The sequence below is a fragment of the Bos taurus genome, chromosome 17 (assembly GCF_002263795.3).
Source record: "Bos taurus isolate L1 Dominette 01449 registration number 42190680 breed Hereford chromosome 17, ARS-UCD2.0, whole genome shotgun sequence".
In the NCBI taxonomy this organism is placed as follows: Eukaryota; Metazoa; Chordata; class Mammalia; order Artiodactyla; family Bovidae; genus Bos; species Bos taurus.
In genome coordinates, this window is record NC_037344.1 from 59,580,796 (window position 1) to 59,724,974 (window position 144,179).

The 144,179-nt window shown below is 44.2% G+C and overlaps 1 long non-coding RNA gene across 2 annotated transcripts; it reads left to right on the top strand.

The window, feature by feature from the left end:
• The first annotated feature begins 55,416 nt into the window (after positions 1-55,416).
• Positions 55,417-96,394, top strand: LOC112442045 (uncharacterized). Of its 2 annotated transcripts, XR_009491085.1 has the most exons (5): positions 55,417-55,906; positions 75,596-75,689; positions 81,897-82,050; positions 84,037-84,103; positions 93,568-96,394. It is a non-coding gene; the product is annotated as an uncharacterized lncRNA (long non-coding RNA). The 2 variants fall into 2 exon arrangements; XR_003030038.2 differs by lacking the exon at positions 81,897-82,050 and having other exon boundaries at positions 55,426-55,906.
• Positions 96,395-144,179: the final 47,785 nt, after the last annotated feature.

A 144,179-nucleotide genomic window follows, 5' to 3' on the forward strand; every position in this document is an offset into this window, starting at 1 on the left:
CTTTCTCACTCTCTCTCTGTCTCAATCCCCCCACTTCCTCTCTCACCTCCCCTTTACACTTGACCTAGAGCACAGACACCCCTCTTCTGCCTGCCGGACACCCCTCTCCTCTCCATTTCTTTCTCTCAGAAGCCTGCGCGCACCCCGCCACCCCCACCAAGGACAGCGCCACTTTCTAAAAGGAAGTTTTGATGGGGGACAGGAAAGAGCATAAAGTATGGGGGAAGGGGTACCCTGCCACCTAATAGAAAGAACACCCCAGCTTGGAGCCAGACAGACCTGGAGTTGAATCCTGAACCTGCCACTTACTGGCTCTGAGTACCATCCTAGCTGTGCCACTACATACAGGGGGGACACAGCAGACAAGATGTCCATCCCAGTTACACCCCCAGCCTTGACGGTGTGGCCAGAGAGCCCTATCTGGGATCCTAGGAGACCCCTTCCCATCTGTTTGTACCTCCCCACCTCCACCCTGAAGCCCAGGGAGAGAATGGATGGACAGGCTCAGTGAAGTGAAAGTCTATCGCTGATCCGTGTCTGATTCTTTGCGACCCCATGGACTATAGACCACAAGGATCCTTTCGCTATCCATGGGATTCTCCAGGCAAGAATACTGGAGTGGGCTGCCATTTCCTTCTCCAGGGGATCTTCCTGACCCAGAGATAGAACACAGGTCTCCTGCACTGGCAGACGGATTCTTTACCATTGAGCCACCAGAGAAGCCTGGACAGGCTTAACAGAGAGGAACAGGACATCCAATTGAGGGTGATAACCCGGGTCAGCTGATCCTCCCACCAGCACACACAGGCAACACAAAAAAATGTGTCAAGACTATTACTTGGGTGACCTTTATGGGAAAAAGCTATAGAACTCCTCTAAACACCTTCCTACATCTGGGAGCCTACTGATATGGTAGTTATGGCTTTGGAAAGCAGACCCAAAATGACTTTGCATTCTGGTTCTAGAACTTTCTATGCACGTCCCTTCAACCTCTCTGAACTTCCACTGCCCTTGGCTGGAAAATGGGCATTAGAATGTCTCTTGTCCAGGATGTCATCAGGGATTCTGCTCAGCACAGACTAGGCTCCGCTGTCCTTTTGATGGCATTGCTATTGTTCTGATGAGCTCAAAGAAGGAGCGAAATGGTCTCCAAGGATGAGAGAGTGCAAGATGGGGGGTGGGGGGGAGGGGGTGGGTGTTGTTCTAAGGACACACTGCATCTCCATCTCGGTTTTGCAGAGCGCTGGTCTTCACTCTGCGCCTGGGCTAATTTCCTCATTTCTCTCTCTCTGCCCCGCCATTCCCTCCCACCCCTTCTTCCTCCCCATCCTCCAAGGGTGAAGTTAGCATACCACTGGGGTTAGCAGAAGGTACAAACTGAATTAGATGTTAAATCAATTTGGCCTTCCTCCCCAGGGGCGGCGTGGGCAGGTTCCACATGAATAATGATTTGTCTGAGGCAGCAAAGTGGATTATTTGATCAAAAAGGGGAAAAAACAACTCATGTTCATTTTTTAATAATGGCTTTTGCATCCAGTCTCTGAGCTTGGCTAAGAGGGGTGGGGGAGGGATGGGGTGGCTGGCGGGGAGGATGAGCTGGAAGACAGACAATAACCCCAAAAGCTCTTTCTTCTGGGAGCTCCTGTCCCAACCTCAGACTGCAGCGGGGGCCTCCCCATTTCCTGCTCAGAAGGGTTTTAGGTTTTTCAATCTTTGACTAAACATCGGAATAATAAGAATATTTGTCTCGAGCGGTTGACAGTCTGGCATGCCCTTCTGTCTATCGTTGCGTGTATTACAGCTCATTTAGTCTTACTGTGGAGTAGCTATCACAGCTCAATTTCTAGGTGAGAAAACCGAAACTTCTAGAAGAGGGTTTCTGAAACCTGGCCCTGATGACATCTGGGGCTGTAGTCCTCGATTGTGTGTGGGGGTGGGGGGTGGGGTTCCTGTGTACTATAGGACACTGAGCACCATCCCTGGCCTTCACCCCCTGGATATACTGGTCATGTAACCAAGCAGAACCCTACTGGGTCTTCTAGGCACAGGCCTCCCCCCATATCTGCTGCTGTAGCTCCTCTCTGAAGTACCTAGATAATAGTATTTGATGCAAATTTCCTGAGTTGTTTTGCAAATGTGAAACCCCACCCTCCACCCCCCAATCCCCCCACCAAATGGAAGATATTAACTACCTGATGACCATGAGCTCATAGCCCCAGGCCTCCTGGAGCCTAAGGACAGATGTCAACTCCTGTGACACCACCCTGTTACCTCACCATCAGCCAATCAGGGAACTGTGCTCTAGCTGATCACAAACCTCATGAGCCACCTCCCCCAACCTCCAACCTGGCTTTTAAACATGCTTTGAGGTAGAGAATAGTCTTGTAGACACAGCAGGGGAAGAAGAAGGTGGGATGAATTGGGAAAATAGCATTGATGTATATACATATATCTATATATACACACACACATTAACTGTACACGCGTGCATGCTCAGTTGCTAAGTCGTGTCCGACTCTTTGCGACCCCATGGGCTGCAGCCCGCCAGGCTCCTTGGACCATGGGATTTCCTAGCCAAGAATACTTGAATGGGTGGCCATTTCCTTCTCCAGGGGGTCTTTCTGACTCAGGGATTGAACCCCTGTCTCGTGTCTTCTGCATCGGCAGGCAGATTCTTTACCGACTGAGCCATCTGGGAAGCTATATATATATATATATATACTACCATGTGTAAAATAGCTAGTGGGAAGCTACAGGGAGCTCAGCTCAGTGCTCTCAGTGCTCTGTGATCCAAGAGGGAGGGGATATATGTGTACATATGACTGATGCACATTGTTGTACAGCAGAAACCAACACAACATTAGAGAGCACATATCCTCCAATTAAAACAAAAATATCCTGTGATAAATCCTAATGGAAAAAGTGTTACAGAAGAATGTGTGTAGATGTAGACTATATATATATATATGGACTCTATGGGAGAAGGCAATGGCACCCCACTCCAGTACTGTTGCCCGGAAAATCCCATGGATGGAGGAGCCTGGTGGGCTGCAGTCCGTGGGGTCTCTAAGAGTCAGACACGACTGAGCGCCTTCACTTTCACTTTCCACTTTCATGCATTGGAGAAGGAAATGGCAACCCACTCCAGTGTTCTTGCCTGGAGAATCCCATGGACGGAGAAGCCTGGTAGGCTGAGTCCATGGGGTCGCACAGAGTCGAACACGACTGAAGCGACTTAGCAGCAGCAGCAGAATGGACTCTATGGACTCTAGCCCTTGCCAGGTTCCTCTGTGTATGGAATTTTCCAGGCAAGAATACTGGAGTGGGTTGTCATTCCCTACTCCATTTGATCTTCCTGACCCAGGGATCGAACCTACGTCTCTTGCATTGGCAGGCGGATTCTTTACCCCTGTGCCATTTCGGAAGCCTGAGTCAACTGGTTCAAGCTGCTTGTGTGAGCTCTGCTTGTGGTCCAGTTGTAATTTTCTGCAGCTTTGTGAAATTAGCCACTTTTTACTTTTTTTTTTTTTTCCTCCAGCTTATGGTTTGGGGCTTTCTCCCTTCTGCAATTTTTATCACTGACCTCCTCAAGGCCTTTCTAGGTGGTCAGATCTAGGAGTGAGAAGTGATAGATATATATATTTAGAAGGTTTCTTCCAGCTGCAGTTGGGCCTTCACTGCTGTACACAGGCTTCCTCTAGTAACAGCAAGCAGGGACTACTCTCTAGTTTCGGTCGGTGCCCGGGTGTCTCATTGCAGTTGCTTCTCTTGTTGCAGAGCACAGGCTCTAGGCACACAGGCTTCAGTAGGTGCAGCATGTGGGATCAGTAGTTGAGGCCCTCGGGCTGTAGAGCACTGACTCTGTTGTGATGCCTGGGTTTCGCTGCTCTGTGGCATGTGAGGTCTTCCTGGACCAGGGATCGAACCCATGCCCCCTGCACTGGCAGGCAGATTCTCAGTCACTGGACCACCAGGGAAGTCACGGAAAAGTGGTAAATATTTGTACTTGGGAAACAAATGCCACTGAATTGGACCTTCTCTTAGCTCTCAATGCACGCATGAAGTCTCAGTTTATTTTTTTAAATTATTTTATTTATATTAATCGTAAGCTTATTACTTTACAATAATGTGGTTTTTGCCATACATCGACATGAATCAGCCACAGGTCTGTTTAGAAGTTCGATGGCTCCTTGAAACCATCAGAGAGTCGTGGAGATGCCCCCAGAAGCAAAGCGTTTTCCTAGGAAAAGTCTTGAGCTGATATAACTCAGAGTAGATGGTTGTTTCTCTGAAATATCAGGAAAATAAAACAAGCGACACACTTAATCATGTTTCTCATCCTCATCTGCATTTATTGAGCTGTTACCAGGCTGTCCGGAATGTCATTCTAGCTTCTTGGTATGTATTTTCTATTTCAATTCTTGCTGCCCAATGGACAGGCTCATGATTAGCACAATCTTACCGAAGAGGAAATTGAAGATCAGAGGAGTTTAGGTGACATGCCCAGGAAATCATAGCTGGAAACAGGCAGAGAGAAGCTTCCTGGTTTTAATATCTATAGATACATGGATGTACACTGAATTGACCTATGACATCTCATAGGTGAATCTTATCCAGTAAAGGGTACACAGAACTCTTTGTACTGGGTTGGTAACTTCTGTAATTGTTTCAATACATAACATTTTTAAAACTAATGAAAAACTATCAATTGAACACTTGCTGGGTGCTCAGCACCCTATGCTACATCCTCAGGAATAGAATGAAAATAAAGTGAATATTGGGCTTTCAGGTGGCTCAATGGTAAAGAATCTGCCTGCAATGCAGGAGACATGGGTTCAGTCCCTGGGTCAGGAAGATCCCCTGGAGAAGGAAATGGCAACCCTCTCCAGTATTCTTGACTTGGAAATCCCGTGGACAGAGGAGCCTGCTGGACTACAGTCCATGGGGTCGCAGAAGAGTCAGACATAACTTAGCGACTAAACAATAACAAAAGTGGATATTAACCCTGGTCTGGGAACTTTCATCTCACACAAGGGTCAGCAAGCAGCTGCCTGGGGGCCGGAGTCAACCAACTGCCTGCTTTGTAAGAGGCTTCATTGGGATCCAGCCATGCCCACTATGACTGTCTGGTCTCTGGCTGCCTTCACACGACAATGGCAGAGTTGAAGAGTAGAGCCGATACCCTGTGGCTGGCAAAGCTGAAAATATTTACCATCTGGACCTTGACAAAAAGAAGTTTGCTGAACCCCTTGAATCAGTCTGTTCTCAGGCTGCCAAAGCACAGAAGGTTCCTCTCTCGTGATTCTGGAGTCTGGAAGGCCGAGATCCATGTGTCAGCAGGATTAGTTTCTGCTGAAGCCTCTCTCCTTGGCTTGTAGATGGCCATCTTCTTTCCAAGCCTTCCCTCTGTGTGTGCATCTTCATTTCCTCTTCCTACGAGGACACCAGTCAAACTGGAGTACAGTGAAAGTTGCTCAGTCATGTCTGAGTCTTTGCAACCCCATGGACTGTGTAGTCCATGGAATTCTCTAGGCCAGAATACTGGAGGAGGTAGCCTTTTACTTCTCCAGTGGATCTTCCCAACCCAGGGATCAAACCCAGGTCTCCCGCATTGCAGGTGGATTTTTGACCAGATGAGCCACAAAGGAAGCCCAAGAACACTGGAGTGGGGAGCCTATCCCTTCTCCAGTGGATCTTCCTGACCCAGGAATTGAACCAGGGTCTCCTGCATTGCAGGTGGATTCTTTACCAACTGAGCTATCAGGGAAGCCCCAAATTGGAGGAAGGCCCACCCTAATGACCTCATTTCAACATAATTACCTCTTTAAAAAGCCTATCTCCAAATATCATCATGTTCTGAAGGACTCATGAGGATGTCAACATACGAATTTTCAGGGCAGACACAATTCAGCCCATAACACCCTGGTTTAGTGGGAATGGGGGCAACAGAAATGGGCTGTGTACAACTAAAGTATAAAATGCTCTGGGGGTGGGGAAGGTAGAGATGTACCTGGCTTCTCGGGGCAGGTGACATTTCAACTGGTTCTTAGGATGCACTTACGTTTACCGAGCAGGAGATGTTCAGACCTCCTAACAACAGCATAAGCCAAGCTTGGAAGCCTTGGAACATGTTGGAAACCAGCATAGCTAGACCTACTATGTCCCAGTGCTCAGAACTCTGGGGCAGCAGAAAAATTCAGTCTAGATGCTGAGAAGACACCACCATCTGTCCTGGGTCTAGACTCTACCTTGCCGTCCTGACTTCTGTTAAAGAAGTACCCACAGAAGACCGAGGGGAGGACTTCAAGGAATTATTTCTCTAGAGGTAAAGGTTTGCAGAAAAGCTGGTCTAAGGGTAAGGGATAAACAGAGGCAGGTCTGAAAGTCAGAATTTTTCCCCCACCCACTGCTCCATCAGACCAAGCCTTGAAGCTCAGCCACCTCTCGCTTATGGGAATCTCATTATCCCTTCCTGGATGTTGAAGAGTTCTGACAGCTATGGAATAGAATCAGTTCTGCCAACAGAGTGGTTTCCATCATCACCAGGAGCCATTAGGTGGCTCAGCCACCACCCTCACATAAGACAAGAGGCAAATCGACAATTTCTCTCCCATTCTCCCAGCCTGATCTTGCAGAATCCTGGTCTCTAGCAAGCTGAGCACTTCAGAGCTCTGTCCAAGCCCCCTTTCACCAACCCCAATAGATGGGGTATTTTTTTTTTCTGAGGGGGGTTCTTCCTTCCCTTCCCCTTTCCCCTGGCCTCTTACCTATCTGTGCTGGCGTTGATTCAATGACAGGACTGTAATATCCTGAGTCCAGACTCTTTTTTTTTTTTTTTGAGCAAAACCAGCCAAAGATTTTGTTGGCCAAGTGGGGAAATATTTCATCCCTACTTCAGAAAGGCCATCAGTGGCCTGAGAGCTGAGTGGATTCCTTGTGGGAAAGTCATGCCCCACCTGATGTATTTGATCAAATACATCCCGGACCTCAGAGTATCTCTTTCTGCCATTTGGGGATTAAGGTTTTCTACAGCTCTTTCATTCACAGCGTCTACATCTCATCCAGGAGACGGCACTGCCCCATAAATCAGGCTGTGGAGGACAGTCAAGGTCAGGAGTCTCCTTAAACTTCACCCGGTACCTGCCCCCTTCCCAACCACCACCAGCTGGGGCTGAGTTTGCAGGGCTCACAGGCAGTGACCCTGGAGGAAGCATCCGGAGGCAGTGAACTTGTCCCTCCAGCTTGGTTAGCCCTGGCAGCTTTCTTCCTTTAAAAAAAAAAAAAAAATTATTTATTTTTGGCTGCACTGGGTCTTCATGGCTGTGCTCGGGCTTTCTGTAGTCGGGGAGAGCTGAGGCTACCCTTCAGTTGCGGTGCTCGGGCTTCTCACTGTGGTGGCTTCTCTTGCTGCAGAGTGAGGCCCTGGGACACATGGGCTTCAGTAGCTGTGGCTCTCAGACTCTAGAGCGTAGGCTCAATAGCTGTAGCGCACGTGCTTAGTTGCTCCGTGGCATGCAGGATCTTCCCGGACCAGGGATGAAACCTGTGTCTCTTTCATTGGCAGGCAGCTTCATTACCACTAAGCCACCAGGGAAGCCTCCCTGGCAGCTTTCTTAAGCAGTGCTAGAGAAGAATGGGGGACTGGTATTCATGGAGGACCTACTCTGTGCCAGGCCCAGAGTCAGGCACTTTGCTGATGTCATTCCCCTTTTACACATTAGGAGTCTCGATTCAGAAGGCTAGACTAAGAATGCTGTACCTGCCCTGGCATCCCAAAGGCCAGGATCATGCAAATTCATTCAACCCTCCCTTCCTTCCCCCACTCCATCCCTTCATCCTATAGAGAACCTTGATTGCTGAGTGTCTGCCAGGAGCCACACTCAGACAGGCAGCTACTTAATGAGAATGAGTCAGGCTGGACTTGCCCTTGCATGGAGCTGGCATCTTGGAGACACCTGTCCTTCCTGAGGTGGGAGGGGGTGCGGTTCTATGAGACTGTGATGCGCGGTCTGGGTATAAGAATAATACCGAGGGTTATAATACAGATGACTATACTAAAATTAATGAGGAACAGGAGGAAGCAACTCCTCATTAGCAAAATGGAAACAATACCTATTTTATTGGCTGTTGAAATGCTCATTTAAAAATCTTTGGATGCAGAATGTTATAATCAACCTTGCCTTCTACTTGAAGTGATTAAATTCTTTGCAGGATTCTTCCAAAGATCTGACTAGTTCATGTCTGTACAATGCCCAGTATCCATTCTACACACATGAGCTGTGTGATATTTTGTGTGTTGACTTTTGGGAAACCGAGGTCTTCTCGGGTCCTGAACACTTGAATTTCTCATTCTTCTCTTCTGAGTTGGCTCAAAGTGAATACCGTGTCATCTTGGCATGACCCGTGAGATTCTCTCACTTCTCTCTCTAGCCTGGCTGATGTCAGAGACCCCCAACCTCCTTCCCCAGGAAAGAGAGGCAGTATCCGCTGGGGCTGGACAAAAGAGCCACTTGCCTATGATAGCAGAGGGATAAGAATTCTAGCTGGAGGTCTTCCTGTGAGCTTGGGCAAGTCACAAGACATCCGGCAGGGTCTTGGTAAAATGCAAAGAGCACACTCAAGTCAGGATAGTTTGGGAGAATCTAACGAAGAGCTTGTTTGTACAGATGTGGACAGAATGTAGGGGACACAGCAGAGGACAGGGTGGATGGGCCCCCGGGGGGACAACCCCATGCTCAGGCCTGAAGGGTTAAAATAAGAGAGCAGGCACTCAACTGGGAGTCAGAGGGCTGTGCCAAGTCAAAGTCACACTGCTGGATCTGTAACCTTTGCTGGAGGGATCAGAGGTCTGCAGTGACGCCTCAAGAAAGGAACAGGGGACCAAATTTACCCACTGTTCTCTCCTTTCTCCATCCAACTCTCTCTGACCTGCTAGAGCTCCCACTGGCCAAGTCCAGGGAGGAACTCAGACAGTCACTGATGTGGTTTCCAAAAAATTTTCCTCAGGGCAGAAAGCTGAATAAACAAGGGTGGACTGTGCGTCTCGAGGGAGAGACAGATGTCTTACACATCTCTCCTCTCTGACCCTCAGTCACAACCTCTTATCAATGAAGACGTGGTTTCAAACCCTTTATCCTAGAGGCAGAATTTGTCCTCTGTAAAGGATGCTATGAAAATCATCAACACAGAAGGCATATCAAAGTGGTCTGCTGTGCTTCAAATGAGGGTGTCAGAACAAGGTTCCCACATCCCAGCAGCTCTCTCATCTCTTGGGATTCAAAAATCCTACAAAAAAGGTTTACATGGACACAAAGATTTCCTCATAAGATTTCCTCCACTGAACTCGCGTCTGAAGTTCCCACGTCACTCCCTGACTTTCAAGTCAAGTTCATAATACCCGAGAATCAGTCTGATTTTATTCTATTAGCCTCGATAAAGTTTAGGTCCGGAAATCAATGCCCAGGTTAGGCTGTATTCGACATAATTGCCACCAAAGGAACGTCTGAAACGTCACCCTGAGCTGGGAACATTCAGTTCTTCTTGCCTTTCGAGTCTCCCACGTGTATGTCTTTTCTTTCTTTAGCTTTGGCATTTAAACTTCCTCCCCACCCTCCCCCTCTCCCCTTCTTGCTCTGTCTCTCTCTGTATTTAGAAATGAGTGTAGAAATGCAGATATTAAAACTCACATCCTCTCTCTCTGGCTGCCACCGCATAACTTATTCTGATCTGACCGTCCTAGGGATTTTAGCTCCACAGTTAAGAGTATGGACTTTGACATCAGAATAGCTTTGTTGTAAGAATCGAATAAGATAATGCATGTAAAATACTCGACACAGTTCCTGGCAAGTAGTAAGGACTCCAGGCAATTTTATTATTATTACTTTCTAAAGGATAATGTACAGTCTATCCCTAAAGTCTCCTGCCCCAGTCACTATGGAATTCTAAAATCAAGTCGTTTCCAATTCAATCTGAGCCTTTGCACTAAAATAAATAAATGCATTTGGTTAAAAAAAATCATCAAAAACTATATGTGAGATACAAGAATACAAAGATTAAAAAAAAAAAACATTGCGAGGATGGGATAAGTTGCAAGAGTAGCATTGACACATATACATTATCATGCGTAAAGTAGATAGCTAGTTGTAAGCTGCTGTATGGCACAGGGAGCTCAGCTTGGTGCTCTGTGATGACATAGAGGGGTGGGGTGGTGATGGAAGGGAAGGGAGGCTCAAGAGGGAGGGATATATGTATACATATAGCTGATTCACTTCATTGTACAGCAGAAACTAACACAACATTGTCAAGCAATTATCCTCATGTTAAAAATTTTTAAATAAAAAAAGATGTTGCAATCTTCTTGGGGTGCTCTAGAGAAGACTGACACAGTTCAAGAATACAAAAAGTACTATGAAAAAGCAGGGAAGAGAGTCCCTCTCATTCTTCCTTGGAGAATCGGAAAACTTCACAGAAGGGACATCAAAATGTCAGGTGTTAAGAAAGATGGAGGGTGAAAAATTTATGGGACAGGCAAGAGAATATTCCAGATGGGGAACAGCATGCACACAATATGTACAAGATCAGCCTCTCAGAACCCATGCATGGGCGGAGAAGGGTGAGGAATGATCAGGAAGCACTGTGTGTGCATGTGTTCATTCAAAAAAGCACGTATCTTTTGAGTGATTGCTATGTGTCGGCACCGTTGAGATGCTTGGGGTGGTGGGGGGAGTGTAAAGTGATGAACCAGTGGGACACAAATGCCCTGCCCTCCCATAGCTTACATTCTAGTTGGCAGAGACAGAAGGTCATTGCAATAAATAATCCATTTTGACAGTAAGATGGTGTAGTAAGCCAAAGTCTGTCTGTTTAGTCACTTAGTCGTGTCCAACTCTTTGCAACCCCATCCATGGGATTGCCCAGGCAAGAAAACTGGAGTGATTTGCCATTTCCTCCTCCAAGGGATCTTCCCGACCCAGGGATCAAACCCAAGTCTCCCGTGTCTTTTGCACTGCAGGTGGGTTCTTTACCCATTGAGCCATTGGGGAAGCCCCTAGTCAGCCAAGGAACAGCCCCCAAAGACATGCACATCCTAGTCCTTAGCATCTGTGAATATGTTAGAGTTCATAGTAAAGATGAGTTAAGTTTATAGGTGGAGTTACTTTTGTTCAGCAGTTGATCTTCAAACAGGGAGATGATTCTGTCTGGATTCTCTGGAATGGGTCCAATGTAGCCATAAAGGTGCTTAAAAGTCGAAGAGGCATACAGGGAAAGGGAATTTGAGGGGGAAATGTGACTACAGGAGAACGGTCAGAGATGCAGGATGGTTTTGAAGATGGAGGAAGGGGCCACAAGCCAGGGAAAATAAGCAGCATCTAGAACCTGGAAAAGGCAAGGGAACAGGTGTGAGCTTACAGCCTGCAGAAGGAAAGCAGCCTCACCAACACCTTGGCTTCACCCCCCAGAGGCCTGAGTCAGACTTTGGAATGACAGAACTGTAAGATAACACATTTGTGTTGATGGAGCTGATAAGCTTATGGTAATTAGTTACATGACAACAGCAACAGAAAATAAATACAGATGGTGATAAGTGCTGATGGAAAAACAGTATCAGAAAGGGAGTAGACATAGAGAAGGGACTTGTGGACTCAGCCAGGGGAAAGAGGGTGGGACAAATCGAGAGAATAGGGTTGACATATATTCACTACCATGTGTGAAATAGCTAGCTAGTGGGAAGCTATGGTATAGCCCAGAGAACTCAGCTTGGCACTCTGTGATGACCTAGAGGGGTGGACTGGGGGGGATGGAGGGAGGCTCAAGAGGAGGGGAATAAACGTATACCTATGGCTGATTCACTTCGTTGTACAGCATAAACTAACATAACATTATAAAGCAATTATACTCAAATAATTAATCAATTAATTAATTAAAAAGAAAGGGAACTACCTAGGTCCTGCATGTCTGCGGGCAGATAAGAATTCCATGTTAAATACAGTGGTCAGAAAAGTTCCCTTGGAAAAGGTGATATTGAAACAAAAACAGAAAACACAAGTGATGTAGAAAGCCACATCAATATCTGGAGGAAGAGCCTTTCAGGAAGAAGGAACAGTAAGCACAGTGGCTCAGAGGCACATGTCTGGTTTTGGCAAGGAACTGCAGGGAGACTGGCATGGTGGGAACACAGCGGGTGATGGAGAGGGTATCAGGATTTGAGGTCAGAGCGCTAATAGGGCACCTGGATGAGGAAGGTCTTTGACTTTGACTCTGATGAAAACCATTGGAGGGCTTTGTGCAGATAAGAGATAGGGTGTGACTGACACTTGAACAGACCTTCTCTGACTATTCTATTAAAACTGCACTATTCTATTAAAATGGAGCGTGAGCACTGTTTGAAGCTATTGAAATAAAACAGAGATGATGGTGGCTTACTCCAGATCAGAGCAGCAGAGATTTTAAGAAGTGGTGGGAACCATATTGGCCGAACGGACTCATGGGGGCCAAGGAGGAAGAGATGGGATTGAGGCTTGATGACAAAAATGTAGCTTGAGTTCTTCATGATCTGGGCAATCGAATGAATCTCAAAATGTCCCTCAGTTCCTTTTCATGGATGACTCCATCCCTCTCTTCTCTCCCTAAACTCAATGGGGTTTTCAACCTGCAGCCTGTCTCAGTATCTCACAGGCTGGCTGCCTTTTGGGGATGACTGTGCATCACCCCACAGCAAGTGGGGTCCAAGTGGGTTGAACAGGGACAGCCCCACATCCGTGCTGAACTGCTGCCTGTTGTTACTCCGTTGTAAAAGTGGAGAGGCCCATATATTTATAACTCGCCGAGCTATGGGTCAGCATCTTCGGAAGGGCACGTTGCTGTCTGCACCCTATACTGCAGGGAGTTGCCTCAAGGAAATGCATTAAGGAGAATCAGCAAGAGGCAAGGGTACCATTGGTCAGACTCCCTCCCTCTCAATTATTCATCGCTCATAATTTCCAGCAAATCACTGGCTGTTCATTGGCGATCATCCATTATTGAAGCACTTCCTAGGGCCTGGGCCAGGTTTTCGGGAGCTTAGAGCTGGGGCGTACTTTTGAAAGCTGTTAGACAACCCCCAGGGAGACAGGGGTCTCTGGAGTGGCTGGTCATCCGCTGAGGATACACCTTTTAATTGTTGGCTTTTGTGGGAGCCTGGGATTGGTCAAGATCCAGCGTGTGGTTTACCATCAGTAATTGACAAAGCCCTGCTGTTTTAGGCATATGTGTGTGTGTTAAGTTGCTTTGTCTATGGGGACGACTGTGGACCCTGATGGTTGTCAGCCTTCTTGCTGTTCCCAAGAGCTCGGTGTACCATTATTGGCTTGTGTTCTTAAAGATTCAGCTATTACAAATATATAAATGTTGCTCCTCTCAACGATCTCTGGGCCAACAATTTGGCAATCGAGTCAAAAGGACTGGCCGTTATAGACCACTATAGACCCCAGAGAGGTTTCTTATACCCACTGAGCAATACCCTCATCCAGCCAGAAGCCTGGAAGTTACCCTCTATCTCTTGCTTTTTTCCTCCCCAGCAATCTATTCCAGATTCCCCCAGTCCATCACCAAGTCCTCTTGGATCTACATCCAGTATATAATAAACATATATGTCACTTAATTCCACATCTTTATCTTTCTTTGCTCTATGTCCCATTTGGGTGACAGCTACATCTTCCTTCCTGATCGTCTTGCCTCCTTCTAATAATCCATTCTCCATTCAGCATCCACAGGTCTATTCTAAAAACCTAAATCCGATAACACTACTCTCATTCTCGAAACCCTTCAAACGGCTCCCCATTGCAATTGGCATCAACTATTTTGTCCGGTGTAAAAACTAGCTCTTTACTACCTCTTTGCCATTCCTTTTTCTTGATTCCGACCTCGCTGATCTTTGGTCAGCTGCTTGAGCAAGCTTTTCCTGCACCAGTGTTCTTGCATAAGCTATTCCTCTTGGGATGTTTGCACATCCTTTAGGGATGGTCTTCCGGCAGATTTTTCTGTGTCAGTCCCCTTTGCATAATTCAGGCCTTAAATGCCACTTCTTTGAAGTATCTTACCCTGATCACCCTTCTCCAGTAGGTTGCCTTCCTCCTCACCCTGCTAGTCCCCATCACTGGATTCTGGTTTCTTCCTTTGAAGCTTGCATGCCATTTTCCAATGGCTGTTTATTTGTTTTGTTTTAAAATTAAGACTTCAGGAAGCTCTCCAGTGGTCCAGTGATTAGGATTCAATGCTTTCACTGCCATGGCCAAGGTTCAATCCCTGATGGGGGAACTGAGATCCTGCAAGCCATGTGAAATGGTCAAAATAAAATACAGATTCCATCACAGACTGTAAACTCTATAAGATCTTCACCAGTGCTTAGCACAAGGCTTGACACACAGTAGGCGCTCAGTAAACATTAGTTCTTCCATGCATACATGAGTAAATAGATGAGGTAAACATTTTATGATTCCAAAATAGTGCCCGTGAATCTAAAAAATGTGTGCCATCTCTTACTATACCCCCAACCTTTGGTGACTGGAAACCTTAACATTCTTCATGCTCACAAAAATGCACCCACATTGTAGCATCTTCAGTTCAGTTCAGTTCATTCACTCAGTCATGTCTGACTCTTTGCAACCCCATGGACTGTAGCACGCCAGGCTTCCTTGTCCATCACCAACTCCCAGAGCTTGCTCAAACTCATGTCCATTGAGTCGGTGATGCCATCCAACCATCATCTCATCCTCTGTCGTTCCCTTTTCCTCCTGACTTCAATCTTTCCCAGCGTCAGGGTCTTTTCCAATGAGTCAGTTCTTCACATCAGGTGGCCAAAGTATTGGAGTTTCAGCTTCAGCATCAGTCCTTCCAATGAATATTCAGGACTGATTTCCTTTAGGATTGACTGGTTTGATCTCCTTGAAGTCCAAGGGACTCTCAAGAATTTTCTCCAACAACACAGTTCAAAAACATCAATTCTTCAGCACTCAGCTTTCTTTATAGTCCAACTCTCACATCCACACATGACTACTGGAAAAATCATAGCTTTGATTAGACTGGCCTTTGTTGGCAAAGTAATGTCTCTGCTTTTTAATATGCTGTTTAGATTGGTCATAGCTTTTCTTCCAAGGAGCAAGCATCTTTTAATTTCATGGCTGCAGTCACCATCTGCATTGATTTTGGAGCCCAAGAAAATAAAGTCTCTCACTGTTTCCATTGTTTCCCCATCTATTTGCCATGAAGTGACGGGACCAGATGTCATGATCTTCATTTTTTGAATGTTGAGTTTTAAGCCAGCTTTTTCACTCTCCTCTTTCACTTTCATCAAGAGGCTCTTCAGTTCCTCTTCGCTTTCTGCCATAAGGGTTGGTGTCATCTGCATATTTGAGGTTATTGATTTTTCTCCCGGCAATCTTGATTCCAGCTTGTGCTTCATCCAGCTGGGAATCCATGTGTTTTTCCCTCCAGTTCAGCAAGCTTGGCAGACAATTGCCCCTCCTCTGCCTGAACACTGCCAAGCCATGGACAGCTCTCACTAGCATATAGCCTTCTGTGGCTGGAAAACTGTGACTGTTTGAAAGGTCTTTCTTATAATGACTCAGGACCTGCTTTCCTGAAGATGTCCATCATTTTATTTTATTTACATAGTTCAGTGAAGAATGTGGACTCCAGAGTTTTCTAGACTTCAAGTTTTTCCTTTGTTGTTTTTAAAAATTCATTTGTTTATTTGGGTGCACCAGGCCTTAGCTGAGGCATGTGGGATCTTAGTTCCTGACCAGGGATTGAACCTGGGCCCCCTGTGTTGGGAGCACAGAGTCTTAACCACTGGACCAACAGGGAAGCCCCTGCTACACTTGCGTTTGAATACTGGCTCCTCCGCTACAGAACTTTGGACAAGTGACTAAACCTCGCCCAAATGCAATGCCATTCTCCGTAAAATAGGGATAATGATAATATTATTACAGAGGCAAAATGGGAAGGAATTAAGAGTGGGGCCAGAGCCTCTGGTTTTGACTCCAGGCTTTCTGCTTACTTACTGAGGGACCTGAACAAGTAGCTTTCATTTCTTTGTGACTCAGTTTTCCCATCTCTAAAGCCGAGGTAATAATAATACCCATTCAGCTCATCAGTGGTTTTTTTTTTTTTTTTTTTTCCCTAAGAATAAGTGGTTCAATACATGGGAAATATCTAGTGCCTGGCATGTAGTAAGTACTCACTAAATGCTATTGGTCATCACCCCCACCATGATGGATCTTCTCCTGCTACTTATCTTGGATTTTATTGTCCTAGATTTTTGCCCTTCTCTTCAAAAGAATCCAAAAGAATTAAGCGTAAGCTAGACAAAAGCCAACCATCCCATCCAGGGAGCAACATTCATGATGTTCCATAGCCAAGTCTTTGCTAAATTTTGAAGGCAAACACCCCACGGAGCATCAGTTGATGCAACAGAATCTGTATTTGGAAATTCCTGAATTGCTGTGTTTTTTGTTTAATCAGTTCACTGATTGCTGGTTTATTCAGCTGAGTGTCATACCTAACTGCATTCTCTGGCAGGAAAACAGGAAAAAAACAAAAAAGGATTGCGTATGCAGTGTGGGGTGTGTATGTGCGTGTCCACATACATTTGAGAGCTCTTAGGGGCTTTCATCTGGAGGAGGGCATGGCAACCCACTCCCGCATTCTTGCCTGGAGAATCCCCGTAGACAGAGAAGCCTGGTGGGCTACAGTCCATGGGGTCACAAAGAGTCGGTCACGACTGAATGACTAAGCGCAGCACACGGCACAGGCGCTTTCATAACCTAATGTTCATTGAGCATGTCCAGAAAGGAGACACGGTGTACAGGAATTCCAGACTGATTTGGCTGTAGGACATTTGTGTTTGGGGAACATCTCTTAAACTTCTATTAATGACTCATCAGATTAGATTTGTAGATCAAACCAAGTGCTTAAAAACAAGCAGGTGCCGGAAACACTTACAGAGTTATAGCCTGATTCAATTCAAGAATGCCTCACAGCTCATCTGAAGTTTTCATGGTAAACAGGCTGCGTTCCTCCAGAACCCCAAACTATTTTGGTATCAGATGGCCCTGGTTTCAGAAGCATGACAGCCCTCTCTCACTTCTGGGGGAAGCTGTGACTTGCAGGGTCCATGGAGCTCAGTGGGATCTCAAAGTATACCTTTAGAAGAAAGGAATGAAAAAATGATGGATGTCCACTGACACCTCTCTGATGTTTTCTTTCTGCCTGGATCGCATGGGCTCCTCCTTGTTGATAATAACATCTAATGACTTTGACATGTTGGTGTTTCAGACATATCTCCAAAATAAGGGTGTGAAGCAAGATAGGTTTCCTGAGAACCTTCTGAATAGAATGTTCCAAGAAGGTTTCAAAGGACCGCTCCCATAGTGATCAAAATGTTCATTTTTCTTATTTTTTCAAATATATATTTATTTGGCTGTGGTGGGTCTTAGTTGCATCATGCGAGGTCATGCATTATTGTGTCACAAGAGCTCTCCAGTTGTGTCCAGAAGTTCCAAACCATGTGGGTTTAGTTGCTCCAAGGCATATGGGATCTTAGTTCCCCAACCAGGAATTGAACCTGCATCGCCTGCACTGTAAGGCAGATTCTGAACCACTGGACCACCAGGGTAGTCGCTTCATTTGTCTTCTTCATCCCAGAGAGAATATATGGTGTTCTGCATAACAGTGTGAGGAAGGCTGAATAACTCCAGGAGTAATTAACTCCCTGGCATATTTCTATTGCTTTAGAGATCTTTTAAATGCCTGTGTGATTTAATGAAGAGACACAAACTCCATTAGGCTAATTACATCCTATGATGAAGGCCAGGCTAGGAAGACAACAAACGAAATTTTTCCTTGATGGTCTTCTTTATGATCACTCTCACATTCAAGTGAGGATGCACATGTTGATTGCAAAGGTTTGGGTCTTAGTGTTTTGTTGGGTCTTTAGTTATTCTCTGCACACACTGTAAAAATGACTGGAAATTCAAATACAGTTTTATTTATCACTGATTAAGATGGCTTAATCCTGAAACAGAAAATATATCCCCCTAAAAAACTTAGCATGCATAACTGATAAGCAAAGAGAATACTAATTTAAGAATTAGCTAATTGCTTTTTTCCCCCAATTAGCTGATCTTTATTCATTGACTGGAATCCTACTAAGTTTCCACTTAATCATGTATTGATGGCAGATGACGGCAGATGAAGTGACCTCATTCATCGCTTAGAAATCTCTGACAGGAGCCCTGTCTAAACTCCCGGAAGTCCCAAGAAAAGTCCCTCATGCCGTGAGAAATCTGGGCCAACACAGAAGGAAATGAGCATTTTCCAAACACACGCAAAAAAAAAAAAAAAACCTGGGGCTACTGGTGAGGCTTGATCATGCGGCCAAACACGAAAGCCTAAGAGCTCCACCCTCAAGGATTAACACTAGGTCCTCACATCTTTCACTGTGGTTTTCTCATATTTCTGGGATGAACATTCTCCGGTTTAGCACATTTTCTTCAACATGTTCAGGAAGTTCGTTATCCCTGACCTATGACTCAGAGCTCTGGTCACAAGCTCAGCTGTCTTCGAAGATTTATTCAGAAAGACCAGGTCTTGGGCCATTGGGTTGATGGAAAAACTGGATCACTCACATTGGAGCATCAGTTCTCTGGGGGCTGGGTTTCTTGCCATCGTGGTCCTGTTCAGGTGCCTGTGTGGATGCTTCAGTTTTTATTTAGGCTCCACTTTATAATCCATCCATCACCTCTGAGCTCAGTCCCCTACTGAAAATGTTTGGGTGGCTCTATCCAGAGGCTGTGTGATGGTGGCTGTGGGTACTGGGTCCAAAATCAGATCCCATGTTCGGAGTTGCTAACTAGCTGTCATATGCAATGCTTTCATATGCAAAATCAAATCTATATTAAGAAGGTAGGAGCTGTAGTTATGGCTACGAAAGCTGAATGGGTTTAGAGGAATAGTCTACCAAATGTCTGCAACTTGCATTGAAGGGAATCAAAAAATAAGGTGGATGGGCACAAGGAGCACAAGGAGCCTGGCGGCATGGACAGATGTGTGATGCAGCAAGGGAGCAGAATATCAATGGTAGCATCTAGGCGGTGGGTATACAGATGTTCTTTGTAGGATTACTTCAACCTCTCTGTGTTTGAAAATCCTCACGATACAATTTTGAAGACGTAAAACGGAACGACTTGACCCTTTTCTCTTGGACGGTACAGGGTAAATGTGTGAGGTCTAGAATTACTAAAGCTATTTTACTCCCTATTTTATTCTAGAACAGCTATTCTGTTCTACTTTTAGATCTCTAGATTAAGGGAGGTCAGAAAGACAGTAGGGGCTGGCTTCCCAGGTGGCGCTAGCGGTAAAGAACCCACCTGCCAATGCAGGAGACCTAAGAGATGCGGGTTCAGTCCCTGGGTCAGGAATATCCCCTGGAGGAGAGCATGGCAGTCCACTGCAGTATTCTTGCCTGGAGAATCCCATGGACAGAGAGGAGCCTGGCGGGCTACAGTCCATGGGGTTGCAAAGAGTCAGACACGACTGAAGCAACTCAGCATGTACACACGCACAAGACTCAGAAGGGGATTGCCACCTGGTCTGACACACGGAGCAGAGGGAAGCTGGGCCACCACTTGAGCTGCTGAATCAAGCCTTACTTGAAGTCCATCTGTTTCTTGCATTCCCAGTTACATGAGCCAATATGTCTTCTTTACTGGTTACTGCTACTTACTATTAAAATATTCTTAACCAATAAGTCAGACTGGAGCCTTCTGGGGATATAAAGGAGAGGTGAAGCAAGCATCACCCTAGGCACAGAGAGCAAGCAGCAAGACGGACATGAAAGTCCACGGGCAATAAAAGAGAGGTGAGGGTTTGGATGAAATCAAAGGTGTGGGTGAAAGAAAGATAAGCAGCAGAAAAATATTAGACTCGAGCCAAGTTCTGAAAGGTGTCCTATTCCCTAGGTGGCAACTTGACATTTCTTCCCTGGGAAGTAGGGAGCCATAGAAGGTTCCACATAGGAGAGTACACACGTGGGGAGTTGCATTGCAGCCCAAATGAACATCTGCCCTCTGGCAGATGGTTTGGCAGACTTCTTCCTCCAACCGTGTTCTTCTCCTTTCTCTGAGCCACATAACCACCTTACTCACAAGAAAAAGGCTATTAAAAATGCATTTTATCGATTATCCTTGGCCTACAAAACCTTGCTCCAAGGAGAAACAGTTTCCCAGCCAAACCCTCACCATCCAGCGTGCCAAACCTCCCTTTTTCCCTCAGGAAGAGTTGGAGGTGACTCCCGGGTATCCAAAGGGAGGGTACCTTCTCATCTGTGAGGTCAGGAGGGACATAGAAGGGCCCCCTGAGCGTCTCTCCTGAGATGGCTTTTCCCATCCAGCCGCACGTAAGGTGGTTTCCTATTCTAAATATTTAACGTGATGCCTTCGGTGTACCCTCTAGAGAATGAGAACTAACAAGCTGATGTTTATGAAGCGGGAGGGTGATGATCACCGAAAGACACACACTCAAACACAACGAACCAAACAACCGTAATCCCACCCCCATTCCCAGAACCGAAGCAACGTTCATGATTTATGTCTCTGCTTGCAGAAGGAGGGGGAAAAAAGAGGAAAAGCTCTCATTTCCCTAAGAGGGGCAGCAACCAAAAGAGGCAGCTTTGCCTGGGCTCCCTTTGAAACCAGAAACCCCACTCCCTTTGCCCTGACGGCTTCTGAGCGGAGCCAGAAAGAATGCTCTGTGTACACTTTTAACCTTCCTCCCCTCCCCGAGAGAGGGCTCTGGAAATTCTCTCAGTGGATTGGACTCCTGGAGAGATGGGAGACCCCCACTGCAATGGGGAAGGGGTGATGGGGGGAGAGCTGCGTGGGGGAGTCTGGGAGGTCTTTTTCTGTGTGTGTGTACATGTGTGTTTCTCCATGCTTGAATCTCAAGGTCAAATAGCAATTTTGGAACACCCGGCACTGTGCAGAGACTTGTGGCTTATCACCAACCCATCTTTTCAGCCACATTTTCTGGGGTCAGCAGGGAGGCACTGAAGTCACTGACCAGTGTGGGAAGTTGAAGCTGGGACAGGGTCTGAGCTCAGTAAAGGGTCCCCTAGAGAAGAGATGGGCTGGAGCTTCAGGTAGCTGATTTTCGGCACTGAGAGAAGGAAAGTGATAGGTTTCGAGAGGGCAGTCTTGAGGAATGAGTTGTTAGCAGAAGCAATATTCAAGGGACTTCGCTGGTGGTCCAGTGGTTAAGACTTTGCCTTCCAATGCAGAGGTGCAGGTTCAATTCCTGGCCAGGGAAGTAAGATCCTGCATACCTCAGGGCCAGAAAAAATCAAAACATAAAACAGAAGCAATATTGTAGCAAATTCAATAAAGACTTTTAAAAATCTAAACCCTAACCATACTCAAATTATTTAATAACCCGTATGGTATAGAAGCAAGCCAGTTGGAATAGATGTCAGCTGTAAACAATCAGTAAAATTGTACCTGAGCTTACAGAGGACAGCCGGCACTGTATATTGGATAACATCTATTTTTCTAAAGGGACAACAGTACTATCTGAACTCAAATGAATCTGAAAGGTCATAATGGCATGATTGCAAAAAATAATAATTCATGAACTACTAGCCAGATGAGAAAACTTTATACCATTGAAGAAGTCCCAAAGTGAACCACACAGGAAGAGACAAAAACTCAGCAAGGTTGTCAATAGCACTTTTTGTTTGTTTGTTTTGGTTGTAGTTGTTGTTTGTTTTGGTCAAATGAGTTTGGAGAGAGCCTTCGGTTCAACAAAGACCACTCCCTCCCCCGCTGCTTTTTTCCCAACTGAGGGGTTTCTCAGCACCTTGAAAAATGTCTCTAAAGAAGAGGGTAGATAGAGCTTATGACATGGCTCAACTCTTTTCTTGAGGAGCATCTTCTGGAAGCAGCTGGTACTTGGAAAACTGTTGGGAAACAGGGCTGTTTTTCTAGAAAGGACTAGGTTTTCTCAGGAGCTAGTGAGTTCATAGCCAGTGGAGGTAATAAACTGGGAGTACATAGGATCATTGGGCTTTCTCACAGGAGATCTCTATTGAGGATTGGGTATTGAATTAGGTACATTTCAAAGGCCATTGCAATCCTGGGATTCTGGCATTCTGAGTTAGAGACTCCACTGGAGACACAAGGAAAGCCAAACCTTTCGAACCTGTGACTTTTGTCTTGTTATTCAACAAAAGGAATTTATTTTCCTTCTCAATGTGCACCGGTCTTCTCTTTTCAGATACTGCTCGTGTTTATCAATATTATTATTGATAGTAGCAAATATTTATAAAGTGCTTACCACATGCTGGGCACCATGCCAGAAATATACATACTTTATCTCATGTAATCCTTTCAGCAAATTGGCAAAGCAAGTTCCTTTGATCTTCATGTTATGCCTGAGGCTCCGAGAGGTCATATGACTTGATCACGTGACTTGAACAGAAAGTAGGAGAGCTGAGGAGCAAACCCACCTCCGACTCTAGAACCCAAGGTTGGCTGTGGAGTGGCAATTGCGGAATCATGATTGGTATCTGGAATCAGAGCAGACTGACTTACAGCTATGATTCTACCATTAACTCGCTGTGTAACCTTGAGCAAATTGCTTGAATTCTCTGGGCCTCAGCTTTCTCTAACAAAGGAGGAACTGAGCAAAATAAACGTGATGCTCTTGAATTGCATCAAAAGGGGTACAAGGGACTAGAATAAGGGACATAAATTCACTGCTCATCTACTCACTACTTATCTATCCATGAGTAACCACCCCCTGTGTATACATGCATGCGTGCTCACTCGTGTCCGACTCTTTGCGACCCCATGGACTGCAGCCCACCAGGCTCCTCTGTCCATGGGATTTCCCAGGCAAGAATGCTGGAGTGGGTTGCAAATTCCTTCTCCACAGGATCTTCCTGACCCTGGAATTGAACCTGCATCTCTTATGTCTTCTGCACTGGCAGGCGAATTCTTTTAAATATTGTTATTATTTATAGAAATCTCTGAGGCATATGAAGCACTGAAAGTCTCATTAGGTGATGGGGATTTTTTTTTCTCAGTTGGAAGTTCAGGCCAATCACTGATTTGACACCAAAGTCACCGTGTGACAAATCTCTTCTCAGAGCTTCAGTTTCCCCATCCATGACATAAGGGGTTAAACTTACATGCTTCTCTGACCGTCTCTAAAGCAGTATTTCCCAAAGTGGGTGCCATGGATCATCCACATCAGACTCATCTGAGACATTTCATAACTATTTCACCCAAGACATCTGGAGTGAGAATTTGCATTTTTAGCAAGCTCTCTGCTTAATTCCTGCATGCATACTATGAAAGAATTGGTCTAAATTGGCAATTCAAGGATAACCTTACTTCCAAGCCATTTTTCTAAAAACAATTGCTTTGCTTTACCAAAGGGAGTCAGTCCCATGGCCAAAATGAATTGAGAAAGGTCAATAATCAAAATCCCTGCTGGAGATTTGCAGTGTGCATTGGTATACTATCGGCTCTAAATCCCCCATAGTAGAAGAAAAAAGTAACTGAGTCTTCCCCAGCGTCTCTTGTATTTTGCCAATGGAAAATCTGCAAAGAAATCTCCACCCCCAGCTGCCTACAAAGCTTGCTTGAAAATTAGTGTTCTGCAGAGCACTTTTTGAGAAAAATAAATAAATCTAGGTGACTGATATAAAATGCACCAGAGTCAGAGCTCAGTACACAGTCATTGGTTGGTTGCCCAATAATGGAAATGAAACATAAATGGATTGTAGTTGGAAAGGTGTTTTAGGGAGTTAATGGGAACCCACACACCTCTGCTGGAAGCTCTCCGAGGGAGCACTTAGGAACTCCCCAAAATAGCACACTTAATCCTTTACGCCTGACTCAGGCTGGAGGAAGGCGATGGTCTGGGTGACTCAGCCCTGTGCTTCCTTTTGCTCCTAATTGAAACTGTTGACTTTGCCATCTAACCTCTTTGATGGTGCTGAAGTCAGGACTTTGCTCATCTCTGAGGTACCTAGGTTGAAGGAGCTCAGATTAGCTCCATGACTCAGGGGTTTACCCTGCCACTTAGGCGTGCAGAACAGAACCCGGGTTGGCTCCACCACGTGTGAAATTCCTCTGTGCCTACCCAGTCCAAGCCCTCAGGCCCAGTTCTTCTCATACCCCCTCTGGAGCTTTCAGCTCAGTTCCAGTGTGGACACGGGCTGATCTGAGTCACCATGATGCAACCCCAACTTCCTTGTCCTCCCTGAGGCTCCCCTTCTTTGTCCCACTGATCAAGCTCCTGGACTCAGAGTTGATGAGGGGCCTGAGTCAACTGTACCAGTGCCAGGCAGCATCTAAGTTCTTAAACCCTACAGTGTTCTCAGCATCTCATGGCAAGTCGGAGACACAAAAGCTGCCTCTTGCAATTTCTTTGTTAATTCCTACAGAATTCATCCAATGTTGCCTTGAGGATGAAAGCAGATGATGAGTGATTTGGGAACTGACTCAGAAAGGATGACTCCAGCCTTGTGTCACAGCGAGATTATTTTAGGGGAGGATGCAGGCATCAGGTTGGAAGTTAGAAACTTGCCTTTTTCAATTTTCCTTTCCAGATCACCATGCCATATCTTCAAGCTAAAACGCATAGTCTCACTGGCTTGTGGGTCCCATGGAAGCCAAAAGCTCTTCTGTTTGCTCCAACACTTTATTCCCAGTGCCCAGATTAGAGGCTTAGGTATAAGCCTTACCTTCATGGCATCTGTAACTGAGAAGGGTGGGCAAAGCCACCCAGAGAGATGGACAGCATAATGTGGCAAGTGGGTATCGTGAGCCAGATCATCATCCCACATATCCTGTCATGACATGTGCCAGTTCAGGGCTGAATGCTTCATCCTCACCACGACACTGCAGGGGGAGATACCATGCTTATCCGCATGGTCCAGATGGGGAAACTGGTTTTAAGTAGTGAAGCTGTTTTTTTTTTTTTCCTTCTTGAAGGATATCTTTTAAGAGAGATTTCAGGTATATAAATAATTGTTGTAGATTCATTTTTTGAGAGGAGAACAGAGTTTTTTGAATGCGAGACTCTGCTTTTGTTGTTAGAACAGTGGGCCTGTTCAAGGGAGAGCTGACACATTTTATGGGCTAGTAGCCAATTTTTACAGCCTCTAGTCAAAGAAAATTCCTGTTGGAAGGTTGGCATTAGGTGATTGGTTAGGATGCTATAGGGTGAGTACAGGGTGGGTATTTTTTACCTAATATGGGGTCGGGAAGGTGGCCGGTTTAGGTAGTATGGGAGGTGACTCATGGCCATGGTTGCTCTGGGGCTCAGTCAGTTCCAGAGATGACCTTGGTACAGGGCTCCACATCTGTGGCCTCAGCGCAAGGCTTTACACCTGTGAGCTTGGTAGAGGGCTCCACATCCCCTCTCTTTTTATTAATGGGCCAAATCCTTGGCCCCTTAACACCCTGCTCATGACTGAGATCCATCCTTGCCTTGAGCCATGAGGACTCAGGTCATTGGGGAAAAGACTGTAGACCTTCTTAGCTTCTTCTTGCTGGACAAAGGCAATTGTAGACAATTTTTGAAAGTATTATTTCCTCCTATTTTAATTCTTTTATTGAATTATAACTGCTTTACAATGTTGTGTTAGCTTCTGCTGTATAATGAAGGTTCCTTAAAACACTAAAAACAGAATTATCACGTGACCCAGCAATCCCACTCTTAGGCATGTACCCTGAGCGAACCATAACTCAAAAGGACGCACGTACCCCAACGTTCACTGCCGAGCTCTATACCAGAGCCAGGACATGGAGACAAGCTAAGCGTCCAGCGACAGAGGGATGGATGAAGAACATGTGGTGCATACACATACAGTGGAGTGTTATTCATCCACAAGACAGAATGAAACTGGTTCATCTGTACCCATGTGGAAGGACCTAGAGTCTGTCACATAGAGTAAAGTAAGTGATGTCTCTGCTTTTTATTATGCTGTCTAGGTTTGTCATAGCTTTTCTTCCAAGGAGAAAGCGTCTTTTAATTTCAAAGGCATGGAGACTTGAAATATCTAGATCCATCTGTGGGTGTAACAAGAGTTCAATGAGGCTAGAGTAGAAGATGTTTGATGGGGCAGAGGGACAGAGAAAGAAATGAGGCTTGAAATGAAAGACAGGGTCACCCTCTGGAGATGCTCTGAGTCATGGGAAGGAGTTTGGACTTTATCCCGAGAGTGAAGGGAGGTGTGACAGATGCTTGTCACGCCCTAGCCCACATCCCAGGAGTCTGGTGTCAGCACTCCATGCCTACCATGCATCGCCTCGTCTCTGCCTTGCATTTTCCAAAGCTGTAAAAGACTTGCCCAGCCACGCATAGGCACAGCCCAGGACAGCAGAGAAGGTGACTTGGAGGCGACTCTAAACAAATAGAGGATGGGATAAATATGTATGTGTGTGAGTCACTCAGTCGTGTCTGACTCTGTGAACCTATGGACTGTATAGCTCACCAGGCTCCTTTATCCGTGGGATTCTCCAGGCAGGAAAACTGGAGTGGGTTTTCATGCCCTTCTCCAGAGGATCTTACTGGTGGATAAATGCTCCAGTCTTTGTCTCCTCCAGTGGGAAAATTCTATAGCATAAGGCATATTCTACGTAAATTTCCTAAGCACCCCAGCAGACTGAGCCCCAGCTGCCCTCAGGAGGAACCAGTTTTATAAAAAATTTTGATTGGAGTGTAGTTGCTTTTTTTTTTTTTTTAATGGACTTCCCAGGTGGCGCAGTGGTAAAGAATCCGCCCACCAATGCTGGAGATGCAGGTTCGATCCCTGGATCAGGAAGATCCCCTGCAGAAGGCAATGGCAACCCATGCCAGTACTCTTGCCTGAAATAATATCATGGACAGAGGAGCCTGGTGGGCTGCGGGTCCATGGGGTCTCAAAGAATCAGATACGATTGAGTGACTAAACAACAGCAACAATGTCTTTGCTTTACAGTGTTGCATTATTTCTAGCTTGTAAACACACTTTCTCCGACCTCTCCTACCTTCTCCAGCCTGACACGACTGAAGCGACTTAGCATGCACGCACGCCCTTCTCCAGCCCACTATTCTAACTCCTTCACTTCACTTTCCTGCTAGCATCTCTCAAATAAACTGACTGAACCTAAATCCCTCTCTCTTGCTTAGAGGGGGAAACCAAAGACAAGATAATGCTGGAATATTCCAGGGCTGCTGCTGCTAAGTCGCTTCAGTAGTTTCCAACTCTGTGCAACCCCATAGACAGCAGCCCACCAGGCTCCCCCATCCCTGGGATTCTCCAGGCAAGAACACTGGAGTGGGTTGCCATTTCCTTCGCCAGTGCATGAAAGTGAAAGTGAAGTCGCTCAGTCGTATCCGACTCTTAGTGACCCCATGGACTGCAGCCTACCAGGCTCCTCCATCCATGGGATTTTCCAGGCAAGAGTACTGGAGTAGGGTGCCATTGCCTTCTCCAATTCCAGGGCAGGAACCAGAAATAATGATGAGAATTTGATGATGATCAGATCAGAGGCCCAGAAAGCTCATCCCAGGGGTGGCTGGCATGGAAGATGGATTAGAGGGAGGGACATGAGATGGATTAGAGGGAGGGACATGAGATGGATTAGAGGGAGGGACATGAAGCAAGAGGAGAGGAAGCAGCCAGGAGGCTAGTAGGAGCATCTTGAGGAAGAATAAACCGGGCCAGACCCGGGGGAGTGGTGATGGGTGAACAAAGACTCTCCAGGGTGTCAAAATTTCTGTCCCCAAAACAAAGCAATGGAAGAACATTCCTCCGGTCCTGAACTGAGTTGGGTGTCTCTCAGCACCCTGGAGCCACGGTAAATCTCAGATCTACAGTGAGTGCCTTTCTGAGCCCCTGACTCCAGGGGCAGAGAGCGATAATCCGTTTCAAAAAGTGTTTAGAAGTAGAGGGTGGAGCAGAAGGTGTTTTTACAAGGCTCCAACCAAAATGGGATGAAGCATACACATGCACACACATACACCCTCAGCTCTGCCCATGGGGGAGAACAGAGCAATTACTATTTACTCCAAAAATCTGGAGTGATTTGTGGGAGGGGAGGAGGGGTGGTTATTTATGATGTGCAGTGGGAGGAACTTTCGGCTTCTGACTCTCTCCAGTAAGTGACAACCAGCCTGAGGGGAGTTTTCTCTCCTGGTGATGAATTTGTTTTCACCAAACAGAGGTATTTGAAGAAAGCAAACCTCATGGATGCGAAAGAAAAGGAGATGATAGATAGATAGATAGATAGACAAAGAGAAGAAGGGTGAAAGGAAGCAGTCACTGCTGGTTTTGTGCTGTGCTTTGAAGTCTTAGAACTGGAAATAGTCGTAAATTTACTGGTGTGAGAGACAGATAATAAATACCTCTCTTACTGTAGAGCGTTTCAGCTCATGTGGACTCCAGTAGCACCCAGGAAGCTCCCTCCTGGCCCCCATGTTTCTCCTCCAGGACGCCCCCTATTTCCACAGCAGCACAGTCATGCCATACTAACCAGTGGCCCAGAAAGATTTCTTTCTCCATCATGTTCTTCTAGCCTCTCTGGCCACATCCACCTGTTGGGTGTGCTGGGCGGGATGAGTCTCTGCTACGTGACTTGAAACTGTAACTCAACCTCTCTGAGTCTCAGTGGCCTCATTTAGGCAATAAGAATGAATATGGATGCTCAGATGTCAAGATTAAGTGAACTAACTGGCAGGTTGAAAAGAGGCTGGTATGCACTATGCCTAATATATGCTATTAACCTTCTTACCCAAAGGAAATATAGGGCAGCCTGACCTTTCCCCCACTTACTTGTCCAAACATTGTACCTGCCTTCTAAAGTAATGGTTCCCAACCTTCTCTTCCAATCAGAATCAGCTGGGAACCTTTAATAATGCTGAAGCCCAGGCCCCCTCCTGCTACTGATTCCGGTTCACTTGGTCTGGAGAAGAGCCCACCCTTTAGAATTTCCTCAAAGCTTTAGTGGTTCTAACGTGCAACCATGGTTGAGAAAGACTGTTAAGACGTCATCTAGCCTAGGGACTTTCCTGGTGTTCCAGTGGTTAAGATTTTGCCTGCCAATGCTAATTCAATCCCTGGTTAGGGATCTAAGATCTCACATGCCTCATGGCCAAAAATCCAAAACATAAAAGAGAAGCAATACTGTAACAAATTCAATAAAAACTTTAAAAATGGTCCACATCCCCAAAACAATTTAAAAAAAGAAACAAGCAAAAAAAAAAAAAAAAAACACACGCACACACACACACAAAAAAACCCAAAAGAAAACCTCATCTAGCCTAGAGATTGCCGAACCTGGCTCTCTGTGTCTGAGGACAGAGTAGTCATTCACCCCACCCTCATGCACTGAAATAGAATCTTTAGAAGAAGTGCCTGGGAGTCCGCATTTTAAGACATTCTTTGATTCATTTGAGTTCAGAGGAGACATTCTTTGTTCTGGGAAAGTTTCCCTGGAACCCCAGGTCCAGGTTGGGAAGCCCTCTCCTATGTGTCCATATTCCTTCCCTTGGGATAGACTTGGGAGTCAGAGAGCCCCAAGTTCAAATCCTGTCACTTACTACCTGTGTGACCTTGGGAAAATTACTTAACCTCTCTGAGCTTCAGTGTCTACTTCTTCAACATGGGGATGGTGGAAGGAAGTGTTAGTAGCTCAGCTGTGTCCGACTCTTTGTGAACCTATGGATTGCAGATCTCCAGGCTCCCTGTGTCCATGGGATTCTCTAGGCAAGAATGGTGGAGTGGGTTGCCATTCCCTTCTCCGGGGTATCTTCCCAACCCAGGGATCGAACCTGGGTCTCCCAGTTTGCAGGCAGATTCTTTACCATCTGAGCCACAGGGAAGCCACCAACATGGGGATGATGATGTTCAAATGGCGGGGTTGCTGTTAGGACTGATGGAGGTGGTAGGGAACATTTCATACCAGGTTCATACTCTGCTTTAGCTACCAGGCTTGAAAGCGGAAGATCATCTTCTAAGGCAGGTGCTACGATGCTCTGCATTTTACAGGAGGAAATGGAAGTTCAAGAAGGTTGAGTCACTTGCCCATCACCAGCCATTTGGAAGTGGAGCCAACCCAACACTGCCTTTCAAGTGTTAGCTAAGGATCTACCAGACTCAGGGCATTGTAAGTGCTCAATAACTCACCCTGCTCCTTCTACTCCAAAGCTCCTCCACTCATCACTAACATCCCAGGGGGAAAAGAAACTTCTAAAGAAAAATCAGATTTCTCAGGTGCTGATAACTAAGTATGTAGGAGTCCCCCATTCCAGGACAAAGAGTTTCTCCTCTATCTCAGCACTTATCCCAAATACCTTTGCATCTGCCTTTGAGTCCCTCAGCACGGGCCAAGAATGACCCAGAAGAGTTTTGCTGGTCAAGCAGGGACCAGCTAATGGAGAAGGGGCCGTTTCTTCCCCTCTCTCATTGCCCTGGTCGATGGGCATTGATCCCCATTCAGCTGAGCGAGAGCCATCTTTCAAAGTTTATTCTGGTGTCAATTTTTATAGTTCCCCCACAGATCAATACCATGCAAAAACATTAAGGCAAACTTTGTGAAAGCTGATCGTTCAATATGAGTTTTATGAATGGCTCCCGGACCCAGCTCTAAGCGTTTGGAAGTAAGTGGTACCTTTAATCAGATGAGTGATAGGAGCCAGTCAATAAGGGTTGCTTTCTCAGCCCTTGGAGTAAGGAGGGCGATGCCCCTGGCTCCCTTTATCAAGTGCATTTGTTTTTCTCGGTTGGAGAAGCTGCCTGGGTGTTGCGATGAGGAACTCAGACCTAACGACAAATAAACTGATTTTTAAATATGGAAGGAGCAGAAGAACAGGCATTTCATAGCAAAAGGATATCTGGGTAGCCAATAAGTAGAAGCAACCATGGCCATCCTCACTAATAATCAAGGTAGTGTCAATTACAACCAGGAGAGATTTTTTCCCCATATTCATCTGCTTGGCAAGGGTTGAAAACAAATGCAATTGTGTAATAGAGTCTCCATCTCTGCTACTGGGAGAGTAACTTGGTTTCAACTCAGTTTAGAATTATCACACAAAGCTCAAGTAGAATATTGTACTGAGTCGGCCAAAACATTTATCTGGGTTTTTCATGTTACAAAAAAACTTGAATGAATGTTTTGACCAACCCAATATGGCTTACCCTTCATACCCCTAAGTATGTACACATAAGACTCTCATGAACCGGCACTGGTAGACACAGATGAAGATGCCCTTTGCAGTGTTGTCTGTATCGGAAAACGTATAGATTACCCGGGTATCCATCATGAAGGGAATGATTAAATTCACTACCATGGCATTGTATAATTGAATATCATGCAACCCTGAAACAAGGCTACGTGCATCAAATGGACACGTGGAAGACAAAACAGTTTAAACATCTGTTGAAGGATTCTATCTATCTGCCATCTATATCCATCTACCTTCTGTATCTATCTACCTACCATCTATACCTTTTATATATATACATATATAAAACGACACTGTATGTATGCATGAAAAGTTCCAAAACTTACAAAGCAATGCTATACAATGTTGATGAATAAAGAGAGAGAAACATGTGAATAGTAATGGCAAAAATCAGGACAATGTTTATGTGCTGACTAGGAGGGAGAGACTTGAGAAAAGCAAGAGCTACATAGGGACCATATATTTTGTAAGTAATGATGTCATTCTTAGGGGGAAAATTGTAAAGCAAATATGGCAAAAATAGAAGTTCCATGAAGCCAGCACTATCTGGTCCACTTGTGTTCAGTAGCTCAGTTGTATCCGACTCCTTGCAACCCCAGGCACTGCTAGCACACCAGGCTTCCCTGTCCTTTGCCATCTCCCGGAGCTTGCTCAAACTCATGTCCATTGAGTCGATAATGCCATCCAACCATCTCATCCTCTGTCGTCCCCTTCTCCTCCTGCTCTTAATCTTTCCCAGCATCTGGGTCTTTTCCAGTGAGTCGGCTTTTCACATCAGGTGGACAAAGTATTGGAGCTTCGGCTTCAGCATCAGTCCTTCCAATAAATATTCAAGGTTGATTTCCTTTAGGCTTGACTGGTTTGATCTCCTTGCAATCCAAGGGACTCTCAAGAGTCTTCTCCAGCACCACAGTTTGAAAGCATCAATTCTTTGGCACTCAGCCTTTTTTATGGTTCAGCTCTCTGGTCCATGACTCTATCCTCAATGTGTACATAGAAGGTGCTTAATAAATCTTTGTTGACTGAATGAATGGTGAACTTTAAAGTCTGGGTGTTGGATCCATGGTGCTCTTCTGTATTTATGCATCATTTCATTTGCTTGCAATATTTCACTGGGGAAGTGGGGAAGGGAAGGCAAAGAGATGAGAGAGCCAGACAGGCCTGCTTTTAAATCTTAGCTCTTCTAATTAACATGATCTTGTGCTAAATCTGTTTTTCACTAACTTATTATGGGTTCAGGAATTTGGTGGAGTGGGGGGTGCTGGGGAATAAAGGGGTGGATATTGGTGAAGCAAAAGATAAGAATGACACTGTATTTTTTAAAGCATTTGTATGCACTCGTCATGATCCTAAACCCTGATGCAGTGCAGGATCACCTGAGCCTTTAAAAATAAGTGTCCCTGAGTCGGTCCTACTGCCTGCCAGTTACTGAAGGCTGGGGGTCGTCCCTGTAGCGGCATTTTGCCTAATCTCCCCAGGAGATTCCGTTACCCACCAAGGTTGGGACCTTGCCCTTGTTGCTATCCTATGTTGGGACACACTCCATCTTTTTGTTCATCCCTGTATCCCTTGTCCCTGGCTTAAAAGGTGATAAGGAAATAAAAGCAAAGCTGACCACGCTGACCCTCATGACATGGCTGTGACGTGAACATGAGTACATTCCTCCAGCATACAAAGAAACTGAGATGCAGTAACCTGTCCCCAAGCAGACAGGTGCTTGAAAGCAAGAGGAGCATCTGAAGCTAAGCAGAATCTGGGTTGTTGTTGGTCAGTTCCTAAGTCGTAGCCTGCTCTTTGGACTGCAGCACACCAGGTTCCTCTGTCTTCTGCTATTTCCCAGAGTTTGCTCAAATTCACACCCATGAGTGATGCTATCTAACCATCTCATTCTCTGTCACCCACTTCTCCTTTTGCCTTCAATCTCTGACCACTATTCAAGGATACCTTTGTTTTCCTCTCCATCTGCTTTTTTGAGCCAAGCACTGGCCCAGAAGAGTCTGAAATGATGCCAGCTTCATTCTTGTACCCTTCACAGTCTTGTGGGTAAGAGACGGTGCCCACCAGTCCAGGGAACCTCTCAGAATATCTGAGAGAGATCAAAAACATTCCACCTCATCCTTTACTTCGTCCTTGGTGTGCTTTCTGGTTTGAGTAGCTCTGATGTGCCAAAGACAGCAGTTAAGAAAGTCCCAATCCTGTCTATAGAGGTAGACCTGCTGGAAATTTGTCAAAGCTGAGTGACAGCATTGTTTCTCTTTGCTTAGCAGAAGATGAAATAATGGCACATCTATGGTCAGGAGTATCTTAGAGTCCGTGAAACACGTAGTTTGCAGTCTCCTGGAAGATGCTTGATTCCAGTCTCCTGGAAGATGCTGATCTGCCTGCTTGATTACAGATTGATTGATACATTGTCACCCACCTGGGCTCATTTATCGCAGCATCAAAACAGTGGTCCTGTCCATTTACTTCTATTGAAAACCTACAGGTATGGGATACCAGATAGCTTATCCATGGGGAAAACAGAGCAATTTAGACATTTTTTCCTGCTCTCTGGGAGCTCGAAGTCTCCAGAAGACTCTGAAACAGGGCAAAGGAGCTGGATTTTAAAGCTCAGTTACAAATAATGCGCAGTGTAAGGGCAGAGAGGGAGAGAGAATTTCTGACTCAGGGACAAATAATCCTGAAGGGAGGTGTGATTTTGCTTGCAAATAAATAAGCGTTTATCTGTCTCATTGGAGGCTGCTGAATGGATGTTAGCAACCTCCAGATTTCACCTGGTTTGGGCCCCTTAGAATCACCAGCAGATATTACCGGGCCCTCCATGAATCTCCAAAGATTAACAAATGTCTTCAAAAAATGAAGTGTGTCATGAGGGGACATTTTGCTAGGATTTTCTAAGCAGGAAATAAAAGTTTAACAAGGACAGTGTGTCAGGAGAAAATTAGGTCCAGAAAGATGCTGGGTAGGGCAAACCAAACTGAAGAATTCCAGAATTCAAGGCCAAGTGGTAGGAAGGGGCACACAGAACCTCTGTTTGGACGTTTGGATCAAATACGTGCACATTTCATATGAGCATATACATGTGACATGTTTCTCACACATCTAGATATGCCTGGGGATGCACATATGAAGGCATGTTTAGATATGTATGTACATATGCCATGGGGTGCATACACGTGTGTGAGTTTCTATGTATCAGGGTCCAAGTTGGCAGAAATATGTGTTTTCTATACTTGACTCTGTACACAGAGCCTATGCATGTACATTTTCCTGCATATGACATATATGCATGCCTGCATGCATGTGTGTCTGAGTGTAGATGCGTGTGAATGGCGTGGTGTGGATACATATGTGCATGTCTGCATGTCTAACTGGGGCATGTGAATGTTTACATACACATACTGTACAAGAGAGAACATGTGAGAATATTTTATACATGAGGACATATGAACATATATGTATAAATGGGAAATATTGTGCATATGTGCATGCTCAGTTGCTCAGTTGTGTCTGACTCTTTGTGACCCCATGGACTCTCACCCGCCAGGCTTCTCTGTCCGTGGAATTTAACATGGACAGGAATACTGGAGTGGGTTGCCATTTCCTCCTCCAGGGGATCTTCCCGACCCAGGGATTGAATCTGCGGATCCTTCAGCTCCTGTGTGGGCAGGCAGATTCTTTACCACTGAGCCACATGGGAAGCCTGGAAAAATATTGTGTTGGCCAAAAACTTCATTCAGATTTTTTCATACGATATAATGGAAAGTGAAGTGAAGTCAGTGTCCGACTCTTTGCAACCCCATGGACTGTAGCCTACCAGGCTCCTCCGTCCATGGGATTTTCCAGGCAATAGTACTGGAGTGGGTTGCCATTTCCTTCTCCAACCCAGGGATCGAACCCGGGTCTCCCGCATTAATGGAAAAAGCTAACCAAATATTTTGGTCAATCCAAAATGTGTATAAATGTATGTCATGAAAATGTGGACAATTGTGGGAATGTGTGTTTGGATAAATATCCAGGTAGACGAGCTCTGTTTTCCTGCCACGCTCCATGACCTGTGGAGGTGGGTTTCTACATGAGTGTGTGCTCGGTAGGTGATGTGTCTGCTATGGAGGTGTGTTTGGGCACCCAAAGCTGAGTTGTGTGGGAGTGTGGACTCGAGTGCCAGTGTACATGGAGGTATATCATGGGGGTGTATGAGGAGTCATCTCACATCTCAGTGCACTTAAAATTGGTGGATTGTGTTGTCTTATCAGTCAAAACTCAATAGGCCAAAAGGAGGGAGCCAGCTGTGTGCTATGACACAGAGATTGGGGCCGTTTTAGATGGGATGGTCCATGAAAGAATCTCCAAGCAGGTGCCATTTGGTGCCAACTCCAAGAACTGGGGACTCAAGGCTCAGATTGGCCCCACTCCTCTAGCCTGGAGCCCAGTGTGGTTCTGGGCTCTAGGAGGTCCCTGTTGGTCGTTGTTTAGCCGCTAAGTGTGTCTGACTCTTTTGCAACTCCATAGACTGTAGCCCGCCGGGCTTCTCTGTCCATGGGATTTCCCAGGCAAGAATACTGGAGTGGGTAGCCATTTCCTTCTCCAGGAGATCTTCCCAACTCAGGGATCAAACCCATGTTTCCTGCACTGGCAGGTGGATTCTTTACCGCTGAGCCACCAGGAAAGCATATAGCTAGAAGATCCCTGGCCCCACCCTCCACCATCTTCTTCCTGGGATTTTCTCCTTCACCCCCCGAATCTCTCACCCATGGGTCACTTGTTCTCTTCCTCCAGCCAGGACCCTTCCAGGCTTGCCATTTCTAATAAATATTCTCTAATAAATATTTTAGTGCCCATGGAGATCAATGGTACATCACCAATGGGAAACTGGGTGTAAATCATCTCGGCTTTGGCATCACCCCAGAAATCAATGTTCACACATTAGGGCTATTGGTTCATTAGGAAGCCTTTAATGGATAGCAGCAGGATCCGGGATGTCACACCTGGAGTCCCCTTTCCTCTTCTTCCTGCACTGATGCAGCCACTGAGGGGCAGGTGCCTGGGGAGGGAACTCACCCTCAGAGATTGACTCTCTCCTCCACATCAATAGAAAGTGGTCCTCAGTGGGGTATTCCATTCTCTGCCTCCTTGCCTAAGCGTCACAACTACATTTGAGATTAAAAAAATTTTTTTTACTTCAAGTATAGCTGACTTCCAATATTGTGTCTATTTATTTATTTTTAATTTTTGGCCACACCCTGTGGCATGTGGAATCTTAGTTCCCCAACCAGGGATTGAACCCACACTCCCTGCATTGGAAGGTGAAATCTTAACCACTGGACTGCCAGAGAAATCCCCTTCATTTGAGATTTCAACAGCTAGAAGGAGGTGATAGATTCTGAGTGTGAGGATGTCCACCGTTTTAGAGCTGGACTGATGCTCAATTACCAGTTCATTCATTCACCAATCATTTATTGAGCACCTACTGTGTGCAAACAAAAAATGGCAGGTGAAAGCCAACAAAATGTGAATACCTTTTGAGCTATTTACTCCTCCTCTTCCTTTACACAGAGAAATGTGCATACAACATTGATGAAAAGAATGCATATTACAGCTTTGTCTGCAATGGACAGTGAAGATCTAAACGTTCGCCAGTGGGTGATAAGTTAAATGACCCATGGTTTGTCTATACAGTGGAATATTACTTATGCAAACCTAGTGGATTAAATGTTTAAAGATAGTTAATATGATGAAAACGAACATGTAAATATACAAATCCGTAGATTCACGCCCGTTTCGATGAAAACTCAAATCCACACATTTACAGCACACCCCTGTGAACACCCAACCATGCACCACTGCATATACAAATCTTCATATATTCACGTGGACCCACAGACCCACAAACCCACATGCCCACCTACTTGTGAACAGACAGACACACGACCCTAAGGCCGTTGGCCCCCGTGCTCCTCTGAGCGTCTGAGCTGAGCTCCCTCCAGCTGCCACCTGCTAGTTCTTTCCAAGTGCAAAGAAACCAAGGATGCGGTGGGAATTTGGTGTCAGTTTTCATGGAAGCCCAGCTCAGTCTCTTCGGGCTTGCAGGGGAACATGGCCCCAGCGGCCTCACCTTGGCCCTCACGGCAGCCAGCCAGGAAACAAGCTGATTTCAGCATGATGCGGGTTGCCCCTCAGCTGCCCGAGTTTGCTGGAAAAGGGCATCCTGTTCTTCTGTCTGCACATGTCTGGGACACTGCAGCCTGGGACAGCCTCTTTGCCTCTCTCTCCTGCCCTCGGAGCAGACTGGGAGGCCCAGGGGAACGAGCTTGCTGAGATTTCTAGAGCTTCCTATTTGCCGAAACCAGCCTGTTCCCACAAATCCCAAAATAGAGTCCCTGGCAGAGCCGTGAACTCTGAAATGCAGAGACAGCTGCAAAGAAAAATAGTGGAAAGGAACAGGCAGGAGAGCTGTCTGTCTTTGCCTCCAGTCTCAGAAGGATCCTGGAGTGGACAAGGGCATCGGGGGGTCAGCGTTCTCCATAACATCCACCCCCCTAGTCTCCAAATAGGCCTCAAATGATGCCTATTGAGAGTGTATAAAACTGCTCAGAGAGCTCCAGGGAAAAACAGGACATTTCCTTTGGAAATAAAACCAAAAAATTGCTGTTCCTTGACTTCCCTAGTGGCTCGGATGGTAAAGCGTCTGTCTGCAATGCAGGAGACCCGGGTTCAATGCCTGGTTTGGGAAGATCCCCTGGAGAAGGAAATGGCAGCCCACTCCAGTGTTCTTGCCTGGAAAATCCCATGGACGGTGGAGCCTGGTAGGCTACTGTCCATGGGATCGCAAAGACCTGGACATGACTGAGTGACTTCACTTTCACTTTCTTTCACTTTACCTTCCCTGAAAGTTCTTTTCTGAGTCTAACCTAAAGCCTTCAAGCCTTCAAACTACAGCTGTATCTCCTCCTCCTCCTCCATGTCCTCTGGGCCTTCTCTTTTTCTGAGAACACTAAGTTCATTTTCATTCTCCGGTGACATGAGTGACTTATTTCCCTGGGCACTCATTATGCCAAAGACACATGCCACGGCTCTTCCTAGGGGGGTGGCCATTGCCATGATTATTACCAATAGGTGTTCAGAAATGCCACAGAACCACAGAGGAGACAGAAACAAAGGAAGTTTCTTGAAAGAAAAACCATTTCACCAGGGCCTTGAAGGCCAAAAATGATTTTGAATTCGGGAGGGAGGGCAGCAATTAAAAAAGGGAGGCATTTCGGGGGGAAAGAACAACTTTGGCTCAGATAAGAAGATGGGGGAGACGTGGGTTGGGGGGTTGCTGTGCTGATGGCAGTGGGAAGGAGGAGAACACAGGAAGCAGAGCAGCTCAAAAACAGGAGCGCAAGCACCAAAAGAGAGCTCACAGGTTGTCATGAGTGAAGGAAATGATTTTAAAAAGGAATGAGAAAGAGATGTATTAAGACCTGAAAAATGTCAGCATATGTGAGGATAAGGTGGTGTGGAGAATCCAGATTCAAGGAAAATAAGAATTGAGAGTAGCCTGGAGAGGCCAAAAAATGGAGCAAAACACTTAGTAGTGAATGGAAAGTGGTCAGCACGCCCATTTTACAGATGCAAAAACTGAGGCTTGGAGAAATGAAACAAGTCCAAAGTCTCCCAACCGAGTTCAGTAGCTGAGCTGCATGTAGTTCAACCAGCACACTCTCCGAATGGCCCTCAAGTTCACTGATTGTTTTTCTCTTGAAAAGAAGGGCCTGGAAGCACAAAGTCATAGTCTCAGATGGGAAAAAGCAGAGCAAGGCTCACACGGGAGGGGGAGGGGATGGAGGACCGGGGGCAGGGGGGTGGCAAGGGTGACATCACCATTGTGTCCTGAGGACCCTGATCCATCTACAGACCATCCTGGGTTTATAGCCACTGCCCTAAATTTGGCAGCCCCAAATGCTCTTCTCCCTCTCAGAGGTTTATTGGCGAAATCTGCCCTGAAAACAGTTCTACCACCCCCCACACTGCACCCCCTATCTGGGGCTCAGTCCCCCTCCTCCTGCAGCCTCCTCCTTAGCTCCACGTCTATTGGATTTCTTTCTATGTAAGCCCAGGAGCCTTGCCTGGGTGGGGTTGGCCCTTTGAGCTGAAGACCCCAGAAGTCTGGTGGTGGGCCGGGAACAGTGTGGGTCTGAGCAAGGCCTCTGTTGAGCAGCGGCTGCTCCTGCCACTAATTCGGCTGAGGACCCGGCTCTCAGCAGGGCCATGGCTCGCTGACAGGGTCACCAATGATGGGTGGAACTCTTCTAGCACTTGCTTCTGCTTGGAGTTCTGGTCTAGGAAGCGCTTGGCCTGCTGATCACAGGGGTAGGGGCGAGGGGATAACTCGCAGGTCATTGACTCGCATGTCAATGACCTGCTCACGGGACAGGGTGAGAAGGAAACAGTAGGAACATGACATTAACGTATGCACAGTCCCTGGTATGCAGCAGGCAGTGAATCAGTGTGTGCTGCTTGCGTGAACAGAGGAGGAGAGGAAGAAAGGGAGAGAAGAAGGGAAGGAAGAAGGGAGGGAGGGAGATAGAAGAGCCCTCTGACTGTGAAGACAGGATGCCCAAACTCTATCACATAGAAAGCACACTTGTGTGAACTCAGAGGCAGATGACTGTATTTGGAATCTGAAAAATCAGGTTGGGAAAGCACATGTGGTTAGTTGCTCAGTCGTGTCCCACTCTTTTCAGCCCCATAAACTGTAGCCGGCCAGGCTCCTCTGTCCATGGGGATTCTCCAAGCAAGAACACTGGAGTAGGTTGCCATGTCCTCCTCCAGGGGATCTTCCCTTCCCAGGAATCGAACCCAGGCATTGCAGGCGGATTCTTTACCATCTGAGCCACAAGGGAAGCCTAACCTTTAAATACTTAAGTAGGCTATCAGACATATGAGAGTCTTGAAAATAGTAAAATTGCCAAGACTAGCAAAGTATAGACTCTGGATCCGGACTATTTTGGATTTAATCCTGGCTCTGCCATGTGTAAACTGTGTGAGTTTGGTCCAGTTACAGAACCTCTCTGTGCCTTTTCACCTGGAAAATGGAGATAATAATCATACCTGCCTGGCTTCTTGTGAAGGTTAAATTATTCAACATTTGTGAAGCAGTTAGAATAGAGCCTGCCACAAAGTCAGGGTTTAATCAACATTAGCTGTAGTTATGATCAGAGAGGGGAAGTAACTTATCCAAAGCCACATAGCTGGCAGAGGCAGTATTCCAAGCTAAGCTTGTTTGGTCCCCCAAGCCACACTTTTTTAGTAGAGTAGAGATGGAAAGAGATCCTTTATTTCTGTGGAAATAAAGCAGCAGAGGTGGAAAGAGACCCTTTATTTCCGTGCCCTCTTCTCCCCACCCCCCTTCCCCGCCAGGCACTCCCAGGCAAAATTGCTCTTCCATGCCATCTCCCTGGCCAGGGCTGAGAAGCCTCGCATCACCCTGTTCCCAGACAGGGCATGTTCTCTCTTCAACTTCTGTCCTTGAAAAGGGCCAGAGCCTCTGTGTGAAGGGGAAAGAGAGTCTGCAGGCAGCCTTGGCCACCCAGCCTCACAGGGCCCTGCGGGATTGCTTCCTTCTGCTTTTCTCTGCATGTCAGGGTGACAGAGACCAGCCCAAGCCTGGCGTGCCTGGAGACTGTCTGCCCAGCCTTGCCCAGAACACCCCTCAGGGAAGCCAGAGGCCGAGATCACAAGCAATGAGCGAATGGGCTGGCCACTGGCAGGGTAGCTAAGAATAATGATAACAACGGATGATATTGCTTACTATACGTTATGATCTGGGCTCCTTAAAAATAGTACCATCTTAAATCCTTACTTCATCTCTTGAGAGCTTTCTCCCTGGTTCTTTCTTACGATAGGGAGACTAAGCTCAGAGAGGTCAAGGTATTTGACCCAAGTCACACGATGTTAAGGGGCAGAGCCAAGATTCAAAGCCAAATGCTGATTGGTTCCAAAGTCAGGTTGTTAACCCATGCTACAAAGCCTTACCTGATTGGCTGCCTGGAACACTTTGTTCCTTCTGGTCCCAGTATCAAGGGCCAGCTGAGAGATAAGTGATCACTGACTGTAGCCGCTGAAAGAACATGGAGGCCATCTTGCCCTGCTTCTCACTGGCCCTTGTGTGGGTCAATATAATGAATGCAAATATATGCAAACCACATGCAGAATTACCTGTCAGTTTTCTGAACCCCCAAGGGGCTCTTCAGAAAATTCTGAACTGGTATTTCCCAGTTTTCAGATATTTAAATACCACTAGTCAATTCATGGAGACTCAGTGGTTAAGAATCTGCCTGTCAGTGCAGGAGACAGAAGAGATATGGGTTCGATCCCTGGGTTGGGAAGATCCCCTTGAGAAGGAAATGGCAACCCACTCCAGTACTCTTGCCTGGGAAGTCACATGGACAGAGGAGCCTGGTGGGCTACAATCCATGGGGTCACAAAAGAGTCGGACATGACTTAGCGACTAAACAAGTCAATTCATAAAATCTGCATTGTTACTTACTAATTTTTTTAAACTTGATTTTTCTTAACTGAAAAAAATTCACCCCAAAACAGGAAAATTGAAATCAGTACCATAAATATAAAACCATTACCACAAACCAAAATGAAGTCTAGAAATGAAAACAATGAACACCTTACAATGGTACAAAATCCTAGCTGGGGGTACTTCCCTGGCAGTCCAGTGGTTAAGACTCTGTGCTTGCACTACAGGAGGTACAGGCTCAATCTCTGGTTAGGGACTAAGATCCCACAAGCCGTGTGGCTCTGTTAAAAAAAAAAAAAAATCCTAGCTGGGAATTGCAATTTAAAGCTTCCTGAAGCTTTGAGTGGGAGGACCTTTCTCACTCATACTGGTTCTCACTCTTTTTTTTATTTGTGAGAAATGGGTGCATGTTCATTAATACCATGTTTACATTACAGATCTGCTGGTCAGAAGCCTCTGGTGGGGCAGGACTCCGTTCTTTCCTGGAGTCTCGGGGGAGAATCTCTTCCTTGCCCCTTCAGTTCCACCTGGCCATAGGACTGAGATCTACATCTGTGTGCTGGCTGTCAGCTGGGGACCACTGTTACCTGCAGGAAACCTGTTTGGTCCTCGCACATGTCCTCCTAATTTTCATGACCCCTGGATCCTTATCATGCTGCCGTCTTTCTGGTTCTCAACAGCCAAGGCAAGTTCTTGGATTGTAATGACTCATGGAATTAGATTTGTCCCACCTGGAAAATCCAGAACAGTCTCCCCATCGGAAAGGACTTAACCTTTATCATACCTGCAAAGTTCCTCTTGACAGGCAAAGTAGCATATTCACAGGCGTGGACATCTTTGTTGTGGACGTTCAGTCACTCATTCGTGTCCCACTCTTTGTGATCGCATGACTGCAGCACTCCAGGCTCCCCTGTCCTCCGCTGTTTCCCAGAGTTTTCTTAAATTCATGTCCACTGAGTCAGTGACGCTCCCTAACCATCTCATTCTCTGCCGCCATGGATTTCTTTGGGGGAGGGGGTCATTATTTTGCTTACCCCTGAATACTAGCACCAAACAGAGACTTTCTTCTTGATAGAATCAGAGAGGGAGGAAGGGAAGGAAGAAGGAACAGAGGGAGGCAGGGAGGGAGGGAAAGAGGGAGCTGTCTGCTGAGTCTATATAATTTATAATCCTGTCTATGGGCCACTTAAAATAATTCTGTGAATGAAGCCTTGCTCGATAAGTCTTGCCCTGCCATGATCACAGCTGATAAGCTTTGGAAGTGCTCACATAGCCAGTCTTGCCCTGGCCGTGTGAGTTTCCATCTGAAATAGGAAAGAAGCAATGGAGTGTCTCAGAGAGAATCCTCAAGAACTTTTCACTCAAGGCTCACATTTTCTTTGCAGACTACCTAGAGATATCCCCGGCCCCCCACAATGCTCTCCTGGCTCAGAGTTGATTCCTTCTGGGTTCAATTTCTATTTGGTTGCAAAGGAGTCCCTTCCAGCACCCAGAATGGCTGCAATGTGTCATTGCCCTGCACTACATGGAGGCCTTAACAGCAGACCTGGGAAAGACTGAGCCATGCTGCTGGGAGGCACTGGGTGGCTGGCTTCTTTCTCTAACAGGCCTGGTCTCTCGCCCTTTGCTAATTACTTTGATCCTTTGCACTTTGTAAAAAAGCCCCACAACACCAATTGGTCCCCTCTGGCTTTAACCTTGCAACCCAGTTGGCCCTTGTAAAAGTGGGGGGTGGGGGCCGGAGGGAGGCCAGGCAGGGGCAGGCACAGGCTCCCCAGATCTGCGCAGACTGCCTTGGGTCTGTTCCTTTAATGATCGCTTCCCAGGGCTCTCACAAAAAAAAAAAAAGAAAAAAGACAAATAAAAGGCTTTTTACAAGATGGCAGGGCTGTGTGTGAGATTGACTCCATCAACCACCAGTTCATTCGGGAGTTTCTTTGCCTGTTCACATAACTTTCCTTCCAGATCTCTCAGCAACTGGCTGCCTCTGTCTTATTCACTCCAGCTTCCCACAGCTCTGGACAGCCTCCTTTCCCACTCCTGGCTCCAGCCTCAGGCCCTGCCCTTGGCAAATCCTCACTTTTATCCTCTTCTGCTCCTTTCCCCATTCTATGAAGCTACACTGGTGAAACAGTGTGAATTTGCCATCTGGGGAGACAGAGAATTGACTGGCAGGAACTCATGAAGCTGAATGTAAAAAAGAAGACTGTTGACTGAGATGAGGATTAGGAAGGGAGCCCTGTGGGCAGGCATACATAGGAAACAGGGGTTTTTTTTCTCCTTGGAAAAAGCATAAATGTGGCCCAAACCCCACCTATGTGTCTTTAAGAGTAGATTCTCTATCACAGACTGGTTGACACACATGTGTGTATCAGAATTAGGTTCTGTTATAACAGTCCTAAAAGTTGCATATTATTTACTTTCAGAAAAATCTACTTTCCTTAATGCAAGGTGATCCCCATTATAGAGTATGTATAGGTCAGCTTTTGCTGCATGACAAACTACTCCCAAATCAGTGTTTATTTAGTCTATGATTCTTCTGGTCAATTTTTCTTTTCAATTAAAAAAAAATATATTTTTAACTGGAGGATAATTGCTTTACAATGTTGTGTTGGTTTCTGCCATACAACAAGGTGAATCAGCCATAGGTATACATATATCCCCTCCCTCTTGAGCCTCTCTCCCACGCCCCCCACCCCACCCCATTCTACCCCTCTTGGTTGTCACAGAGCACCCGGTTGAGTTGCCTGTTTTATACAGCAACTTCCCGTTAGCTATCTATTTTACACATTGCAATGTCTATGTTTCAGTGCTGCTCTCTCAATTCCTCCCACCCTCAGCTTTTGAGCTGAGTTCAGCTGGGTAGTTCTTCCAGCCTGTGTATGTGTGTGTGTGTGTGTGTGTGTGTGTGTGTGTGTATGTACGTGCACTCAATCATGTCTGACTCTGGACTGTGGCCCACCAGCTCCTCTGTCCAGGAAATTTTCCAGGTAAGGATACCAGAGTGGGTAGCAACTTCCTCATTCCCGACGCATGGACCGAACCTGCGTCTCTTGTGTCTCCTGCATTGGCAGGCAGATTCTTTCCCACGGTGCCACCTCCCTCTGGTCTGTGGGGGACTCACAAATGTGTGAGTCAGCTTCTGGGTTGGCTGGATGATGGCTGGTCCAGGGGACTTTGCTGGGACTTCCTTGCCAGTCCTGCAAGTGGTCTTTTACCCTCCAGTAGGTAGCTCAGGCTCACTCTCATTGTGGTGGTGGCCTTCCAAGGGAAGTGAAGGCATAGAAGGCCTCCTGAATCCTTGGTCAAGAATTGCCACCTTGCCAGCTTCTGTTATACTTTACTGTTCAAAGCAAATCACCAGGCCAGCTTAGATTCAAAGATGGGGAAATACTCTCCAGTGCTTGCTGGGAAATGCACAGTCACACTACAAAGAGCATGGATACTGGGAAAGGAAAAAGATTGCGATCATTTTTGCAGTCTAACCCAGTTTATTTCCCATTGTCATTCCCTGGAACTCTAGTCCCAGGAAAGGATCAATAGGGACAAAAGGGTATGAAAGAATGTGTGATCAAAGAATTTGTGAAAATTTGGTCTCAACAAAGTAAATAAAGGACTTCCCTGCTGATCCAGTGGCTAAGACTCCAAGTTCCCAATACAGGGAACCCGGGGTTCCATCCCTGGGCAGGAAACTAGATCCCACATGCCATAACTCAGAGTTTGAATGGTGCAACTAAAGATCCCGCAGTCTGCAGCTAAGATCGAAGATCCAGTGTGCTGTGACTAAGCCACATAAATAAATAAATATTAAAATATTTAAAAATCCCAAAACCAAAGTAAATAAGCGTTAATGCAGGACTTCTCAGAGCCTTTAATCATCACGGTGCCTGATGAGTGAGCCTTCAAGACTGGAAAACAGCAGACAGTCCAGTGATTGACAAATTCCCAGTTGGATTTGTTCTTTTGGAGGGAACATCTCCCAGAATTCATAGCTGTAAATTGTATTTTGGGAAATACAATTGCAATATCATAACTCATGAGAATTTGCATCAGATATGTCGTTCCGGGTAAAGATGAAAGGGGAGCCTTCACAGGAAGTTCTTTCTCACCTGGACCACTCCCTGAGGTCAGCTATCGTTACTGAGATGCTGTTAAGAACTGGAATGATTCTATGATTGTAGGGATTTACTCCCAGCATATTTTTGCTGGGAGAAAAGCTGGGCAGTGAAGTTCATCAAATTGGTGATAAATAATGCCATCACCAAGACTCATCCCACCCAAAGACAAATGTTCTGGAGGGATGATTCAGAATAATTCCTTCTGGTCGCTTTTCCCCATCTGTATTTATTTGCTTTATGTGGTTGACCTCACCCAAGTTTCTGCCATTTTTTATTTACAACTTCACATTACACCAGAAGCATTTTTTAAAGATCAGTTCAGGAGGAGCTCAATATTCTACCATATGGATGTAATATTTTGCCTAATAGCAGCCCCTCTCCTAATCTGGGTATTTATTCTTGCCCCTCCTATTTCATTATTTGGAATCAGAGCTTCTGTAAGAAGGGTTTCGTTGGGTTTCGTTATTTTGTTCTGTTGGAGAGCTGAAAGGGTCATCAGGGAACCGAAGGCATCGGGCTTTTTATTTTCCTGTTTGTTTGCTTTTCGTGGCAAGGTGAGCATGATTGGAAGTGCAGTTAAGATCAGGTCAGTGCTCAACATTTCCATTGCTGGGGTCCCAGTTGGCAGGAGGAAGAAGAGGCTTCTTGCCGTGTTTTCAGATAAATTGCACTTGCGGTCTCGCCAAACTGCAAGCAGGATTCAGGTTTGGCTGGAGTCTGCGGTCTCTCTCACAGCTGTTAAATCCTCTGCAGACCACAGGCCAAAAATGACTGTGTTCAGGGACTCTGAATCACTTATTTCTCTCCTATTTCCTACCTACCTTGTATCCAGAAATCATAGAAGAAAATCTATTATTAGTAAATGGGTTTTCTGGTTTTTCAAAGTTAAGAGAGCTCAGGAGAAGGAGGGGAGAAGAAAAAGAAAACATAGCTGGTGTTGAAATTAGCTTGTGTTTAGTTACTTTTTCCCCTTTGGACTAAATTTGACTTTTTCCACAGTCCCTGAAGCGTGAGTTCTGTAGTAGTTTTCCACAAGTCTGATCTGAGGAAATTAGATCTTGGGACACAAACTGTGAGTCCAAAGAATCCCCTCAGGCTTGAATCATGTAAAGGCGGGTCATGGAAATCTCCCAGATTGCTCCTGTGTTCTCAGATGCCCTCGGGACTCAAGGCCAACAGTTTGAGTGCTCTGAGCCTCAGTTTCTGCATCTGTGAAATGGGACTGTGTTGTCAATAAATTAGGTGAGCTAGCTGCACTAATGTGCCAGGCTCTATTCTAAGTGCTTTACAGTGAAAACTTTCATTTCTGGGAACAACTTTATGACATAAGCCTCATGGGGACCCTCATTTGACAAATGAGAAAACTTAAATCAGAGAAACTGTAAAACATATTGTTCATTATAAATCAACTACATACAGACAGACAGACATACACAAAGTACTGAATTCAATTCCTGGTGCCCAGTGGGCACTCAGTATATTAGGAGATTTCTAAGATCCTGAGCCATCCCATTCATCATGATATATTATCATAACGTCTTTCTTTTTTTCCCTAAATTTAGTTACTTGGCTGTGCCAGGTCTTAACTGCAGCATGTAAACTCTTCGTTGCAGCATGTGGAATCCAGTTCCCTGACCAGGGATCGAACCCAGGCCCCCTGCATTGGGAGCACAAAATCTTAGCCGCTGGACCACCCGGGAAGTCCATCTCATTGCTTGTTTAACTCTCTGACATCTTCCATAGACAGTAAGCTCTTGGAGGGCAGGGATTGTAAGCAGTTCCCTCATACATTGTCCCCAGAATGCAGTCCAGGTCCTGGCTGGGAGTGGATGTTCCATAAATGTTCATCAAATGAACAAATTCTAAAGTAGTAGCAGCTCGGTTCCCCACTCACAGCCTGGTCAAAATTCCACCTCATCCTGCCAGATCCTTACCTGATCAGGTGTTCAGGGCTTTGCTGGAAAGGAACTCACCCAAAGTACCAAAAAAGGAACATGGGAACATGGATCCTACTGAGATCTGGGCAAGGGAAAAAAACAAACAAACTCACAAACTGTTTAAACAGGGCCTTCCATTACTCTCTCTATTCTTGTTCCTGAGAGGAGAAAAATGAGATGCAAAGCCCCCATCCACTATAAACTCATGGAACAAGTCAGATCAAATATCAAATAATGAAGGTGCCCTAACTCATGAAATTCTTTGCAGAACCAGAAAGATAGTTGTAAGAGCAAGCAGAAGTTTTTGAAGACATGGCAGAAAACATATGCTGAGAAGCATCATTCACTTTTAAGCCAGCAGATGCTAGACTTGAGATGCAGTAGGTAAGGAGAGCTGATTTGGAAGAGCTGGCACAACAATACAGGAGAAGACCTGAGTTTTAAAGTGGAGGTCTCCAACGTAAGTTGGTGGCATAATGAGTTGAATGTTGAATTCAGCAAATATTGAGTTGAATTATATACACGACAGTCACCATGTGACAGGCTGAGTTCACGAAAGTGAACAGGACATACTTTCTCCCTTGCTCTCGGGGGCTTATATCAGATGGGGAAATTTAAATGGAACTCAGACAAACTTACAGTAAACCTAGGAGTGCAGGTTGACATAATCAAAGGAAAACAAAAAAGTCTAACCACCAGGTTGGAAGCTGATCTGAAAATACAGACATAAGTTTAAAAGCAATTGGTTATTCATTCAACAAACAGATGAGTTAAATTTTCACCATATTGTGAAATGGGAAAATTTGTTCTTAAGGCTTTCCTACCTCGTGTTTCAGCACATTTTTATAGCCTCCTGATTTCTCTCCCTTTCACCTCACCAACTTCTCAATTCTCTATTGCCCTCCCTCCCCCTTCCCCACATTCCACAGTGTAAAAGTTGAACCTCAGCTCCTTCTAAGGAGAAATGGAGAAACTAACGAGGGTGCAGATGACAAAAGACAGCTTAACACACTTTGCAACTTTAGGAGTTGAGCGTAAACCAGCATTTGTGTTTAATCCTGTATTTGCTCCTCCCAAAGAAACGAATCTTTAACTGCAGAATTTCCAAAAATCGAGTTTTGTGCTGCAGGAAGACACAGGAAATGCAACCTTTTATAGCTACAGATTTCTTTTAAGGCATTTAATTCAGAGGCAGAAGTTTCAGCAAACCATTTATTAAGCTCCTAATACACGCCAGGTGCTTGAACAAGTGCCATGTTGCTTATTCCTCACTGCAGTCTCAGACCTGGGCTTTGAGACATCAGGAAGGGTTTACAGAATAAGGAGAGGCACTCTGGGGGTAGATTTCGGCTCTTGTGTAGGAATGGAGTCGTCGTGGATAAAGGCACATGGGATGGGCGTGGGGGTCTCGGGAAGGAAGGGAAGAAAATAGTAGCAGAGCATGGAAATAAGAAACAGACAGTGGAAAATAGCAATTATAAGGGCTGATATATGTTAATCAGGGGCCAGGTCCCAATGCCCAGCAACTGCCCTAACTCTCACAGCAGATGTTGGGATGCAGGCGCAGTTGTCATCATCATGCTTGTGGGTAGTTGAAGAAACAGACTCTGAGACATAAGGAACCGGTTGTGGGTCAGTAAGCAGCACAACCAGAATTCAACCCAAGGCTGCCTATTTTCACCCATTTATGAGTCACAGGACCCTAGCATGAGCCATGTTGGCCTTCTTCTGTAGAAGAGGAAATGGGGAACTCCCAAATGGTATTTAAAAGGTATCCTCATTCTGTGATGACCTGGAAGGGTGGGCAGGGAGAGTAAAGGGAGGTTCAAGAGAAAGGGGATATATGTATACATCCAGCTGATTCATGTTGCTGTTCAGCAGAACTAACACAACATTGTAAAGCAATTATGCTCCAATTAAAAAATAAATTAAGAAAAGAGATACCCCCAGGTCTGTATTCTGGCATGAGAACAAGTCTAGGTGTCTGATTAGAATGATACCTCAGCTCTAAAGGTAAAATAAGAATTGGCATCTTGGTTAAGCTTGCAGAGAAACACTACAGAGTTTCTCCCATAGACCTTCCAAAGTGAAAGTTAGTCATGTCCAAGTCTTTGCAACCCCATGGACTGTCCAGTCCATGGAATGCTCCAGGCCAGAATACTGGATTGGGTAGCCTTTCCCTTCTCCAGGGGATCTTTCCAACCCAGGGATCAAACCCAAGTCTCTCGCATTGCGGGTGGATTCTTTACCAGCTGAGCCACAAGGAAAGCCCAAGAATACTGGAGTGGGTAGCCTATGCCTTTTCCAGCGGCATCTTCCTGACCCAGGATTCGAACCGGGGTCTCCTGCATTGCAGGTGGATTCTTTACCAACTGAGCTATCAGGGAAGCCCATAGACTTTCCAAAGCACTTCACAAATGGTGCCAGGTGGGAGGTCAGGAGAAGATAAAAGTCTTAACCAAAGTCTTTAAGAAGGCCTGAGTGAGACTTGGGTTCCCAGTAGCCATTTGCCTCCTTACACACTAAACCAGAGTGTTTGAGGGTGTATGTTTGTTTTTTAATATTTATTTATTTATTTGGTTGCATTGGGTCTTAGTTGCAGCATGTGAGATCTAGTTCCCTGACCAGGGATTGAACCTGGGCCCCCCGCATTGGCAGCTCAGAGTCTTTAGCCAGTGGACCACCAGGGAAATCCCTGTATGTTTGTTCTTTCCCACTGAAATACAGACAGGGCAGGAAAACAGTGGTGGGGGACCCAGGCCCAACATCAAAGCCTTTCATCCAGGGTCCTATGTTCTACCCCTCACAAACTAGCTTTGCTCATAAGTGTTTGTGAGCCTTCAGCCTATCAGTCTAGGTGACTCCATACTGAAATATTGTTAAACGTGAACAGAGTTTATTTCCAGCCATTCATGTATATCAGTGCTTATCATTCAATGCCTTTAATTCCTAACAATGACATCATCCTCTTTCCCAAAGCAGAATGAAGCTCTGAGTTGGAAAGTGACTCCCAGGGAAGCCTCCATGGATTGGGGTAATATTCAAGCTGTTTCCTTGGGCCCCAAGTCTGAGGCAGACTAATCAGGGAGGGTGGATAATCTCTGGTATTGTCAGAGATTCCTATCTCTTAACTGAGATGAAAAGACCAGACCAAGAGACCCATTTCCCTGGCTCAGTGGTCAGTAAGAATGCATCTCATCTCACACGAACCATGGGAGCCCCAGGCCTTGGGCAGACTCCAGTGTACTGTGTCCTCCCTAACTAGGCCCCCGATGGTATCACAGACTTCCAGTAGAATGACAGAGGCCCTTTAAAATCAAATGACACTCATTCTATATGTGGGATCCTATAGCTCAGGGAGGTTAAGAGCAGTATCACAGGCCATAGAGTCACCTGTTCAGTTAACAAGTGTTTATTGAGTTCCAGCTGGGCTCCAGGTCTGTGATGGGCAGTGGTGAGGAGGTGATAAACAGATCTGACCCTGGACCTGCCCCCTTGGAGCCTACTGGCCAGTAGGAAATGCAGAGATTAAATCAACTATAATAAAGAATGAAGTAAACTTGTATCAGGGTGCACAGGGCAGCAAAGAAGAAGTTCAAGGGGCCAGGGGTGCCCTGTCTGGGGTATAGTGGGGATCCTTTCAGGAAGGCCTTCCTGAGGGGGGAGATGCATGAACAGAAGTGTGCAAGGGAGGGAGCGAGGTGATGGAGTGGAGGCATTCAAGGTCAAGGGAATGGTCTATGTAAAGATTGAGGGGCAGGAAGGGGCAGAATGTATGAGGGCCCAGAACAGGACCTGCATGGGCTGGACAAGGGAAGCTGACAGATGAGGCCAGGAGAAATCAACAGCCACTCTAGAACTGAAATCCAGGGCTCCTGGCTCCTCCGTGGAATATAATAAATGACAGAGGGGAAAAATGCAAACAGATCTAAAATGTGGACCCTGCCGATGTAAGAGATGGGAAAGTGTATTTTGAAGGTTTTCCCACCTCCCCCTTCAGGATTGAAGGTATTGATGAGTACACAGTGTTACAAGGGAAAATTAGGGCAGTTGACATTGAAGGCCTCTGGGTATTCCTGACTGGCCCTCTCTGGCCTGAGCAGGTGAAGTCTACAGGGAAGACTTGCTCCAACTTAGTGCCACTGCTCAAAGCAGCAGTGACTACACTAGAGAGAAACTGTAACATCCTGGCCACAACACCTAATCACCTTGAAGGTTACCTGGATGAACAGACTGCCACGCTGGGATCAGTGCTTCTCACTGTGTAACAGGGCTGGGACTAGAGTAAGGACAGCATGGCACTCACCTTGGGTGTGAAATTTAAGGTAGTGTCCAAAAAGCCATCATGGAGATAAATAATATTTTAGTGCAGTATTTCAAAAATCAAAATGAATGCCAAGGACCCACAATGAAAAATATTTCAAAAGTTTAAGTAAAGACCAGATCCAACCCTACTCATGTACAACTCAGCCTCATTTGACTCACCATAATCCTGGCCCTGGTTCCAATAAAACTTTATTTACAAAATCTGGCAGGCAGTCTACAGGACGTAGTTTGCCAGTTTCATTTTGTTAAAATATCACACTAAACTCTTATTTGCTTACTGAGGTTTTTGGTGCCCCTTAAATTTTGTGTCTAAGATCAGTGCCTCCCTCTTCAATGGACATGAAATTGAGCAAACTCCAGGAGATAGTGGAAGACAGAGGAACCTGGTGTGCTATAGTCCATGGGGACACAAAGAGTCAGACATGACTTAGAGACTGTACAAGAATGGCAATTTGCCATTGCCTGTGGTGTGAGCTCAGGCAAATAACTTCCATCTCTGATCCTCGATGTCTTCTCATGTAGTACATGCAGTAATGGTGGTCCCAACCTCCAGAGCTGTAGTGAGGGTTACCCTCGTAAAAGACATTCGCGCAGTTACTGGCACTCGATTAATAGTGATTGCTTGTGTGGCTATAGTAAATATTTTGTTTATTGATGTTGCTTTTATAAGAGTTCTCTCCAACAAGAACCAATTCTGGGCCCTCAGGGGACTTCAGAGGACCTGGCATTCTCTACGGAGGGGGCAACTTTCTCACTTAAGAACAAGCCTCCTTTGGTTAACTGGGGCAACTTGGAGCTGCCTGCAAAGAAACTGTTCAGCCAAGGCCAGAACCAGGTGCCTCGTGGGCTCCCAGAGTTCAAAACCCCATCATAGGGTGGCCCAGACTCTTGCTATGAATTTGAACTTGTCTTGCAAAACTGAAGTGTTTCAGGACCCAGGCACGCAGTGTTGTAAAAAGGGGCAATTAAACCTATAAAACCAAGGTTTACAGGGGAATTTATAGTGTCGGAGGCTTTTTATAGCTTTTTAGATTAGTTTAAATAGAGGAAAAACGAACAGAGGAAAGAAAAAGAGAGGACTTGAAATTTGAGGAGACTTAAAAGTTCAGAAAGAAGCTTTTAGGAAGCACAGAGGGGTCATAATCAGAGGCACATTTTTCCATCTTTCTGTCTCTTGCAAATTGGAGCAAAAAAAAAAAAAAAATCAAGAATAGCTGTCTCCTATCCCTCCTTTTTTGCCTTGTCTTGGCTGTTTGAGAAGACCTGCAGGGGCTGGGGAAAGTCCTGAAGAGGGACTGGAGAATGAATGTAGGATTTTGAGAACATCAGTAGGTCCCATGGTGACTTCTCTAGACCTTGGGAGGAAACTAGCCTCACTCCATCAGGCAGGTCCATGCAGTAAGGAGTCGATGTGCAGCCATGGGAGTTTGTCATAGGAGATGGGAAACATCCTCATTAGCCGTAAGGTGACTTTGGTCCTCAGAATACAGACCACGTGGAGAAAGTACACACTAGGTCAAAGTTCTTCAGACCATGGTCTGAGAATCAGAGTTCCATCTGGCCACCACCCTCCCTCTTCTCTTTCCTCCACCCACAGTGGCCTCCTTCCTCTTTCTTGAAGCATCTGTGTCGTTTTATCCTTGGCTAAAGGCTGTTCCTCTAGCAGGAAAGCCTTTTTCACACTTTTTAGATTTCTCAAATTCTAGAAGGTCCACTTCTTTTTTTTTTTTTTCTGTTAATATTTGTCTATGTTGGCTGTTAGTTATGGCTAGCATGATCTTTCTTGATGGCACCTGGGCTATCTAGTTATGCCACAGGGGCTTAGTTGCCCCGCAGCTATGGGGTTTTAGTTCCCTGACCAAGGATCGAACCCATATCCCCTGCATTGCAAGGTGAATTCTTAGCCACTGGCCAACTGGGGAAGTCGCTGAGGTTCATTTCTTAATGATAGAGTTCACCAAGATATTACACAAAACAAGCATGGTGCACAAAATGTAGATATAGTACACTGTACAATGGAAAAATACACAGGCAAGATTATAATGTTTTCAAATTTATCAAATTTTTGAGAAAGGACATGCAAGCCACTGTGAAATATCTGACTCCAGGAAGAAATGTGTGTGTGAAGACAGAGGAAAGAAGACTCGCTTTCCCCCCATTTTGTAAACTCTAACTTCCATTCTGTGATCATGCAGAACTTACTCAAAATTCAGGTTAATGTTTTAAAAAATATTTAAACTCCCTTGTGGTGATCTGTACTGTAGTTTTGAAAGATGTCACCATTGAGGCAAACCAGGTGACGTGTACACAGGCTTTTTCTGTCTTATTTCTTCCAACCATATGTGACTCTACAATTAGGTCAAAATAAAAGGCTTCCCTGGTGCCTCAGAGGTAAAGAATCCACCTGCAGTGCAGGAATCACCGGCAAGAGACACAGGTTTGATCCCTGGGTTGGGAAGATCCCCTGGAGAAGGAAATGGTACCCCACTCCAGTATTCTTGCCTGGGAAATTCCATGGACAGACGAACCTGGTAGGCTATAGTCTGTGGGGTTATGAAGAGTCAGAAACAACTTTGGGACTAAACAACAAACAAAAATTGAACTCACTTCCTCAAGAGATTTCTCTGCGTCCTCTGCTGCCCAGCGTAGTCCTACCTAAAAGGGACCCACTCTGACCCGGCATATGAGTTATTTAAGCCCTATATCAGTCAGAACCGTTGGTAGGCTATGTTGTTGTTTAGTCGCTAAGTTGTGTGCTAAGTGGTGTCTGACTCTTTTGAGACACCCCCCACCCCCCCCGCCCCGCCATGGACTGTAGCCCTCCAGGCTCCTCTGTAAGTCCATAGGATTTCCCAGGCAAGAACACTGGAATGGGTTGTCATTTCCTTCTCCAAGGGATCGTCCTGACCCAGGGATCTGAAACCATGTCTCCTGCATTAGCAGGCAGATTCTTTACCACTGAGCCACCAGGGAAGCTGTTGGTAGCCTATACTGGTTGTTAAATATTTTGAATATCACATCCAGATATTTACACTCTTATGGTAACCTAGACTTCTCTTTCAAACGCACTTGTCAAAATTCAATTACATAGTTGAAAAAGTTTTCAAATTACAAACTCCATGAGCTTTTCCCGGGAAAGAGTATTGGAGCAGGTTGCCATTTCCTTTTAGAGGGTATCTTCCTCACCCAAGGAAAGAATATTGGAGCAGGTTGCCATTTCCTTTTAGAGGGGATCTTCCTCACCCAAGGATTGAAGCACCTGCCCCCCCCTCCCCCCGCCCCATTCACACTGCAGGCAGATTCTTTCCCACTGAGCCAGGGAGGCCATTTTAACAACAAATGCTAATGCTAAGTCATTTCAGTCATGTCCAACTCTGTGCGACCCCATGGACAGCAGCCCACCAGGCTCCTCTGTCCACGGAATTCTCCAGGCAAGAATACTGGAGTGGGTTTGCCATTTCCTTCTCCATAACAACAGCTATTTGAGCTCAAATAAGCAGCCTTCTTTTCAGTCACTAAGGATTTTCAAACAAAGTTCTACAAGAGATCATTCAATTGGTTTGATTTGACCCAGGTAGTATGCAGCACTCCTATTGGACTTTTTAGATTACCATTTCAGTATGGAGGATTCCTATTGGACCTTTTGACCACCATTCAGTATGCAGCATTCCTGTTGGCCACTCTGACAGATGCTTACGCCGGTGCTTCCAACCAGCGTTTCCACAATGGCTTCCCAGGTAAGTTCTCATCTGTTTTTCTTCCTTTCAGTTACTTAGAATGCCGATTTACCGTATTTGCATCTTTTATCTTTAGATAGAGGGCTTTCTTTGGGTGGAATCTGTCATAGAGAAGATCTGTGAGAGGAAGTAAAGGTCATGTTTAAACTCAGTCTCCTGGGCCCATTCTAGCACAGTTGCTAAGTGTGGTCTCAGAAAAGTAACTGACTTTTTTGTGTTTTCTGGCATCCTCACCAGTAAAATTGGCTAATAACAGTATCTGCGTCATAGGGCTTTTGTGAGCATTAACTGAGTTAATACCAATCAAGAGCTTGGAACCACAGCCAGATATACGTTAAGCATTTAACAAATGTTAGCTAAAAGCGTTTGGAGAGTCTTTATGACATGGTAACTGGTTGATTTTCTTCCCAAAGCTGATTTAACTCAGTTTGAATTTTTGGTTCTGCCACAAAAGTCAAATTCAGTTCTCTTGGTGAAGAAGCTTAAAGACTGCTATTTCCTGTCCTAATTATAGGCTTCAGCTGATGTCACCCTTGTTTTCCATTAAACATACTCAAGAATGTCTGGGTTGATTATTTCTTTGGCCAGGTCCTTAAAAATTATTGAATATTTGTTGAGTTCCAGGAATTCTACTAAATGCTTCAATACATTATTTAATAATGTTTAATCATAATTCTGATTCTGAAATAACCATTTTTAAAAATGTATCAAGCAGCAGTTATTGTGTTAAGGATCTTAGCTCATTTCACCCTTGGAAAAGCCCATAGAGTAGATGTTATTATCTGTATGAGATTGATTAACTTTTTCAAGATTATAGAGGTAGTCATTGATACAACAGTGATTTGAACACAGATTTGGCTGATGCCAGAGCTTGTAGTGTATTTCCAGACTTCCCCCCTCCACTGTGCTTATACAGTCTTAATTAAACAGTTATTGTGTGCTACAGTAATACATAAATATCATACTCAAAGTTATCCGTGATTTTTTGGGTAGTGGGAAGTTTGACAAGCACGGTTTTGGCAGATTATACCTAAAATGTGTATGTGTGCCTGTGTGTGTGTGTGTGTATCTTTTTCTCACATGTATGATATTTCTGTGTTGTTGTTGTTGTTTTTAATCAAAAGTTAGTTGCTGAGAGTTACAGGTACATGTCCACTTTAGGTGAATTTCTTTAAAAACTATGCATAATTTTGGAAAATTAAAATTTTAAGTAGAGGCTTTTTGAAAATCGCTCAGTCCTATCTGACTGTTTGGGACCCCATGGACTATAGAGTCCATGGAATTCTTCAGGCCAGAGTACTGGAGTGGGTAGCTGTTCCCTTCTCAAGGGGATCTTCCCAACCCAGGGATTGAACCCAGGTCTCCCTCATTGCAGGCAGATTCTTTACCAGCTGAACTACTTACATTAAAAGAATATGTGTCACTCATTTTTTGGAAATTTTAAAAAAATATTTATGTATTTTGGGGCTGTGCTGGGTCTTATTGCTGCTCAGGCTTTTGTCTAGTTGTGGCAGGCAGCAGTTGCTGTCTGGTTGCAGTGTGCAGGCTTCTCATTGCTGTGGCTTGTTTTGTTGCAGAGCACGGTCTATCCGGCAGAAGCTCAGTAGTTGTGGCACACAGGCTTAGTTGCTCCCTGGTATGTGGGATCTTCTCAACCCAGGGATAGAACCCATGTTTCTTGCATTGGCAGGCAGATTCTTTACCACTGAGACACCTGGGAAGCCCCATTTCTTTGGAAATTTAAATGAAAATTTAAGTAGAGGATGTAGGTATTAGACACTATAGTGAAAAAATACATAGCACTCATTCTTTGTAAATTAGATAAAAATTTAAGTAGAGGGTTTAGCTAACTTTTTAAATTACAGTTATTCTCGTGGGGGAAAATGATTTTTTTATTATGTTAAATCATCATCTCGGTATGTCATTTCACATCCCCAACATGCATCTGATTTTCACACTTGGATTCTCTCATATTGGGTGCATCCTCTATATGTCTTAGTAAAGAGATGCATTAGGGGGTGGGGCTTATTACACTTTTTGATATCCAGATATCCTCTAGGGCTCTGCAGTTACTATGGAATAAAGTTCGGAATATATACCCTGGTAATTCAGGCTAGCCAATACACAAGTTGATTTTTCTTCTTTGTGGTTTCTAATAGCCTTCCCTTCATCCTGCACCACTTTTTTCTGGGCAGGAAACCCAAAGGGACAGCAATCAGGAAGAGGATTCCATCCTTGCCTTCTCCCTTTCAATGGAAGTGGATAATTCAATCAGTCCACAGACGTAAGGCCTCATCAGCCAGCAAGGAAAGGCAGTCCTTAAGCTAAGTCGATTCAGTGTTCATTGTTCTCTCTCTCTCTCTCTCTCTCTCTCTCTCTCCTTCTCTTCTTTCTTTCCTTCTAAGCTAAATCTAATGGAAGACAAATCAATCCACACCAAAAGGAAAAAAAAAAATCAGGCTTATTTTCACCAAAAGAAAATTTTGTTTTGTTTTTTTGGATCAGAAACACAGGTCTTCCCAAATCAAGTTAAGTGAGTCCCAGATGTGGACTCATTTCAAATGAAAAACACACCCCCATCATCTCAGGCAGAACTCTGCTTGAGGAAACCGGTGATTGCAATGCCTGACACCAGAGAATTTCTCCAGAGAGTTTGTCCCAGCCTGTGGAGAGGAAGAGGAATGGGGAAGATGAAGGGCTGGCGTGCTTCTCCTCCCCCTGGGGAGAAGAGAGACGGGATTCAGGTTAATGAGGTTGGAGGGTCGATGTGAACCAATCAGAGGAGTGGAAAGCATCTTTGAATAGTGCCGAGGATGGCAAGAATGGAAGCTGCCACATGCTGAAGGCTGGGTTTATTAATGAGAAGGCACTGAAGCCATATTACACAGCCTGGACATGTACGGCCTGAAACAAACAAAACCCAACGAGAAATGACAGTGACGCTCACACTTGTGGGCATTCTGGAGAATTCTTTTTCCATGGGAGAATAGTAGATGGCAGCTGGAATGCTGGGGAACAACATGATGTGCAAATTAATATATTTCTTTTAAAGGCCAAGAGGAGAAGAGGGCCTTCTGACAGCCTTTGATTCGACCATTAATTTTCAAAGACTGATCGAGACACTGACATGTCACATGGACCTGCTTCTAGTGTTAGACCAAAAAAAGAATGTTGAACCATGTAACCAAAGACATCTCTTGGTGAAAGATCCTCCTTTTAACAACTGTAATTCGCATTTTCATCAATGTCATGCTGTGCGTAGATGAAAACAGTCATTTAAATGTGTTTCTTCTGTCTTCTCCTAATAAGCTTGATTTTACATTTCTTGCCATCTGGTTTGTTGAACAGAAATATGGAAGTACTTTTACTCTCTATATGCTTCTTACAGGGTTTAATCTAAGATGTGGTCTTTTCCTTTTTACTAAACTGGACTCTAACTCAGATTTTTCCCCTTAGACAGGCTCTTTGGCTATTTTGGCAGGGCTCTTGCCCTTCCTTAAGCCGAACCATTTAGCCCAGTGTAATTACTTTATGATGAGCACCTCAGCCATTTCTTCCGAAGCACATGCAGCATCCTACCTCACTGTGCATCCCCACAGCATCTCAGCAGAGTTTATTAAACTCAATTGAGCCGGATGAGTTCACATAGCTCTCCAATAATTATATTTCTCAAATTGGTCCCATAATAGCAATAATTGCAAGCATGCATTGAATGCCAGCACTCTGCTTAGCGCTTTAAAGACACTTGCCCACTGAAGCCTAATCTCAACTCCATGAAGTTAAGATTGAGTCCATTTTACAGAAAAGGGAACCAAGACTCAGTGAACAGCAGAGCCGGGATTTAAAACAGTCACTGTATTCTAAGTTCTCTGCACTTTGCTTCTATCTTATACTGTGAGTACGGTGCTGGACTCCAACAGAGCACAGATACCTGGGAGGGAGTAATGCGAACTGCCAGGGAAGGTTACAGAGGGCTTTGTCATAGTACCAGGTCTGCTATGAGGTTGCCGGACCATGGTCTTGGATGGAGGCGTGGGACATGGAAACATGAGTGAGCATGGGGCAAGGGGCACCTGAGGACATGGGCAAAGGGCTGGAGCGCTGATGTTTCTAATGAATACAAGCCAGTGTCCAAATTATACAACTTTATCGTGTCTGAGATATGAACCTGTATTAATTTCCTGTGACTGCTGTAACAAATAACCACAAATTTGGTGGCTTTAATTTAAACTAATAGAAATTTATTCTCTCTTAGTCTGGAGGCCAGAAGTCCAAAAATCAAGGTGTCAGCAGGGCTGGATTCCCTCCAGAGGCTCTAGAGGAGAAGCCTTGCTGGCCTCCTCCAGCTCCTGGTGGCTGCTGGCTTTCTTAGCTCATGGCTACGTAACCCTAACCTCTGCCTCCAGCTTCCTCTGTGCCTGTGTCTTCATCTTCTTCTCATCCTTCTCTTCTAAGGATACTTGTCCTTGAGGTTAGAGTCCACCTGGGTAATCCAGGATGAGTCCACCTTGAGATATTATTTTGTTAATTATTTTTTCTTTTTTTTACTTTTTTAAAAAGCATTTATTATTTTATTTTAGATTTTATTTTTTGGCCATGCCACATGGCATGTGGGACCTTAGTTGCCCAACCAGGGATTGAACCCACTCCCTTGCAGTGGAAGTGCTGGGTCTTAACCTCTGCACCACCAGCAAAGTCCACACCTTGAGATCTTGAACCTTCTTTCATGGTGGCGGTGGTGCTTTAATCGCTAAGTCATGTCCAACTCTTGAGACCCCATGGACTGTAGCCTGCCAGGCTCTTCCAGCCATGGGATTCTCCAGACAAGAATATTGGAGTGGGTTGCCATTTCCTTCTCCGGGGGCTCTTCCCAACCCAGGAATCGAACCTGGCTCTCCTGCACTGCAGACAGATTCTTTACCAACTGAGCTACTGGGAAGCCCTACTCATATTGATAAAGACCCTTTCCCCCCACCCCTCGCTACCAACATCCACATCCTATCAGACCCATCGTCAGTTCTCATTGCCTCATCTTAATCAAACCTCTCAGCATTTGTTCCAGTTGATCACTTTTTCCTTTCTTCATTTAGTTTCTGAATTTTTGCCCTTCCCTAGTTTTCTCTTTCTCCACCAGAAAAATAAAAAAGACCCTTTTTTCCTAGTAAAGCCACACTCATGGGTTGTAAGAGGGTTAGGATGTGGATGTATCTTTCTAGAGGTCCAGCTTTCAACCTTCTACTACCCATATAGCAAATATTAAATAAAGGGAATCACTGAAACCTTAGGCGAGTAAAGAGGAATTCTGTTGAAAAGAAGGCAAAGACCATGGGTTAGAATTTATCCCCTCCCCTTGGCAGTTAGCCCCAGGCCTAAAACCCTGGAGGCTTCATAAATAGCTGCCTTTTGAGGGCCAGGGCAGCCCAACAGAAATGGCAGAAGCTTCAGCAAGCCCTGGTTTAAATATAGACTCTCTCATGTTCTAGTTCTGGTTTCATGTAAATCACTTTGCTTCTTTGAGTTTCAGTCCTCTGCAGAATGGGACTGATCCTAATGCTTGCCTGGTGAGGTGAATGAGGAGAGTAGAAAAGTACGCGTTCTGTGAGTCACAGTCGTTCCTACATTCATCCATGCATATTTAGGGGGCATGTATTTTTTTCTAATTTATTTCACAGGGCTTTATTGAGCACCTGCCATGTTCTGGCCATTACCCAAGATGATGGGAATATAGCCATGAAGACTACCCGTTTCTGCCTTGATGGTGTTTGCATTCTCATGAGAGAGAACGAACAAAGACAATAAATATATACAAACACATGAATTTTTTGAAAGATCAGCCCAGAGAGTGATGAGGACTATAAAGAAAAATTTTCAAACATGATGTGTGGGATGGGGTGGGGTGGGGGGCGGTTGCAAAGAGGAGTCAGTTGAGACAGAGTGATCAGGAAGGCCTTCTACAAGATGATGGCAGTTAGCCTGCATGATGAGAAGCAGCGCATCAAAGAGGAGAGGGAGTGGTGGTCTATGCAGTTGGACCCGCGAGTACAGAGGTCTGGTGGCCTTGATGATGGATGCATTGAATTGTTGATGACACTTAAAACCTTGTCTAATACTGTCTTTTTAGTAGTAGTGGTTATTAAAGCAATAGCCTCTCCTCCCAATGTGGTTGTCATTCACAAATTTGTTAAGCAAATATATCTGAATCTCTGTATTTCCTGGCCCCCTAGTACCTGAGTGGGGCATATGAAGCGGGGAAGAGGAGATTTCCCTGTCCACTTCTGGACAGGAGATTTGATTAACTGGCACCCTCCAGAGCTCTCTGACTTTAGGAGGGAGACTGACAGTTTTGAAGATGGTGGCTAATTCATTATCCTACTATAAGTGGCTACCAGAAATGGAGCCAAGGTGGCTTGGGTCCTGCTGACCCAAGATCCATATGTCAGGTGAAGTGAAAGTAGTGTGTGAGAATAATCTCTAGTTGTTTTCAGTCACTGAGATTCTGAGGTGGTTTGCTACTGCAACATAATCTAACCTACAAATCACCGCAGATGGTGACTGCAGCCATGAAATTAAGAGACACTTGCTCCTTGGATGAAAAGTAGTGATCAACCTATACAGCATATTAAAAAGCAGAGACTTTACTTTGCTAACAATGTTCCATCTAGTCAAAGCTATGGTTTTTCCAGTGGTCAGGTATGGATGTGTGAGTTGGACCATAAAGAAGGCTGAGCGCCAAAGAATTGATGCTTTTGAACTGTGGTGCTGGAGAAGACTCTTGAGAGTCCTTTGCACTGCAGGGAGATCAAACCAGTCAATCCTGAAGGAAATCAATTGTGAATATTCATTGGAAGGACTGATGATGAAGCTGTACCTCCAGTACTTTGGCCACCTGATGTGAAGAGCTGACTCATTGGAAAAGACTCTGATGCTGGGAAAGATTGAAGGTAGGAGAAGAGGGGGATGACAGAGAATGAGATGGTTGGATGGCATCACCAACTCGATGGGCATGAGATTGAGCAAGCTCCTGGAGATGGTGAAGGACAGGGAAGCCTGGCAGGCTGCAGTCCATGGGGTCACAAAGAGTGAGACATGACTGAGTGACTGAGCAACAACACCACCCCTGACTAATGTCCTCTCTTTTGCTGAGTACAACCTTACATCTTCCCACTGTAGTCCCTCTACCTCTACCCCTACTGGGTGAGAACACAACACTTGGCTCAACCCCACGCTGCTGACTGCACAGAAAGGTTCTTGCACCTCTTTCATATGGGGCTGCAGGGAACCCAGAGGAGTTGTATGGGCAGCAGAAGCTCAAAGGAAACAGGAGATTTCCAGGAGAAGCAGCTGCCCCCTTTAGCTCCCACTGGCTGGATATGGCCTCACCAGGGGCGTGGGCTCTGCAGTTCCTCATACTCCCTCCCCCAACTTCATGAATCCCCTAGACACACCCTTCATGGGCTTAGGCAATCCCACTGTTGCCAACAAACCTGAGCGCTACAGCCAGCAGGTCTTATCCCTGGACTGTGCAAAGCACCTCCAGGGTATTAGCGTTATTCATCTCTAGGGTGGGAATAGATTACAAGCGCATCTGGTGATGGGAATGAAATGCAGAGCGAGTTTGGAGCGGCACCTTTCATCCTTCCAAACCAGACGTCTGCACGGCAAATGCTCCCAGGAGCCAGGCACCTAACCAAGATGAGTGAAGTGGGCCACGTGGGGCCAGCAGCAACATGGAGCATGTATGCCTCTTCTAAGGGTCACCACGGCTTGGGTCACTGCTGCCAAACTCCCCAGTTCTTAGATCTCTGAGCTCATAGAAATATCTGGTTACAAATGCCCTTCACTGCTTCCCTTGTAGCTCCATTGGTAAAGAAACTGCCTGCAATGCAGGAGACCTGGGTTTGATCCCTGGGTTGGGAAGATCCCCTGGAGAAGGAAATGACAACCCACTCCAGTATTCTTGCCTGGAGAATTCATGGACAGAGGAGCCTGGCAGGCTACAGTCCAGGGGGTTGCAAGAGTTGGACACGGCTTAGTGACTACACCACCACCACCAAAAACTGCATAAATGTTGGGGTTCTCACTGGTGCCATTTGCAGATATTTCTGGAGGTGGCCCTGCCCAGGAACAAGATGGACGTGCCCTTGAAGTTGGGCACGGTCATGTGACTCACTGTGGCCAATGAAATCTCCCATGACTGCCGGGTGGAAACTATAAAAGCCAGTGCAGCATCCCCTCCAGATCCTTCTCATTGCCTCAGTTACAATGGGAGCACTTGAGTGCTGAGAAGTCTGCCTCAGTTCTTGAGTTACTATAATAAACCAGCAAAGGAACCACCACTGACCCCACCGCCAGCAGAAACACAATGAACATGTTACAAGAGCAAGAAGTAAATGTTATTTTGCTCCGAAAATGTGGGGGCTATTTGTTGCTGCAGTATAATCAAACTTACCATGACTGATGCAAACACCAAACGGATGACACAAAACAAGTCTGTGGCCATTTCTCTGATTTGCAATTTTGGATGAAGTGTTTTTCTCCTCTTTTTCTCTTTCCTTGCTTCAAACGTTTCCTTCTGTCATAAGCTCTCTTCATTTGGTACATCCAGCAAACATTTATGGAGACTTCTGTAAGGGAAAGCTGCTCTAACATACCACAGTAGCATCAGCAGTGAAGCCATAATTGTAAGATAGTGGAGGTTGTCCTCAGACAACTAGCCCAACCAGAGGAGCACAACCTTTTTGGTCCACCAGGCAGAGGCAATGCAGACCTCAAAGCAGACAGGCGGCAGAAGGCCTCCCAGCCCCAAACCCACTCTTCTAAACCCTGCCGTGATTTCTTAGAGATTTCTTACAGGTCAGAAGACTCCGTTCTATAAGAAGCATACTAACCCTCAGACCCCAAAATGACGCCTTGTGACGTTCTGCATAACACAGCCTCCAGGCAAACCAGTTTCCTTTGAAATCAGGCTAACTTGATTTTATTCCCTGCTTAGCTACTTATTCGATATGGGACTTTACTCCTCAAGTTTTTGTGGAACAGGGTCAAGCACACCTCCAGTTTGGCAGAGTTGTAATGAAGATCAAGCATAACATAGAGCAAGCGCCCAGGGGAACAGCCCATAGTTGGTGCTTAGTTAATGGCAACTTTTGGGGAGACAGAGATATGGACAGAGTGAAGCAAAAGGGATATTTGGCATAACTTTAGAAGTTACGACTCTGTGGATATGGAGGGTTAAGCCTCTGGGTTCTGGAGTGTGGCTGCCTGTGTTAAAATCCTCTCATGCCAACTGGGCAACTGTGAGCAAGAAACATCACCTCTCTCGGCCTCAGTTTTCTCATCTGTGAAATAGGAATGATAATAACATTTGATTTCCTAGGGTTGCTGAGTCAAGTGCCAGGCACGTAATAAAGATAAACTACACATGCGACCTTTATGTCCTTATTATGTAAAAAGCTGACAGCAGCATTCCAAGTCCAGGTTGGAGAGCGGCCAGTGTGGTCTTGGGTGAAACCTCACTTCCCCGGGCTTCTGCAAAGAAGCCTCCTCCAGGCTGGCCCTCTGGAATTCACCTTTTGAAACAAGCACTTTACAGTGTCCCACAAGGCTTCATTGTTTTCCCCTCAGCAGGGAACCCGTGTTCCTTCTGCACGCATGCACTCGACTTTGAAGCATTTGGTTGCAGTCGCTCACAGGCTTTTCTTCCCTGGGACAGCATGGCAGGACTGCCTGGGAAACCCGATCTCCCCAACCCTCAGTTCTAATCGTGTTGTTTCTTAGACTCAGGCTCCCCTATAAATCATTTTTAATGACACTTTGAGAAGAAAGACGTCGCAAAGCAAATCTTACACGACGTTCTCATCACCAACGGCATTTAATATCCTAAATCATATGCTTTATGGCATTGCATCACGGGCCTCAGGCGAATGAAGGCCGTCTATTATTTTTTGCTTCTGGTGCACCTCTTGTGTGCCTGAGGGTCACTCACTTTAGGGAATTCCTGGCGGTTATGCTTAGGGGATTTGTTTTGGGGGAAGTTAGGATGGTCGCACGGTCCAGCAGGAATCTGGGGGGACTTTTTTACACAATGAGGTGGCCTGTGTGGTGGTATCCAGAGCTGGTAATATGAGAAAGTTATGAGAATATAAGCCAGGCCTGATCTGGGGTTCCTCGCCATTCACCTGAGGGGCCCCTTCCCTTCCAGGGAAGTCGATATGGTGAAAATCAAACCAAAGCGACAGCAAATAAAAACAGGCCCTACCCCACCTCTCCCCAAACCCCAGCCAGACTGGGGAAGAAATGTGAACATCTATGCTCCAATTCACTTCCATCTGACAAATATTCATCTGGATATTTCAGTGTGCCTACGATGTGCGTGGATTAAAACACACAGAGGTCAGTACCGTGCTCCTTAGTGTGTGCGTGTTAGTCACTCAGTCGTGTCTGACTCTTTGTGACCCCCTGGACTGTAGCCCACCAGGCTCCTCTGTCCATGGGATCTCCCAGGCAAAAGTACTGGAGCGAGTAGTCATTCCTTCCTTGCATGTGTGCAAGTCACTCAGTTGTGTCCAACTCTTTGCCACCCCATGTACTGTAATTCAGCAGGCTCCTCTGTCCATGGGGTTTTTCAGGCAAGAATCTAGAGTGGGTTGCCATTTCCTTCCCAAGCGATCTTCCTGACCCAGGGATCGAACCCGTGTCTCCTGCATTGTCAGGTGTATTACTCCATTCCTTCCTCAGTGTAACACAATCTAATTCACCCGTCAGCGTCAAAGCACCTACAGCATACAGGGAGCTGGACCAAGCTGCTGGCAGAGTGGCTGCCTGGGGACTGTTTAAAGCTACAGCCTTCAGGGAGCCAAACACACACAAATCTGCAAGCGGCGAGATCAGAAGCTCGTGAACATGCCTAGAACAGTGGTACAACATTCATTTGTATGGTTAGCAAATGAATGGCTTGATCAAAGAACCAACAATAGAACAAGGGGCTCCGAATAACCCAAAGTGCAAGACAAGTGTCTGCCTCCTTCTGACCCCTCCTTTCATTCCTAGACAGGTGCTGTAGGGAGGGTATCTGGCATAACATCCCATCAAACTCACCCACTGTGAGGGGTCATCTACATGACACATCCACTGAGATGTGTCAGTGTTTCATGATAAGATATCTGGAAGACTTGCCTTCCTCTCCCACCTCTCGCTTCCCAGGAATGAACCCACAGGAGGGACCTCTGCATGCCTGGCATGTGTTCACCTGGCCAGGAGGGTGTGGCTTCCAGGAGGAAGGTGGCTTAATTCCTGGTCACAGGGTGTACTCTTCCCTCCTGCTCTGATGCTGTGGCTCCTGAAAGAGGGGTCATAAGAATATGGACATTAGCTGGGCTTCTACTATCTGCAGACACAGAGCTCAGGCCTATGCATGCATCGGCTCTGAGCAACTCCTGTATCACAGAGGGGCTAGGAGCAGAAAATCAGGTGACAAGGGTAGTGTACTCAGCACAGTGCTGGAACCTACTAAATGCTTAGCAAATGGCAGTTTCTTTGTCACAGCCTCGGTTACAAGTGAGGAAATGGAGACTCGAAGTGGAGAGAGGGAAGCAGCTATGAATGGAGGCTGGGGAAGTAATAGTATCCAGGACATGTGAACTTCCTAATCAGGGTAAGGAGCTTAGCCTAACACTGCAGCTGGGTAACGTTGGGTAAATTATTTCACCCCTCTGAGACTCCAGTAGCAACAACAATAATAGATTGAATCATATGAAATTGACAGTTTTATACTTCAGCAATGTTTGAATGTCAGCAATTTCATAAGCTTCAATTGAATAAAAAAACAACACTCTCATAGTGCTCATGTGAAGATCAAAGGATATGTAAAAGCGGAAGACAGCACCCAGTAAATGATGATCCCTCAATACACGGAAGTTGGTTTAGTTACTGTTTCCACGGCTTTTTTGGATAAAAGAAATGAAATCTATTCATATCAGCATTGGAAGCAAGGCCACTACCCTGTTTTCCACCCCTGGACAAGCCTGTGTTACGGGGGCCTCGTCTCCGCCTTCAGGGGTTGGTGATATGGGATCAGCAATTTCCTCTGTCCAGCCACTTGGGTAAATGATTTACTAGCTGCCCTCAAAGCCCCCTTTCCACCACAGGGCAGAGCTCTCCAAGCCCGAGCACCCTCCTTTGAACCAGAACTCTGAAATTGTTGAGGGGAGCCCTCAGGGTTCTTCCTTTTCTTCTTGGGTGAGGGGGACCTGGGGGATGGCGCAGAGGGCAGGTGTGCATTACAGATCCGAGCATAATGAGGGAGAAAGAGGCCATTTCCAGAAGTCTGTGTTAATTAGAACTCGGCTTCCCCGAGGCTGAGTGTCACTCAGAAACATCTTATCTTCATGTTCATCATTATCAGTTTCATTGATGTATCAACAGCAGCAGCTTTAATTTTTCTCATCAGCTACACCTGCTGCTGCTTTTGTTCACTCCTCTCCTTCGTCCTCTTCCTCTTCTTCTTTTTCCTCCCCTTCCTTTCCGCCCCCCCCCCTTCTTTTTCTTCTTCTTTTCTATCAGACAGAGCCACTGTACTCAAGACTCCCTTCCACATTCTGTTGCCATCTTCCTTTTCTGGGTCCTCATTCTACTTGGGATTTCTCCTCTCCCCCACCTCCATCAAGATTCAGCAATACCCAGAGCTTCAGACCTTCCCTGGTTCTACTGTCCTTTCACCCCTGCCACCCCTGCATCACAAAATCCTACCTGCCCTGGATCCAGCGGACTCAGTGGCATCCCCTAGATTAGAATCAATTATGGACTAATTAATGGACTTAAACCTCAAAACCTGCAGCTAGGCAGGAATGATTGTAGAGCAGATTGAACCATTATTGGGATCTTCAGCAGGTAAGGGGAAGGGTTGAACAACAGATCCAAATGGAACAGCAGAGAACCCCCTACTGTGCTGTTCTAACAAAACCAAACCAGAGACTACCCCAGAACTTGGGAGCATTTGCCTTGTTCATACCCTTAACCACCAGCTGCCAACACTCAACAGGGATTGGCTCCCAGAAGTTCCATATATAACGTGGCCATAATTAACTGGATCAGAATTAGCCCAGTGTGGACAAATCAGAGTGCTTTTCCACGAAGCAATGATGATGATGATGATGATTGTGTTAGTAATGATGACGTGATGACAATGATGGTGGTGATGGTGAGGAGGAAGAGACAAAGTGGTAATGGTGGAGGTGATGAGGTGGGTGAGGATGACTGATATCACTTAGTCTGTCAGCCACTTGGATGATTTACATATATTACACCTTACAGTCCTATCAGGTAAGGAGGTAAGGAAGTGATGAATAATATTCTCATTATATAGATGAAAAAAGCAAGAAAATTTCCGACATGCACAGAATTGCTAACTGGTGGAGCAGGGAAAGCCACTCAGCCCAGAAAGAATAATGGAAACTAGTGTAAGAAACAGAGATCGAATTCTGTCCAGGGTCCCGGTTCTAGACCTTTCTTCACCCTACTTAAACCTCTGCTCTTGGGTTCTTTGAGACACTCCATTCCCATTTTTCTTAAGCTTCAGTTGATTTCTATTACTTTCAGTCAGACAAGTGCTTGTAAGTAGAGTCACTGAACTTTGTCTCCAAATAGAGCACATGGTGATTCTTTCAATGTGACTTTGAGCCGGGGCTGGGATTAAGGTGAAACAAATGAGACATCTAGGGCACACATTTAAGGAGGCACTCACTGTCAGGGTCAGGCAGGTGAGGGGAGCATTTGCACAGACCTGAGTGTCTCCTTAAATTCTGCAGCCTAGGCGCCTCGCTTCCTTCACTATAAGCGCTGCTTAAGCAACTCCCTCTCCTTTTCTGCCGTGGCTTACCCAGCTATAAAATGAAGACATTGAACCCGGGATTACAGAGAGCCATATTAGGTGTGATATTCTGATTCTCTGGCAAATGACATACTTGCTACAAACCTCACATCCCACGTCTGTGGCAGACATCACTAATCAATAACAGCTTCTTGATGAGCCTGGACATGTCCTCAGAATCCAACTCCATCTAGAGCCACGAGGATCTCCTGGTAAATATTTAGAATTGGAAAATAAGAGGAAACTTCTCAAGGACACAAACAGGGTTTTACCTCTCTCTCTCTCAGTCTCCCTCTCTCAGTCTCTCTCTCCTGCACCTGAAATGGTACCTGATACAGATGAAACAGTGCATATATTTCCAATTCATACATAAATTCAGCTGAAACTTGAACCAGAACATGATGGAGAACTACCTACACAGGCAACAGTTACTTCTTATATGAATACTCACACAAATATGGATTTGCATGCGTGCGGACACACACACACACACACACACACACACACGTACACACTTTCATGTACAATGTCACAGCCCATGTGTTCATTGGGGCCAGATTAGGCTCCAAACAATGAAAAGACATGTTCTCTCCAGCTCTCCTAAACTTCAAAATAATCGTTTAAAATCAAAATGAGTCTAAGAATCTAAGAAGTTCTGGCACTTGTCACCATAATTCCCTTAACTTTTTTCAATATCAAATAGCATCATTAAAAAATGAGAGAGGGATTTGGTGTCTATGATTTGCTCATACTCAGACATGCCTTGACACTTGTAGGTGATCTTGTAGCACTGAAAACAGTCTCCTGTACACGTGAATGTGGACATGTCCACGTAGAAACATACACCCCATCACATGTTCACACATGTTCACAGTTTCACCCTTAAACTTGCACCCAGTCCCTCTGCTTTGTTCACATACATATACATATCCGTGAGCACACACATTCTGAACATGTTTGCACATGTGTCCCCTTATGCACATGTATGTATGCACTTGGCAAGGCACATGTACTCACAATGCATAGGATGACATTTGTATCCACCTAAATGTACATGCAAGTTTCCCAGGTGGCTCATTGCTAAAGAATCCGCCTGCCAGTGCAGGAGATAGGAGAGATGTGGGTTTGATCCCTGGGTCGGGAAGATCCCCAGGAGAAGGTAATGGCAACCCACTCCAGTATTTGTGCCTGAGAAATTCCATGGACAGAGAAGCCTGGCGGGCTACAGTCTGTGGGATCACAAAAGAGTTGGACATGACTTAGCGACTAAACAACAACAGATGTACACACACAGACACAGATACCCGAGCACGCTCTTCTAGGTCCCCACTTGAGTGTAGCTGTACACATACATGCACATGCATGCACATTCACACACACAGATGCCCATATCCTCATGTGCACACACACGCACCCATGTTCATACACGCTGACACTGATACATGCAGACACACATTCTCCTACAACCCGCCCCACCCACCCCCACACACACAGTCTGCCTTCCCTCCAACAGAAGGCCCTCAAGGCTGCTGCTCTGTGGGCCTGTGCTGTCAGGGAGCCTGGTAAGAATCACTGGGGCAGCTCGACAGTGATAACAATTTCCAGAGCCAACAGCAGAGAGCTTAATCCACAGTGAAAAGCTGACAGGGCCGGCGCCTCCGCGTGCTTCCTGCCAGCTCCTACTCACTCAGCCCAGCGTAGGGAGGTGGCAGACTCTCGGAGCCCTCCAGCCATGTCATCTCCTCTCTAATGATGCCAACGTTTTGACAAAGCTGAGCAACACAGCCGGTAGGTGTGAAGTTGGAATTAATTTTCTTTCGGAAGGTCAAGTGCATTAATGAGCTTTCAGCTGGCTGGTATTGTTCTTTTCTTTTTGCAAGAGGAGAGAGAAGAAAAGGAGAAAGGGACACTTAACTGGAGCTGTTTTCTTCTTTCTCTTCTCCTCGCTTCAGGAGTCTTGGCCCCTTTTCCAAAGCCCAATAAGTAGAGCCCTGTGGGCAGACAGATGGGCTCAGACTTGGCCTCCCACAGAACAGTTAATTCCCCTACTGCACGAGGAAAGTCTCAGCCTTAGACCTGCCTTGAGGGACAGGGGATAAGTAAAGAAGAATCAAATATACATCTCAGCCTTTAAGGCATTTGAGTAGATGCAAAGATAGTAAAAATAAATGGGTTTCATTGTATATTCCATTCCTGATTGATTGTAGTGGCTGCCTGGAGCTTTGCGGGGAAAGCAATGAGCACTGGAGCCTCTTCAGGCTCTATGGGCAGGAGGGTCCTGATTGATTAGCGATGTCTGCCTTGGACATCATGTAAGGTGTAGCAGCATAAACAGAGATATTTTTTAAAAAAGAAAATACCAGAGCTATTAAAAAAAAATGCCAAGAATTCAGAGGTATTTAAAAAGCAGAGCTATTAAAAAAAAAGAAATACCTAGAATTCAACATATTAAGAATAAATAGGAAATTCATTAAACAAGTATATTTAAAACCTAAGTGGAAAAAAGTCCACAAGAAAACTTAGGGAAGAAGCTACATGTAAACGGAAATTGTAAACTAATTGTAAACTACCAGGAAGGTGACATAAAGATTCTTGTGACCCAGATGGGGCTTCTGCTAAGCTCTAAAGTATAATTCTCATTTAAAGGATTGCTACTGCCCTCAACCAGTTCCTGCCATGGAAGAACCTGGGCTGTATATTAGCACAGCCACTGAAAAAAATTGTCTGGAAAGACACCTGTTTGGGCCTTTGTTGTTGTTGTTGTTTGTTTGGTTTTTTTTTCATAATATTTTTCAAGATTTATTTTTGATGTGGACCATTTTTAAAATCTTTACTGAATTAGTTGTGATATTGTTTATGTTCTGGTTTTTTGGACATGAGGCATGTGGGATCTTAGCTCCCAGACCAGGGATTGAACCCACACCATTGGAAGTGAAGTTCTAACCATTAGACCACCAGGGAAGTTCCTCGGCCTCTTTTTAAAAATTAAATGGGACTATGGGAGAAAGCTCTGGTAGGGTAATGAGTGTGGTCACTCATCTGTTTTCCCCTCCAGAATTCATACTTGCTAGGGGCAGAGAGGGTGTGTGTGTGTGTGTGTGCAGACTCACTACTCTGCACGTGCGTGCTAACACACACTCATGCCCAATAACCACATATTAAATGAATAGATGAAAGGATCACATCCAACCCTGACTTCTGTAGAGCCATTCACAGTGTCCAAATGTTTCCCAGGCTTCTGATGACACATCGCCGTCTCGTCTTTAATTCTTGGAGATGAAGAGTATTCTACCTCCCGTGATAGGGGCTGAATCTGTCAGGATTCCAGTTTGGGTTCTAGCTCTTCCTAGCCGTGTGACTTTAGGCTAGTCACGTCACCTCTCTGAGTCCTAGTTTCTTCTTTTGTAACATGGGACTAATAATAACATCTGCCTCACAAAGCTATTGTTGAAAAATCAGGAGAACCTGCAGTTTTTCTTGTAAACCAGGGAAATTTTGAGAGGGAAAGGTGGAACTATAAATAATCGCCCTGGGACATTGAGTATAAGATGTCCCGAGTCACCAGGCTGTCTGGTCACCCCACGCCAACTAACCTCGTCCACAGTGCCTGGCACATAGGGTTCCATACTGTTAGGTGACATCATGAGAAAACTGCAGCCAAATTTCTGCTTTGCTCTCTCTCTCTCTTACTCTTCTGCGATGTGGAGTGACAGAAGGAGCTTGGCTTCAAGGTTCTTGGTTCTGTCGCTTCACCTTTAGATATGCACCTGCTCAGAGGAGATGGTAACTGAGGCACACATGAAAGATTAGTAATGATTTTGCTAGGCGACATATATAAAGATGGAGAGAGGAAGATTTCAGACATAAAATAAAAAGAACAGCTTAAGCAAAAGTTTAGTGTCCAGCTCATGGGGTTGGGTAGGGCCCAGTTGGAAGCAGATCATCAAGGACCACAGATCTAAAAGGTTTGTGAGTCTGAGAAATCAGGTTCAGAAGATGGCATGTGTGGGCTTTGAACACATTTTTTAATCTGTTACATTACCCATAAGAGACCTGCCAAAAGAGGACTGTGAATCAAGACACCAACATGAGAACAACTAATTTTCCTGGGAAGACTTTCAAAGTCCAGTGACCCAATGACTAGATCATATTTTAAAATGATGTCATAAAAATTCCTTTATTAAAAAAGAGGATGGGAGATAGCCACCACCACTCCCTTTTTTATTACCATTATTATAGAATGTCACCAGCCGAGAAGGCAAACTTTAGCAAAACAAGCCTCTAAAGAAAAGAAAGCCCCTTTTCTAATCTGGGAAAAACTCAGTGGGATTTTAACTGAGATGAAGTTCCAGTCTCCCATCTCAGTGACCCTCCAGCAGTTGCTTTGCAAGCATGACATTTGCTCACGTCCATCCTCCGCATTCCGTTCATCTGTTCTTGTCTCCCAAACAGGAGGACACTGACGGGGCAGATCCCCAGCTCAGTCGTGATCAGAAACATCTGGGTGCTTCCCAAACCCTGCGCCTTCAGAGCAGGATGCCCCTAGGACCTGTCTGACTTGCTTTCTTCCAGCTCAGAAAGACACCCGCCCAGGAATCTGAGATTGCCGTTCATGTAAATTGCACCTCTTCCAGAGGCTTTTAAAAAATTGTTTTATTTGTTTGGCTGTACCAGACCCCAGTCGCAGCATGCTGGATGTTTTTAGTAGGGGCATGTGGGATCTTTAGTTGCAGCATGCGAACATGAGCCATGTGGGATCTAGTTCCCCGACCAGGGAGAAAATCCAGGCCCCCTGCATTGGGAGTGTGGAGTCTTAGCCACCGGACCCCCAGGGAAGTCTCCACACCTCTTCCAGAAAGACAGGTTCTTGCACCCTGCTTAGCCATGGCTCGAGCTCCCCCTTCTCTCCCTGACAGTTGCAACCTGGAACTCGGAAGAGCTTATGCTGTATTTCATTCCATTCATGGCTCACCAAGGGCAAGTGTTTGATGAGTGTGTACTAAGTTCAGATTCTGTATTGCCAGAGTCCTGTCTCTGCGTTAGACCGACACTGTCTAGGCACTGGGGATGCCGCAGTGAACATGGCAAAACCTTGACCCAGTGGAGTGGACATTCTCACACTAGATATACTTCTCTCATTTATCTGCTTGGTGAGTTCTTCCTGTAAGAACCAAAATCCAGCTCAAAGACCTTGACTCCCCACACATCCAGTTCATTCCATGACCATTCTCCTTGGGGAAAAGCCAACCCCATTCTTCTTCACCCTTTCTTCCCTGGCCTCTTCATACTTGCAACATTCTGCCTCCCAGTATTGTGAATAGCCAGTATGCCTGCCCAGTCATTAAAATGGGTAACTTGCTATTGAGAGCAGGCTCTGGGGTCTGATGGCCTGGGTTTGAAGCCTCATTCCTCTACTTCTGTCTGTGTAAACTTGGGTAATTGACCTAGTTCTCTATGTCTCCAGTTGCTCATCTGTAAATAGGAACCATAACCACACTAACTCCCAGGGTTGTATGTGAGAATTAAAGGAGACAGTTGATAAGTCATGCATTCCGCACAATGTGTGGGCATAGTAAAGGCTCAAAAATGTCAGCTATTTTTAGCCTTTTATTGGTGTTGAGAAAATACTAATTGATTACTGTGACAGGTATTTCTCTTATCACTGGTGTGCCTGTAGTCGTCTATACTTCCCAGCCTCTTTGCAATTAGAAAGAGTCATGTGATTAGTTGCGACCAAACAAATATTGACAAAGGTGACCTATGTTACTGCAAGGAAACTTCTCTAGAATTAATACTATACAGTTTATTTTGTCCTGCTGCAGAAACCAAGGAACTCCACGTGGTGAACTTCCTTCAACTTGGATCCCTGAGTGACAGTATGGACCCCTGAGCGACTGCAACAGACAGGAAATATGTGTGAGAAATGAATATTTGTTAACTTAAGACACAGAGGTTAGGGACTTCCCTGGTGGTCCAGTGGTTAAGACTCCACATTCCCAGTGCAGGGGGCATGGGTTTGATCCCTGGTTGGAGAACTAAGATTCCACATGATGCATGGGTGAAAAAGAAAAAGAAAAGATACAAATGTTAAGTGGTATGTGTAAAAATCCAGAAGAACCTAGCATGCTTTAACTAATATAAGTACCAGCTATACTCCAGGCTCTAAGTCAGGCCCAGCAGTCACAGTCTTGAGTCAGAGTCATATTCATGGACTTAAAGGAGCTTGCATTTTGGGGACTGCATATGCTCTTGCTTGAATGAATGAAGAGTGACCATGGATGCTTAAGACCAAACCTGTGGCTGCCTTTATGCCAGATACTCATCACCCTGAAGGCAGACTTTCACTTCCATCCCAGCAGCCCAGTATATGCCTGTGGGCACCTTTTGAAGTGAATGCCAGCTTCTTGGTGATTCTCTCCTTGGAGCAAACATCTTGCCTTCCTTCCAGATATACCCTAGGTGAGGCATCACATGACCTTGCTCATCAGGTCCAGGGGCAGTCACCAATAAGAGTCTTTCCTGGAAACCAGTAACTGGTGAGAGGCAAGGCATGACAGTGGTGGCATGGTGGGGTAAAGGTCCATGAGCCTCCATGAAGACCCAAGAGCTACCCTTTTCCCTTCCTTTCCTGGATCTTTATTGTCCAGCTATATGCTGACATCCTGAGATACCTCCATGTCATCCTAACAAATGTCTTTTATTTTTCCTTAGCTAGCTGAAATTGATTTATGTAGTTTTTGACCAAAGGACCTCGAAAGTAAAAGTTTCCCTGTCATATCCGACTCTTTGCAACCCCATGGACTATAGCCTGCCAGGCTCCTCTGTCCATGGAATTCTCCAGGCCAGAATACTGGAGTAGGTAGCCTTTCCCTTCTCCAGGGGATCTTCCCAACCCAGGGATTGAACCCAGGTCTCCTGCATTGCAGGTGGATTTTTTACCATCTGAGCCACCAGGGAAGCCCAAAGGACCTTACCTGGATGCTAATGTGGGCACATAGTAGGACTTCAGTTAATGCAATGTGATGAAAAATGATATGTGAGAGGCAAGAAGAGAGGAGAGGGAAAGTCAGGGAGATAGAGAAGAAGAAAGAGAGGAGAGAGAGAAAAAGCTTGAAAACACAAATGTCAAAAATGCTCCCCAGATGATTATGAAAAGCGCCTGTAGTTAATGACTGTCGGAGGCTTCAGGATCTTAAAAACCCAGGTTCCAGTTTTGACATAACCCTTGCTTAGCTGTGTGACCTTAGGGTAAGGAGCTTCACTTCTCTGAACCTCTATTTTTCCATTTGGCAAATGAGTCCATAAAGCCATTCTGTCTTATTCTGAAGATATTATAAGGGATGCATGTGATGGTACCTACTGTGGGTCCCGGCATGTATTAACCACCAGAGAAACATGAATTTTCTTCTCTCCTCTCATCAGGGAACAGTACTTTGTTTCCTCCTCCTCTGCCTCGCTCAACCTTAAGAAGTCCAGAAAAGGGACTTTCCTGGTGGTCCAGTGGTTAAGAATCAGCCTTCTAGTGCAAGAGATGCAAGTTCGATCCCTGGTCCAGAGCTAGGATCCCAATGCCATAGGGCAACTAAGCCCACATGCCCCAACTAAGACTGAACACAGCCATATAAATACATATTAAAAAAAAAAATCCCAGGAAAGGTAAGAGAGCTCCTTTTGGAAAGGTCTGTCTTTTGGCAGCCAACTTTGAATTTCTCAGCTATTATTTGGAGCTCAAAGTTCACACATCTGTGATGGATGAGCAGGGAACACTAACACCTCGTTAGTGTCTGAAACCACTGGTTGGAATCGGGAAGGAGGACAGCCCAAGGTCCAGCACCTTAACTATGGAAATAATACATGCGTCCCCAAAAATGAAGAAAGGTGAGTGGGGAAGGGAGTCGCACAAATCATTGCAAGGAGTTATTTGACCTGCTTGAAAATTTGAATTGCTTGGTAATGGCCAACCTGTTGGGTGGTATTTTATTAACATGAATAGATTTTTACAGGATATTTCTCACATTGCTTTCCGAGAGTCTCAGGAATTCATTAAATATTAAGAGGTAGCACTCTGGATTGTTCAGTTAAAGATGCCCTCTGATGAGGCTTCCCACAAGTTAGAGACCTGGAGGAAGCAGGCAGGCACAGAATAGATGTTTGCTGTCAGCCTCGGCAGAGGAGATAATAAAATAATAATCACTGTGAATGTTTACTGGCTGCTTACTATGTGCCAGGCCCTAAGCTAAGCACTTGACTTTTTTTTTTTAATACACTTTGTAAAGAAGGTATTATTAGCATCCCTGTTTTACAGATGGGGAAACTGAGGCATAGATTTCAAAGCTAGTGTGAAGGGGGAAGAAATGGAGACATATTAGCCAAACTTTGAATCTGGGTACATGAGGACTTTTCCAGATCTTTTTGGTAGCTCTGTGACCTCCAGCAAGTTACTAAGCTTTTCAGAGCCTCAACTGCTTCTTTTACAGACTGGAAAGTATCCCCATGTTATAGGCAAGGAAATAGAGACCCAGGTCACAGAGCTAATAAATGGTATGTCCAGAACTCATTCAGTGATCTTGGGTTCAGTCCTATTGTTTATTGGTGCATGATGAACAACTTCAGAATTCAGTGGTTTAAAGCAGCCGCCTCATTTTGCACATGATATTATAGGCAAGAATTTGGGAAAGGTTCAGCTGGGTGGTTCACCTATGATCCATGTGGAATTAGCTGGGGATCCACTTTCAAGATGCCTTTTTTATACTCCCATACACTTCACCTTCTCCATATGGTATCTCATCCTCCAGATCCTCAGCATTTGTCTTGGGTTTCCTCACAACACAGTGGTGTAGAGTCACTGGACTCCTTACCAGGATAGTTGGTTTGCCTCAAAATGAATGTTCCAAGAGATGAGAAGTGGAAGTGTCCTTTGAACTATAATCTATTGGTCAAAGCAGTAACATACCACTACACTCTCTGGATTCAATGGAAATAGTCATAAGCCCCCACCTCTCAATAGAAGGAATGTCAAAGAATTTGTATTCGTTTTAATCTGTCTCATTGATATATAAGTGAAAGTCACTCAGTCATGTCCGACTCTTTGCCACCCCATGGACTATACAATCCATGGAATTCTCTAGGCCAGAATACTGGAGTGGGTTGCCTTTCCGTACTCCAGGGGATCTTCCCAACCCAGGGATCAAACCCAGGTCTCCCATATTGCAGGCAGATCTTTACCAGCTGAGCTACAAGGGAAGCCCTGTAGATATATAAGAAGCCAGTAAATGATAACTCTTACTTAGAAAAAACATCTATAAAATAGAGCAGTTAATAGCTACCAACCCACCCACCCAAGAGGGTGGATTTATTAGGAGGATTAATTTCATGAATGTAGAATTTAGTGCCAGATACTTGGCAAAAAGCAGGTACAGAATGAGACTAGGTTCCCTCCCTCTAGTGACTACTGGGACACACCCCACCCCCCACCCCGCCAGCCAGGGAGGGGTGTCAGATAAATTACAACACATCCAGTTAAATTTGTGTTTCAGACAAATGATGACTAATTTTAGTATAAGTATGTTTCATACAATATTGGAGACATACCTACACTAAAGGGGATTCCCAGGTATCGCTAGTGGTAAAGAACCCATCTGCCAATTCAGGAGACATAAGAGATACCGGTTCAATCCCTTCATCAGGAAGATCCCCTGGAGGAGCAGATGGTAACCCACTCCAGTATTCTTGCTTGAAGAATCACATGGACAGAGGAGCCTGGCAGGTTATAGTCCATAGGGCCGAAAAGAGTCGGACACAACTGAAGCTACTTAGCATGTACACAAGCACTTATACTAAAAAAGTATTTGTTGCTTATCTAAAATTCAAATTTAATTGGGCATCCTATTTTTTATTTGCTAAATCTAGCAATCCTACCAGCTTATAGCTAGAAGAGCTGAGACCAAGAACTCTCATTTTAGCCTCTGACCTCAGGGCCCAGGAAGACTGAATGTGAAATTTGAATTAGGAGCCATACATGGTTTGTCCAGACATGTAGCTGTCTTTCCTCCAATCATACCAAAAAAGAAGCAGAAGAGAAAGAAAACAGAAGTCGAAAGGCTTGCCAACATTCCAACCATCTTGATCCCATCTGTAAGGGTGGGGGTTCAGTATTTATTATATTTCTCCAGTCACGGAGCTCACTGTCAAGTCACGGAGCCCTGGAGAAGTGGCTTCACTCAGTTTTCTCATCTGTGAAATGGGAGTGATAGTAATACCAATTCAATCCAGATCGATATTGTGAGAAATAAATAAGGCAAAATGATAAAGTGGTTAGCGCAGTTCCTAATCCTTGGTAACCGCTCAATGTTAATTTTTATTAATATCAGTGGAGAGGCAGACATTTCAAATGCTGCAATAGCTGAACCCATAGAAGTATTAATAGAAGCAGTCAGCAATGAAGGAGAGAGAGAGTGGGGGGAAGCTTTGCAGAAGTTACACCTGAAAAGAGTTGTGATAGATGAAGTGGCCTTTGCCGAACAGACAAGAAGGAAAGGCTCCTATGCAGAGGAATCAGCATATGTAAGGAGATAAAGAAAAGAAATGAAATGTAAAAGGAGCTCTACGTAGCTCAATACTGATGGAGAGTGAAATGGAGTTAATAGCAAATGAAGCAACTGACAAACAACTAATCTCAAAAATATACAAGCAAGTCCTGCAGCTCAATTCCAGAAAAATAAACGACCAAATCAAAAAATGGGCCAAAGAACTAGACATTTCTCCAAAGAAGACATACAGATGGCTAACAAACACATGAAAAGATGCTCAACGTCACTCATTATCAGAGAAATGCAAATCAAAACCACAATGAGGTACCATTTCACGCCAGTCAGAATGGCTGCGATCCAAAAGTCTACAAGCAATAATTGCTGGAGAGGGTGTAGAGAAAAGGGAACCCTCTTACACTGTTGGTGGGAATGCAAACTAGTACAGCCACTATGGAGAACAGTGTGGAGATTCTTTAAAAAACTGGAAATAGAACTGCCTTATGACCTAGCAATCCTACTGCTGGGCATACACACCGAGGAAACCAGAACTGAAAGAGACACGTGTACCCCAATGTTCATTGCAGCACTGTTTATAATAGCCAGGACATGGAAGCAACCTAGATGTCCATCAGCAGATGAATGGATAAGAAAGCTGTGGTACATATACACAATGGAGTATTACTCAGCCATTAAAAAGAATACATTTGAATCAGTTCTAATGAGGTGGATGAAACTGGAGCCGATTATACAGAATGACGTAAGCCAGAAAGAAAAACACCCAATAAGTATACTAACACATATATATGGAATTTAGAAAGATGGTAATGACAACCCTGTATGCAAGACAGCAAAAGAGACACAGATGTATAGAACAGTCTTTTGGACTCTATGGGAGAGGGAGAGGGTGGGATGATTTGGGAGAATGGCATTGAAACATGTATAATATCATATAAAAAACGAATCGCCAGTCCGGGTTCAATGCAGGATACAGGATACTTGGGACTAGTGCACTGGGATGACCCAGAGGGATGGTATGGGGAAGGAGGTGGGAGGGGGGTTCAGGATTGGGAACATGTGTACACCCTTGGGGGATTCATGTTGATGTATGGCAAAACCAATACAATATTGTAAAATAATTAGCCTCTAATTAAAATAAATAAATTTAAGTTAAAAAAAAAAAAAAAAGAAAGAAATTCAAAGGGCAGAGTGATGGGAGATGAGCCCAGAAAGACAGCCCCAGACAGGTTCTGGGTACCACATGAGGGTGTGGCTCTTTCTGGGACCCTAAAATGAGGCTCAGTAGAAGAAGGAACCAATGAGCTTTGCATGTGGACCCAGTTCATACCATCGTAGTGGGGAAGATCAGAAGGCAAAATTAACATCGAGATGGGCTTCTACATTATTCCAAATGTCAAGACTCGGATTTGAAACAGTAAGGGTGAGCATGTGCACAAGAGAAATGCTGAGAGAGAATCTTCTGATATAAAGGAGAATAGAGGCTGGATTTCCAGCTTCCAGCCAGAGTGAGAAATTTGACCTGCACAGTAAAACACTAGAAAAGCACATTATGCCCAAATATCTTCTTAATTCACAGCTCGAGTGTGAAACTGATGCCTGTCATTGAGGAAATGGGAATTTCTATACCCCTGAGAAGCGCTGGAGCAGCCGCCAATACTGGAGCAACCACTGCTGCTCTGATTTTCCAGTTGAAGGTGCTAGGAGCTCATCCTAAAGGAAAGCAAGAAGAGGTAGCCAAGAAATTTGTAGTCTGTAGTTGTTCTACAAATGGTTCTAGCCCTAAGGCTAAAAAGAAAATCTTAAAATTTAACCTCCTAATCATCATGAATCTAATAAGATCTGCCACATATTGAGTCACTGATCTGTGCCAAGCATTGAGTTAAGTTTTTAAAATATTGCTTTATTCACACCACAATCCATTGAGGATTAGTAAAATCATATCCATTTTACAAATGAGAAAACTGAGGCTTTTAGATTACTACCCATTCATCTAGTGAATGGGTGAGACCCAGGGACCCAGGGAACTGTGACCGTAGCCTCTGCACTCTTAAGTACCACACCAGAATTTAACATTTCCCAAACAACAACCCATCATGTGTACACCACCTATCCTATAATTTACTTCACATTATTTTAAATTAAGTCCATGTTGACTCATATCCCAGAAATTTGTAAACGTGAAAACAGAATGAGTGTGTGCTGTCACTTCAGTTGTGTCCAACTCTTTGTGACCCTATGGACTGTAGCCCACCAGGCTCCTCTGTTTATGGGATTCTCCAGGCAAGAGTACTGGAGTGGGTTGCCATTCCCTCCTCCAGGAGATCTTCTCAACCCAGGGACCATTCTAGAACCAGGCATTGAATGTGGGTCTCCTACATTGCAGGCATATTCTTTACTATTTGAACCACCAGGGAAGACTCAAAAAAGTTGTGCTTAGTATCTCAATTCTGTTTGACTCTTTGCGACCCCATGGACTGTAGCCCACCAGGCTCCTCTGTCCATAAGACTTCCCAGGCAAGAATACTGAAGTGGGTAGCCATTCCCTTCTCCAGGGGCTCTTCCTGACCCAAGGATGGAAACCGGATTGCAAGTGGATTCTTCTGAGCCACCAGGGAAGCCCTTATATATATGTACTAGTCAAGGCTATGGTTTTTCCTGTGGTCATGTATGGATGTGAGAGTTGGACTGTGAAGAAGGCTGAGTGCCGAAGAATTGATGCTTTTGAACTGTGGTGTCGGAGAAGGCTCTTGAAAGTCCCTTGGACTGCAAGGAGATCCAACCAGTCCATCCTAAAGGAAATCAGTCCTGAATATTCATTGGAAGGACTGATGCTGAAGCTGAAACTTTGGCCACCTCATGCGAAGAGTTGACTCATTGGAAAAGACTCTGATGCTGGGAGGGATTGAGGGCAGGAGGAGAAGGGGACGACAGAGGATGAGATGGCTGGATGGCATCACTGACTCGATGGATGTGAGTCTGAGTGAACTCCGGGAGTTGGTGATGGACAAGGAGGCCTGGTGTGCTGTGATTCACGGGGTCGCAAAGAGTCGGACACGACTGAGTGACTGAACTGAACTGAACTGACATATTGAGCACAGTATATAAGAAATCAGCACAAAACAGTACTTTTGTACTGAAGTTTTGTATGAAGTTTGAGATCAGGCAAACTGGTCTCTGGGCACAGAAACCAGAATAGCAATTGCTTTTTGGAAGCAGGGAGTGAGTGGATGGGCAGAACAGAGTTGTGAAGAAACTTTGTAGGGTCACGGTAATGACTACATTTTGATTGGGATGTTAGTTATATGTATATATAAATTTGTCAGAACTCATCAGACTATAAACCTAGGATATGTGCATTTTATTAGATGTAATTATACTTCAGTTAGAAAAACAGAGGTCTCCAGTTGGGGCTTTGACATTATCTGCACATGAGGTTGAACGTAGACTCACATATATACACCTCATATAATTCCATATAACCTTAAAACAAGGATGCCCTTTCTAAACATTGGCTGTATGTAAGGATTGGTTATTTTGTATATAGCATGATTGTTTTGTGTTGCTTATTTGTATAAATATTTTCATGCGTTAGATGTAAATATTTAAAATACGCTGTGTTTTCTGTTAAAATGAAATGTCTTGCTAGAATAAGTTCCAGAATCTCTCACTTAAGATGTTTCAAAATCTTGTTGTTTATATGTCTTCTTTTGTTTCAGTTCTTTTATCCAGAAGATGTGTTGATGATGAATACATCCGAGGTTGGCATCGTATCCACATAGAAATGTAAGTGGTGGTAAAAGCACCTTTTTAGATAGAAGATGTTATAGGAATGCGGTTAATAATGTAGCATATAAAACACCTTTCTTATTTAAGAGCAGTCTCCTGATAAACCAAAACCTGCGATCATTCATTTATTCATCCACTCAAATGATGTTCACTGAGTGCTTAGTTTCATCTTTGACTCCTTTGTTTCCCTTTGCTTATCTCCCTGCAGGACTTGAACATGTTTTTGTATTCTACTTTTATCTATAGTATTTGTTTGTATCTCTTTGTGTTAATTTTTAGTGTTTGCTCTATGAATTTTTATATATGTAATATTCAATATTCATAGAATATGTTATAATCTTGAATATGTTATATATTAATATTGATACTATACTTATGAAATATATTAATATGTTACATCATACTCATATTTTAAGTGAATATATTATCTTATATATTCAGCATTTATATAATGTATATGTATATAATAGTCTACTAGTATCAACAGTTTATGACTACCAGTAAACACAACCTAGAAATCTTACCAGTTATGTCCCTTTACCTTTTTCTCTTTATAATATAGTTTTTGTTGGAGAAGGCAATGGCAACCCACTCCAGTACTCTTGCCTGGAAAATCCCATGGGCAGAGGAGCCTGGTAGGTTGCAGTCCATGGGGTCGAGAAGAGTTGGACACGACTGAACGACTTCACTTTCACTTTTCCCTTTCATGCATTGGAGAGGGAGATGGCAACCCACTCCAGTGTTCTTGCCTGGAGAATCCCAGGGATGGGGGAGTCTGGTAGGCTGCCGTCTGTGGAGTCGCACAGAGTCGGACACGACCGAAGCGACTTAATAGTAGTAGTAGTAGTAGTAGTTTTTGTAAATATAACCGATACGTACGTTGAGGACCACAGTAAACCATATTTCAATCATTGAACACAGTTTTGAAAACCAAGAGGAGAATAATCTATTATATATACCCAGATTTTTACCATTTCTATTGCTATTTCTTTATTGCTGATTCTCCAAGTTTCTTTCTGTTGTCATTTCTTTTGTATGTGAAGAATTTTCTTTGGCAATATTTTTTAAAATTAGGTGTGCTTGGTAATAGAGTGGAGGACGAGCTTACCCTTTCTTGTCTCACTCACTATATTAATTTCAACAATTCCATGTCTTTGAGAAGCTGGGTTTTTGAGACTGACCATGTTAAAAGACAAAACCAAACAAACAGGTACCTCACAGATAATCAATGTGGAAGATGAAATTGACAGTGATCAATTTCCAAGGTTTGAGAAATTGTAGTAGGGTGCAACGGGCATACATATCCCATTAGTAAGTAATTGGGTTTACTTAAGCATGAAATAATACTTTTTTTCTTTAAATTCATGAGTGTTATTTTTTTTAAAAGATACTAACTTGTTAGGGCGTACATACTAACTTTTCTGAAGTGAATAACTTCATAAACACAATTGTGAAGGACATAATGAAAAAATTACCAAGATACTATGAACCAAGAAAGTTTGGGAACATCTGGTCTAGGAAAAAAGACCTATTCAAACCTAGAAGCAGACAGATGAATTAAACCGGAGAGAATTTGGAAGGCAAACACGACTTTGCACTTCTGTAGAGTGTAAGGGGGGAAAGAAACACAAAAACACAAACAAAGCCAGTGTGCTGGTCCATTAAAAAAAAAAAAAAATCCGATTTGAGCTTTGTTAATGCAAAGCTCTTTATCTGAGGAGCTCAAAGAGCTTTATTACAGGTAAATATCCTTGTCTCCAGCTGCTAATAGGAGAGGCCAGGCCCAGGGAGATTAGGAGAGAATGCCTATTTAAGGTCACATAACAGTCAGTGACAAAGTGGAGACTCGCAGAGTGGTCTGTAATGGGATTTGTCCGCTGTCTGTTGTATCAGCCTGAGATGCTGGGCGTGAGATGGCTGGGCTCCAGTGCAGAAGCTTGCCAGGGATTGGGCATCTTAGAACTGCAGCCTGCCACTGCAGAAGGGACTTTGTGGGTCCCTGGGTAGGACCCCCTTTGTTTGCCAGACCCTACACGGCCTCTGAGAGAGCAAGCAATTGTCCCAAGTCTGCACGGCCTGTTTGTGGCAGAGCCAGAAATAGAATGGAGGACTCCTAACATCTCCCTGATTCTCTCCTGGAGTTTTCCTGGCTCTCAAGCGATTTGTCTAGGAAAACCTATTAAGGAAATTCAATTTCTCTAAAGCTGGCTGAATGGAACTTGAGTTGGATCAAAGCTGGTATGGATTTGGAAGGAATTAAGAGAGAACTGGTAAAGTACACAGACAGACTCAGAACCCTGATTCTGTTGCAGACTACTGCGGGACCAGGGACAAGTGACCTTCAGTCTCTGTGCCTCTGTGATCTATAAGACATGCCAAGGGGTCTAGGCCTCTGGATCCCTAAAGTGCTCTAGCTTTAGTAAAAATCCACTTATTGGTTGTAAGCTATGCAGACCTCGGTCTTCCATTCTGCAAAATGGGGGCCCTGTTTGTTCCCCTCTCGTGGAGTTGTGGTCAGCTGCCGAGTGCCTGCATGTAACATGCTTATCTTAGAGACTCCTGCCTAGAATTACTCAATCAGTGTTGGTTTCATATTCAAGATAGCCACAAACATTCTAACATGAACTATTTGGGCTGGGCCTACCCATTTGCTATAATTTACCATTCTTTCATAATTTCTTCTAAATTCACACCAACATTCAAGCTTTGGATCCAACTGGGAATGCCAGAGAAACTACAGAATATGCAACTAAATTTGGATTTTAGATAAATAAAAAAGTGATTTAATGCAAGTATATCCCCAGTATTACAAGAGATATACTAATATTTGTCATCATTTCTCTGCATTTAAATTTACCCAGCATCTTGTAGTTTTACGTGTTACATCATTCAGTCCTAGCAGTGTGCCAGATTTGTGTCTCCAATTGTGGATCTGGAAAAACATTTGGCCCATCTTCCAGGCTTCCTTTGCAGAGCTAAGGCAGTTAGGATTTCATTTTTTCATGTAGTGAACACGAAGCCCGCAACATCCTCTCACAGTAGCTCAGCCATGCTGAAGTTCAGTTTTCCAAAATTTACCAGGACAATAGGTTAGAATTAAAGGAGGAAGGGTATTTATACATAAACGTTGACTTTGGTTGATAGCCGTTATGTTGGAGCCTAATTCCAGAAACTCCTGGAAAAAAGAACCCAGATACAGAGCATCAAAAATGTGAAGCCAGAACCACCCATAATTATAAGGGCATTAAGATTCATGTAGATAAGATAGATGGAAAGAAGATCTGTAGGTGTTTAAGTTCCAAGGGATGCAGCTAAGTAGCCAGATCTGGAGGGCATGCCAGCTTGTGAATTCAAAATGCTGAAACTTTTCTACATCAATATATTGTCCTGTCAAGTGGGGTAATAATACCTGCACACTTCCTCCTTATCTCCCCAACCTCTCTACTTAACCTTTGAAAAATAGGTCTCCAGACTGGGAGTTAAAAGGACTGTTTTCTGGTTCTGGATAGCAGTAGACACATGATAACTTTTGCTGCCATTATACCAGGTTAACACCCCCCAATAGATAAATGTCTGGCAGTGTCCCAAAGTCAAATGTTTAGTTGCATCATATGGCTCCTTGAACGAAGGGCAGTGAGTTCTTGCAAAATTCACTTACTCCTCAACCAAGTCTAGAGCCTGGCTGTACTTGCTCATTTCTTAGCACCATTCATTGCTGGGAGAAATATCAATAACCTCAGATATGCAGATGACACCACCCTTATGGCAGAAAGTGAAGAGGAACTCAAAAGCCTCTTGATGAAAGTGAAAGAGGAGAGTGAAAAAGTTGGCTTAAAGCTCAACATTCAGAAAACGAAGATCACGACATCTGGTCCCATCACTTCATGGGAAATAGATGGGGAAGCAGTGGAAACAGTGTCAGACTTTATTTTTTTGGACTCCAAAATCACTGCAGATGGTGATTGCAGCCATGAAATTAAAAGATGCTTACTCCTTGGAAGGAAAGTTATAACCAACCTAGATAGCATATTCAAAAGCAGAGACATTACTTTGCCAACAAAGGTCTGTCTAGTCAAGGCTATGGTTTTTCCAGTGGTCATGTATGGATGTGAGAGTTGGACTGTGAAGAAGGCTGAGCACCGAAGAATTGATGCTTTTGAACTTTGGTGTTGGAGAAGACTTCTGAGAGTCCCTTGGACTGCAAGGAGATCCAACCAGTCCATTCTAAAGGAGATCAGCCCTGGGTGTTCTTTGGAAGGACTGATACTAAAGCTGAAACTCCCAATACTTTGGCCACCTCATGCGAAGAGTTGACTCATTGGAAAAGACTCTGATGCTGGGAGGGATTGGGGGCAGGAGGAAAAGGGGACGACAGAGGATGAGATGGCTAGATGGCATCACCGACTCCATGGACCTGAGTTTGAGTGAACTCCGGGAGTTGGTGATGGACAGGGAGGCCTGGCGTGCTGCGATTCATGGGGTCACAAAGAGTGGGACACGACTGAGCGACTGAACTGACTGAACTGATTAGCACCATTCAAACTCTGATTTTAGAGAAGATGAGGCTATGAATCTAAAAGGAGCTGCAATATACAGAGGGCAGACAGGGTTAAACCCATATTTCATGGGGAAAAATGAAGAGGCAAGGGATGTAAGTGGAAAAAATCCCCTCTCTGAGCCTCAGTTTCCTCATCTATCAGTTCAGTTCAGTTGCTCAGTTGTGTCCAACTCTTTGTGACCCCATGGACTGCGGCACGCCAGGCTCCCCTGTTCATCACCAACTCCCAGAGCTTGCTCAAACTCATGTCGATTGAGTCAGTGATGCCATCCAACCATCTTGTCCTCTGACATCCCCTTCTCCTCCTGCCTTCAATCTTGCCCAGCTTCAGGGTCTTTTCCTGATGAGTGAGTCAGTTCTTTGCATCAGGTGGCCAAAGTACTGGAGTTTTAGCTTCATCATCAGTCCTTGCAATGAATATTCAGGACTGTTTTTCTTTAGGATTGACTGGGTTGATCTCCTTGCAGTCCAAGGGACTCTCAAGAATCTTCTCCAACACCACAGTTCAAAAGCATCAACTCTTCAGCACTCAGTTTTCTTTATAGTCCAATTCTCACATCCATACATGACTACTGGAAAAACCATAGCTTTGACTAGATGGACCTTTGTTGGCAAAGTAATGTCTCTGCTTTTTAATATGCTGTCAAGGTTGGTCATAGCTTTTCTTCCAAGGAGCAAGCATCTTTTAATTTCATGGCTGCAGTCACCATCTGCAGTGATTTTGGAGCCCAGAAAAATAAAAGTCTCTCACTGTTTCCATTGTTTCCCCATCTGTTTTCCATGAAGTGATGGGACCAGTTGCCATGATCTTAGTTTTTTGAATGTTGAGTTTTAAGCCAACTTTTTACTCTTCTCTTTCACTTTCATCAAGAGGCTCTTTAGTTCTTCTTCACTTTCTGCCAGAAGTGTGGTGTCATCTGCATATCTGAGGTTATTGATATTTCTCCCGGCAATCTTGATTCAAGCTTGTGCTTCATCCAGCCTGGCATTTTGCATGATGTACTCTGCCTATAAGTTAAATAAGCAGGGTGACAATATACAGCCTTGACATACTCCTTTGGAACCAGTCTGTTGTTCCAGGTCCAGTTCTGACTGTTGCTTCCTGACCTGCCTACAGATTTCTTAGGAGGCAGATCATGTGGTCTGGTATTCCCATCTCTTGAAGAATTTTCCACAGTTTGTTGTGATCCACACAGTTAAAGGCTTTGGCATAGTCAATAAAGCAGAAGTAGATGTTTTTCTAGAACTCTCTTGCTTTTTCTATGATCCAATGGATGTTGGCAATTTGATCTCTGGTTCCTCTGCCTTTTCTAAAACCAGCTTGAACATCTGAAAGTTCTTGGTTCACATACTGTTGAAGCCTGGCTTGGAGAATTTTGAGCATTACTTTGCTAGTGTGTGAGATGAGAGTAGTTGTACAGTAGTTTGAGCATTCTTTGACATTGCCTTTCTTTGGGATTGGAATGAAAACTGACCTTTTCCAGTCCTGTGGCCACTACTGAGTTTTCCAAATTTGCTGGCATATTGAGTGCAGCACTTTCACAGCATCATCTTTCAGGATTTGAAATAGCTCAACTGGAATTCCATCACCTCCACTAGCTTTGTTCGTAGTGATGCTTCCTAAGGCCCACTTGACTTCACACTCCAGGATGTCTGGCTCCAGGTGAGTGCTCACCTGTGGCAGAGGCGTGGGTCAGCAGTGGCCTAGTGCAGGGTCAGGGGCACTGAGTGCAGCAGTGTGTACGTGGGACCTTTTGAAGGAGGTCGCCATTATCTTCACTCCTCATTTATAGAATGGGGCTAACTCTACACCTTTGCAGGGTTATCCTCAGCACTTGGATGAGATGTTGTAATACAGATACACCTCTTAATGCAATGCGCAACTGCTTTAATTGCCATAAGGAGTGAAAAGTGGAAGTGTTAGTCGCTCAGTCATGTCTGACTCTCTGCAACCCCATGGACTGTAGCCCACCAGACTCCTCTGTCCATGAAATTCTCCAGGCAAGAATACTGGAGTTAGTTGCCGTCTCCTATTCCAGGGGATCTTCCTGACCCAGGGATTGAACCCGGGTCTCCTGCATTGCAGTCAGATTCTTTACCATCTGAGCCACCATGCAATGCATAACTGCCTTAATTGCCATAAGTAGTGTATAAATGTAAATAAATATTGTAACGTTTTCAGATCCCTTTGAAACCTAGCCATTAAAGAATCTGTCAAGAGTGAAGTAAGTCAGAAAGAGAAAAACAAATATTGTATATTAATGCATATATATGGAATCTAGAAAAATGGTACCTATGAATCTATTTGCACGGCAGGAATAGAGATTCAGATATAGAGCATGGACTTATGGACACAGTCAGGGAAGGAGAGGGGGAGATGAATTGAGAGACACACATACACGACCATGTGTGAAATAGATGGCTAGTGGGAAGTTGCCGCATAACACAGGGAGCCCAGCCTGGCACCCTGTGATGTCTTAGAGTGGTGGCATGGTGGGGAAATAGGTTGGAGGGAAGCTCAAGAAGGAGGGGATGTATGTATACATATGGCTGATTCACATTGTTGTATAGCAGAAACTAATACAACATTGTGAAGTAGTTATACTACAATTAGAAATAAATTTAAAATAAAAACTAAAAGAATGTCAAATAAAATAGTAAATACAGAATCTCTGTCATACTGTTGATCCTGTAAATGTAGTGTGTATCTGTTTGTAGATAGATAGATAAGGATGTATATACATATATTTGCATATATCTATATATATGATATTTTTGGAGTGTCCCAGGTGGCGCTAGTGGTAAAGAAGCCGCCTGCCAATGCAGGAGACATAAGAGACACGAGTTCAATCCCTGAGTCAGAAAGATCCCTTGAAGGAGGGCATGGCAACCCACTCCAGTATTCCTGCCTGGAGAATCCCATTGGACAGAGGAGCCTGGAGGGCTACAGTCCATGGGGTCACAGAGTCAGACACGACTGAAGCAACTTGGCACACAGCATGCACGCGTGACATTGTCTCTTCTCTTAGATACACAATCAATTTCTTAAGTATATTAAATCTATTATGTGGAAACATGTTGAATAGATTAGTGCATTAAATAGATTAAACAAAAGGAAGGATGCAGGTGAAGTCCAAGTTCATTTCCTCGGCTTCTCTAGTTTTTGATGTGGCTACAGAACTAGCAGTTGGGCATAAAATAGTTGTATTTACTGAGCCTCAGTGCTTCTCACCTCCCTCCCTGCCTGCCTGCCTGCTGTCCTTTCCACCTATGCTTCTTTCTTGGCAATCGGAGGCTCTTTCCCAGCTTGAACCCTGGGGGTTTTCCAGAACCTTTTTACTTAGACATATATTGACCTAGGCCTTACTTCCCTGAGTAAATTATGCCACAGGCAGCAATCTTCAGGTCATAAATTAGCCCACAACCGCATGCAACTGTCTGCTAATGATGCGGATGGCGAAACTACGTCTTCATGGAACTGGCTGGACAAGAGTCCTCTAAATTTTGTTGGCTGACAGCTCCCTCTCTCCCCCTCACCTGGCTGGCTTTTCAGTGCCTCTCTGTCTGGTTTCATCTTTATCGTCCCTCATGTGTTCATGCCAAAGATAAAAGGACTCCATCAAGGAAGCCAGGGAAAGAAGGGTTGACATCAGCACCCAACCCATAAGAGGTGTTCGGTACATATTTGTTGAGTGAACGGATGCACGTAAAGAGCGGGACACGATGTTGACTTTGATGGTTGTTGGTGTTCTCATTATCCTGGCAGTTCCTTAAGGTCAAGCCAGAGTCTTAGCCTTAAGGACAGCCTGGTCTTAAAGAAACTATCCTGGTTTCTCCAGGGTCTGCGATAGGGCTTGTCATTCAAAACACCATCAATCCACTGGGGAATGGATGGATGCTAGGGGCATTCTGGGAATCAAAGTGTCTTCCTTCTATGGATCACTTTTTCTTTCTTCATCAGTGTCTTCTCTTTGTAACCCTCTCTTGAGCTGTTTAGGTGTGCTGAATTGGGGTCAGATACAAGTATTGGCTCAATGAATATTCGAGTCCTTGTCTCTCTCACCTTTGAAATTTAAAGGAATTCCTTTATATCTGTGTTATCCTCTTATTCCAGGAAATCAAGGGAAAGAATCCTTGAATATGGGTTTCACTTGATGAATTTTGTGAATATTAATTATTGTTGTTCAGTCGGTAAGTCACGTCTGATTCTCTGTGACCCCATGGACTGTGGGATGCCTGGCTCCCTTGTCCTTCACTATCTCCTGGAGTTTGCTCAGATTCATGTCCATTGAGTTGGTGATGCTATCTAACCATCTCTTTCTCTGCTGCCCCCTTCTCCACCATACTCCTGTAATCCTCACAACTATACAAGATGTGGGCCAGAAGATACTGACAGAGAAACCAAGGGTCAAAGTGATTAGATAATTTGACTGAAGTGGGAAGAACTGGTCACAACATGGATTTCAACTCAGATTCGCCTAACTCCAGGATAGACTGCTCAGCCACTGCCCTGTTCAGAGTGGCAGTGGTGTTTTGTTTTGTTTTGTTAAGTCCTTAACTAGGGATTTCCCTGGTGATCCAGTGTGGGACTTTACCTTCCAGTGCGGTGGGTACAGGTTCAATCCCTGGTCAAGGAGCTAAGCCCCCACGTGCCTCAGGGCCATAAACCAAAACATTACAAAAAAGAAGCAATGTTGTAACAAGCTGAGTAAAGACTTTGAAAATGGTCCAGGTCAAAAAAAAAAAAAATCTTAAAAATAAATAAATAAACAATAAAAGTTCTTAACTTGCCTCCATAGACCTGCTCCGCCCCCAACCCCACAAGGAAACCAGCAATTGATTGTGTCGGGGAGCTTGTGAGCCCTTTGAAATAACATTCACACACTTCCCTGTTTGCCTACAGGTTTTTCTGAAAGAGACTTCATAGCTCTCAATAGATTACCATGGGGATGCATGATACCCAAATTACAAACCATTGGCTAGAGCAGAAGCAGAATGGATGGGAACGTGAGTATTAAGAAGCATCGAGCAACATCCGAACTCTCCCACTGGTGAAACCAGTCCATACTCTACCACTGGATACATACTTCTCTTCGTTTTTGAGATCTGGTCCTTAACTCCTGTTTTGGCTAAAGAAAACTCCTGTTTTCTTTAGCCAAAACTGAATAAGCACAGGAGCCACTGGAAGCTGTAAATATTAGAGGAAACAAAAAGCAAAGTCAGTGGGGCCCAGCATTCCTCAGGCCTGGAAGAGCAGGAGTCACCCAACTTGCCCCAGGATCAAAGGAACGAGGCAAACCCTTCATCACCCGGCTTCCACATCAGCACTGTTTAGGGCAGGAAGATGTCAAGGGGGAAGGTTTTCTTTGAAGTGTCAAGATAAGAACCATCTCCACCTCCCTCGAGTGTGAAAGTGATTCCTCCAGGAGCCAGGGGAGGGTGTGAGGCATTTGGCTGTCTGTACAAGAGCTGGGAGGAACTTATCAGTGAAGGCAGACACCTTCGTGGCTCCAGGCTGTGTCTGGACCCAGCCAAAGATCTCCTGTGAGCATCAGTCCTTAAAAATATATGAAACGCTGAGCCACACTGCCGTGTTTCCAATGGTGTCCCATTTAGGGTTGTGTCTACACTGGCTTTAGCGTTAACAACGGTTGAGTGGCTAGACTCTTATACTCACGTGGACTAGTTAGATCTTGTCCCTTCTGCTGGGCGAGCGTGGGCAAGTTACTCACCCTCTCTGAACCTCAATTTCAGTGGGATTTACAATAATAACCCCTATATCTAGGGTTAATTTGGGAATGAAGTGAGACTATGCAAACTAACCATTTCCTTTCCTTAATATCCGGTACATAAGCACATTTTTAAAATGTTAGCTGATATTTTTCTTTACCGTCTGGCTCAATGCATCTGGTCCAGGTGGTCTTTAGAGTCAAAATATCTGAGGATGTGGTATTCTTCTGAGCTGAAGAATGAGATCTCACTTGTCTTCTTTTCCAACATGATCAGCATGATGTCATAGCCAAGAGCATACTGCCAGCATTTAAATCCTAGCTTTAGCATTTCATAACTTTGTGAACATTGGGAAGTTACTGAGCTTCCCTGTGCCTGGGTATTTTATAGATGTTGATTATTAGAACTTAATGAGTTATCATATTAGAAATTAGAACAATGCTAGGAATATAGGAAGTGTTCAGTGAGTATCAGTTTCAAGCTCTGCCTCCTCCCTCCACTAGCTTTTATAGACACCAATATCTATTTGTTAAATGAAATTTATTGAAAAACTGAAGTGTTCCCAGCATTGGGTTGTAGGATTTTAAAAGCATTCATTGCCTGGCACTGTAATTAAGATTACATTTTAATTAAGTAATTAATATATATTCATGAAGTCACTCATTCAATCAGAAAATCCGAGGGCCAACTATAGGCTGGGCACTTACTCTATTGTAGCAAAAATTTTGATATGCCAACCTTTGGCCTTCATGGAGATTCCTTTCTATGCCTGGAATATCCTGGAACACAAGTGATTGACCTTCTTTTTAAAAGAAACCTGCTAAGGTTTTCAAATCCTTTAGGTCTCAGTTTAAACACCACTTCTTCTTGAAAGCCATCGCCAATTCTGGATGAAGTTAGGTCTCCTATTGTGTGCCCCAAACACCACACTTTGTCTATCACATTTTGAATGGTTGGTTTAATGTTTGGCTCCAACAGTCTTTAATTCCTTGAGGGTAAGCTCCATACCTGCCTTTCTTTTGCTATATCCCCAACATCTAATGGGCTCCCTGGCACATACGAGTACTCAAAAGTATTTGTGCAAAGATGAAGAAAAGAGGGACTGTCCAAAAGTGTACTTCTCCTGTTGGAAGGTATTATTTATTATCTTAGGTCACACCAACTGTAAATGATACCTCCACTTTGGAGAGTTTTGTAACAGTGAGTTCTGAAACTGTTAGAGCTTGTAAGATTCTCTGAGACAGCTAGTCCAGTCTCTTTGTTTTTCTGGGGGAAACTGAGCCTGGAGATATAAAGCCATTCATCAAACTGTACTTAATGGGCAGAATTGGGACAAGAACTCAAGTCTTTTAATGCCCAGAATCCTTTGCAAAAAAAAAAAAAAGAGAGAGAGAGAAGGATTAAATCAAATTCTCTCATTAAACTGTACTATTCGCCTGGCATGGAAAAATCACAACTGTCCCGTTGGAGATGAGGAACACTGAGGCACTTAATTGGGCAAAGTAGCTTTCTCATTAAAGGCAGGCACTGGGGGATAGTAAGAAAAAAATTAAAACATGGGCTCAAGAAAGCTCAGGCTCATATCCTGTATATTTTAGGATATTCATAATGCATTCATTTTTAAGTACACAAAATGGTATTTCTTATAGAAATGTTCTACATTATATGAAATAATGTGTGTGTTGTACAATAATTTGATTGACCTTTGTCCCTGGTTTGGAGACTCTAAATCTTTGGAATTTCCTTAATTATAGGGGTGTCTTTGTTATACATGGGGCCCCTGAATCACACCTGAGTTTGTGCTAAGCATTGACTCAGAATAGGGACAGGTTGACCAGAAAGACAATTAGAAGGGTGAAACTTTGAACCGGACTTACTTTTAATATTTATTTATTTATTTGATGGTGCTGGGTCTTAGTTGTGACATGGGATCTAGTTCCCTGACCATGGATCAATGGAATGGAACAAGTAGCAACAGCAATAAAATGCCATGTACTTAAGAGGCACTATCTCATTGGTTCATGAAAGCAACCCAAGGAGGTAGGTATTATTATTGTGTCTATTTTAGCAATGAGGAAACTGAGGATCAGGGAGATGAATTCACATGTACAAGGCCACACAACTGGAATGTAATAGAAGCAGGACTTTAACCTCTTGGATTCCAGAGCCCAGTCTCTTAACCATTAAATTCTCTTGTCCCTTGACTGTGCTGCAAAAAGCATCAAGTTGGCCCCTTTCTGGAATCCACAGAGTTTTTGCCTCAAACAGAGCCTTGGCAGGACTCACCATACCCTGAAGGGGAGTGTTTCTTCATAACCCTGTGGACAATGTTAAGAAAAATGAACCAGCAATGATGCAGAACCCTCTGGAAAATCAGGAAGATGCTATCTACTCAACTTGCATGTGCAAGGTTATCAAAACTTGGCAAGAGCTAAAGCTGCAGGAGAGCTATGAGAAGAAAAGCAACCATGGCAAACCTGCCCCTAGAAAGGAGGAGGAAGTCATAGGGTTAAACACATCAACCTCTTCCCCACTCCCTCCACCTCTCCAGCTGGAGCCTCCCACTGGCGAAACCCAAATGGAAGCCAGAGGGCAAGGGGCCCACTGAGGCAGCTCATGCAGATTAGTTTCTTGGAGAAGGAATGGATCAGACCTGGGCAAACAGCATAGCTCTATTCACGTGTTCCCTATTTCCCACACTTGGTACAGGTGGAAATGAGCCATTCCAAAAGTCAGATGAAAATGCATGAGATATATTGTCCTCCTGGGGTTTCTGGAGTAAAACTAAACCCCAAACGCCACTCCATAGGCTTCTGTCACCTTCCCAGAGCTCATTTCCAAAAGGAAATAACACCTGCCCCAAAGCTCCACCTGCCAAGGCCACCTCTCTGAACCTCCAGCTGCCGGGGGCTGACGGTAAGTCACAGAAGCGTAGTGATTTCTCAAGGGAAAGATGAGCAAAGTGAATGCAGAATTCCTCCACACACGGGATGAAAACCCCTGTGTGGGAAGGCAGATGAGGAAAGCTGGGAAGGGGGTAGGAGAGAGTAGAATAAAGCCTTGCAGCCACAGCCTTTTCCAAGAACAGGAAGCGATCTAAAGAATGTTCTCTTTACTGAACACAGTCCACAGTCAACCAAAGAAGTTCTGGGCTTTCCCTTTGCCTTCATTATATGCTTTTTGATTTCCTGGGCCAGCAGACTGCTATTAATTAGTTGTTGTGTAGGTTAATCCAGCTTTTCATTCATGGACTTATTTTCTCCCGCTAAGAGTTTTAAGTTCGAAATGTCACTAACAACCTAGGTAATTTAGTGTCCAAACCCTCAATGGTCAGGGAATTATAACTAAGGAATAATATGTTCAACCAATTTAATTCTAGAAGCGGCTCATTAACATATCAAAAGACTTTCAAATGTGCACCCTCTTTGACCCTAAAATTTCCTGTCTAGCAAATGTGGGTTTTTTTTCTTTTTGGCCCTAAAGAAATAATTATGGATTTGAACAGGTATTCAGTTAAAAAGCTGCTCACTGAATTATTGTTTAGTCAGTAGCTCAGATGGTAAAGAGTCTGCCTGCAATTCAGGAGATCCGGGTTCAATCTCTGGGTTGAGAAGATCCCCTGGAGAAGGGAAAGGCTACCACTCCAGTATTCTTGCTTGGAGAATTCCATGGACAGAGGAGCCTGGTGGGCCATAGTCCATGGAGTCACAAAGAGTAAGGCTTGACTGAGTGACCAATACACTTATATATTATTGTTTTATATATATATACATATATATATATTTCAGATTATTTTCCATTATAGGTTATTATAAGATATTGAGTTTAATTCCTTGTGCTGTACAGTAAATCTTTGTTGCTTGTCTCTTTTTGTATAGTAATTTGTATCTGTTAATCCCATACTCCTAGGAATGTCCCTCCCTTCCTCTCCCTTTTGGTAATCACAAATTTGTCTTCTATGTCTACAGTTCTGCTTTTGTTTTGTATATAGATTCATTTGTATTATTTTTTAGATTTTACATGTAAGTCATATAACATTTGTCAGAGTATGGGTTTCTTTTACTCAAGTGTAACAATGATATTAGAGCCAGCATTTGGATCTAGGGACCCTGGCTCCAGAGCTTGTCCACTTAGCTAAAGTGTCCCTAAAAATGAGATTCTCTTAATAAATTATGGTCCATCTATAAAATAAAACACTGTTCTGTCATTAAAAAGTATGTATATAGCTATGAAAAGATAATCCAGAAAATGTTACAGATGGTGAGAAAACAATATAAAATGTAAATATGCTATGATACTTTGGTGGGGAAAAAGTGTGGTTGCATATATAGAAAAAAGTATAAAAATGATATTAAAAAATGTTAATATATTATGGCAATGATGACATTTGGGGTGATTTTGTTTTTATTCTCTTTAGCTGTATTTTCTATGTTTCACATAATAACATGAATTGCTTGATTATTAGAGAGCACAAAATACAATAAAAGTTATATTTTAAAACATACAGTTTGTGCTTCCCCAGATTGCTTGCATGCATGCTAAGTCACTTCAGTTGTGTCCGACTCTGCGACCCCATGGACAGCAGCCCGCCAGGCTCCTCTGTCCACGAGATTCTCTAGGCAAGAATACTGGAGTAGGTTGCCATTTTCTTCTCCACCTTCCTCAGATTACTAGAGACCATATTGAATCTTGTAGAAAATGCCAAATGAGAGACACAACAGTGTATGGTAAAGTAAAAACACTTCCTATACATACAGGAAAATGACATTTCCCAGAATCCCTTGCAGCTAGACTGCTATCACATGACTGAGTTTTAGCCAATGGAAACTGAGTAGAAGTCATATAAGCTATTTGTACACCTAGCCCATAAAAATATTCCATGTGGTTCCCTAGTCCTTTCTTCTCCTGTTAGGATCTCAGAAGCCATATGTTCCACAAGGCATACCTAAAAATGGTGGGAAACTGTCCCAATTTGCATTATTACTGAGTGAACAGGGTGGCCAACATCCTGGTTTGCCTGAACTTCAAGGAGTTATGAGTGCAAAGATTTTTAGTTCTGGGAACTGATAGCTTTTGGGAAACCTGGGAGAAGTTGGTCACTTAAATGGGCAAGAAATAAGCTTGTATTCTGATAAGCCTCAGAGATTTTTTGGTTAACCTGGTATAGCTGCAGATTAACCAAACTACTATAAATGAAAAATTCTGCACTTAAAAGGTCAAACATCCAGCCTAATGCTTAGCAATCTATGTGCCGTTTTGATTTTTTGATAGTTCCCTTTAACTTTCTGAACAATTGTTTTTTGACCCATATAAAAGAGATGACAATAAAACCTACTCTATGGTGTCACTGTGGGAATTTAATAAAATACAGTTCTTAAATTGTGAAAATTCTTTGTAGCTATCAACCACTGTGCAAGTGTGAGCTTTATAGTTAATAGGACAGTTCAGCGGACAATAAGAGTTCAGAAATTCCAGAATGTGCCAGTCACAATGCTCAGGACAACAGTACAGAATCCTTCAAAAGACAAAACAGTTTGACCTGAAAAAAAGCCTTCAGTCACTCATTTATTTCACAAATATTATTGGCTTCTCCTATGTGCCAAGCATGCTGGATGCTAGGAATGTAATTATGGATCCAAATGTGTTCACTCATCAGACAGATATTTTGGGGGACTCCTACTGCATGTCACATACGCTACTGGACTGCTATCCAGGCACACCTTGATTTACAGCGTTTTGAAGATACTGCTTTTTTTATATAAATGAAAGGTTTGTAGCAACCCTGTGTTGAGCAAGTCGTCAGCACCATTTTTCCAACTGCCTTTGCTCACTTCCTGTCTTCATGTCACATTTTGATAATTCTCACAATTTTCAAGCTTTTTCATTCGTATTATGTTTGTCACAGTGATCTGCCGTCAGCGACTTTTGGTGTTACTGTTGCAAAATGATTATGACTTGGTAAAGGCTCAAGTGATGATTAGCATTTTTTAACCATAAAGAGTTTTTAATTAACATATGGAAATGGTTTTTTTCCAGCCATAATTCTATTGCACACTTAATAGGCTATAGTATAGTGTAAACATAATTTTTATGTGTACTAGGAAACCAAAAACTTTGTGGGACTCACTTTATTGTGATGTTCTGGAACCAAACCCACAGTATCTCTGAGGTCTGCCTGTATAGTGATTAAACATGAGATCAAGCTTCCCAGGTGGCTCAGCGGTAAAGAATCTGCCTGCCAATGTCAGAGTCTAGGGTTTGATCCCTGGGTCAGGAAGAGCCTCTGGAGGAAGAAATGACAACCCACTCCAGTACTCTTGCCTGGGAAATCCCATGGACAGAGGAGCCTGGCAGGCTACAGTCCATGGGGTCTCACAAGAGTCGGACACGACTTAGCAACTGAACAGCACCAAAGAACAACAACAAACATCTTAGCTTCATGAAGCTTTTGTTTTTCCAGGAAAGGCAGCTCTTGAAAAAGTCATTACAGAATCAATTCATTAATGCACGTGGGGATGCATGTTCTAAAACAGTCGAGGAGAGAGAATGATCTAGCAGGCTGTTCTGCCAGAATCCCCGGGGAGCCTTAAGACTTGTTCCATCTTGTCAGCGCTTGAATGTAGACAATTGCGCTGAACACATTCTGGCCTTTCACTCCTCAGTCGTCATCCAAAGGCCCTGAAGCTTTTACATTTGGGCCTTTCACACATTCCTTTGTATTAAGATTTTTTTTTCTCTTAAAGACGAAAAGCAAGGAGGCAGGAAACACACACACCCCACACCATTCTTTTTTCTTCCAGTGATTACATAACTGCAAGAAAGCCTTCCAAGACTGGCCGCGTAACTCTACCAAACCTATAAACGTCTTGAAGTTTAGTTGGCAAAGAAGTCTATGCCAACAGTACATAAAACCCTTCGTGGCTGGGTGTTCCAGCCATCTGAATTCATATAAAAATGTCTGGGCCCTTAAAACCTACTTAACAGAAGCTGCTAGCTTAGACATCAGCTCTCCCAAACACTTACAGATTGCAAATCTTCATAGGAAAAGTAGGGTCATCGTGGGGAGGGGAAATGGGGAATTATGTGGAGAGGGATCCAGCGGGCAGGGGTGGGAAAAGAAGAGGTGTAAACTCCAGTCGTGAGGATTGCTTGGGGGAGAGAGGGATTATTTCAAGGAAATTGCACCGGAAAATGTAACCTTGAGTAGGCGGCTGATGGTAAAATCAGTTTTTAGTGTGGGCAATAGGCTAGGACTCGGGAGGTAGAAAGAGTGTAAAAAATGAACTCTTGAGTCAGAGACTGCCAGTCCCATGCCAGGCATCTTGGGTGGTAGAACAGGGGCATAAGGTCTAAAAATTGGAGGAGACACAGAGAAGAGGTTTGGTGAAAGGAGAGAAGTGTAAGGAAACTATTCTCCGGTTGCTGGAAACCTGTGTACTTCAGCTGCCCCCTGCCCCTCCCTTGCTGTCAACCTCACTACATTCTAAGGATTTGGAAAAACCACCATGGGAACAGGACGAAGGCATATTCTACCAGAAGCAGAAAATGGTGCCACATCATTTGCTTCTTTCCTCAACTTAAGTGGTGTTGATGGGACCACCTAATGGAAGGGAAAGCCATCAATTTGCTCAGAGACCCTCTGGCTTTCTCACAATAGGAACAGAAAGTAGAAGTGAGACTGCCAATCAAAGGTAAAACCAGAGAGAACTTACAAGATTAAAGATAGGGTGCGTTAGAGCTCCATACGGAAGCTGGGCAGCCGCTGTGCATTGACCAAGAGCCTCTGTGTAGTTTCAAGCTTCCAAATCCACTGCATGCTACCCGGACCTACCTGCTAAAAGGCATGAACATCATGAGTTAGTGCTTCTGGCCGCGTTCAGAATGTTGGAGCCTGGACCTTCAGTCCCTCCCTCTGGGGTTTAGGCCAGACTAACAAACTCGTGTCCGACTCTTTGCGACACCATGGACTGTAGCCTACCAGGCTCCTCCCTCCATGGGATTCTCCAGGCAAGAGTACTGGAGTGGGTTGCCATTTCCTTCTCCAGGGGATCTTCCTGACCCAGGGATCAAACCTGGGTCTCCCTCATTCCAGGTAGACGCTTTAACCTCTGAACCACCAGGGAAGCCCAGCAAACACGAGGGTTTCCAAATTGGGTAGAGGGTAGAAAGGACTGAACTAGATCCCAGGGCTGCCCAGAGGGGCTCCTGTCTAATTGGGAGGATAGTAATGAACACACCAAGATACTAGAAGAAAGCGTTCTTCTTTTCCTTCCAAATTGAATCAGACCTCAGTAAATATTTATGCTCAGTATAGAAGGAAAGATTAACAAGTTTTTTTTTTTCTTTTTAGATAGCCTTGTCAATAAGATGAAATATAACTAATAATAACAGCAAGAATAAGTAGTTAACAAGAAAGCACAGAACGATATTTACACTGTTGTTGTTCAGTCATTACGTCATGTCCAGCTCTTTTGCAAGAGCAATGGACTGTAGGCCACGAGGCTCCTCTGTGCATGGGATTTCCCAAGCGAGAATCCTAGAGTGGGTTGCCATTTCCTTCTCGAGGGGATCTTCCCAACCCAGGGATTGAACCTGCGTCTCCTGCATTGGCAGGTGAATTATTTACCACTGAGTCACCTGGGAAGCCCTGTTTACAGCTTACTGCAATTTATGTTTTAAAAAAGAGGAAAGAAGGAGTTCCGTGGTGGTCCCGTGGTTACGACTCTGCACTCCCACTGCCAAGGGTTTGGGTTCTATCCGGGAATTAAAATCCTACAAGCCTCATGGTGTGGCATAATCATAATAAAATTTGAAAAATAGAAAAGAGGAAGGAGGTGTATTTACATACTTTCTTGTATTTCTACAAGGATGAATAAGAAGTCAATGTAACTAATTGGGTCAGAGCAGGGGGAACCAGGTGCCTGGGGGAGGGGGTGGTCAGGGATGAAAGACTTTTCACTCTATTTCCCATTTTACCCTGTGTGTGTGTGTATTTAGCCACAGGAATGATTTTCCCCTTCAAAACTAGTTTTTAAAATAAGAGTTAATATTTACTGAGACTTAAAGATGAAGAGTACAAAGATCACTGCCCATAAATATCTGATAGGCTGGCAGGGAGATGGCAGCTGTATGGTTAGCTGTGAAGCCTGGCTAAAGCATGGAGTATGGAGATGCTATAGAGTACAATGGTCAGCAGAAGTTGACAGAAGCAGTTCACGTCCAGCTAGGATTCAAAGCCTGGTTCATTCACTTAGCTTGATGTGCGAGCTTAAATTAGTTGCTAAGCCTCTCTGAACCTCTCTTTTCTTGCTTACAAAATTAGAATTATAATGATAAATAAGAATGGGAAGGAGAAGGAGAATAAAGAGGAGATGGGAGAGAAAATGATGCTGATGATGCTGGAGAAAAGGAAGAGAAGGAGGAGGGGGGAGGAGAGGAAAGGAAAGAGGAGGAGAAGAGGAAAAAGAAGAGAAAGAAGATGGGAAAGGGGAGGGAGAGGAGGAGAAAGAAGGAGAAGAACAGGGAGGAGGAAGAAGAAATGATTTCGGTGGATTGTTGTGGGTATTAAATGACATAATGTTTGTGAGGTTCCCCGCACAGGTTTTGGCACAAGTCATCAAATCACCTAAGGCAATGATTAATAAGAGTAATAGTAATTATGGTAGAGTTACAAGGAGAGACTCAAAGAGTGATTAATTCTAGTGTAGAGGATTGGGGAAAGCTTCCTGAGAATTAGGCCTTTGAGCCAGTTCTTAGCATACAGAAAGATAGGCTGGATTTCAGGATCTGCAAGAAGAGTGGCATACAGAACAGCTCAGGCAAAGACTTGGAGCCTGGTTGGTGCTGCTGAATGCTCTCTGTTGGTGGTGGCCCAGAGGGTGAAGCCTCTGACTCAGGTGAGTGGAGTGGCAAGGGAAGCGAGATTTAAATTGCAAATGCCAGATCATGGGGCATGTTGGCAGTTAGGATGTTTTCTTGCCTTTCTGTCTCTCTGTTGTAATACCTGGTCATCTTCTTGTCAAATCAAATCCATCCACACTTTGGAGGAAGGTTTCATGTGAGCAAGACAAACATAAACTCATTCACAATGTAGAAGGCATATATGGTGCTTCTTTTAAAGACAACAATCCTGTGATCTTTCTTGTGTTTGCCTTTATTAATAACACATGAGATAATTAAATATCTTAATTGCTTATGCTGCCATTGATCCACTTTTCAGCTACTTCTATGAAACATGTCCTTATGAATCAGTGGTAATATTAGTTCATTTGAGTTCTGTTTGGTTTGATTTGGTTTTTGTCATGAGGGTAGAGATATCCTTGTGGCTAGGATTTGCCTTAAGATGCTGGGTTGCAGTAAAAATTGAATGTGGACCATATGACATTGGGGCAGCATTTTATTATGGGTGCTTACTGCTCTAGAAGTAAATTAAGTTACTTCTTAGCTAACTTGTATGTATTATACAAGAAATACTCATTAAGCATTTTAGGGATGCAATCCTAAAGTGTGAATTTCTTGCTGTCCTTTGACATCCTGAGATTCTATTCTTTTTTTATTAAATGTTACCATTTGCAGTTACTGTGTGTGTGTGTTAAGTCGCTTTAGTCGCGTCCTACTCTGCGACCCTATGGACCGTAGCCCAGCAGGTTCTCCTGTCCCTGGCATTCGCAAGGCAAGAACACGGGCATGGGTATCGACCCTGCATCTCTTAGGTTGCCTGCACTGGCACTTTACCACTAGCACCATCTGGGAAGCCCAGTCTCTCAATCCATAGTGTGCTGGTAACTTTGTGATAATTAAGAACTATACAGTAAGAAGTTGAATGAATTTGTACAAGACTCCGAATGTCAGAGTTAATAACTGATTTCACTGTATAGGTTCATCACAACAGTCTCATTTTCCCAGTGTCTGATTTTATGTTTGACATATAAACCTTTGAATGCCGTAAATTTAATCTATGAAAAATACTGATTTCATCTACTTTCTATATTGATGCAACTTGTAAGATTTGTTTGTTTATTTTTTGAAGGATTTTTTTCCCTCCTAGATAATGACAATAATGATGGTGAATATATATAAATATATACATCACACATAAATATATATGCATATGTGTTCCCAGATAGCTCAAATGGTAAAGAATCTGCCTACAATGCCAGAAACCTGAGTTCAGTCCCTAGGTTGGGAAGATCCCCTGGAGAAGGGCATGGCAACCCACTCCAGTATTCTTGCTTGGAGAATCCCATGGACGGAGGAGCCTGGTGGGCTACGGTCCATGGGGTCGTGAAGAGTTGGGTACAACTGAATGACTAACACTTTCACTTTCCTATATGTATTTCTCTCTCTATCTATTTTCTCTACCTATTCTTTCTTTCTTCCTGTCTGTCTGTCCATCCATCCATCTATCTCAAAGCAACCCACCAGCATGGGCAGGATAGATTTCCATAAAGGTATAGATCTAAGTCCTTCATTAACACTTCTTTGCAAAGCTGAGACCATTCACAGTCTTCCCTGAGTCTGGAAAGTCTCTGGCTTCCCATGCTCAAGGAGTCTCCCTACATCTTTTTGTCCTGGTCCTATAGTTACAGATTTCCCAATGGCTCAGAAGGTAAAGAATCCGCCTGCAATGCAGGAGACACAGGTTCCATCCCTGAGTCGGGAAGATCCCCTGGAGGAGGGAATGGCAACCCCCTCCAGTATTCTTGCCTGGGAAATCCCATGGACAGAGGAGCCTGGTGGGCTTCAGTCCGTGGGGTCGCCAAAAGTCAGAGCATGCATGCACCCTACAGTCATGGGACTCTCCCCGGCCCCTGGGGACTTGGCTGTTCTGCCACACAAACATTTGGTGTTTGCCTTTAGCTGGACGGGGGGACTTTCTTTTGCCAAGTTGAGAACTTGTAGGGATTCATCTGACTTTGTTTCTTTGGTGTTAATTCTTAGCAAAACATAGTTCCTTATTCCTCGGGAGAGTATTGTTAAGTGTGTGTGTGTACACATACATTTAGCATATAATTTATAAAGTCCTTTTGGACATCAAATGACTCCTGCAAAACAATATGTTGATGAGTTAAGTGTAAATGAAACACAACCATGTGGCTTGAATTTTCTTCAAAATACCCTAGGGTTTAAAATCAGGGGGAAAGGTACTTGAAGGAAAAAAAAATACATTTTGGGTCTTGCTGAACCTAAATCATTTGAAAAATAGTTTAAGATGTTTGCTAAATCCAAAACGCAGCTTTGCTCCCACCATATGGCAATGTCAAAGTGGCTCTTCAGATGAGCTTAAGCCTAATTTTAATTTCTTGCACATGTGGTAAAAACATCTTTGAGGGCTCTCTTAAGCCACTGTTCAAGGGAATACTTGGAGCGTGGGGTTTTTCTGTGCATTCATTTGCATAACAATAGCCTCAGGCCCAGCTTCCTGGCTGTCTTCTGGTTGCAAAGGACTTCTGCTCTGTTTTACCTGTTTCTTGGGCCCTGGCATTCCTCTGGATTCATCTTTTCTCACCATGCTAAAGGCTTTGAGGGCTGGCCCCCAATTCCCACCCATTCTTACTGGTTTCCATTGGGAGGTTTGCTTTTGCTTGAGAGTACATATGTGGGCATTTGAAATATTATTCCCAGGTCGTCCCAGAATTTCTTCTGAATCCATTCCCAAGTAATCTCTGTAGGATGCTCCTTATTTGAACAGATTGGGCAAATCCCCAGGAACTGGGGTCATTAGGCATAGCTTCCAGTGATCCAAAATATCTCATGATCCTTTGGGGCGTCTCTGCAGCTGTATGGTGGTGGTGGTTTAGTCGCCAAGTCATGTCTGATTCTTTTGCGACCCCATGGACTGTAGCCTGCCAGGCTCCTCTGTCTATGGGATTTCCCAGGCAAGAATAGTGGAGGGGGTTGCCATTTCCTTCTCCAGGGCATCTTCCTGACCCAGGGATCGAACCTGAGTCTCCTGCGTTGACAGGTGGGTTCTTTACTGCTGTGCCACCTGGGAAGCCCCTTCAGCTGTATAGATCCAACCAAGTAGTCCAGAATGGAGCTGAGAAAGGTCTACAACAGTGGTTTCCAATGATAGTAATGTTACCAATTAAGAAGAGTGCCAGAAGTTTGTGGGGGTATTCTTTAACTGTCTCAGTGATTGCAGGGTACACTACTGGCATTTAATGGGCAAGGGTCAGGGATTTGAGATGTTCTGCAATAAACAGAACCCTATAAAAGATTACTCTGTGTCTCACAGGACTTTCAAATCCACCACTAGACATTTTCATAGGTGAAAACATGTCAATAATTATCTGAGCCCAAAACCTAACTCTGTTTTATAAATATAATCGCATATCTTTTTTTTTCTCAGTTTCGATGTATCCTGAATTTTTCTGAACTTGCCACTACCATGTAATCCAAGGAAAAACTGAACTTGGCTACGTTCAGGACAAGATGGAAATGCCATTAATAGGAATTGAGTTGCCTGCACAGCGCAGCATCACACACTCATAGCAATCAGCCACAGTAGTTACTGCATTCACAGCACTTCTACATAGAGGATTATTTGTCATTCATCCTCTGTGTCCTATTTCTCATTTATACTGCAGTTATGTATGTGTGTGTATGAATTATGTGTGTATGTAGGTTACGTTATCTCTAAATTATATACATAGTTTTTATAATCTATCATTTTCATTCCAGCCTAGTAAAGGGAGGTTACAGAACGTTCATTACAAAAGGTGCCATTAATTTTGATCTGATAGGAAATCTCCTGGATGAGGGCCCATACTGCCAGATAATGAAGCATGTGGAACCCGGGGTTAATAAGCCCAGGTTCTCATTCGTGGCCAACACTAGCTTACTGTACAATCTTGATCAAGCCTTGCTTACTCCCTGAGCCTCAGTTTTCTCATGTCATCACTGGGTCATGAACTTACCTTCCTCAAATACAGTGAGTGAGAAAAGACTATAGGTCTGCCTATCCAACTTAGAAAAAACATTCTTCACTGTTAGTGAAATTATGGCCTCTATCATTTTTTCATAAAACATGCAACAATTTGAGGCAATGTTTACTTTTTTTACATGACCTTTTTACTTTTATTTTTAAAAAACTTTTTATTTCATATTGAAGTATAGTCAATTAACCATGTTGTGATAGTTTCAGATGGACAGCAAAGGGGCTCAGCCATACATATACAATGTTTTATTTTACCTTTATTTACCATTTTACATTTATTTACCATGATGAATGTCTCTGGATTTTGAGAGTACATGTGTAATGATTCGTGACTACTAAGACTCAGCTGCGTAATGATGAAGAAGGGAGAGGTAGAAACTGTGGAAAAATACACCAACTATTTCTTGTCAGAAAAGGTGGACCCACTGCCCAATTCTTGCCAATGTTACTAAATGTAGTGATTTTCTGTCCCTAGATCTTTGTCTCATCTAAGATTCAACTGTCAAAAGCAAATAATAGTTGATTTTTTTCAAAGGTCTTTAGAAAAAATTTCAAGATTTCGTTTCATGACACGTCTAGGTGACTTCTCTTCCTTTAACATCCAAAAGAACAGTTTCATCGATACTACATCCGTCCCTTCCCTTCTTTGTATGTTTTTTTTAAAAAGAGAACTAGTTGGTAACAGTGAAATGTGAAAGCAGTGATTTGTAACATGCAGTCACATTGACTAATGGGAACATGGGAATGCCTGTTTTGCATTTAGATTTCTGATATCATCTCGTTGTAGTGTCTGGAATATCCTTTTTGGTCAAGGCAATGCCAGAAGTCTTGCTGGGAAATGGTGAGAAATCTTGAAACTGCCAGATGCTTTGTTGCTGGGTGAGCCAAAGTGGCCCTGGGAAGGAAGACGTCAGGGTACGAGGCCAAGTTGGGTGTCCCAGCCTGGGTATCAGCAACAAGCCTGCCTCTTTCCCAACAGATGTGTGCCTGGGGCAGGTCTCTTCACTTCTTAGCTGTAAAAGGCAACTATGAGCTAACCTATTTCAAAACATCAAAACATCTACCATTGCCTAATTCCTAAAATCCCCCTCCAAGCCCACTGACCCAAAGGAGAATTCCAGATAATGTTGTATAATGATAGGTCCACCACAGGACTAATTGATCACATAGGTATTAGATGTCTATCACTTTGATCCACTCACTATCCATTCTCCTTTCTTTGCATAACAAGACCCAGCAGTTTTTCTCTTAGCATCTCTCTCTCTCTCTTTTTAAAATATCTATTTATTTGGCTGCTTCGGGTCTTCCTTGTGGCATGCAGAATCTTTAGTTGCAGCATGTGGGATCTAATTCCCTGATTAGGGACTGAACCTGGGTCCCCTGCACTGGGAGTGCAGAATCTTAGCCACTGGACAACCAGGATAGTCCCTATCACCCCTCTCCTGTTGTATGGTAAATGTGGGCGGACTACCACCACTGTATTCTCGAGTAGGGGCATGACCTAGTCCCAGCCAATCAAAGCATGCCCTCCTCCTGGCTAGTGATTGGCTCAGGAATGGACATGTGACTCAAATTAGGCCAATGAGAGTCATTCCTGGGAAGAGTGCTGAAAAAATGAGCAAAGCCTCTTTCTTGGTCCAGCCTGAATTGATAAACTGAAAAGATAGAAACCTGGAGCTTATATGCAGCCATCTGTCTCACAGTGAAGACAATCTGTTTCAGAATGAAGCCAGCTAGCAGGAAGTAGAGCTGAGGGGGAGACAAATAGATTCAGCCAACATGGCTTATGCCTATGGATGCAATCATGGCTGGAACTAATAGACTTAGCTTATATGAGAAAATGTTCCTTAAAAAATTTTCACATGACCCTGAATATGATTTTTTTTTTTTCTGGCAACCAAAGGAGCCCTGAATAGAGTGGCCAGGATATGAGCACAGATGACTATGGATTTCCTCAGCTTCACCTTTAGTCAGGAAAAGATTTCAGGCTGTAGGGGACCTTGATTCTTGCCTCCGTTTTGCAGTACTGATGATGTGGCTGAGCAAATAGTTTACCCACTCTGTGCTTCAGGTACTTTTTCAATCAACTAGTAAAACTTGGATAAGGTGGTGAAAGACTCAGAGATGATACCATGATCATTTGGTTACAAGAAGTAGAAATCCGTTGAAATTAACTGAGGAGAAAGGAGAAGGATCTAGAAAGCCCTCAAATTGCACATAGTAATATAATTGGGACTCACAAAGCCTGATTTCCACTGTCCTTTCCTCTGGGTGCTCAGGACATCTCCAATCACAACTCTTACTTTCTTTTCTCTCTTTGTAGAGGGCGATTCTTTGCTGTTAACAGTCTCCCCCAGCTTTCAAGTCTCAGCAGAGCCAAGTCAGTTATCTCAGAGTCGCCGATTCCAAATTCCTAGGACAGAGAAGTTGGACTGACCCAACCTGGGCTGGGTGTCCAACATATAATCACCTTGCCAACATATGCCAATATACAATATGGCATTCCCTTCTGGAACTGTGGAGGGCAACTCCTCCAAGGGAAGACTAGGTAAGAAAGAGCCTTGAATAATAAACCATGCATGGTGGTGGTGGTTTAGTTGCTAAGTCGTGTCGGACTCTTGTGACCCCATGGACTGTAGGCTGCCAGGCTCCTCTGTCCATGAGATAGTTGGTGCTTAAGACACACAGTTATTTACGCTCACTCTCCCCCAATCCTGCTCCTCCTCCTCCTCCTTCTCCTCCTCCTTCTCTGTCTCTCCCTGTCCCTTTCCCGTTCTCCATCTTCATCATCTTAATGTTAATATCAGTGGTATACATGTTAGTTTTACCATAATCATGATTCCCTAAAAAGTGCTTCCTCAATTTTGAATGTGAAGCAAAGAGAAAATAATTTACTCTCTAAACATGAATTCTAGAAAAGATCCCCTTTAATGCCTAATTTCATCTTTTAATTTAATGATATCTGACCCACTTCCCTTGCAGAGCAGTGGGAAGACAGTAATGGATTTGAGTTTTGACAATGTAAGCATTGTCATTACTGAGAACATCCCCCTTTGTTCCCCACCCCCCAAAGTTACTAATGACAACATAGTATTCTGTTTTTCTAGTACCCAGAAAAAAGAAGTACCATCATAAGGCTAAATAATTTCTCAAAAGAAACATTGCAAAACTCCTCCTCTTTCTTTTTCAACAAGAGATTTTTCTCCAGTACATTTTAGTAGGTCATGTTATAATAGACCCCAATAAGGGTCCTAAAACCCCTCTTGTCCCTTTGAAATGGCCTAATCTGCAAAACTCAAAACAGAGACCTGCTCCTTATTACACTATTATTTAACCTGGATTCTGTCCAGACTCAGCCCTTCCAGACAGCGGCAGCGTCCAGTGCAGTGGGCGATGGGAGGCTGGCCTCAGAATCAACACCCTGTGATTTCTGGAATTCGGAGGCAGTCTCCACTGTCCTTGCACTCCCTTGGTCGGCAGATCTTGGGTGCCAGGCAGCCTTATTACAACCTGGCACAGCCAAGGCAGCCACTCAGCCTGTCAACAGCCAGCAGCCAAGCGGAGAGCCTTCCATCAGGGGGCCTGACACCTATCCACGTCCCCCAGGGGTTGCGGTGGGCACTTCCCCAGTGAGAACGAGGCCTGGACAATGGTGCTTTTGTGCTGGTGGCGACCTGGGTGCTGCCCATTCTTGATCTGAGGAGCCAGAGCACAGGAGATGGGTGAGACTTGTTGATGTTCAGGATCCCCGTGCCAAGGGCTTTTCTGTGGAGGAAGTTCAAAGTCAAACAGACTGGGCTCAAATGTTGTGTGACCTTGGAGCTGCACTTAACCAGCCATTGTGTCTTTGTCCGGAAAATGGACATCATACCCACTTGGGGTTTTCTCTGGCTTATGTACAAGAGTGTATTAGCACCTAGTCCAAGGGGAAGGGCTAGTTAGGGAGTTTGGGGTGGACACGCACACACTGCTATATTTAAAGTGGTAACCGAACTCTACTCAATGTTATGAGGCAGCCTGGCCGAACTCTACTCAATGTTATGAGGCAGCCTGGATGGGAGAGGGGATTGGGGGAGAATGGATAGTTGTATAGGAATCGCTGAGTCCCTTCACTGTTCTCCTGAAACTATCACAATGTGTTTTATCAGCTATACCCTAAAACAAAATAAAAAGTTTTAAAAATAAAGAACAGATGAATGAATGAACACAACAACAACAAAAAGCATCTAATGATAACCTGGGACATATCAGCAATTCCAAAATCATCATCTATCATTCTCATGAGTGAACCTGAGGTTTTAGGCAGAGAAGCAGGTCCGCACTCTTTTCTCTGTTTTATCACACTCTTTGCTAGTCAGAATTTTGAGCTGCACACAGCAAATGTACATCTGACAAATTTATATTTTAGCCAAAATTTAACTTTTTGCTTTTTTTTTTTAATTTAGAAGTATAACATACACACAGAAAATATGCATACACGATCAATTTAACAATGAAATCAAATATGCATATGACCATCACCCAGGGCAAGGAAAAAAAAATATTGCTAGCACCCAGAAGCCTCCAATGTCACCTCCTGATTATAACTACCTACATCCTATCTAGAATTGACCATGAATCTTTTATGATATTTTTCTCTTGCTTTTCTTCATAGTTTTGCCACCTATATATGTATCATTGAACAATGTAGTTTACTATGCTTGCTTTTAAAATTCATAAAATGAATCATAGGTTAGGCATTATTTTGTTTTTGTCTTTTTGTAGGGTTGTGAGGTTTGGAAGATTTGCCAGTGCATTTGCATGTAGCTACAATTTATTCGTTTTCATTGCTGTGGCATATTCCACTAATTTTAACTTGTGTTCGACAGAGTTGTTATCAAGCAGCCTGCTAGCTCCTAAGTGATAGAATGTGTCCAACAATGATCACTATCGAATGAATCCTCCCTGTCTCTATGGGTTGGGCATCTCCTCCAAAGGTGGAGTGTTTTTCCTCCCCTTAAACCTCTGTTGGCCTTTTTGACTTAGCTTGACGGATGAGTGAGTGAGGGAAGTCACTCAGTCCTGTCCGACTCTTTGAGACTCCATGGACAGTAGCCTACCAGGCTTCGCGATCCATGGGATTTTCCAGGCAAGAATACTGGAGTGGGCTGCCATTTACAGAAAAAATGGAGTCCTGGGGCTTTTGAGTCCAGGTAGCTTCTACCTTTCTGAAGTCCAGTGACCTCAAGCTCACCACGCTGTGAGAGAGCCTGAGGAACTCAAGAGAAAGGCCATGTGGGGAGAGAGCATGATGGCTAAGTAGACCCCAGCTATTCTACCCATTCCTGCCAAAGCCCCAGTTGTTCAAGTTTTCACATCTATCTTAGACATTCCAGCCGCAGCAGACTGGAGCAGACATGGATCAGAAGAACTGCACAGCTGAGCCCAGCCCAGATGGCGGAGCTGTCAGCAAAAATAAACTGTCCTTTTAAAGCTCCTCCATTTTGGAGTGGTTTATAACACAACAATAGATAACTAAGAGCAACTGTTCCTGTTCTGAACTCAACTGGGCAGAATTTTTTTCCTCTCTCTCAGACTTAACAGTCCATGTCTTTGCAAGCCTTACTTACATCTTCGCACTTTTCGAGTGACCTTATTTACATCTTCGTACATTTTTAAATACATTTGGCTTTGCCTCATTTTTCGTCATCCTCTTAGATTCTCCTTTTAGGTGTACACTTGTGTCTGTAAAAACAATACTGGGTGTAGGTCCATAGATGCCATTATGAAAGAAAAAGAAAGGAAAAGGTATAAAAACTATCACTAAATGCAAAGATTTAAGGTTATGTTTTATGAGTGTGTCTTGTTTCCAACAGATGAGTCATATAGACGTGTACCAGAATTGCCATGTAAAACTATTCTCAGGAAAAATAAAAACATTAATTTATTTGAGTAAGCAGATACTGGTTTCACTTTAAAAAAAAGGAGGTACCATCCTATTAATACTGACAATAGAGCGTGGAAAAATAAAGCACTGGGTCTTTGCTGCTAGAAGTCTGTGATCTGAAACGGTTAACAGCTTTCCTCCTAGTTTACTGCCTTGGGGTGTGGGGTGATCAAAAATAGCAACAGGCTTTTCTACATTTGCACAAATGTAATTGCTTCTAATGCCACTTAAGTTTGAAGAAGCCTTCGCATTTTCATTCCACTGGAGCTTTCAGGTTCTTTTCTCCTTTCAAAGGCTGCAGGTATTGAATGTTTTACAATAGAATGAATGTAGGGGGTAGGATGGGGGAAGAGGCTAGGAAAACTAACACTTGAAACAGAAAAATATTACGGTGTGATAGATTCGTTCCTGGTGCAATGAGGATTTGGAAGCTGAAGGTTTCTGCAAGGAGGCAGCAGAGTTGGGTTGAAACAAACAGAACTGTGTTTGAATCTGGTTTGATCCACCTACTTACTAACATTTGACCTTGGGCAAATAACCTACATTTTCTGAATTTCCGTTTCCTCGTCTGGAAAATGAAGCTAAGGACAAACCTTACAGGGCTGAAGAGTCAAAAAGAGATAATCTACCTGAGGGACTTTGTCCAATGTCTGGCATGAATTTTATCCCTTACGAATGCTAACTCTCTACCATATAGATAATTTATGGGAGGTGGTTTTGGAAACGTTGGCAATTCATCTAGAGGATAGTGGATTAAGGGAACCATTTCATGAAAGCAACCAGAAAGGTCCAGAGAATTCCTGTAAATCATCCTCCCCTCAAAGAAGATACGTTTCATGTCTGCTGCATCAGTGACACTCCCCGGGGCCTCGGGTATAATCGGATTTTATTGAGCAATCCTGGAAAAGGATTCTGTTGTTTTTGTGGTTCATTTTGACTTCTACCAACTGGAACTAGAGACCTAAGGGGAGGGAATGAGGTCTTAAGAAACTTAAACGAGAGAAGTTCAGTAATAAACCATTTGTTTGGACAGTGGGTGAACTAACAGGTACCATGTCTAGATTTTTTCAATATTGATTAAAAATCCCCCAAATCTAAGCAAAAGGTGCAGCTAACATTGTTCTATTTTTTCTTTTAAGTGAAGACTTTGGATTTTATTTTCTTTCAAACTTTAAACTTTTTTTTTTTTTTTTTTCGTTATTGCAGTATAGCCAATTAACAATATTGTGGTAGTTTCAGGTGAACAGCAAAGGGATTCAGCCATACATATACACGTATCCATTCTCCCCCCAAACCCCACTCCCGTCCAGGCTGGTACATAACGTTGAGTAGAGTTCTTTGTGCTATACAACAGGTCCTTCTTGGTTATCCGTTTTGAATATGGCAGTGGGTATTTGACCTTTCCAACATTGTTATTCTCATACTGAAGACACAAAAGGAAGGAGAAGGGTTGTTTTTTAGTTACTTGATTACTATTATTACTATCATTAGGCCACACAGTGCAGCGTGTGGGATCTTACTTCCCTGACAAGGGATCAAACCTATGCCCCCTGCACTGTCCATGCAGAGTCTTAACCACTGGATCACCAGGGAAGTCCCAGGAAGAGTTTTTAAAGATTGACAACATTGACTTTGTCCTGACTTAGATGTTTTATATTTCACATCTCATTTAATCCTCGTAAGAGTTTATTTCCCCACCTTTCAGATTCAGAGCTGAGGCTGAGAGAAGTGAAGTTTATTAGACAAGATCACTCATCTACAAAAATTTCAGAGCCAAGATTTAAATCCAGGTCTAACTCTGAAACCCATGGTTTTAACCAGAGTATTCTCTTGCCTCACTGAAGGAAATGAGCTGGATCTGACTTATAGATCTGAGACAAAGTGGAAAGGGGATAGAGAGAAATGGAAACCTACTGTCTGAGGGTTTATGCTGTGATTAGAATATGTTGGTTAACGTTATACCGAAAGATAGCATTCCACTGGGAGATTAATAGAGTTTCCTGACAGGACACTGACAGAGGAAGACTGAATTGGTATAAGGAAGGGAACCTAAGAAGAAGGTCAAGGAAGATCAAGACAAGAAAACAAGTAACAGGTTAGGAGGCTTAGAGCTTAACAGCAAACCACGGCTTGGTATTCAAGGAAAATTGTTCAGGATTAAGACCGTGGGGACTTCACCCTGATTTTGTACATTGTGAGGAAAAATATGACCATGAAAAGCGCTTATGCAGGACCAATGAGAAAGCAGGCAGTGGCTTCTGATGACTCTAAACATCAACTTTGCCCTACTGAATTTTATAACCCTGTTTTGAGATAGGAACCCAGGAAAGAGGTAAATGTAAGCTAGGATCACCCCCATAGGGAATCAGAGATTTGATTGTAAGTGTCAGATACAAACGGATTCATTAGTAGACACTTATGCCACCAGAACCTTTCTCTCCTGGATTTTTCCAGCTTTCTCATTCTCCCTTTTATATTTTTGGGGCAGTACCTTCAGGTAAAAGTAAGTAAATACATATGAGAAGACCAAAGTCAATCACTTTGCTGCACAGAATTTTTAAAAGTAAAGACAAAGATAAACAAATCGAAATAATTCATCACCAGCAATCCTGTCTGCAAGAAATGTTAAAGGAAGTTCTTTAGACAGAAAATTAGATCAACACAAAAGAATTAAGCATGTCAGAAACGGTAAATATATGGGTAAATACAAATGACTTTAAAAATATGTATTTCTTAATTTCTTTAGGAGACAATTGATTACAGCAAAATATACTAATATGTTGTAAAGTAATATATTGTGGGGCTTATAAACTTTATATAAGTAAAATAAATAATATCAATAGCATAAAGGACAGCAGAGATGAATTCAAGGGTATTGTATAAAATGAGTGGTATAAAATTAATTCAGGTTATATGGTGATAAGTAAAATATTAATTCAGATTACACTGTGTTAGGGAAGCATATTATAATCTTCAATGCATGTGCTAAAAATACAATAGAAGAAATTAAAATGTGCTAAAAATATTCAGTTGGTACAAAAGAATATAGGAAAAAGGGGGATAAAGAGCTAGGATAAATAGAATAAAAAAAGAACCAAGGTGGTAGACAAATCCAGCTATGTATATTTGTATTGAAGATAAATGAAATAAATACTCTGATTATAAGACAGAGAACATTTGATTGGCTGAAAAAGCAAGAACCAACTATATTGTGTTATAAGGGATATACCATAAATGTAAAGTCACAGATAGATTAAAAAGGTGGAAAAGATATACCATGCATGTACCATAAAAAAGCTGGGGTGGCTATATTAATATCAGGTGAGGTAGAATTCAAGACATGAGGAATACCTAGTAAAGTGTTAGTCGCTCAGTCGTGTCCTACTCTTTGCGATCCCATTACCTATAGCCTACCAGGCTTCTCTGTCAATGGGATTCTCCAGGCAAGAATACTGGAGTGGGTTGCCATGCTATTCTCCAGGGGATCTTCCTGACCCAGGGAGCGAACCCAGGTCTCCTGCATTGCAAGCAGATACTTTACCGTCTGCGCCACCTGGAGCTGATGATAAAAGGGTCAAAAATGTCAGTTCATCAAGACAGCATAATAATCCTAAACGCCTATTGTGGTGCAGTCCCTAAAGATGGACACCATCAGTCCCTTCTTTCCTTCTATGTGAATACCATTCCACACGTCAAGAGGTGGAGTCTGTGTCTCTTTCCCATGAAAGTATGCTGTGACATACTTTGACCAAGTGTCTCTTCTTGGCTCCAGGTCTTGCAGAGCAGCCCTTGCCGTGCACTGAATTCCTGCCAGCCAGCCCTGACTCTTTTAGTTGTGCCTCCAGCCTTGGGATACTAGCATCTCATTTTATTGTTGATCTGTCGCTTTGCCATGGACCGTTCGGCTTCTTCACTCTTCTGTTACCTAGGTAATTAATTCTCTATATTAAATTCTCTCCATGTTAAAGATCAGAACGGGTTTTATTTCCTGGCAGGACACTGACTGAAACAAGGACCTGACGAAGCTTGTTATATCTACGCCAGATGGGTGAGTGGGGTTCAGCACTGTTCTTAGCAATCCTGCTCTGGCAGGCGGGACACACACCTCTTTGGCATCCCTAAGCACTCATGATCCAGCAAAATGTGGGCCAATTTTGATCTGCCATTAAAAAATGACTTTTACGAATGGAAAGCCTTTTCCGTCTCTGTGACTTAAACAGAACAATCAATGTTTAAATAATAAATGTCCTCATTTTGGGAAGTCTGCCCTCCTCTGGCACTCTCCTGGGCTTGTCTGGGTCAAAGTCAGCTGCTGTGGGTCCCTACCTTTTCACTTCCCCAAGCTTTAGGGTTAGTGTAGGAGCTACAGCATTATTTACAATGGCTATGACGTAGAAACACCTATGTCTGCCAGTAGATAAATAGATAAAGAAAATAAAAAATACTTACCCAGGGATGGCGGAGCCTGGTGAGCTGCCATCTACGGGGTCACACAGAGTCGAACATGACTGAAGCAACTTAGCAGCATGTTACATTACAGAGTGTATATACATGTATATTGTTTACATACATATGTATATAAATGTGCTGGAATATGACATATTGCTAATTATTATATATAACATATGTAATTAATATAATTATGTGTAATGAAATATTATTCAGCCATAAAAAGAAGGACATTTGGTACAACATGGATGAAACTTAAGGGTATTATGCTAAGTGAAATAAATCAGACAGACAAAGACAGATACTGAGGATAGCATTTATACCTTGCAATTTAAAAAATCCTGACTCTTAGAAAAGGAGAGTAGATTGGTGGTTGCCAGGGACAGGGGGATAAGGCAGGGAATGGGTAAAGGTTGTCAAAAGATACCAACTTAGTTACTAAATGAATAAGTTCTGAGGAATTGAACATATAACATGGGAAACTGGAAAGTTGCTAAGAGAGTAGCAAGAGTAATTCTTCCCAGGAATGACTCTCATTGGTCTAATTAGAGTCACATGTTCATTCCTGAGCCAATCACTTACCAGGAAGAGGGAATGCTTTGATTGGCTGGGACTAGGTCCTGCGCCTGCTGTGGAATACACTTGTGGTATCAGCCCACATTTACCCTACAACAGGAGAGGAGTTACGGGGACTACACTGGTTGTCCAGTGGCTAAGATTCTGCGCTTCCAGTGCAGAGTAGAAGGGCTTCCCTGGTGGCTCAGTGGTAAAGAATTGGCCTGCTACTTTAGCAGATTCGGGTTTGATCCCCCAGTCGGGAAGATCCCCTGGAGAAGGAAATGACAACCCACTCTGGTATTCTTGCCTGGGAAATCCCATGGACAGAGAAGCCTGGCAGGCTACAGTCCATGAGGTCGCAAAAATGTTGGACACAATTGAGCGACTAAACAACAAGAGAGTGGATCTTAAAAGGTCTCATTAAAAAAAAAAAAAGCGTTTTAACAGACTTAGACAATGAACTTATGGTTTCTGGGGGAAGGATGGTAGGAATGGCTGGTTAGGGAGTTTGTTTGGGATGGACTTACACACACTATGTTAAAAAATCAAATGCTAACCAACGAGGTCCTACTGTACAGCACATTGAACTTGGCTCAGGGTTATGTGGCAGCCTGGATGAGAGGGGAATTTGGGGAAGAATGGATGCATGTGTATGTATGGCTGAGTCCCTTTGCTGTCCACCTGAAACTACCACAACACTGTTAATCAGCTATACTCTACAAAATAAAAAGTTAAAAAAAAAAAAAGATTTAAAAAAAGCATTTTAACTATTTGAGATAATGAATGTGTTAACTAATCTTGTTGTGGTAATCACTTTGCAATATATATGTTTATGAAATCATCACATTGTATACTTTAAACCTACACAATGTTATTTGCCAATTATATCCCTATAAAGCTGAAAAATAAAGAAACCTATTAAGTAGGGGAAAAAGGAATGATGATAGTTTGGAGATACACATGTATGTGTACCCATAATATATGATGCCCATCTTAACAGTATATCTTTATCTGTGCATTTTGCTTGCAAATCACTTCTTTACTAGTCAAATGAAGGCAGCTTGCTAATTGAGCGGACCTTGTTTCGGAGCTCACAGGGGATTTGTGCGATATCGAAAGCAGATGATTCTAGTAAACTTGGTGAGACTCGTGTGGCCAACACCTTTCCTATCTAGCTTAAAGCTTAAAGGAAGCCTTGCGGGGTCGGCGGGGAGGGGTAGCTTTGAGTTAGACTCCTTTCAGGTCACAGGAGCTTCTTCCCTTCTTTCTCTCTCCTGAAATCACCTCTTGGCTCTCATAAGCTCTTTCGACACTCTTTTCCTTTCCTGAAACTGGTAATGTCCTAGCTCTTTGCCAAATGCATTTTCACTGTACTGAATAGCAACAAGATGTAGGCAAAAGGTTTAGTCCTCAAGATCTATGTATTTCTTATGTTTAAAATTGCACATTTTGGTTTGACAGATAGAATGCTTATTATTTTCATACAATATGGTAGAAATCAGAGACTAAACTGCCTGTGGGCTGCATGATGTTTGTCCATAATCTTTCAGGCTCACAATAATCTTAGTCTGTAGCAGTGGTCTCCAATCTTTTGGGCACCAGGGACCAGTCTCATGGAAGACAATTTTTCCATATACATGGGGGTGGAGGGATGGTTCAAGTGCATTACATCTATTGTACACTTAATTGCTAGTATTATTACATCAGCTCCACCTCAGATCATCAGGCATTAGATCCCTGAGGTTGGGGGATCCCTGGGCTACAGATGTTGTTGTCTCTGTCTTCAAATGGAGAGACTGAGGCTCAGAAGACATAATTAATTTGCCTACATTCTTGATCAGCTTAAAAAAGGGCCGAAGAGAGGGATTTGAATCTAAGTCCACCTGCCTAAAGAATCCTTATTCTCAACTCCTGTGGTACAAACTGGGGTCTCCTGCATTGCAGGCAGATCCTTTACCAACTGAGCTATCAGGGAAAGAAGGCCTGCCTAGTTAAGGCTATGGTTTTTCCAGTGGTCATGTATGGATGTGCGAGTTGGACTGCAAAGAAAGCTGAGCATTGAAGAATTGATGCTTTTAAACTGTGGTATTGGAGAAGACTCTTAAGAGTCCCTTGGACAGCAAGGAGATCCAATCAGTCCATCCTAAAGGAGATCAGTCTCGGGTGTTCATTGGAAGGACTGATGTTGAAACTGAAACTCCAGTAGTTTGGCCACATGATGCAAAAAGCTGACTCATTTGAAAAGACCCTGATGCTGGGAAAGATTGAGGGCAGGAGGAGAAGGGGACAACAGAGGATGAGATGGTTGGATGGCATCACCGACTCAATGGACATGAGTTTGGGTAAGCTCTGGGAGTTGATGATGGACAGGGAGGACTGGCATGCTGCAGCCCATGGGGTCGCAAAGAGTCAGACACGACTGGGTGACTGAACTGAACTGAACTGTGGTACAAAACCCTCTCTGCCAGAAAAAAAAAAAAAAAAAAAATTATCCATTGAAGGCCAACTGTGTACCAGGTACTTTCCAGTCTTGCTCACATCTAACAGCAAAGCTGAGAAGTTGGTATTTACTCAAGTCATTGTATGAATAATAATATCAAAAGTAATCATCTATTTAGTGATTTTTTTCCATGTCAGACGGTGCTAAGCATGGTACATTATCTCACTGAAGTACAAAAGAATAAAATGAAAACCAATTATATGCGTGCCACCTGACGATAATCACTGTTTCTCTTTTAGTGTCCATTCTTTGTGTGTTTTTTCTATGCGTTCATTTTTTTCCCAGAATGGGATCATACTCTCATGCATTATGATCTCATTTCCTTACTCAAATATGCATCTGAACATATTCCATGTCATTAAAGAGCCTTTTACAGCATCAGTCAGTGATGGTTGAACATTCCACTTTTTGGAGATACCAAAATGTACTCAGTAATTAGGATTGAATTAGATGTTTGGCTTTTCCCATTTTTACAAATGCAAATATTATGGCAATAAACGTCTTCATAGTTGAACTTTTGTGTTCTATCCTTAAAAAAATTCCTTGCCGTAAATTTGCCACTTTGAAGCTCTTGCAAAGCTGGATTTGTTGGGTAATTAAAGGTTGAGCAATATTCTCCTTCCATCACAGCTTAACATGTGGTCCATTTTCCCAAACTCTGGCCCCAAACTGGAAATTTTAATTCATTAAAAACAAAGAAACAAAAATTGCTACTTTGCTAGGTGAAACATGATAAGTCATTGCATTGTTTTCATTTTGGTGCTGGGGAAGTTGAATATTTCATCATGCCTCTGATTTGACTGTTTGAGATCTGTAATTTTAATAGTTAGACTGGCCTCCTAATATAGTAGTAATAATGCATGTCAGGGTAAAGGTTAGGCAGCGCAAGGCTCATCAATTTAATATGAGCAGTGCGTGCATGCTCAGTCGCTCAGTAGTGCCTGTCTCTTTGCAACCCCACAGACTGTACATAGCAAACTGAAATCTCTCTTTGTGAAATTGCACCTTTCCAAACTCTGTGTGTATGTGATTCTTACTCAGTGAACAAACCATAGACTTACCCAGTGCCGTGGTGTTTGTTCCTAAGTCAAGAAAAACACTCTCTGGGGAGACCAAGTTAACAGATGATACGGTCTAAGACCATATATGCCTAAGCCATCAAAATTAATTATTACTGGGAATTCTGGGATTGCAGTTGACAGAAGCTTGCAGCGCCAACTCCTTGGAGACGTCAACCAAGTTCTGTTCCTTGTTGTGTCCCTGGGCGTGTCCCAAAGTATATGACCAGGCACGTTTGTGGCAGAATAAATGAGTGATAAGTACAAGACAGGTAGAGGAAGAAATAGGCAGGGATTTTGCAATGGAGAGGAACAAAGAGTAACCAAATACAAAGACCTGGGACTTCCCTGGTGGTCCAGTGGTTAGGACTTCGCCTTCCAAAGCAAGGGGTGCAAGTTCGATCCTTGGTTGGAGAGTTAAGGTCCCACATGCCTCAGGGCTAAAAAAAAAAACCCATAAAATAGAAGCAATATTGTAACAAATTCAATAAAGACTTTAAAAATTGTACCCATCAGAAAAAAAAAAAAAATCTTAAAAAAAAAAAAAGGCAAAGACTTGGTATAATGAAAAAAAGCGTTCTCACAGAACGGGAGGACAGAAAATCTGGCCCTGGCCAGGTGTTATGGACTGAAATGTGTCCCCTCTCCCCAAAATCAGATACTGAAGTCCAAGCCCCCAAACCTCAGAATGTCACAATATGTGGGAATAAGACCTTGAAAGAGGTAATTAAGTTAAGACTGTTAAGACAGGGCCCTAGTCCAGTTTGACTGGTGTCCTTCCAAGAAGAGAAAAGGCCCCCGGAGATACATATGCGTGAAGACATGACCGTTTGAAGACACAACAGGAGAACGGTGCTGGGCATGCCCATGGAGAATCCTCAGAAGAAACTGAACCTGTGGACACCTTGACACTGGATTTCTGGCCTCCAGAACTGTCAACATGTTCAGTTCAGTTCAGTTCAGTCCAGTCGCTCAGTCGTGTCCGACCCTTTGTGACCCCATGAATCACAGCGCCAGGCCTCCCTGTCAACATTGTAGCATCTCTTAATTCCCACTTCTGATTCCCAAGGGAGAAATCCGACTGGCCCTCATCAGTTGGTTTAGACAAGGATACTTGGTCCAAACCCTCTTAAAACAAGGGCAGGCCGATATCTGCTGAACGCATTTAACAACGGTCCACTGATTTGTTTGTTTATAATGTGCTTATTCACTGTCTCCCCCAGTTAGAAGGCAAGTGCCATGCCATGCATGCGGAGTGCTCAGTCACTCAGTCATGCCTGACTCTTGCGACCCCATGGACTGTAGCCCACGAGACTCCTCTGTCCATGGAATTTTCCTGACAAGAATACTGGAGTGGGTTGCCATTCCCTTCTCCAGGAGATCTTCCCCACCCAGGGACTGAAGCTGCATCTCCTGCACTGGCATATAGATTCTTTACCACTGCATCACCTGGGAGCTGCAAGTGCCATAAAGACAGGATTTTTTTTTTTATTGGAAAGTGCCATAAAGACAGGATTGTTTTCCCCCTCCCTGTTCACCGTTGTATTCACAGCATCTGGCATTGGTTCTGGCACACAGCATGGACTACATAGACCCCTGCTGAATGAAAGAAGAGAATTGCACTCAGGCAAAGCAAGATCCAGGGTCGATGCTCTTTCTACTCAGACTTGGGGGAGGTGGAACATCCTCAAGAGGAGTGTATGTTGCTTATGGAAGATAAACTCCCATATCTCCATGATTCAGAACCCTATCCAGACTGAATTTGTATATGTTTAATATATTGTGTTGGTGGGGAGGAAAAAAAAAGATGCTGAGGCAGAAGGTACTCTGTGCTCACCAAATCCATTGCCCTTTTGTCCTCAGCACACATGTAGTTTGATTACATTTTCCAGCCTCCTCTTTGGTCAACTGGGTTCATGTGACTTCAGGTCTGGCCAATGGAAAACAGGAAGAAATGATAACCTGCCACTCCTAGGTCTGCCCCCCAGGAAAATTTCCCTGACAAACCTCCATACTCTCTCTCACCATCTGTGAAAGTAGAAGCAAGGTACTTCACAAATCTTGAGATGGAAGACGTAAAGAAAGGGAAAAAGGAAGGCAAATGGGCTCTCGAGGCTCTGAGTTGCTACTCATGAAAAGTCATCTAGGAGAGCTACCCAATCAAGTTGGATTATTGCATCAACAAGATATAAGCTGCTATGGTGTTAAGCCACTAACATTTGATGCTGTTTGTTACCCCAGTTAGTGTTACACTTCCTGAAGTACATAAACATCCAGAAGAAAGTCAGTTTGGGCTGGGATTTAGACTTCTGCTGGAGTGTCTGGAAGAATTTGGAGAATTTTGCACTGTTTTTTCCGACAGCTAGCTCATTCTCACCATTGCTATCGATTATAAAGATGCTTTTTGAAATTTCACAGTTTACAGCTTTCATTTCCACCTCTGAGAGGAAGGCAGGGCAGGACTCACAATGCACATTTTACACCGTGGAAATGAATCTCTTGGTGTTGGAGGGGTCTACCCAAGGCTTCTAGCTAGTCAGAGACATCTGAGCCTAACATCTCATAACCTGGTGCTCTTTCTGCAACCTGATGATGTGCTGCAGGAAAAGTGTGATGATGTGTTACGTTCTGTCTGCAGAGACAGCATGACAGACATCACGGCACACCAGGGCTCCTCCACCTCTCCACTATTGACATTTGGGAGTGGATTTCGTCACAGAGGGCTGCCCTGTATCTTACAGGATGCTTTGCAGTGTCCCTGGTCCCTGTCGCTAGATGCCAGAAGTGCCCCATCCCCAGTTCTGACAACCAAAAGCCATCTTCAGACATTGTCAAATGTCCCCCCAATATGATAAAAGTCATCCCCAGGGAGAAACCACCACTGTGGAGATTTCTGCCTCTTTGTCACTGTTTTGCTTGCCTGTGGTTGCCCTGAAATGGAAACATAGGTTAGAAAACAGTTCCCTCTTGCTGGGGAGGTAAGTGACATGGAATATGAGATGAAGTTGAGGTAAAACATATCACCTTCCTGTGTTCTGCTCACATATGGAGATCATCTTTGGAAATGGTGTGAATCTCACACCACAGTGGTTCTTTCTTTGTCTGCGGCGTCACTTAATGTAGATCCCACTGACCTTAACGTAGATCTCACAAGAGCTTTGTCAGTTCACTGAGGCCGTTGTAGTCAATTCAGGGTTTTCTTAGGCTACGTGGATCCTTTCCATCCCTATACTTCTCTGGGATGATGGCTAAGATCCACAGGTTCTTTGGGCCAAGATCTGATTGTGGAGCCACACTGGCTCCTCAGCCCCATTGCCATTCTCCAGCCTAGCACATGTGCGGTGTTCTCAGTGCTTGTCTTCTGGACCAGCCCCTAAAATTCACTTCCACATAGTCCCATTGTCAGGGCTTATCTGAGCCCTGCCACCTTCCTTAGTTACTTCCATGCCCCTCTTGAGACCATGAGAGGGCTTTGGCACTCCCCAGGCTCAGCTTCACTGGACTATTATCTTGGGCCCATTAGTCAAGGCAACCCAGTTAGACTTCTCCCCTTCAGCTCCCTGTAGGGGACTTGCCACCTACCTGGGCTCCACTGAGGAAGGGACAAGAGGCAGCTAGGGTGACAAATTAAAGGAGAAACTCACTCTCAGATACTAATTCTTATCTTCTTGTCTGCATGACCCCAGGATTGAGAGCGTTCTTATTTAATTTCCATGCCTTTGTATTATGTATCTATTTTCGGCTGTGCTGGGTCTTTGTTGCTGTGCAGGCTTTCTCCAGTTGTGGTGAGCAGGGGCGAAGCTTCTCCTGTTGCAGCCTGCGGGCTGTAGAGTGTGCTGGTTCAGTAGCCGTGGCACACAGGGAAAGCAAATCAAAACCACAGAGAAATGCCACTTCACACCTACCAGAATGGCTATAATGTTGCAAAAACAAACAAACAAATACCAGGAGAATAACAAGTGTTAGAGAGGATGTGGGGAAATTGGAACCCTTGCACATTGCTGGTGGGAATACCAACTAGGGCAGGTGCTATGGAAAACAGCTCGCCAGTTCCCCAAAAAGCTAAATACAGAATTAGCATATGACTGGGTACTTCCACATCATTCCACACCCAGAAGAACTGAAAATAGAGACTCCAACAGATACTTATGAACCCATGTCCACGGAAGCATTATTCAAAGTAGTCGAAAGGTGGTGATAACCTAAGTGTCCATCAAAAGATGATTGGATAAAGAAAATGTGGTGTATGCACATAGTGGAATATTATTCAGCTGTAAAAATAAATGAAATTCTGATACATGCCTCAACATGTAACCATTTTAACCATTTTCTAAGTGTGCAATTCAGAGGGATTAGATTTTTGAAAGCCAGAAACCCAGATTCCTACAAAGCAAAAGTTCTGAGTTAAAAAACTATTTTATAGCATCTGTAAAATGCCCCACAAATGCTGCCATTGGATGAGAGATGGTGGGCAAGGAGGTCTAGGATGCAGAAGAATGTATCAACCTACCACATTATCCAGTGGAACACAAGGACTGACATCCCAAAATCGACAAATTTGAGTAAGCTTTGTTGAATTTATTCCACCAACATGTGTCAGCTGTGAGAGGGAAAGGCATAATAATGATCGACAAGAATAAGATGCTGTTACATTTGTACATTTCGTGATTACTCACACTCTCTTCTACTAAGCTTCTTGAAAGCAAGAACAATTTGTGTCTTGTTCACCATCATATTGCCCATGTCATTCCATAGCCTGAAACATTGTCAAGACTCAATAAATGATTGCTGACTCAATAAACAAGCACCTAGGCTTTTGTTTGAGCCTCCAGAGTAACCCTGTTTCATAACAAGAACATTCCCCTTCTGTAAAAGCAGTAACCAAGACTCCAAAGACAGGAAGTCACTTAAGTGGAAAAAGAAGGGATTAAGATCTGAGCCTGTTTTCCAGGAATGAGTGATCTGGAATCATCAAATTCACTTGCCAAGCAAAACACTGTCGGGTGATACTGAATCAATGATCCTTTCATGTGAGTCATCTGAACCAATACACTTTATGATTTATTATGAATAATGATAACAAAAAAATGGCAAGCCTTAATGGGCTCTTGCAGTGTATAGAAATTATACATGTGATTTTAATCATCAGAATCACGCTGGGACTGGTTCCAGTTGAAGGGTGAGAAAGGCGAGGCTCAAAGGCAGAAAATAATTTGTTCAATGTCACTCAGCTCCCAGGTAGCTCTGCTGAGATTCGAACCCACAGTACTGTGTGACCTCTGAAGTTCATGACACTTCTCACTCATTCCATCTGAGTAATAGACCTTGATGGACCTCTAGACTATGTATGATCTGACACCATTCTGGGACAGCCACTGAATCCTATGGTCCATGGGAACCGCTGGCATCTGACCAGGAAAATAAGCATGTGTGTCTTAAGTGGAAAACATCCATGACATTTAGGCTCAGTCAACCCGCCAGTGTCTGGGGGAAAGGGGAGAGGGTAGTCAATCATGTTGACATTCTGTCATCTGTTTCTGGGGTCTACAGGATGCCAAACAGCCTGAGTTGGAAAGCACCATGATCTTGTTGTCCAGATGTTTGAGGTTCCATTGCCCCACCCTCCATATGTCAGAGCTCCTGGCTGAGAGACAGCGACACTGATATCATTCCTGCTACTGCGGATAACAGCCCCGCCCTTTCATGTGTGTGCACTGAGCGTGCTAAGCTTGGTGCAGAGTGTTATGTGCATTATCTTATTTTATGAATTGAGCTTCTATGAGTGACCACGAGTTCCAGATAAGGGCACTGCTAAGGCTCAGCATTGGGTAAGGAACATACCCAAAGATGCAGAGGATGTGGTTGTAGTGGGGGTGAATGTTATTGTTTAGTCACTAAGTCATGACTACTCTTTGCAACATCGTGGAGTGTAGCTGGCCAGGCTCTCCTGTCCTTTACTATGTCCCAGAGTTTGCTCAGATTCATGTTCACTGAGTCAGTGATGCTATCTAATCATCTCATCTTTTGCCACCCCCTTCTCCTTTTGCCTTCAATCTTTCCCAGCATCAGAGTCTTTTCCAATGAGTCAGCTCTTCGCATCAGGTGGCCAAACTATTGCAGCTTCAGCTTTAGCATCAGTCCTTCCAGTGAGTATTCAGGGTTGATTTCCTTTAGGATTGACAAGTTTGATCTCCTTACTGTCCAACAGACTTTCAAGAATCTTCTCTAGCACAATTTGAAAGCATCAATTCTTTGGTGCTCAGCCTTCTTTATGGTCCAACTCTCACATCCATGCAGGACTACTGGAAAAACCATAGCTTTGACTAGACAGATCTTTGTTGGCAAAGTGATGTCTCTGCTGGGGTTAGTAGTGCCTCCCAAAAGACATGTGCACTCAGAACCTGTGAATGAGACTTTATGGAGAAATAAGATTTTTTCGAGTGTAAGTAAGAATCCCAGGATGGAATTCCTATGGATTTAGGCGGGCCCTAAATCCAATGAATAGTGTCATTTCAAAGAGATAAGCAGAGGGGAACACAGATGGAAGCAGAAATTGGAGGGGTGTGTCTATAGGCCAAGGAACACCAAGGATTGTTGGCACCACCAGGAGATAGAAAAGAGGCATGAAAGAGATCTGCCCCAGAGCCTTCAAAAGTAACCAACACTCACCAACACCTGGCTTCATCCTCCTGCACTCCAGAACTTCTAGAGACTTTTTGTTGTATGAAGCAACCTGGCCTGTGGTCTTTTGTTCCAGAAGTCCCAGGAAACCACTGGGAGATAGGTTGAGATAGGATTTGAACCAGAACATCAGCCCAAACTCTTTACCAGTAACCTAGAAGTCAAACATTTGGAATCAGCTCTCCATGTCTTTGGGCTTCCCTAGTGACTCAGTGGTAGAGAACTCACCTGCCAATGCAGGAGATATGGATTTGATCCCTGGGTGGAGAAGATCCCCTGCAAAAAGAAATGACAACCCATTCCAGTATTCTTGCCTGGGAAATCCGATGAACGAAGGAGCCTAGAGGGCTACAGTCCATGGGGTCACAAAGAGTCAGTTGCAACTGAGTGACTACCCAGCAACACCTCAAGGTCTTCATGTTCCCAAATTCAGTAATCCAGAGCACTTGAGTTTTCAGGAAAAGTGTACATGCACACATACACACCAGCAGACACACACACACTTCAAAGAGATGGTATGACCAAGAAGCCTTCTTACCATTTTCCTAACTCAAATACTAACTGTCAACGACAGAGCAAAAAGAAGGACATCCAAATGGCTCTTGTAACTCTGATGAAGCAGACTGTGACTGTGGAGAGGAAAAAATAAAACTTTAGTCATGACATGTGAAACCAAGGAACTGGCCCTTTTTGGCATTCATGATGATGTTTTATTAACATGGAGCCTTTAATCTGTGGATTTCAGACAGCTTTAAAAAGTCAGTGAGTGTTGTGCTGGCCCTCATCTGATGCAGCCATGTGGGTACTAGGGAGACGAGAGGGAACACTGAGGTTAAGATACTTGCTCTCGTTTTCCGGAGTCAGTTGACAAACTAGAAATAGTCCAGACTTCTGGGCATCAACATTAGGATCTTCTCAGAGTTCCTCTCACCCTAATTGATTTTTCCACAGTGAAACTGCCTCTCCTCTTTCTAGACAATCCGGAAGACTCCTACACACCCTCCGAGTCCCATTTCCCAAGAGAGCCCTTCCCTGATATTCCCTACTCTGTGCTCCGTCACACAGCAGTGCGGAGTCTCTCACTCTGTGGACACACATTCTAGTGTGTACACACTACAGAGACACCATTAAGATCCTTTATATGATTTTATCCTTTACAGGTCAGTCTCTCCTTGTAGATGAGGGATTCTTAACCCCAAAGCTGGAGGAAAGTCAGTGAAAGTGTTTCAGGGGAAGTTATCAACCCTGAAAACCTTTTGCAAAACTTTACATGAATGGGCAACTTAAGGGATAGGGACTCCATAGCTTTTGTGAGTTTTCAAATGACTTCTAGATTTAAACACCTTTAAAACTCCCTGCACTAGAAAGATGGTGCAGATGAATCTATTTGCAGAGCAGAAATACAGACGCAGACACAGGGAACAGACGTGTGGACGCAGGGAAGGGGGTGAGGAAGAGGGGAATCGGATGAACTGAGAGATTGGGATCGACATACATGCACTGCTGTGTGTGAAATAGATGGCTAGTGGGAAGCTTTTGCACAGCACAGGGAGTTCAACTCAGTGTTCTGTGATGACCTAGAGGGTTGGGATGGAGGGAGGTCCAAGAGGGAGGGGTTATATGTATTCGTATGGCTGATTCACTTCATTGTACAGCAGAAACTAACACAATATTGTAAATACCCCAATTAAAAAATAAAATAAAATTTGAATTCTCTGAATTTCTTATCCCTATTGCCTGGTATAGCACCTGACCCACAACAGTCCCATGAAAAATACCTGTTACCAGATCACTGCGTACAACTCTGATGGAATTATAGTCAGGTGGATTCTGAATTGCTCGGATTTTGTGCTGGAATCGTTGCAGCTCTGAGTGAAGGACTTAGAAAGCTCTGAATTTGACTCATAGCTAACTCTCCTCTCTAAACAATGGGGGTCAGGAGCCTACTCTATGGAAGTGACTGTTCTTAGCCCTGGCTCTCAGAAGCTCCCTACGTTTTAGTTGCCTGAGCAATCCAGCACCTAACAATGTATCCTACAGACAAATCAGCATCAGTGTACAAAAATACATGGATACAGAGACAACAGCAAAATAAATAAAGCTATAGGGATATATTGTATAGCACAGGAAATATAGCCAATATTTTATAATAACTATAAGCTATCACCTTTAAAAATTGTGAGTCAATTTTGTACACCCAAGGCTTAAATAATAATGTAAATCAAGTATACTTCAATTTAAAAAATAGAATAAATTGACTCAATCTGATGTATAGCAATAGGTGCTATTATCCATTAAAAGAAAGGCCAGCAAAGAGTTGTGAAAAGCTAAGTAGTAAGTATTTTAGGCTTTGTGGGACTTAAAGCTTGTCTGGTGTGACTGTAACTCCTCACCTCTGCCATTGTTTTCTCAAAACAGTCATAGGCAATATGTAAATGAATGGGCAGGACTGTGTACCAATAAACTTTTATTTACAAAATCAGGCAGGGGACTGGATTTAGCCAGCAAATCACAATTTGCTCACCCCTGCCTTGAAAAGTGAAAAGTGTTAGTTGCTCAGTCATGTCCAACTCTTTGCAACCCTGTGGACTGTAGCCTACCAGGCTCCACTGTCCATGAGATTTCCCAGGCAAGAATACTAGAGTGGGTAGCCATTCCCTTCTCCAGGGGCTCTTCCTGAGCCAGGGATGGAACCAGGGCCTCCCGCATTGCAGGTGGATTCTTTACCTTCTGAGCCACCAGGGAAGCCCAACCCCTGCCTTAGAGTAGTATTAATATATGGCTGTTAAAAAAAAAAAAAAAAATATATATATATATATATATATATTTGTGAAAATGTCCAAAATTGTTAAAATTTCCTGAGCAATATCACTCACCAGCATATACACAGCATGTCCTGTGTGATCGGTTCTCTTTTAAGCACCTGACCTGGGATACTTTTTTTAAATCTTCATATACCATCACTTAACCACTACGTCTATTGCTTGGTACTGAGAGTGACCAGCTCCGTGAACTTGGGCAGGTGTGTTGGTCTCCCTGCGCCTCAATTTCCCAAATGTTAAACTGACTCAAAAACGGACTGCTGGTATTTCCCTGGTGGTGCAGCAGTTAAGACTCCATGCTTCCAATGCAGGTGACACAGGTTCGGCCCCTGGTCAGGGAACTATTAATAAGACCCCACATGATGCATGGCAGGGCAAAGATAAATGAATAAAGGCCTGTTGCCGTTTGTATAAAGCATGTTCGTGATGTCGGTTCAGTCACTATCACATGATGGAAACACAATGAAATTAGTCCCCCATCTCTTGAACTTTTTTCAAAGAGGAGCTATTCAACTAAAACAGAATCTAGAGAAAAGGATGCTCATATGTTCTCAGTTCTGAACATTTTCTCCGAGGGCACAGACATCTATTCAGACACAATTAACTTGAGTATTTTTTTAACACATGGTGTGGTGGATGGCGATGTCTATTATCTTATGTGTGATTAATGAAAGCTGTTAATATAAACAGTGAGAGGACAGACACTCTGATGTTCCCAGTGGCTGCTAATTAAGGCAGTGCTGCTCATTCTCAGGCTGAGAAGGGAACTGCCCTGTCTTAGCTGTCTGTAATAATTTATCAAGAAGTGAAATTTTCAGGACATGACCCAGAAAGAACATGATAATAAAAGAAAACCTTTTTCCTTATAATAATAGTAATAATGATAACAATAATACTGAAATGCACTAGATGCTTCTAAGGGCCAGGTACAGGTTAAGTGCTTTGCAGACATATCTTCATTTAATCCTCCCAGTGGTCCTCTCCTGTTAATAGCTGTGTTTGTTCAACTTTCAAATGAAGTAACTAGTCTTCCAGCAAACGAGTGACGGGGTGTGGAAATAACACTAAGCATGACCTAGTTAAGGAAGCAAGTTAGGGGTTTGGGAGAAAGAAACCATCTTGTGGAATTCGCCACATCTTGTGAATAAAGATGAAAAGGAAACTTACATATATGCACACACAAGTGTATAATGGTATGGTCAAGAAAGAGTTTGTTTCAGGGTGGTCTGCAGGTTTGCGTTTTCTTGTATAATATTTTTTTAATGTTATTTAAAAAAAAAACTATAAAAGCATGCGCAAAAAAGTACCTCACCTCATCACCCCTAGAAGGAATGGAACTGGGAAAATAAGCAAGGGGGTGGGGGGTGGATAATTTCCACTCTATGCCTTTCTCTATATGTATTAAACCATATGGAGACAGTATTCACTCAGAATTGTTAAGTAAATAAATAATAGACTCAATCTATGCCAACTGTGTAGACAAGAAAACAAAGAAAGGGAGTATTATCAACTAAACACCAATAAATTCAAGAACCTAAGTACGACAGAAACATTTCTTGAAAAATAAAGAATGCCAAATTTAGTGCAAGAAGAAACAGACAGTGTGATAGTCCAATGCCCTCTGGAGAATCAGAGCTGAAAAAAAAAGTTTGAATTTAAGAAAGGCTTAGTGCCGAAGAATTGATGCTTTCGAATTGCGCTGCTGGAGGAGACTCTTGAAACCCCCTTGGACGGCAAGGAGATCAAACCAGTCCATCCTAAAGGAAAACAACCCTGAATATTCATTGGAAGGATATTACTGAAGCTGAAGCTCCAATACTCTGGCCACCTGATGGGAAGAGCCGACTCATTGGGAAAAGCCCCGATGCTGAGAAAGATTGAAAGCAAAAGGAGAAGTGGCTGGCAGAGGATGAGATGATTAGATAGCGTCACTGACTCAATGGATATGAAATCTAAGCGAACTCTGGGAGATAGTGAGGGACAGGAAAGCCTGCTGTGGTGCAGTCCATGGGGTTGCAAAGATTTGGGCACGACTTAGCAACTGAACGATGACCAGAAAAATCCATGAGCTTGTCACAATTTTGATTCTAAGATATCCCGAGCGCTAGAAGACAGCTATATAAACTAGAACATATGGCTTTGTGTATTGTGTCTCCACGAGCACAGAGACCAAAGACACTGAAGGTGCAGCCCAGGCTAGTTTCCAAAAGCCACGTGTGCACACTGTCATTTTCCTGCTCATTCACTTGCACGTGCTGTGTTCACAGGGATGCACGGCGACAATGGGCTTAGGGATTCCCTGGGAAGTAGAAGTCACCGGATGAATGACTGGTTAGGTGGGGCGAGTGTGGAAGGAGATGAAGTTGAGCAGGACCCCAAGATTTTTCTAGTTTGATTGAGAGCATGGCTGATCACACCATGGATGAGCCAGAGAACTGAGAGGCAAGAGCAGGTTTGGGGCAAGGTGATAAGCTCCCTTTTGGACGTCCCCACCTTGAGGTGCTGGGGTGAACGGACTCATAGCGGTGCTGATGGCTTTGAGACATAGGGAGGAGGCACATTCAAAGCTGATGGATGAACTGAGGTCAAGCCTGGGACATTCTCAAGCTGAGGAGGAGAGCTGAGGAAGAGGAGTGAAAAATCGGACAAGGCAGGAAAAATGGGGGATGACGGCTTCACAGAAGGGTGGCATGATTAAGAAGAGGAAGAAGCGGACGTCTAGAACGGTGTGTCTATTAATATAATGAGTGTCTATAATGGCATGGTACATAGAAGACTTCAGGAGCTTTGTAGTTAATTATAGCGGCCAAGGTCCCTTCCGTAATCTAGGCTAGAAGACTTCTTTGATCTTTTTCCAAAGATAGCTCAACGTTTTGCAAAAACTCAGGATTTGGACTTAGGCTGACCTAAGGATTGAAATCTAGGCATCTACTTCCCAGGTGGCTCAGTAGTCAAGAACCCGCCTGCCAAGGCAGGAGACGCAAGAGCTGCGGGTTCAATCCCTGGGTTGAGAAGATCCTCTGGAGGAGGAAATGGCAACCTTCCCCAGTATTCTTGCCTGGAGAACCCCATAGACAGAGGAGCCTGGAGGGCTACATTCCATGGGGTCCCAAAGAGTCTGACACGACTGAGAGACTGAGCACAGCACACACACATCTACTCCACACAGTACTCAGTTCTCGTGGGAGCAGGCTCTGCAAAATGGCCTCACCCAGGCTCCCCAGCTCCAGACTCCCTCCCTGGGAACTTTAGAAGGATGCCTTCAGCCTCTGCTGACTCAGCGGGTCAACAGGGACCTCTGACACCCCCTGGCCTTTCCAGAAACCTTAAGGAGGAAGGGGAGAGTGGCTCGGAGGGCAGGTTTAAAATTAGAAGGGAGCGCAAGGCTGCCTGTGGTTCTTGAACCTCAGCCATTGGGGAGGAACAGGAGATAAGGTGGACGAGAGACAGGAAGCATTTATTTAAGATTCCTATCACACCGGGAAGCTGGAGGGGGAGTTCAGTTCAGGGGAAGAACAGGATGTTGCCAGGATCCGGGGCAGGGCTGAGGGCAGCGGGGCAAGGAGGGAACGGATATTGGAAAGGGGGAGCCGGGCAGCCAGGGTCGGAGGCGACAAAGTTTGGAAGGGTCCCAGGCAGGAAGTCAGCCCAGCAAGAGGCCCCTGGGGAGTTCAGGTCTCTTCAGTGGCGGGAGGAAGATAGATCTTCTCTTCCAAGGCCCTGCATCTTTGCGACGAGGCTGGTGTGTTTCTGGGTGGTCCCAAAGAGGACCTCATTTAACTTTCTTATGGGAACTCTCAGTTCTCTGACCTCCGCCTTGCCCTGCTGCAGGGTCTTTCTGCTGGTCTCCCAGTTTGAAGGCCACCATGCTGGCCTTCTCTGAAGGGCCACCCTGCAGCTCCATCTCGCCCTTGAAGTTTTGTTGTTGTTTAGTCGCTAAGTCATGTCTAACTCTTTCATGACTCCCAAGGACTGTAGCCCACCAGGGTCCTCTGTGGAATTCTCCAGGCAAGAGTACTGGAGTGGGTTGTCATTTCTTTCTCCAGGGGATCTTCCTGACCTGAGGATTGAACCTGTATCTCCTGCATTGGCAGACAGATTCTTTACTGCTGAGCCACCAAGGAAACCCTCTTGAAGGCTGCAGGAAGTTAAAGTCGAGACTGACTGACTGAGCCCCTGTGATCAATTCCCATCCCATGCTCCTGAGTACCAGAATGCCCCTTGTCCCTGTAGAGAAACACACGGTTTCTTCCATTTCCAAAAGACTCTTTATCGAAATGAAAATCGAGGGAAGGAAGTCCCTTCCATTGGCAAAATGAAGAAATACAAATGAGCAGCAAACACCAAGGGAAAAAATTATCCTCATCATTCAAATAACCTGCAACTGCCCTGTGGTGGCAAACCAGCCGCTGCCACAAGCATTGGGCATCCACCAACTTGTTTCAGTCCTTCTGACAACTCTCAGAGGCAGTTTCTCCACGTCACAGCACAGTCCAGGAAACCAAGGCTCACAAGGGTTAAGTTCCTGGTCCAAGATCCTTGCTGCTAAGTGGCAGACAGAGGAAGAAAGGGGATGGTGCCAACTGACGAATTGATAACAGGCCGAGTTTGCAGCTGACAAAACTGGCCTTGCAGGGGTGATTTCACCTCTCTGAGCCTGTTTCCCTGCTCTAGAAAATGAGGATTGCGACTTCCCTGGTAGTCTGGTGGTTAAGACTCCATGCTCCTATTGCAGGGGCACAGGTTCAATCGCTGGTGGAGGAACTAAGATCCCGCGCCAAAAAAAAAAAAAAAAAACACCCACGGGGGTGGGGGGAAGTGAATGCACTCAAAGAGTTGAGCTAATAATCATTAAAAAAGAAAATGGGAATGGAATAGGACGCACGTCACAGTCGCAGGACGTTTTTAGCAAGAAAATACATGATTAGGACAGTGCATTCGTGTTTATTTAAGTAAAGTGCAATAACAGTAAACTTTTTACTATTGATTTCGAGATCCCAAGGACCCACCATACTGAGTCTCCCTGCCTGCACCCATCAGGAGTTAGGAAGGGTCCGCTCCTGACAACAGAGGTCAGAGGCCCCACAGAACCAGGCTGAGAGGCATTTCCCCCCACAACCCCATCCTCCTTTGCTGGCCTCCGAGGGGACCTCCCACTCACTCACATCCCAGCCTCTGGGGAAGCTTCTGGACCACAGGGGCTGATCAATGATGGCGTATTTGCTCAACTCCACGCCCACGGTCCAGCTGGAGAGACACCCTCGGGTTCAAGGCTAAAGGCTTCCAGGAAACGCAGCCGGGGCTTGAAGTCATCAGTCATTCAGTAACTGCCCCCTTCGTCTCTGGGGACGGTCTGGAGCTCCGGCTTGGGACGTTCCCCCTTCTCGTTCCTGGGGAGCCTGTCTGCTTCCTCTCGCTCTCTTCTCAAGCAGTGGCTGCCCGTTGTGGCTATTACTATTATCTTTGTCACTATTGATTGAGTGTTCAGGGCTCCATGCATTTTCTTTGAGTGTCCAGTGCTTTACATGCATTTTCTCATTTAATTCTCCCTAGAACTCCGAGTGGTGGAGAGTATTTTTATCCTTTTTTTTTTTTTTTTTGACTGCAGCCAGGTAGCTTGCAGGATTGTAGTTCTCCAACTAGGAACTGAACCCAAGCCCCCTGCATTGGAAGCACAGAGTCCCAACCACTGAACTGCCAAGAAAGTCCCTTCATTCCTATTGTTTTTAATTTATTTTTTATTGAAGTATAGTTGAATTACAATGCTGTGTTAATTACCGCTATGTAACAAAGTGACTCAGTCATACATACATGCACATTCTTTTTCATATTCTTTCCCATTATGGTTTATCACACGGTGCCGAATATAGTTCCCTGTGCTATACAGTCGGACCTTGCTGCTTATCCCATTCTGTAGATAACAGTTTGCATCTGCTAACCCCAAACCCCTACTCCGATCCTCTCCCACCCCTTCCTCCTTGACAACCACCAGCCTATTCTCTATGTCCCTGATTTTGTTTCTGTTTCATAGATAGGTTCATTTTTAAATCCCTATTTTTACAGCCTGCTCGAAATGGAAGTTTGCTCGCCAGAGGTCACACAGCTGGAAAGTGAAAAAAACCTGGGCTTTGCATCCAAGTAGTCTGGCTCCAGAGTCCATGCTTGAAACTGTGAGCCTCATGTGCTTTAATAGGGATTCTCTTGACCAGCCTAGCAACAAAGACAGAGCAGTTCCTCACCTTTCTCTTCCTCCAAGGACCCAGGAAGGGGAAATCGGGTGGTCGGCTTACAGGAAGAATCAATACAAGGGGACAGCCAGAGTCACACAAACCACAAATGTGGGGGGGGGGGTCACAAAGCTTCCAGGATGTCATAAAGGAACTGGCTGAAAAGTATGTCAACCAGAGAACATAGTCAGTGCAAAGGTCCTGAGGTAGGAACAGACTCATCTTGTTCACATTTACTTCTAGTTCTCCTCTGCTGAGGCTTCCCAGGTGGCACTAGTGGTAAAGAACCTGCCTGTCAATGCAGGATACATAAGAGACGCAGGTTCAATTCCTGGGTTGGGAAGATCCCCTGGAAGAGGGCATGTCAACCCACTCCAGTATTCTTGCCTGGGAAATTCCATGGACAGAGGAGCCTGGTGGGCTACAGTCCATGGGATTGAGAAGCGTCAGACACAACTGAAGCAACTTAGCATGCGTACAAGCTCCTTTGCTGAAATGTTTGTCTGCCGTCCTGTTCTCCACTCATCCCTCCTTTGGAACACAGTTAAGCATCACCTCCTCCAGGAAGCCTTCCCTGATCTTGGTCTAGGGCTGGGTACCCTGTCATTGCTGCTGTTGCCTTGTTCTTCTTCACAGAATATTGCACATTTATGTTTACTTAACAGCCTGGAATATTTGCTTAGTGTTGGTCTCTGAGGTGAGATGATAAACTCTAAGTAGGTAGGGGGTAATGTTTGTTTTGTGTTCTCTCTCTATGCCTAGAACTGTGGCACCTAATGAGTTCTCCAATAAATCATTGACTGACTGCTCTGATGGGACCACATTTAGCAGACTGGATTCAGTGCTGAACACCCTTGTTAGGAAAAAGAGTGCATGTCACTTCTCAAGGAAGGGGTGGTATCACCCTCAGAGAAACTATTACACTTGGGCACAAGGAGACATATCAGGTATGTAACGTCATTATGGAATCATTTGTGATAGAAGACACTGGAGTCAACTTAGATGCCCACTGACTAGGGACTGGATACAGATAACATACTTGCATGTGTTTGAAGACTGAAATCAAAGCAGATGAACCTGAGCTATAAGTATCCACAGAGAGCTTTCTCAAAAACTTGATTTGGAGAGAGAATTCTGGCCATGAAGTGATTCATATCCCATTTAAGAAATTACATGCCCAAGAAGTCCTCTATGTTTTTAAGCATTCATATATAAGTATGTAAAAATTAAATTTAGATGGGAGTATATATTCTAAGTTCATGATAATATGTGTGTATAGGTAGGGCTGGGAGCATAAGGGGGATGTAGCTGTACTGAGATGCTCCAATTGTATTTAAGAACTAGTAATTCATGTATTACCAAGTAATTTTAAACTGTAAATATAAAAAAAAAAAGAATATTTGGAAAAGATACCAACAGATTGATAACAGTTCATTGTGGATGGTAGGAATATGGCTGGATCTTATTTCCTTCTTGCTGTTTTAAATTCTTTAATTTTAGAGATCTTAGGAGGGGGACTTTCCTGGAGGTCCAGTGGTTAAGACTTCACCTTCCAATTCAGGGAGTGCGAGTTCGATCTCTGGTCAGGGATCTAAGATCCCGCATAGCTCAGGGCCAAAAAACCAAAAACATAAAGCAGAAGCAATATTATAACAGATTCAGTAAAGACTATAAAAATGGTCCACATCAAAAAAATCTTTAAAAAAAATAGCATAGGAGGGAGGGAGAGGAGTAAGGAAGGATGGAAGCAGGAGAGAAGGAGAAATAGAAACATGTACAGGGAGAGAAAACATGGTGAAATAAGGAGCTTGGAAATGGGCAAAGGATCAAGGGTTGTAGGAATGGTATTTTTTGATCGAGGAAAAATGCAAACCCTAACGTCTCGTATGTTTGGGGTTGCGTAGGGGGAGATAGGTCAAACTGGAGGAGCTTGAGATAGGGAAGTACAATGTAATAATGAGAAGAACTTCCCTTTAAAGACTTTCAAGTAAATGTTAATTACCTAAACTCTACAGTAATATACTGTCCTTAAGAACATCATTTAACTCTGCAAATTAATTTAGAGCCTTTTTCTCTCCCCTCCCAGCAGAGAGAGCCACTGTTGTCAGTTTGTTAATTACCTCCATGCTTCCGCTGCTGCTGCTGCTGCTAAGTCGCTTCAGTCGTGTCCAACTCTGTGCGACCCCATAGACGGCAGCCCACCAGGCTCCCCCGTCCCTGGGATTCTCCACGCAAGAACACTGGAGTGGGTTGCCATTTCCTTCTCCAATGCAGGATAGTGAAAAGTGAAAGTGAAATCACTCAGTCGTGTCCGATTCTTCGAGACCCCATGGACTGCAGCCTACCAGGCTCCTCCGCCCATAGCCCTTTGCAAATACCTTTGCATGCATATATTCACATAGAAAATGTATAGCTTATTTGTGTTTGCTTTTTTTAAATATGCATAGTACTCTGCAAACTGTGTGAAACACTCAACAGCCAGTCTGTTGATTCACAGTTGTGTTTCTGAGATTTATCCATAGAGATTTATTTAGACTGAGTGTACTCTTTTTCATGACTCTATAATGTTCCATCAAGGGACTATATAATACATTTTATGCATCCACTCCCCTACTGGGGGCCTTATAGGTTGGTTCAAATATTTTGCTATCACAACGTAACTGTGGATACATGTGTACCTACTTCCTCGTTCATCTCTGGGTAGTAGAAAGAACATATTGGGTATTTCAACAGAGTCGGTTAATTTGCTTAGGTGACTGTGAGCTGCATGAGAACAGAAATAGGCCACTTTTTAGGAAGAAGTTCCCTATCTCTGCAAGTGTCTGAGTATTGGCCAGATAGCCTCTTGGCACGGCTATAGTGGAGGGGATGCTGTCCCTAAATGACCATCAAGTTCCCTTCCAACTTCACGATCCTATAATCTCTCATCTCCCTGCAGAGGGACCACCGCCCAATACATCTCATGCCAAGAGCCCCAGCTGCAGTGAGGGGAAAAAGTCATCTTTTCTGCAGATTTGGAGGAGCTGGGAGGGACATCTTTTTGCAAAACCCCATGTTTCCTGCTCCTATTGATGTGTTATATTTCATTCTAACTGAAGACATTGTACATAAACCCCTTACGTTTTGTAAGTCTTCATTGGAATGAATAGATCTAGGTTGAAATCCTGGGTCAGTCCCAAGTAGCCATATGATCTTGGGCATGTTTGAATTCTCTGTGCCTCAGTCTCCTTGTCTGTAAAGTGGGTGAATTCATAGGCTTGCTCACGACTGTTGAGATGATTCTCCCAGTTGATGGATGTAATGTGCTCTAATGGCTAGTGAGTTGCATCTCTCTCTAAGGGTGGTGGGTGGGTCGGGGGAGGAGGGCTCACTGTGCAAGCCGGCTGTCCTAGAGATGCAGAAATTGGGAGCAGTGTTTGCCCCAGACAGGAAGGAAGTCCAAGGTTTAACCAATCTGTTGCACTCACTGCCGTGGCCAGCACAACCTTTCGTTTGGTGTTTCATCTTTTTCAAAGCGTGTCCATTATCTCATCTGTTCATCAAAGGCCCCTACAAGGAAGTCAGGCAGAGGATGGGCCCAAGGAGAGATGACTCAGGAATCTGAAAGTCAAGGCCAGCAGCCTCCCTGACAAGCAGCCCACTGGGCTGAGTTTCTCCACTGATCTTGGCCGAGGAGGAGGGGGTGAGGCTGTCCAGGTCAGGCCTGAAATACCCACAGAGAAACTTCCTTTCCCCTGACGGTGGACTGGCTTCTCAACCCAGCCAGATGGGCTGCAGATGTGAGCTCCGGGTTGCGGGGGAGGCCAGGGAAATAGACAGGACTCGGCCCCTTGCCTGGAATGTCAGCCCCTAAGCCCGGGTCCCATGATGCCCCTGGAGCATGATGCTGGAGTCGTCCTGAGCTCAAGTTTGTGGCATTTTGGATATAGGAAGGGGGTGACAGAGATACTGCCATGCTTCTGCGATGCTCATGGCTCTCAGTTGGAGAATATTTCAGGCAGCAACCATCCCATCTTGAAGCCTTCAGGTCAGCTTGGACACAAGTCAGTCTCATGTCATTCCTACAGCCCCAGTCAGCCCTGGAAAGCCTGCTAGGTTGCTGAATGGCTTCCTCTTCCAAAAGAACTGCTGGCCCTTCATGGCTTTCTCTTCCTTCAGCCTGTTCCAAAATTCAGAGTCCCTTCCCTCATGCCGTACCCTCCGGGTGGCCAGTGTTGACTCTGGTCTCAGGGGACCAATTGCCCCTGTCAGTCCATTCAGAGTGGAACTGTTTCTAGAGTTCTGTCGTGGAAATAATAGTTCCCTGACTCCAAGAGGGATCCTGGGGACCTGGCTTCTGGAGACTGGTTGAAGAAAGGGCTCTGGTTCAGCCAGACCTGAGTTCTGCCATCCGCAGCTGTGTGACTTTGGAAAAGTCACATCACCTCTCTGATCTTCTAGGCTTCTCATTTGTAGAAAGTGAGGGATCATCCCTACCTTGCAGTGTCCTTAGGAAGATTCAAGAAAACACGTGCAAATCCCCAGTGTTGTACCCGGCATGGAGTCCATGCTTCCTAATGAACTTTTGCTTCTGTTCTGATAATTGTTATTATTCTTGTTGTTGCTGGGGCTAAGGGGTTGCCTCCCTTCTTTCCTAAGTTGCTCATTGTCTCTATAATCAGATAAACCTGTATTCTAATCCTAGCATCATCTTATGGCTCTGTGGCCTTGATCAAGTTACTTAGCTTCTCTGAGCCTGCCTCAGTTTCCCCATCAATAAAGAGAGGTTTAGAAAGCTTAAGTGACTTCACCAAAGTTATACCTACCCAGTAAGGAATTTCAGCTCAACCCTGCATATGTCCAACAGCCCTGATGGCTTAACCAGTAAGCAGCTACATTTTCATCATATTTCTATTTTCCTTGAACAAGGCCCCTTAGTTTCTTCAACCTGGCCTGCAATAAGAACTAACTGACAATGATACCTTCTTCAAACTCTAAAGTTCTCTCCAGAAGTCTGTGTCCATATCCAGGGCTTCCCTGGAGGTCCAGTGGTTAAGAATCCATTTTCCAATGCAGGGGACACATGAGTTCAATCCCTCATCCCTCATGAGTTCAATCCCTCAGGGAACTAAGATCCCACCTCTCAAGGGGCAACTAAGCCTGCCCACCGCAATTAGAGAAGCCCACACTGCAATGAGGAGCCTCCTTGCCGCAACAAAGACTCACTGCAGCCAAAAAAGAGAGAGAGAAAGAGAAAGTCCATGTCCCGCCCACTGGAGCAGCAGTTTAGCCAGCCCAAGAAGCCAAAACAAGAAAAGCTACAGAAACAGTGCGAGAGAGGTCTTTGAACTGTTCGGGGGGAATGTTCACGAAGGGAGGGATAAGAGTAGGCAGCTGAGATTTGCCCAACTCCAGGAAGGACCTTGGTGGAATCTGCACATCAAAGGGAGCCCAGCGCTTCAAAGGCAGGCGCTCTTTCTGCCCTCCCGGCCACCGGTCACGGCTAACTGGCTCACATGGGGACAAAGCTAGAGGACGCAATGTGGGAAGACGGGGGTTTTGGGATGAGAACCTCGCCGTAGTTGGGTGTGTCTTTGGAGCCTGGCACAACTGGCTGCCCTTTCCCCAAACCTCCCCTCACCAGCT